This window comes from Lagenorhynchus albirostris, chromosome 2 (assembly GCF_949774975.1).
Source record: "Lagenorhynchus albirostris chromosome 2, mLagAlb1.1, whole genome shotgun sequence".
NCBI lineage: Eukaryota > Metazoa > Chordata > Mammalia > Artiodactyla > Delphinidae > Lagenorhynchus > Lagenorhynchus albirostris.
Genome location: NC_083096.1, coordinates 179467387 through 179609945, shown reverse-complemented (window position 1 = coordinate 179609945; position 142559 = coordinate 179467387). Strand labels below are relative to the sequence as shown.

Sequence of the window (142559 nt, the reverse complement as noted above, 5' to 3'; positions counted from 1 at the left end):
ACGAGTATGGAAACATTAGTCCTGGTGGATCAAGCTGAGCGAGTGGCTTTCTTTCAGGAGGAGGGGCCACACCCCACAATACACAGCCTCCCTTGAGGTCAGAGAAGTGAGGGTCAAGCCCTTGCTCTTTCAGCCGGTGTCTCTCTGCTCTAGGATTCAGATGCCTCCAGTACTGATACTTCTAGAGCTCATGGAGGTGCTGGCCAGAGTCTTAATGCCACAGGCTCTTTCTGCCAAATAGCTCAGCGCCCCTTCTCTGGAGGCTGGCTGCACCTGATGCTGGCAGACAGTACAGGGCCGACATTCCAGGAAAGCAGGTGCTACAAAGGAGGGACTCGAGGAAGTGATGGCTGCCCCCACCCCACCTCCGGCCATCCCTCCCCAGACTAGGCATCCCTGCCCTTCCGGCCATTGCCGATTCTCCCTGAGTGGAAGCAGAGAAGAACAGAGAACAGGGCAGAGCCAGACTGCAAGGCCAGGAAGCCGACCCTAGAGCACCCCTGGAAACGGGTGCTCTCACTCAGGGTGTGGGAAATTCCCAGCTCGTGTTGCTGTCTGAGTGCAGAGGCGTCCAACGAGCAGTGGTTTCCTTGGGAGCAGGGCCACGTGGACTCACCCACCACGGTGCAGCCGCCTGGGCTCTGCTCCTTGAGAGTCTGCCGGGGCGCCTCCCAGGAAGAGCCACGCCGGCCCTCGTGTGCTGGACCAAGTCCCCGGGAGGCTGGGCAGGCGAGCTGAGGCCCACTGCTTGACCCCAGAGTGTGGTTTTAGGGGCAGCACAGCAAGAGCGGGAGGCATGTCCCTCTGCCGGCTTCCTTCTCCTTCCCTTGGTTCCTGGAAAGACTGAACAACGTGCAAGAAATTGAAGGGAGGGATATGCATCCTGAAAGGTTCAGAGAGCAAAGCAAGCCAGGACCAGCTCCCCTGGGCCATGTCCCCGTGGTGCTGTGGTGGCCTTTGCAGTGGCCGGTTCCTCTGCGCCTCGACACAGCCTCTGTGTGACAGGGGAAGAGCAGGTGTTGACACTGTCCAGGAATTTCCCTTTGTCCTGTGACAGCTCCACTCATCTCACAGAGCTTTGCCCAGAGTTCTGGGCCGCCTTGGCCCTGGCCCCGAGCCCCTGAGAGCCACAGGGTAGTGTCAGCTGGGGCTGGAGAGGAGGGCTGGGAGGCTGGCCAGCCCGGCAGAGCCAGCGGGATGGGCCCAGCAGGCAGGGAGAGGCCAGGAGGCCGAGGGGCTCAGGGCAGCTCCCACAGCACCCCCTGGTGGCTAAGGGCTGCCCTAGCGCCCCCGACTCCCTATGAGCCCAGACTGTTAGCCACTATCTTACCTTCTGCCCATGAGTAGCCAGGACGAGAGAGCGGGAGCGAGCATCTCCTTACATTTTGTGCCCCGCAGGCTTCTCTTGCCTCACCCTAGCCCTGGCCCTGACTTTCACCCTAGGATGGTGGACGGAGGGGAACCTTGCTCTCGTGCCAGGGTGCTGAGGGCTTGGGGTCCTTTCTACCCCTGTAGCCCCGGGCATTACACGCCTGGGGTCCTAGTGCCACACCAGCAGACAGACTGAAGGTTTCATGCTGACTTGGGAATTTCGTTTTCCCAGTCCCAGCCAGGTTTGAGCTCAGCTGAGGCAGCAGTTTTGACAGCCCTTGCTGTACCCTAAGAGTTCATTTTTTTTTTTAAAGGGCTTCAAATGCTTGGCTTTTTATTTATTTATTTACTTTATTTTATTTTTGGCTGTGTTGGGTCTTCATTTCTGTGCGAGGGCTTTCTCTAGTTGTGGCAAGCGGGGGCCACTCTTCATCGCGGTGCGCGGGCCTCTCACTATCGCGGCCTCTCTTGTTGCGAAGCACGGGCTCCAGACGCGCAGGCTCAGTAGTTGTGGCTCACGGGCCCAGTTGCTCCGCGGCATGTGAGATCCTCCCAGACCAGGGCTCGAACCCGTGTCCCCTGCATTAGCAGGCAGATTCTCAACCACTGCGCCACCAGGGAAGACCCAGAGTTCATTTTTTTTGAAAGATAGCAAGACTCACAGCCAAGGGTGAGGCAGGGTGCTGGGGTGACCATGACATCTGAGAATCAGGTGAAAATGACATCTTTTCAACAGATGGTGCCGGAACAACTGGATATCCACATACCACAGCTAAGTGGACTCAGATAGCGCACAGACATAAATGTAAGAGCCAAAATCATTAAACTCTTGGAAAGAAACGTAGGTGTGAATCTTCAGGACCTTGGATTAGACAATTGTCTCTTAAATCTGGCACCAAAAGCACAAGCAAGGAAAGAAAAAAGAGATAAATTTGACTTCATCCCAATGAAAACCTTTTGTGTACCAGAAGACACTATCAAAAAAGTAAAAAACAAACGACAGAATGGGGAAAAATATTTGCAAATCATATATATGATAGTAACCAGAATATATAAAGAATTCTCACAACTCAACAACAAAAAGACAAATAAACCAATTTAAAAAATGGGCTAATGGGGCTTCCCTGGTGGCACAGTGGTTGAGAGTTCGTGCAAGACAAGGGTTCGTGCCCCGGTCTGGGAAGATCCCACATGCCACGGAGCGGCTGGGCTCGTGAGCCATGGCCACTGAGCCTGCACGTCTGGAGCCTGTGCTCCGCAACGGGAGAGGCCACAGCAGTGAGAGGCCCGCGTACTGCAAAAAAAAAAAAAAAAAAAAGGGCTAATGATTTGAATAGACATTTCTCCAAGAAGATATACAAATTGCTAATAAACACACTGAAAAGATGTTCAACATCATTAGACATTAATGAAATGTAAATCAGAACCTCAGTAAGATACCACTATTAAAAAACCCAGAAAATAAATGTTGGTGAGGATATGGAAAATTCCCAGTTTTTCTTTCCCAGTATTGGTGGGAATGTAAAATGGTGCAACCACTGTGGAAACCACTTTGGCAGTTACTCAGAAAGTTAAACATAGAGTTACCATATGACCCAACAATTCCACTAGTAGGTATGTACCCAAGAAAACGCAAGACATATGTCCACACAAAAACTTGTACGTGAATGTACACAGCAGCATTGTTTATAATAGCCAAAAAGTGGAAACAACCCAAATGTCCATCCACTGATGAATAGATATCCACAGGCAGCACCTTACACAAAAATTAACTCAAGTGGATCAAAGACCCAAATACAAGAGTTAAAACTATTCAACTCTTAGAAAGAAACATAGGTGTAAACCTTTGAGACCTTGGATTAGGCAATGGTGGTATATCTGTACAATGGAATACTATAAAAACAAGTGACATACTGATACAAGCCATGACCCAGATGAACCTTGAAAACATCACTGCTCCCTGAGGGGCCCAGCAGCCCCAGGCTGACATTTCTTGCCTCACAGCTCAGGGAAGCCCCAGCCTGCGGGATCCAGGAACTCAGGTGCTCTCAGGTTCAAGGCGCTACCTTCCTCGTGATCTCACCTTCTGAAAACATCTGATTCCTGGCTGACCCCATTCTCCAGGTTTTCCCTTCCTTCAGCTGATTGCTTCTGAGATCATGCTCTTGGACTTCAACCACTAACTTTTTTTTTTTTAATCTCTGTAATTAAAAAAAGTCTTCCTTTCCTTTTCATCTTAAGCACCCAAGCTTCTGAGCTCAAAGGTCCTCTCAGCAGAGGTGGCTACATTCCTCATGCATGGCCCCTGGCGTGGCCTGTGTGGACTGCAGGTCTGGTCCACGCACTCACTCACGCCTGAGGCACCTGCTATGTGTCAGGCACTATTCTCGGCCTCAGACACACTGCAGTCAGCAAAACTAAGTCCCAGCAAGATAAAGTCTCATGGAATTTACATTCTGATGAAGGAAGACCAAAAAGCAGATGCCGGATATTTTAAGTGATGTCATATGCTTTGAAGAAAAATTCAGCAGGGTAGAGGGTTGAGGGTCAGCAGGGGCAGGTGTGTGTGTGTGTGTATGTGCATTTTGGGGGAGATGGCAGCACCCCCTCGTCTTGAAAGTGTTTCTTAAAGTCCCAGCATCCTAATAGGCGGGGAACTCGCGAACAAACAGACACACCCAGACTGTAGAGCAGGTCAGAGGGAAACTTCCTTGCAAGACCTGCCCAGAATCGTGGCCAGAGAAAGCAAACCCAAACAGCTCCAGGGTTTCCTTCTTTTTTTTTTTTTTTTTTCAGGGTTTCCTTCTTTTAATGAAAAATTTAGCTGGGGTGCAAAGAAGGCAGCTTCAGCCCTTTGGGCAACGGGAGTTTGTAAGCAGCCATCTCAAGGAGGGGATCTGTGGCCTTTGCGGGGAAGGACCTTCTTGTCCTCACCTTGATCAAAGGTGCCCAGGATCACTTTCTTCCTCTTGGAAGATCCTGGCTTTGGGATCCTAGTTGCTGAAGGCCTGGCTAGACATCACCTGACCATGGAGGTTGTTTTTAAGGTCAAGATACAAGAATTCACTGTTTTTGTATGTCTGTCAACCTGGGAGCACTTGCAATGTCACTTTGCAAAGGATAATACGTCCACCAGTTTTGTGACGGAGGGTAAGTCACCCTAACCTTTTAGACCTGACTTTACCCAGTAAGAATGATTATAATGCCTACTTCAGAGTGTTTGGTGAGGAGGAGACGAAGGGATGTACGTAAAAGGCCAGGTCATGTCCTATAAAGTGAAAGTGATTGCAACAGTGTGGCGTGGCATAAGTACAGACATACAGACCAATAGAATAGAGAGCCCAGAAATAAACCCGCATATATAGCGAACTGATTTTCAATAAGAGTGCCAAGACTACTCAGTGGGGAAAAGACAGCCTCTTCAACAAATGGCACATGCAAAAGAATGAAGTTGGACCCTTACCTTATGCCATATATAAAAATTAACTGAAAATGGATTAGAAACCTAAATACAGGGACTTCCCTGGTGGCGCAGTGGTTAAGAATCCGCCTGCCAACTCAGGGGACACGGGTTCGAGCCCTGGTCCAGGAAGATCCCACATGCCGCAGAGCAACTAAGCCCATGTGCCACAACTACTGAAGCTGTGCTCTAGAGCCCACGAGCCACAACTACTGAAGTCTGCACACCTAGAGCCCGTGCTCCACAACAAGAGAAGCCACTACAGTGAGAAGCCCGCACATCACAACAAGCCCCGACTTGCTGCAACTAGAGAAAGCCCGTGCGCAGAAACGAAGACCCGAGGCAGCCAAAAACAAAAAACAAACAAACAAAAAAAACACCTAAATACAAGAGTTAAAACCATAAAACAACACAGGGGCAAATCTTCATAACCTTGGATTTTTTTTAAAAAAAAAATTTATTTATTTATTTAGGCTGAGCTGGGTCTTAGTTGCAGCATGTGGGGTGTTTTTTTTTTAGTTGCGGCATGGGGGCTTCTTAGTTGTGGCATGTGGGATCTAGTTCCCTGACCAGGGATCGAACCTGGGCCCCCGGCATTCGGAGCATGGAGTCTTACCCACTGGACCACCAGGGAAGTCCCCATCATCTTGGGTTTGGCAATGGTTTCTTAAACATGACACGAAAAGCACAAGCAACAAAAGGAAAAATAGATAAATTGGACTTCAAATTAGAAACTTTTGTGTATCAAAAGACACTACAAGGTGGGAATTCCCTGCTGGCCCAGTGGTTAGGATTCCGCGCTTTTGCTGCTGAGGGCCCAGGTTCAACCCCTGGTCTGGGAACTAAGATCCTGCAAGCCGCGTGGCTGGGCCAAAAAAAAAAAAAAAAAGTTGAAAAGAGACTACAAGAAAGTGAGAAAACAAACTACAGAATGGGAGAGAATATTTGCAAATCATATATCTAATAGGATCCAAAAAATATAAAGAACTCTATGACTCAGGAACAAGACAATCCAATGAACAAAATGGCCAAGCGACTTGGAAAGATTAAAAAATGGCCAGTAAGCACATGAAAAGATGTTCAACATCATTAGACACTAGGGAAATGCAAATCGAAAGCATAGTGAGATGTCACTTCCCACCTACTGGGATGGCCATAATAAAAAAAATGGAAAATAACAAGTGTTGATAAGAATGTGGGGAAAGCTTCCCTGGTGGCGCAGTGGTTGAGAATCTGCCTGCTAATGCAGGGGACACGGGTTCGAGCCCTGGTCTGGGAGGATCTCACATGCCGCGGAGCAACTAGGCCTGTGAGCCACAACTACTGAGCCTGCGCGTCCGGAGCCTGTGCTCCGCAACGGGGAGGCCACAGCAGTGAGAGGCCCGCGTACCGCAAAACAAAACAAAACAAAACAAACAAACAAAAAAGACTAAGGCATTGTCTTTCACAGTAACTTGTCCATAATAGCATCAGGGGCCCTACAGAAAGACCGAGCGTCTGGGGAAGCTGCCCCTGCTTAGGCACAAGAGTGCCCCCCTCAAGAATGTGCAGTCATGGTAGCAGTCTGGTGGCCAAAAGAGGGGGCCCAAAGGTGACTTGTCATTAGTTACAGCTGGTTTCAGAAGTGGTGGCTGTGTGACAGTGATGTTGGAGGGTTTTAATTGCTCCTGAATTAATGTGCTTACTCCTCACCCCTGGGGCGCCTGGGTTTAATTACTGTCTTAGGTCACATATGCAAATGAGTCTGCTACCATTCCTGGTCCCTGTGGATGGCAGCCCTGATTACCAAGCCCTCACACTTTGCAGCAAGATGGGCAGGAAGAAGGCCAGGCTGGCCTCCCCCTAGAGCAGAACTGGATGAAGGTGGTGCCTTGCCGGCCACATTTATGAGCCTAGATGAGCTGACACGTTCAAGGCTGCGTCTGGGGAGCCGTTATTACCTGGAGGCACCGAGAGATGAGTTGTCAATGGCAGAGGAGCCCTGGAGGACCTGAACTCCGGAACCCTTGGGGATAGAGGGTTCTTACAAAAAGGAAAGATTTGGAAAGATGTCGGCCTGCAGAAGGGACCGTGGACCAGGGGTGGCCAATTCAAAAGCCATGGAGGGCTGGGCAGGCCTGTAACTAAGGGAAGCAGGAGGCAGGGGGCTGCCTTCAGAAGAATCCCTGGCGGTCCAGGGGTTAGGACACGCGCTTTCACTGCCGAGGGCCCAGATTCAATCCCTGGTCGGGGAACTAAAATCCCACATGCCGTGGGGCAACTAAGCCCACTCACTGCAACTATTGAGCCTGAGGGCCACAACTACAAAGAAGTCCTCGCACCGCAATGAAAGGTCCTGCACGCTACAACTAAGACCCGACGCAGCCAAAATTAAATAAATAAATGTTTAAAAAAAAATGGCTTAAAAAAAAAGAAGATGGTGGCCAACTGTTGTCTTCTAGGGATGCGGGCCCAGTGTTGGCAATTTTCCAATCCATTAGAACGCAGAAATTGGAATATTTAAAAAAAATAAATGTATTTATTTATTTTTGGCTGTGTTGGGTCTTCATAGTTGCGCACGGGCTTTCTTTAGTTGCAGCGAGCAGGGGCCGCTCTTCATTGCGGTGCGTGGGCTTCTCATTGCGGTGGCTTCTCTTGTTGCAGAGCATGGGCTTTAGCATGTGGGCTCAGTAGTTCTGGCTCGCGGGCTCTAGAGCACAGGCTCAGTACTTGTGGCGCATGGGCTTAGCTGTTCTGTGGCGTGTGGGATCTTCCTGGACCAGGGCTTGAACCCGTGTCCCCTGCATTGGTAGGCGGATTCTTAACCACTGCGCCACCAGGCAAGATTTCTTTTTTTTTACAAGGAATCTGTTTTTTAGATTTTGACAACTCATTTGAACTAAAAATAAAACACTAGGTTGCCTGCGTTTGGGGGGTGGGGTGGGGGTTAGCCGGGAAGGGGCTCAAGGAACTCTTGGGGGTGTTGGAAACTGTCTGTTGTGGTGGTGGTGCTGGTTACCCAGGCGTATATGTGAAAACACTTCAAACTGTATACTTAAAACAGGTGCCTGTTACTGAATGTTAATTATACGTCACTGAGGTTTGTTCAGTGGGTCCCCACACTTCTCCCAGGTTGCTGTGAACTTTCCATTCCAGACTCTGTCCCTTTTTGTTCAGTCATGGCCACAAGTGCTTTATATGCTCTAAAGACCTTCCTCCTCTTTCCCTATGCGCTGTACCTCTTCCTAAGTAAGTGTATCAGCACCTGATGGTTTAATCTATGCTGGGTGGGAGCCTAAGTTAATGTGACCATTTATAATACTCTGTAACAAGCCATGAGGTAGCGCTATTGGAGTATTAGCCTCATCGTACAGATTTGTTCAGCTGTTCAGTGGGAGGGCCAGAATCCAAACCTAGGTGGTCCAGCTCCTGCTGTGCGCTCAGCCACTGCACCGCATACGCCTGGGCTGCTGCGGCCAGCAGGATCTCCACTGCTGGGAGGAGAGCTGAGTGTACACAGAATTCCTAGTCAAGAGCCAGGCTCCTTCCCTGCAGATGGCACAGCTCGCAGCTCTGTGGCCTGAGCTGACTGCCTTCGGACGCCATCTTCCGGCCTCAGCTGCATTCAACAAAAATAAAATTACCAGGGCGGGCGGGTTTGTTTCAGGGGAGCCTGGCATTCTAGGCCTGCCTGGTCATCGCCAGTCCTGCAATCCACCTCCTGTGCTGCAGTGCTTCTCAGGCTGAGTTGCACATTGGAGTCAGCTGGGAAATTTAATACTGAGTCTTTGGTTTCTACTCTGAGGTTCTGATTTACTTGGCCTGGGCAATGGGAGACTTAAAGGCTTCCGAGGTGATTCCAATGTATGGCCAGGTTTGCAGACTACACTGTTTCAACTTTTCAGTTGATTTTTGTTCTGATGTTGCAGGAATCTGGAAGACCACCACAGATGAAAAGTAAATATTTTGCGGGAAAGTATTTGTATTATGAGGTTAAAATTTAAAGAGAAAACACATAATGCAAGTCCAGAGACTACTACCAAAGATGTTTACTTTAAAAACACTTTAAGGTCCTGCAGTTGTGATCCAGAGAAATGTTTAACATCATAGCTCATCTTAAAGCCCAAGAGTGGCTTTCTGGAAACTCAGAATTAACGTAGCCTGTCCTGCTTCACACAGGGCCCCCAGGAAGAGGCCAAGGGTCTGCAATTCCTCCTGGCCTACTCCTGCCCATCCGCATCAGGAACATGCTTCGTGCTGTCTCTGCTGGGTCAGAGTTGTCAACCATCTTCCCCAGGGGCTCAGTGTCCCCAGGGCCAGGGAGGCCCCAGCAGCCTTCCTTCCGGGTGGAGCAGATCTGAAAGGGCTCCTTGCCCTTTAACCCAAGAGTGATAAATGCGTTTAACTGCCCGTCATTGTTTTAAAATTAAAGTGTCAGGAAATGTTGACATGAAACCAAGTTTAGAGACAGTAATGCTAACTTGCTGCTTTAAAGTTTGGATGAACGAACATTCTAGGGAGACTATCAGGCCGAGTTCGACTCACTTCCTTGCAGTCAGTTTTTAGATGGAAACCAGTCATACAAAGCTGGGACAGGTGAGTGGCTTTGGCTGTACACAGGAGAGCTGTACCACATTAGGTGAAGAAGGGTTTTGTTATTACTTGGAGATTATGGTTTAAGACGTATGTGTGTGGTTGCCCAGTGCAAAAGGGGTGGTGGCTTTGTGACATGACTCGAGTCCTACCGTTTAGTCAAATACTAATCTAGGTATTACTGTGAAGCTACTCTGCAGACACAATTAAAACCACTTATCTGCTGACTCTGAACAAGGAATGATCTTGGATGACCCAGGTGGGCCTGAATCAGGTGAAAGGTCTTAGAAGTAGGGCTGACCCAAGAGAAATTTCACCTGTGTCCTGGTCCCCTCCCTTCTGACTGGCTGCCCTATGGATTGTGGATTAGCTTAGCCACAATCACAGGAGCCAATTCCTTGTGATAAATCCCTTAATATACGTACCTTCTACTGGCTCTGCTTCTTGGGTTAAACCCTGATACAGATGAGCAACAACAACAGTGTCCACTGGGGGGCCTCACCAGGTATTATAACACAATTCAGAGCAACCATAGTATTTCGTGTCTCACTGGTGCTCAGTCGTTTCTCTACAATGGTGCTTTCTGCAGTGCTAATGCTTCACATCCGTGGTACCCAACTCAGTGGGCATCAGCCACGTGGAGCCTCTGAGCACTTGAAATCAGGTTAGTGAAAATAAGGAAAGAAATTAAATTAAAACATTTTTTCTTTCAATTTTTTAGGCCATGCTGTGCAGCATGCAGGATTTTAGTTCCCTGACCAGGGATCGAACCTGTGCCCCCTGCATTTGGGGTGTGGAGTCTTAACCACGGGACCATCAGGGAAGTCCCAAAATTAAATTTTAATGTATCTAAGTAGGGTTCTCCAAGACCCTCTGGATGCCCTCCTACCGCCCCAGAGCTACCTCTAACCATTCTTTTACCAGTTTCCCCTAAGGATGGAGAACCTGCCCCCCAGCCTGCCCAGGACGCTCAGCTTCCCTCTGGTTTGGACTCATGGTGTGACCTGAAAGCTGCTGTCCTTGAGGTAACCTGTGAGAGCTCTTTTCTCCCAAATTAACATGTCTGATCCTGAAGTCAGGCCTCTGGTCCGGGCGCTGCCCGAGCTGCTGTGGAAGGGCACAGGCTACCCCATCTCCCACCTCTTCCCAAACCTGCCCTTCCCCAGGGCTTACGTGGCGTCCTGCACAAACTCCTCCCCCGCTTCTGTCATGACACAAAGCCTCAGCTCTTGTAGAGGTGCTCCATGAATACTCAAGACGTGAGGACAGACAGACTGACGGACCACTTCATACACACAGAGCATCCCTATGGGTCACTGAGGCCTTTTTATTTTGCACACAAAACCACCGGGGATCTTGCCTGTGGACGCCTTGGAGATTACAATGCAGACACACATGGCTCCAGACACTTGGTGGAAGCGAGGTGAGAAAAACAATGATTTGGGCCAATTATATAATTAGAGAGCTAGGGTTTCCAGCAGGGTTCCAGTTGGTCAAGCTCGGCTTCTGCAGCGGGTCTAAGGAAGCACTGAGAACGTCACAGGAAGGGGAGAGGGCAGTTAACTATCAGAGGCCCCTCAGAGCATCGGCGGGGGCCTTGAGCTGCCCAGGTGACATCAGGAGCAGGTCTAATTAGCCGACGAGTGACCGCAGGGCTCACCCGCCCACAGCTTACTTGGCGAGGGGGTTTCTGAAGTTCCTGCCGGCAAACTTGGCCTTGCTGCCCAGTTCCTCTTCAATTCTTAGGAAGCAGAAAGATAGACAGGGAGGGAAAGAGAGAAGTCACACCTCAGTGCAGTAAGTTTTCCCACCCAGAGAAGTGGTTAAAGACACACTTCCTGCCAGGAAGTTGGGGACCCAACCATCGCCCAGTCTGTCTAACTATTCCCCTAAATTTGAGCTTCTTGGAGATGCCAGGAATAGAAGAGCATTCGGTTCTCTCCGTCCACCCAATTCACCCAACAAGTTGTCCACTGGCCGCCCCTTCGCCTTCCTTCTCTTCCCCCCAATGTTTCTGAAGGACAAAGGAGAAGAAATGGTAGGATTGCTATTTCTTAGAATATTTAAGAAAATGTTTTTTCAATGAAAGGATAACCCAGTTTCTGCAACAAATGGCACAGGGAAATAAGGAGGGAGCACTCATTAGTGTGAACTCTGTTTGGATCCTGATATCAAAAAAAAAAAAGGGGGTATTGATAGTACCACTAATCGTGGGCATCATCATTGTAGAGTGGTTATGTTAAAAAACAAAAATAAGTCTTTATCTGAAAGAAATATATACAAGTGAAATCATAAGATGCCTGGAATTCGCTTTAAAATTCTCCAGGAAAAAAGGGTGTAAAGAGACAAAACATGGAGGAACACAGACAGCTGGTGTATCCAGGTAATGGGGAAGGGAGTACATTCTACTGTTCACTGATTTTTTTTTTTTTTTTTTTTTTTGCGGTTCGCAGGCCTCTCACTGTCGTGGCCTCTCCCGTTGCGGAGCACAGGCTCCGGACGCGCAGGTTCAGCGGCCATGGCTCACGGGCCCAGCCGCTCCGCGGCATGTGGGATCTTCCCGGACCGGGGCACGAACCCGTGTCCCCCGCATCGGCAGGCGGACTCTCAACCACTGCGCCACCAGGGAAGCCCCAGATTTTTTTATATGCCTGAAATTTTCCAGGATAAAGTTTTAAAGATGGGGTATGGTGGGAGGACTTATAAAATGGAAGTTCCTTTTCCCTTCAAGACTGGAATAAAATAACAAAAGGGCAGGTCTCCCTGTGTTTATAGGTGCTTCCCAAGGACACACTGAGACAAAAACGGGAGGGATCAGAACGTCAGAAGGCGCTGAACACTGAAACCCTGCTGTGTGCCCGCTGGCGATTCTTCTTCCTCTCTGTGAGCTCTGGTATCTTTGTCCACAAAACAAGGGTGTAAAATGAGAGCATCACTAAGGCTTCCCTGTAGCTCCCCAACTTCTGATTCAGTTGTCTAAAGGGGAGCCAATTCCCTCTCCCACCAGAAGATGGCAGCATCGTGTGGAACAGGCCCCGCTCTGGGCCAACGCTGCCAGGCACCCGACCGTGCCAACCTAACATATCAGGGGCCAGGGCCCCTGCCCCAACCCTTGTACCAGCCCCACAGGGCCAGGGGCTCCTCCTGGAGACCAAGCAAGCCCACACACGCAGCGAAGGTAGCCTCTCTACCTGAGGATCTGATTGTACTTGGCCAAGCGCTCGGATCGGCATGGTGCACCAGTCTTGATCTGGAAGGAGAAAAGAAAGGCCACGGTTGCTTACAGTGGACACTGAATCTTCATGGGCATTTTGGGCAAGGGGAAAGTGCCACGGCAGAGAGCCAGCAATTTCTTAAAGAGGATCCCTGGCCCTAGGAAGAGGGGATAAAAGGGGCACCCAGGACCCCATTGTCCCCCCTGCCCCCCAAGTCTGTGCTCAGGAAGTTGAGGTCAGAGAGAGAAGCAGGGAGCACCCTTCACCCCAGGGAGCTCTTTACCTGCCCAGTGCACAGTCCCACCACCAGGTCGGCGATGAAGGTGTCTTCAGTCTCCCCGGAGCGATGCGACACCATGACACCCCACCCATTGGACTGGGCCAGCTTGCACCTAGAAGCCAGGGACAAGCAGACAGCATGGCTCCACTGCCTGGGCACTGTGGTCCCTGCTGGCCTCCTGAGGCCATGACTCATCACTCCGGGTGGGGGGCCAGGGGCAGCCCTGAGCTCCCAACTGCTGGGGAAGAGGGTAACCCTCGCCCGCTCTGAAGGGCCCGAGGACCTTTCTCTGCCCTCTAGTCACGTTTGAACAACTGGGTTCAGCCTCCTCGAGGGAGAGAGACGTGTGTCTCCTGACTAACGTTCTCCGTGTGACAGTAAATCAGGAGTGTAGGGCCACCAAGTGGTCAGGATTAGAACACAACCGCCCAACACCCTGATCCCCTTGGGGCCAAAGCTTACTCTAAAGGTCCCCAGGAGTCCCAGTCAGGAGGCCCCGCCCTCCGCGCAAGGGCACTTACGCCTGCAGGGACTCAGTCACGGAGCCGATCTGGTTCACTTTGAGCAGGAGGCAGTTGCACGACTTCTCGCTCACAGCCTTGGAAATCCGCTTGGGGTTGGTCACGGTGAGGTCGTCCCCCACCACCTGGATTCCCGCGCTGGCAGTGAACTTCTGCCAAGCTTCCCAGTCATCCTGGTCGAAGGGGTCCTCGATGGACACCACTGAGCAGAGCAGGGCAAGGGCGTGTTCCCTCAGCGTGGCCTCCCAGGCTGCTGACCCCGCAGCACCCCAGAGCCCCCTCCTGTCCTCCCCTCCCGACTCACCTGGCCTCCCAACCCCCTCCCGGGACAAGGATTGCAGTCACGTGCAATCCTGCAACCCCACAGTTGTTAAGTGGGAAACTTGCGGCCCAGGACGGTGAGTTTAGCGCCACTGAGAGTAAAAACAGAGCTGTGGACCCAGAGGGGTAAAGACCGGGCTTCGTGTCCTGGCTCCGCGTCCTGGCTCCGCTTCCACCAAGTTACTTAACGTTAAACGCAAGGCCTTAGAGACGCTTCCTGGTCTGAACACCTGCTCCACCATTTGCTGTGTGTCCCTGGGCAAGTTCTAACCCACTCTGTGCCTGTGTCCCCTCTCCCATGCGCATGAGGTGACGCAGAGCCTAGGAGCACCCAGTGGTCCTGGCTCTCACGGCTCCTTTCCTCACTTTCAGTGGAGCCAGGACCACGTTTGCTCAGGAGGCTGTTGTGACAGTGACAGGAGGCGATTGCACTGCACCACGGCTGGCCGGCTGCCCGCTCTGCTGCACCAGGCACCCCAGTGAAGGCCTCACCCACTCGCACACCTGCAGCCGCTCCGGGAGCACTCACCTGGGTAGTCCCTGATGAAGGACTTGTACAGGTTGGCCAGCTCGTCGGGTGTGATGTACCTGCTGGGGTCATCGGGTGACTTGAAGTCCAGGTCATACTTGCCCGACCTGAAGAACTCAGAGGCGGCCACATCCATGCCAACGACGACCTTATCGGTGTAGCCCGCCTTCCCGATGGCGTTCTTCAGCAGCTCCAGGGCTGGAAAGAGATGCGGTGAGAGTTTGGAAACCAGGAGGATGGAGATAAAATTCCCCTTTAACTCTGCCAAATGGGAACCGTAACGGAAGAGGAAGAGGTGCTCTGGCCCCAAGCACCAGTTTCAAAGATTCCAGTTACTCTTTTCTGCTTTGGGGCAAGAAACCATTGGTCAGGGCCACTAGTGCATGGCCAAGTTGGAAATGGACTCTAAGAGGCTTTTTCACTGACAAGTGCTCCCAAATTTAGCACCAAAGAACAGCTGTGCCGGCCAAGATACAGTGACCAGCTGAGATCAGCTGTCCCGCAGAACTGGCTTTAAATAGAGCCAATGCTGAGATCCAAGAGGGAGCCCGCACAGCGAGGCCCCCGCTCCAGCTCTGCTGTCCGGCCCAGGCTCAGGGTCGGCCTCGCTCGGCAGCGCTGCCGGTAGGGAAACTGACAGACACCGGCCCCTGTTCCAGTGTTCCCACCCAAGACCCTCAAGATTCAAACTGCGTGAAGGGCCACTTTTTATAGGTTAAAATAGCCGAACATCAGCAATTTCGTATGACCGACCCAACGAGCAGGATGGACATTTCCTTCACTAGCCATCCTTGAAGGCAATGAAATATGCTTGCAACCCTACTTGTTCTCCTAAAACAAAAAATTCATCCGTGAATTCTTTTCCTAGGACTTCTGTATTCTCTACTCAACTCTCACATTTCATCCTGTGCCTAAGGATTCAAAGTTAAATAAAGCCTGTGCAGCATTACGGCAGCTGAATGACCCGAAATGGTTACTGACAGCAGCAGTCCTCATCACAGCCAGCATCCTTGAACACGGAGCAGGTTGCGAACCCTTGCCATCGCTGGGGGAGCAGGGACGACAGCAAGAAAACGAACCACCTCCCAACCCCACCGTCAGCCCAGTTTAAGCAAATCATCAGGACGTTCAGAAGTCGAATTAGTAAGATAATTTAGCGTGATTTGTTTTTTTTAAAAAATGAAGCGCTAGCTCCCATGTCTGCAGGGTTTTGCATTTTGCTACTTAATGAACGAACGGTGGAAAGAGCAGCACCCCTGAGGGCAGGCGTGGAAGGCTCGCAGACGCTGGGGGCGGTGCTCAGAAACCCAGGGGCTTCCTCCGGAGCCTCTACCTTCTTTGTTCTCCAGGATGTTGGGAGCAAACCCGCCTTCGTCTCCCACGTTGGTGGCGTCTTTCCCGTATTTCTCCTTGATCACATTCTTCAGGTTGTGGTATACCTCCGCTCCAATGCGCATGGCCTCCCGGAAGTTTTCGGCCCCGACGGGGAGGATCATGAACTCCTGCATGGCCAGCTTGTTGCCAGCGTGAGAGCCCCCATTGATGACGTTGAAAGCCTGTGGGGAGAGACACAAGTACAGCTCCAGGCCCGGGGGGTCCCGCCCCTCAGCAGCCCCACGACGCCCAGGTGCATGGCCCCCATGTGGGGCCCGTGCGGCTCTGAAGCCACCAGGTCTCTCTGCACTGCAGTCACTACCACCGCAAGTGCACACAACCCGACAAGGCAGTACAATTTTCATCTCCCATCAACAACTAAGGAGATGGGTGCAGGGCGGCTGAGTCACCTGCTCAGGGTCACTCTTAGCTGGCGGCGGCGGTGGAGTTATTTGCAGCCGAGACCCCCAGAGCCTGCTCCTACCCGTGTGGAGAGTCACACGTGGATGAGGTCAAGAGGCGGGAGGTCTCGGGACCCCATGAGAAAGTGAACACTCGCCACTCACCGGAACTGGCAGGATGACCTCAGCATTGCCAGCCAAGTCGGCAATGTGGCGGTACAGGGGCACCCCCTTCTCAGCGGCGCCAGCCTTGCACACAGCCAGGGACACTCCCAGGATGGCGTTCGCACCAAACTTGGCTAGAACAGAACAGGTTACGTTAACTGATTTCTTACTCATCAGCCTTCCTCCTGCTGGCCGCCCCCACCTGCACCACTGTGTGCACCCTGGATGTATTCGGAACCTTTTCCTTTCTATCTCCTTTGCATATTCACACCAGAAATGCAGTAGCCTTCCACATAAGCTGCTTTTTCCCCCAAAGAGAAAGCCCTTTCTTTGGTCCATGGGACTCTGGAAAATCCCACAAATTGCTCGATTATATAAAGCACGAGCCTCTTCTGAGTAACCCTACATGCCTGGTGCTGTCGGCTGGCTATGCTCCTGACATTTAAAAACGTGATTTATTAGAGTTAGGGGAGGACCACAGACAGTTACGTAATTCATCGTTAGGGACGACACGACCTCTCCCCAAAGGACTTCAAGGGTCTTCAGGAGAAGCCGCAACCTCCCTGGCGAAGACCCCACCTCAGGCCACTCACATTTATTTTCCGTGCCATCCATCTCTATCATCAGCTTGTCGATCTTCTGCTGCTCCACGACGCTCAGTTTCTACAGGGAGAGCGAGGATAAGCTGCTTGGGAGGGAGTGGGGTCTCTACCTGCATGCCCTGTGCCCTCCTGTCCCAGAGCCATCAACCCTGGGAACCGTGCAAAGCCCAGATCAGTTCTGTGTTATCCATGCGTCTGGCAGGCAAAAAAAGGGGGGAATGCCAAGAGAAAATGGGGAAGCAGAACAATGCCCTTCACTTGCTTTAAGAGCATCAGGCACTTCTCCAAGCACGAGGGATCCGACAATGCATGGTCCTCATGTCGTGAAGGGGAGTCTACCGAGGGAGTCCGAGGTCACGTTACACACGAGGCAGAATTGTCTGGTTCATGCTAAAGAAGGAATTACTCCAAAGCAGTGTGACTTTTGGGGCAGCAAATAACAGAATTCATTGTTCTTTACCATCAAAGTCAGCTTCTGCCATCACTCGGCTGCCCTCAGTGACAGCAAACTCCATCATCTGATGGGAGATACGAGCTTTGTATGCAGTCCACCATCATTTAGCATGATGTTTGACGACTGATGAAAATGACTATTTTTGGCGAGAGTATAAATAAAACTAGTGTCTTAAAAACTGGCTCAAAGTAATGTAATAAAAGTCGGCATTACTTTAAATACTCCGTAAGTGAATGATACCAGCATATTATTTATAATGTTTCTTATATAAAACCTAAAATATGAAAGGAAACCAGAATCTGTAAGCCCACCGTGCCACGTTAACAATTTGGCATCTTTGGCTTTCGTGACAAGGCATCTTTGGGTAAAGTTAGAAGCCACCCCAGCAGATGGCTTGAGGCCAACCCTCACCAAGAGTTAGACTGAAGTTTGTCTCCCCCAGGTAAAGAAAAATGTCCCGGAAAGCCCTGCTCACTGTCAGGCCAGGTGAGGGCGCTGAGGCACAAAGAACATTGGCGTGTGGAGGGCCCCAGGAGGCCGGGACGAAGGTGTGCGCGGCAAGGGCAGTGCTGAAAACCTCCGCCTGGGGACGATTACAGCCAGCCATGTGGGCCAGGCCACAGCAGGCAAGCTGGGGAGAGGATCGGCAGAGGAGCCGCTTGCCACCTGCGTGCAGGGTGGAGCCGGGAGAGGGGCCCTACCAAGGAGGACACACAGGCCGAGGCTGGGTTTGGACCCGACAAAGGGCCACGGCTACGGAGAGCGGGGCTGGAGGGAGGATCAACGAGACCAAGCTGCACAGTAGGTTGGGCTGTGGGATCCCCAGACCCACTTCACCTACAGCAGCTCCGCTTTTACCTGTTTGACACATTGAGGCTCCAGGTAGGAATTTATATAACGGAAATTCTGCTGTTTAACAACACAGTAAATAATTCCACAGTTCACGAAAAATGAGTCAGTCGCCACGGATACTACATTTAACGCCCCTGAGAGCCGCTCTTAAAATCTGGATCTTAACCCCCCGAAGGTCAAGATGGTTGTGGGGAAACATCAAGGCTCTAAGAGCCGCCTGTCCCTCAGATCCAATTCCATGCGCTGTTAGCCATGGACACATGGACAGGCAGAGGGTGGGTTAGGAAAGGCGAAGTTATTCGCATGCACGACAGGGAATCCAACCGGCTTCTTTAGCTCTCAGAATAAGCTCTCCATGAACAGAAAAGCCTCCTGGGCTGGCCTGGGAGGCGCTCTGATAGCATTAACATACATTAGTTATCAGGAGGCAGGTCCTACCTTGCTAACCAGGGCAGGCGCAATAGTTTTATTGATGTGCTCAACAGCCTTTGAGACACCTAGAAGGAATAATCAAATCAAATTACCGACATTAATGAAAGACAGGCTTGAGCAGCACTGCTGGAGAGAACCACTCACCACGTTAACCCAGATATTCAGAGCCCACCAAAGACCTTCAATGGGACCTCCTTCAAATCCCCAGCGCCCTCTCCCCCTGGAATCGGAGGGCTTTCTGGCCCAGTCTGAGTGCTCTTACCTAGGACCCCCAAGGGTTAGAGCCGCACACAGAGCAACCATCCAGAATGTCTGCAGGGAGGTTAGTTGGCAAGACCATGCACTGGGCAGGCCAGCTGCAGAGACTAAAGGACGCCCAATGTATGTATTACCTGTGTGCACAGGGCTGGTGCCAGGAACTCGTTAATATACTTAACGGGTCTGGAGACACCTGACCAGTAGAGATGGGCAGAGAAGGAAAAAAGAAAGACTGAGAAGAGAACAGGCTGGGAAGGAGGCTGAGTGAGAGAAAGAGAGGAAACAGGAAGACAGGGGAAACAGGAAGACAGGGACCATGCATTTGTCCTCATCACAGTCAGGGCACAGCGCTGTCCTGCTGCTGTAGGCACGTACCGCGTGGGCTGCAAGGCCCCTGGGGAGAGCTCTGCACAAGCTGCCTCCCTACAGCAGGCCACTGGGACCCTGGCCCAGTGCCCCCAGCCCCACCTCGCCCTTGCCCGCGCCCCCTCCTCTGCAGTGTTTTTGGACTCTTTCCTAATCGCCCTCCCTGGGGAGTTGGCAGCACACGTGCCCTCCACCTGTCTACACGTGTGGCCCTTCGGAGGGCCACAAACCATGAACTGTCATGATGTTTTTGCTTCCTCTCCAGAACCAATTCCCGTCCCCGTTGAGAATGCACGGTCTAGCCCTATCTGCTTTTCTGGAGTTTGGCCACACAGGTTCTATCTACAGAAAGGTGAGCACTGCCAACACAGTTTCCAGCCCGTCTGCATACAGCCCAGCGCAGGCTGGCTCTGCCAAAGAGACCGAAAGACAACGACAGCCCATCAACGGTGAGCCATCAGCCAGGCCTTTGGGAGCTCTTCTCCTCCGCGACTAGACCCTTGAAGAGGCCTGATGGCCCGGAAGGCCCTCAGAGCCCTCCCGGAGGATGCGAGGCTGCCCCTTAGTACTAGATAACTTGTCCTCTTCTTCTCCCACATCCCCTGACCCAACCAGGAGTTCTTCACAGACTGGAGACAAACCGCAGCAGAAGTTAAGTGTTACGGCACCTGCCCTGAGCTACGGGGTCAGGGGTGCTGGGACCCATCAGCCCGCTCTCCCCTCTCCTCCACGTGCAGCGCCCATACTCGCTGCCCACACTCTGGGCCGAGTCAGAGGTCTGCTACCCTCAAACGCAAGCCACGGGGAGCGCGAGGGAGGCTGTGGCTGCCGGGAGGCCGGCCTGGGTTCGGCCCTTACCTTTGCCCATGTAGCGCGTCTTGTCATTGTCCCGGAGCTCCAGGGCCTCGTAGATACCAGTTGAGGCGCCACTGGGCACAGCAGCTCTGAAGAGACCTGGATGTTGAGAGAGGGAGGGCAAGAAATAGTTAATGACTAAGAAATAGCTCCCGCCCTTGACCAAGTCCCTCCCCGCTCACTGAGGGAGCTGCCCTTAGGAAACAGTTACTTCCTCCCAACGATGGGAGGACTCAGACGGGCTGCTTCTCCTGCCTGTCATGTTTTTATGATTCCGCACTGCAGACACTAGAGCATAGCTGATGAATTTCTCTAAAGAAAAAGGTCTAGAGCAGAGCTTCTCAGATTTTAACGTGCACACATATCACCTGTGGGTTAAAGTGCAGATTCCAAAACAAATGGGAGGTCTGAGCCCACACTTCTCAAAGCTCCCCATGGGTGCCCCGGAGCTGGGCCGTGGACCACCCCCAGCAGCGTGGCCTAAAAGAAATACAATGCAGGCCACCTACGGGATTTAAGCTTGTCTAGCAGCTAGTAATCCACGAAAACACTGGGCTATTTTAGACAGTCCAGCTCTAGAGCACCGTGGCCAAGCTTCCCTTAGACAAGTGAGATCAGGTTGCCAGCTTTCAAGCCTTGAAAGCGCTGGCTCAAGAGGAATCTACAGCTCATCTGCCTCAGCTTAAGGAGCAATAAATGCTATATGGGGCTTCTCTGCATAACAGGAAACCAGAAAACAGGACAGACTGGAAGAGGAAAGGAATAAGCACAATAACACTAGAACCCAGTCAAGCATGCACTGCGCAGTCCTGCAGATACAGAAACCAGCTGCCTGGCTAAGCCGAGACTGTGGAGCAGAAAAGCGGCAAATCTTCTTGGAGAAGGACAGACAGTGCCAAGAAAGGTACCGCAGAAATCCGGTTACACAGGGCAGGAGGGTTAGGGGAGCAGGAAGTGTAGGCAGCCTCTTGAATCTCCCTGAAACCGTTAGGGATTTCCCCATCTGAGGTATGCCGAGAACTAGGGGGTGTGGGAGATGTGAAGGCAACGAACTAAGAGGAAAAACCCAACCAAGTATCGCAGTCATACTTGGTTGCATGCCTGTGCCACCGCACTGACTGTGTGACCAGCAGGACACACGTTCTTCTTGACACAGGCCCTGGCTTTCTCTGTATCCATCAGGCGCTGGGCCAGGTGAAGAAATGAGGAAAGCAAGAGTGACCCTAAGGTCAACTGTGGACTTTGGGTGATGATGTGTCAACACACGTTCGACTGTAACAAAGGTACCGCTCTGGTGGGGATGGTGATAGTGGAGACAGGGGGTAGATAGGAATGCTCTGTACCTTCCACTCAATTCTGCTGTGAACCTAAAACTGGTCTAAAAAATAAATTCTAAGAACGAAAGAAGTGATGAAAGGTTCTTAACAAATTTATGACTTCCTGGTTTTTTTTCTTTTCTTAAAAGGATTAAGACACATAAGAGAAAGTTCCATTCATTTCAATGTCAAAAGACATTAATTTTAGTCATTTTAAAGAGTTTCAAAGAACATTCCCCCTCCCAACAATCTTCCAGCGTCCTGGGTCTTCTCGTCGTCCAAAGTCCATTGACTTCAAGTGCAAAGTCCCGCCCTCTGACTAAGTGTGCCACAGCTTCATAAGCTGAAAGGAAGTTCTCGCCGCCTTCTGAGAACACGCGGCATTTGCCACAAGGCACATGCCCAGAAGGAGCCGTGTTCTGAGGGCACCCCGACAGTAACCAAAGGCAGACTCCTGCCCTGTGAAGCTCGACTCCAGGGGCCTTCACTTTCTGGGCAAGGGGGAAGGGAGGACCGGAAGGGAAGGGTTCCACAGCCAGGCCTGTGATTCAGACCATGACTCAGCTCTGACCGGCAGGTCTGTGCTCAGCACCTCTGGGTGATTCTGCCTGAAGCTCCTTTTCCAACTTCAACCATTTAGAAAGCAGCTGAGACATTGCTGGAGGTAATGCAGGGCTAGGGAAGCACTAGATTTTCTTAAAGTAAAAAAGAAAAATGGGGGAGCTTTTAAGGGTTCCCATTCTATCCTTTTCTCACGTGGGCAAATTCTTCCTACAGGGACTTACAGCCAGGTAAAAATATGAGCCTCTGGAATGTTCCAACACCCCAAAGTAAAAACTGTCCCGGATCCTCTAAGAGTGATTTCTGGAAACGCAGATAAGAACACTATATATACCCTTGTAGTCCCCTAATCTCTTTCCTTTACAAGGAAGAAAGATCCATCCTATCTTGCCGTATCTACATATTTGGTCACAGCAAGCTGTGAAGCAAACTAGTGATAGGCCCTTTTAGGGACAAGGTTATCACATTACTTCCCCACCTCACTGACCTAGCAGCCAACCTGTGTTCTGCTCTACGTACCAAGAAGCACCAAGACAAGGGCCTCTTGCCTTAAAACCCTCCCAACCTTCCCCCAGTGGGGAACCACAGCCTACCAGCATGTGCAGACCAGAAAGAAAGGCTTTTACCGTAACAGATGTTTTCTCGCCTAAGGCTCTGTCATTTGAAGTTTTAAAATACGGAGCGTGGTGCTAGGGTCTATAGAAACAAAGGTGGCCCATACCTTTTGAGGTGTAGAGATCAACCTCAACGGTGGGATTCCCACGAGAGTCGAAGATCTCTCTGGCGTGGATCTTGAGGACAGACATGGTGAATTTCTGTGGGGAAGCACAGTCCATATTTTCCATAAACCATAATGCAGTCTCAACTCATTATGCAAGGGGTCACTTCTGAGGATCCCTAGACTATAAAGACTCTGCATAAACCAGAAACTGCATGTAGGAAGGCTGACTGGAGTGGGAGAAAATGCCTGCTGGAGAGCACTGGGAATTGTTCCTATAAAGCAGGTAGGGGCAGCTCTGCAAGGCCCTAGTAGTTCAGGTCTTGTCCGACTGGCAAAGAAAGTCCGGCAGTGCGCGTGCTGGCGGGCAAGGTTCACATGTTGATGGCGTGCAGAGTGCCTGAATAGGAGAGAGTCTGAAACCGGCTGTCATTAGTTACCAACGAGGGTGGGTGCGGGGCCATGGGAAAGGGACCAAATCAGGACCAAGGGGACGTGAGGGCCACAAGCAAACCCATCTAAGATTAAAAAAAAAAAAAGGGGGCGGGGGTGACCAGGAGGAAAATCTGATTTGTAGTGGAACAGTGAATTAAAAGTTGGGAACACAGTTCATCAAGTAAAACCTGAGGTAGCAGGAGAATGCTCAATTGGTCGATGTTGGATAATCAGTTAGAAATTCTGAGTTTGGAGGCCAGGAATGAGCTCCTTGGTCTATGTGCTGTGATCTTTGCCAATTTCTGAGCCTTTCAAACCTCAGAGTATTTGGGTCTTCAGCAAGACAGGGCAAACAAATAACATTATCTAGTCAGTGTTGCTTTCAACGGGCATTTCACCCCAATTAAAAAACTTAATTATGAAATGTCGTGATCTGTAACTAGAGAAAGGATTCTATCTTTGAGCACCAGGATACAGCAAGGGAAGCGCTTTCCTTTGAAAACACCTTTAGAAAAAAGGGGAGGGGGGTGGTTTGCAGCTACAGAGAACAAATATCAAGAGCTCAAAGAAAGCCCCTTTCTTGCTTTTTTCCCCCAGAGGCTCTCCAAGGAACAACAGAATTGAACAACTTGTAGGACTGAAGTGGAGGGGAGGAACCAAATCAGCGTTTGGAAGCCATTATCTAGCTGGGCTCCTCTCCATTATCTTCTCTGGAATGTTCTGAAGCAGCAGATGGCATCTTTTTAAGTTTCAAAATTAGATACTGAAGTCACTTCTGTGGCTTTGTTTTTTCTTTGTAACAATGGAATTTTACTCATTAGCCAATAAAAAGGTATCTAGTTTTTATCTCAGAAAGGCAAATTTGCTTAAAATCTTTTAGTTTTAAAATTTTAGTTAACTTTGAGTTTTGGTAAATCATATACCCGTGTGTAACAATGACCACCCCAAAAAAGTCCCCAGAGGCCATTTCCAGTCATTGCTCCCCCCTGCATCCCCCATGCCATCACTGATTTACTTCACAGATTTTAGATGCACTTTTAAGCACATCTTCATTACACTTCCTCATCATACAGTTGTAAGATTTCATTTCTGGTTTTATTTTAGTGATATAAAACAAGGCAGTCGACTGACTTCACGATGTGAAAATAAAATTCAACTTATCTTGAAATTAGATAGAAAAACTTTTCTCCGAAGTCATTAAAATGCAGGGAGCACAGGCAGGGCGGAAGATGGGTCTGACTAGGAGCCTGCACAGCCTTTTATCTGCCTGAACTGAAGCCCGGACCAGGGGCAGCACGAGCACGCCGGGCAGCTGGGGCCTAGGTGTGCCCCGGAAGCAGGTCAACCGGCTGCCCACACCGCCCAGGAGGAAGAGACCACACTGCAGAGGAAGCAGCGAACAGGAAATTTTCTTAAAGTGCATCCTTTTTATGTCAGATCAGGGGCCGATTGTTGGTGGCCAGCCCAGGGAACAGGGAGCGCCTCGTGCCCGACTTGGGCGAGGTCGCCTGCAGGGCTTCCAATGACCCCCCGGCTCGCCTGCAGTCCCCTCCAGATCAAGTGCCTTCTGAAGGCAGATCAGTCCCTGCTCATTCCGGAGCAGCAAAGGGATGGACACTCAGGCGCCAGGCCGAGGGCCACCAGCGGGAGGCACGGGCGCGGGGGTGGGGTGGGCTGCAGCTTCCCGGGCATCTCTCCTTTTCCGGCCCCCTTTCTCCATTTTCGGAAGGCCCTGGCTTTAATGAGCACGCGGGTTAGGCCTGGAGCGCTCGCCAAACCTTCCACCCTCACCGCCTGCTGTCCTGGTGACCGCGTGTTCTACCTCTAACCTCCCGGGACAGTGACGCGGCCCCGTACTCGTAATCACAGGCTGAGCTGCACCTTCCCCTCAGGAGAAACCGGGCGCCGCGCCCCCGCCTTGGGCTGCAACTCTGGCCCGGGGAGGCCGCTCGCGCGCGCCGACCCGTCCCTTCCCCGCCGAACCCCCGGGCACGCCGTCTGAGGCGCAGGAGCGCCCGCGGGCCCGGGGCACCCACGCGCCGCCTGCCCGGGCGCTTGCTCAGCAGCCCTTCCTTGAGTTCTCACCCGGCCGCCTGAGGTCGCCGCACGAGAGAGAAGCAGAGGGTGCTGCGGACACCGAGGGCAAGCGTTAAGGCGCAAGGTCCAGACGTTCCAAGTACCGCGAGCTCCTCTCCGCTCCGCCGGCCTGGACTTCCTGCCCAGCTCGAGGGGACCCCGCCCACTTCCCGCCCCTCAAGCCCACCCCCTCCGCGCTGCCTCGCCATTGGCCCGGCGCGCCGTCACTCGGGCCCTCGCCTCCGAGGGAGGGGTGGGACTGCGGGCGCCGGGAACTGGAAGAGGGGGCGACGTCCCGGGGAGTTGGGGTGGGGTCGGGCTGGGCGTCCCAACTACCCCGCGGCTATGTGGGGATGCGGGCGAGCCCCCGTCCGCCTTCGCTCCCGCCCGCCACTCTGGGATCCGCGGCTGAGCCGTCTGTGGCGCCGGGGCCCGGGGGGAGGGGCGGGGCGGCGCGGCCGGCATGAGGGCTCGGGGCTCCGTCACGTACTCCGAGTCCCGCACGCACGCCGCGTCGCCCCGGCGCCGCACGTCCGGCCCACGACTTTGGTGACGACCTTCGCGGCCCGCCCTTCCCGGCCGCCTCACCCGTCGCCCCGCAGCGCGGTGCCGGAGACCCCGGCGGCCTGGACAGTTGGCGGCCGCGCGCCCGGACCCGGCTCCCGGGCCGCGGGGTCGCGAGGCCGGCCACGTGTGCCCACCCGCGCCTGCGCCCTGCGCGCCCGACAGCCCGCCAAGGTGACCCGGTCTCTTTGTCCTTGCGTCGGTCACACAGGAGTTATTAGGCCAAGAGCCGAAAGGATGTTCGCTTTCCCTTAATTACAGCTAATACTTTTTGAGCGCTTCCTACGTGGCAGGCACTCCACGTGAGTGCCCAGGGTTAGTTCATTCTTCGGCTCTTGTTTATGTTGGATCTTGAAAGTAAGCTTCTATACCTCCCTTTCCCATACACGTGAACCATACTTGTACTGATTTGGGAATGGAATTTCACACAGACTCGGGGAATTTCTCAAAGTTCAAAACAGGTAATATTCCAGAGTAGTCTGACAAATGAAAAACAGGCATGAGTGGGTGCAGTTATTTTCCCCTTCTGATGAAGAAAGAACTGATACCATTTCAAATCAGTTCTGCAGCACATCTCCCCGCGACCCCGCAACACACACTCAAGGGAGGGCTTCGTTTTATGATAGAGTTATTTTTGTATTTTCTTAGTGCTCCTCTTGGTCTGTAAGTCTGAGAGCTAAAACAATGTCATTCATCTCCATACTTAACCCATTGCCTTGCATGGAGAGATTCGAGTGTATATTTGATTTTAATTATTATTTCTTCTGGTCAGCTGCAAAAACTGCTTTTATTCCTTAATTCCTAGCCTTGGGTAAAGCTGAAGACCTATTGAGTCCACTGTGTTTGTTTTCCATTGACTAAGAAGAAAGAACTTTAGGATTAAATTCAGCAAAAAAACAACAAGGAAATTGTAAAATGTTTCCTAAAGAATTACGTGAATTTTGCAAGCAGGGTTTGTGGTTTCCCCAGCAATACACTGGTGTTTCAGACTGCTTAAGACCAAGATCCCAGCCCCATGACCCAGCAGCTAAATCAACAGCCACTATCTCCTAAACCTTAAGAACTCAACAGAAATCAGACACTTAGAGCTCTTATTTTCAGAGCAATTCTAAGGTGTGGCCCTGAAAGGGCTCCAAAACAATCTCTTTCATTTTATGTTAAAATGGTTAGAGAGATAAAGATAGAAAGACATGGCTCTTATAACGGGTTTCTGGCCACAACCAGTGATTCCTAGCAGGAAATCAGATGTAGAACATGATCTCAGACTGCTGCTGTTGCAAGATTCTTGGAGGCCACAGCACAGTGTTCTGAGCCAGCACTTCGACCTCAAATTGTAGCTCAACTGTTAATGAGATGTGCCCTCAGATCCTTTCCAAAATCCGCAAGCTGCCAAATGCCCTGCCTGTCTCCACAGCTCCTGAGGCTTTGCTAGCAGGCTGTGGGACCCGTGTGTGCCTTCAGTCCAGTGCAGGGGCATTTACCTTGTTACAGGCATTTAGTTGACAGTATGCTCATTGAGCAGTTTTAGTGCAGTGGCATACCAAAGGCTGGTGGGCAGGGAGGGGAAACGTGTGTGCAAGGCTATTATCAGAAGACCACACTGCAGGTAGGGCCTGCATGACATCTGCAGGGGGACATCAGAATTGAGGGAAGATGAATCTGCAGCAGCCTATGACCCACCTGGATTACTGATTCTATCTGTGGTCTGCGCACCCCTGGTTGAAAACTGCTGGTCGGTGGAAAAAGTGACATACCTCTTTTGGAAGGCAGGTCTTTAGACAGATAGGAAACTTCTGGGTTGGAGAAGCAGCCCAAGGGAGGTCAGATGAGTGAGGAAGGCCCTCAGGGGATCTAGGTGGATCGCCCCTCCCCTTAACAGACTAGGAAGTTTTTGTGTTTGTTTACCCCTGAGGACAAAGAATGATGCCTGCCTTATCAGTAAACAAAGGATGTTACAGCCATCAAGTCATCAGCCACTGCAGCTACCTCCAGCACTTTGTGGGGATTCAGGATGGAGAAAAATAAGATACTGGCCCTAGATAGTTAAGGTGCATCTCAAAAGAATAATTTCATTTAGCCCGGATTCTTGTATCTTCCCATACACAGAAAAGTACTAAATTCATTAATTTGAGATGTCCAGGTTTTTCTGTAATTACAGTAATCTCTTGCTGTTCAACTACCTGGGTCTTTTTTTTGCAAAAACTTCTGTATATCCTGGTTCCTCCCATACCTCTTTGGAATAGTCCCTCAGAGCTATCTGAGAGGATGTATCCTGTGCTTAAGCCCTCAGTAAGTCCACTGAATACAACATAATCCTCAACTTTTAGATTGTGCATTTTTCCCCATTCTACACCACTAAGTATTTAACATATACCAAAGACTGCATAAAGTATATCTGGTGTAAAAAATAATAAACAGAAGTGTACCCAACTTGCCAGCTTAAGAAGTGGATACTGGCAATGCCATTCACGTGCCCTGTGTATTCTTCCCTGGCCCCAGAGGTAACCACTGTCCTATATTTTGTGTTTATTTTCCCCTCACTTTGTGGTTTTTAAATATTTTTTGAACTTTATATAAATGGCATCATACTGTTTCTAGCCTTTGCTACAATTTTTTTTGGCTCAACTTGACATTTGTGAGCTGTGGATGGTTTGTTTCAGTGCTGAATAGTATTCCATTGTGTGACTATCACACGTTTTCCTGTCAGTGTACATTTGAGTTTCCCAGTTCTTTTTTTCCTGTTAATACCAACACTGCAGCTATGAATTTTGTTGCAAATGTCTCCTGGGTGCAGGTACAAGAAAGAGTTTCTCTAGGGCAAATACCTAGGACACACACCTGGACATGGAATTCCTGGGTCATGGTTATAAGCATCTTCAACTTTGTTTTCCAGAGTATTCGTATCTTTATGTACTTCCACCAGCAGTGAATACAAGTTCTGACCTGGATGTAAAAAAAATAAAATTCAGCTCTTCCTTTGCAATTCCTTTCTAGAAATTTGATTGATTTTTTTTTTTCCGCATGGCATGTGAGATCTCAGTTCCCGGACCAGGGATCGAACCTGTGCCCCCTGCAGTGGAAGCACGGAGTCTTAATCACTGGACCACCAGGGAAGTCCCTACTGATTTTCAATTTAACATCCTTTCCAAGTCCTTTGCTTAAGGAAACCCTCGTGCCCTCTGTGTAAGTTACAGTCAGCATTCTACCCTTATGATGGCTCTGAGGGCACCTCTTAGGGCTCCCTGCTGTCAACAGCCCCTCACAAAGTCAGCTGTAGAAGTAGGGACCGGGCAAGGCAGAGTCTGGGGAGGCAGAAGGGAGAGCACAGTATGGTTTTTAAACAAAGTCATTGCTAGGAGGGCATTTATCAGGGGTGCCCAAATGAGGGGAGTAAGGAGCAGAGGGATTAAAGAAAGAAACCCCAGGGCTTCCCTGGTGGCGCAGTGGTTGAGAGTCCGCCTGCCGATGCAGGGGACACGGGTTCGTGCCCCGGTCCAGGAAGATGCCACATGCCGCGGAGTGGCTGGGCCCGTGAGCCATGGCCGCTGAGCCTGCACATCCGGAGCCTGTGCTCTGCAACGGGAGAGGCCACAACAGTGAGAGGCCCGCGTACTGCAAAAAAAAAGAGAGAAAGAAAGAAACCCCAGGAGTCTCAGGGAAACCAGGAGCTTCCGGGAGGAGCTAATGAAGAGGGGGCAGATGGAGACTGAGAGGGCTCTGCACCAGCAAGAGAAAATCTTGGGGAAGAGTTGCTGTCCTGTGTCAAAAAGCTCTGCGTGGATCCTCTGTGCCTCAGCTCCTTAATTTCTGAAATGGGTGTGAAAAGACTACCCTCAGGAGGCAGTCTTGAGCCCCAACAGTCCTCTTACCACCAGTTTGGAAATCATTGCTTACGGCTGGAATGGAGGCCTGCAAGGCACTGGTATCGCTAAATAGCAGCTGCATTCGGCCCCGTCCCCAGCAGCCTCCCTTTTCCTCTCTATCTGTCCCCATCCTCTTTTTCTCACAGTTCTTAAGGATTTCTCTTAAAGGGAGGCCCAGGGCAGCTGCAGCCTGGGGGCCAAGAAACCCCAATCTCCAGTCACCAGGCTGGCAGCCCTCCTAGAGGCTGGAGCACCAGACCCTCAGATGGCCCGCTCCAAAAATGCCAGTCGCTGCGAAGGAAAGAGAAGTCCTGTAACAGGGAAGACTCCATATTAGATCTGTTTCTTGTACTTTAACCCTTGTATTCTATTGCTTTTGCTTTGTGTTAAGAATGCTGCCTACAGCGCATTCCCTGGCTGTCCAGTGGTTAGGACTCTGCGCTTGGCGCTTTCACTTCTGGGGCCCAGGTTCAATCCCTGGTCCGGGAACTAAGATTCTGCAAGCCTCGTGGTGTGGCAAAAAAAAAAAAAAAAAGAAGAATGTTGCCTATAGCCTGAAATATACAGGATAGTTCATTCTCAAGGCTCTGACCTTTCTCATGTATATAGAGATTAAAAGTTGCAGAACAGAGAATAACATTTGTCTTGTTGGAGGTTTACAGGAACATCGTGACCTGACCTACGCGGATGGCTACGAGAGAGCAAAGGAGTCTGACACCAAGAAGTCTGCAACAGCCAACCATGCCCCTCCCTCACCCGGCCTTTAAAAATGCTTTGCTGAAACCCTTTGGGAGTTCCGGGTTTTGGGGGCATGAGGCACCTGTCTCCTCGCATGACCCTGCAGTAAACCTTTCTCTGTTCCAAACGCTGATGTTTCGGTATTGCTTGGCCTCAGAGCGCGCTGGGCACACGAACTTGCTCTCGGTAAAAGTCAGAGGATGCAGTGTGTGAGCTCCAGACAGAAAAACAGGAGCCAAGTTCTTCCTTCAGAAGGAAGTGGCCCCTTGTGATTCGCTGAGAGTAGGGTTTCCACGGAGGCCTTGCATGGCTGGCCTGATAATGAGAAATTCCTCCCTCCTCCTATCAGTGACTGATCAGTTACTGAGGCCAAGTTATCTGCCAGGTGTAGCTCATTTAATCCTGCTCCCTGTGGCCATCTCTGCTTTTCAAGGCACAGAGAGGTGAGCTGAGCTGCCCAAGCCTGAAGCTAGTGAATGGAGGCCCAGGGTCGGGGGTTGGGGGGGTGGGGAACCAACCCAGGCAGCCTGGCTCCCCAGGCCTCGCCCCCGCAACCATTCAGCATTCTGCTCTTCCGAGATGAAGTTCACTTTGACCTTGGATTTGGATGAGATGACAGGACACTAAACTTAGCCCAAAGAGCCCTCCCTGAATTTGCACCTCTAAGCCGTGACTATAACCATACACGGAATTTTTTTTTTTTTGCGCTACGCGGGCCTCTTACTGTTGCGGCCTCTCCCACTGCGGAGCACAGGCTCCGGACGCACAGGCTCAGCGGCCATGGCTCACGGGCCCAGCCGCTGCGCGGCATGTGGGATCTTCCTGGACCGGGGCACGAACCCGCGTCCCCTGCATCGGCAGGCGGACTCTCAACCACTGTGCCACCAGGGAAGCCCCATACACGGAATTTAACTGTAACAGCGTCAGGTTTTGAGAAGCAGGACTCAGGAAGGTTTCATGTCTGCTAGATACTGTGTTCTCTCTCAAATAAATTTTCAGCTGGAAGATGAGAGCAGCCCACAGAATGGGAGTGGCAGTTACGTTGTATGGCAATTCGAGTTCCAGTTACAAAATGTCCCCAACCCCACACTCGTGGTGGCATTTGCTGGCATTTCCTAAACAAAAGGGGAGAAACTCTGATTTTCTACAATCTTTGACAGTTCCCTTGAAGCGAGATCCCTGGTCCTCCTACGTTGAAATTCCCTGACTGATCTGATGTTTCATTTGTTTGTTTCCTGGTGGCCAGGAAAGTGAAGAGGAGAGAGTGGATTTCAGCACAGCATTTGTCAGAGTCCATCGGGATGGATATTCCTGTGGCCAGAAGAGCCATGCAGACTGCAGCAGGGCGGAGGGGTTTAGACCTGGCTGCATGGGTCTCTTAAGGGGCTGATCTCAGACTAAAGGCTCGCCCCTGGAGGAGTGTGGCGAGGACACGCAGCCCTAAGTTCACAGATCAGCAGAGCTGGGCGGGACAGCTGCCCTAGTGAAGGGCTGACTCAGGATTCACACAAGAAGGGCCAAGCAAGGTGCCAGGCCGATGAAGTGCCCCTTTTGAGGAGCTTATGAGTGCCTGCCACTTTCAGAGAGCCATTGGAAGGATTTCGCAGACTGGGCAGTCCTTGGCCACCTCCACACAACTGACTGGACCGAGGATTAGCACCACACCTCTCTCTTTTTATAAGCCAGTCACATTGGATTTAAAGCCCACCTTAATCTAATATGACCTCATCTTAATTTGATTACATGCGCAAAGACCCTATTTCCAAAGATGGTCACATTAACAGGTTCCAGGTGGACATGAAGTTTTGGGGGACACTATTCAACCCAGTCCAGCCTCCCATCTTGTAGGGTGTCTCCCTGCAGCCCCTCATCATTCAGCAGTCTAGCCCAGGGGTTGACAAACCATGGCCCATGGGCCAAATCTGTTTTTGTAAGTAAAGTTTTATTGGAATACAGTCACTCCCCTTTGTTTCCATATTGTCTATGGCTGCTTTCAAGCTACAGTGGCAGAGTTGAGTAGTTGCAGCAGAGACCATAAGGCCTGCAGAGCCTAACCTAACCCTTTTTCTTTTTAAATTAATTTCTATTAGAGTATAGTTGATTTACAATGTTATGTTAGTTTCTGCTGTACAGCGAAGTGAATCAGTTATACATACACATATATCCACTCTATTTTAGATTCTATTCACATGTAAGTCATTAGAGAGTGTTGAATAGAGTTCTGTGCTATGCAGTAGGTTCTTATCAGGTTTTGGGTTTTTTTGGCCACGCCACATGGCATGTGGGATCTTAGTTTCCAGACCAGGGATCATACCCATGCCCCCTGCAGTGGACATGCGAAGTCTTAACCACTGGACGGCCAGGGAAGCCCCTTAGTTATCTATTTTATATACAGTAGTTTGTATATGTCAATCCCAATCTACCAATTTATCCTCCCCCGCTTTCCCCCTTGGTAACCATAAGTTTGTTTTCTACACCTGTGACTCTACTTCTGTTTTGTAAATACGTTCATTTGTACCATTTTTTTAGATTCCACATATAAGCCACATCATGTATTTGTCTAAACGTAATCCTTATAGAGAAATTTTGCCCATCCCTTGGCTTTGTCTGTCCCAGCTTCTCTCATGGCAGCGGTAGCCCAAGAAGCATCCATCCAAGAGGACAAGACTCTGTGCAAGAGGTGATGGAGACGCCTCTTGCTGATGTCCTATTGGCCAAAGCGGGTCACATGGTCAAGCCTAGCATGAGTGTGGGAGCGGCTACCCATGTGGATACCAAAAGGTTGGCTCATTGGGGCCACCAAGACCAGTCTTCCAGAGGGGCAGGGCTGGAAACAGGAGGCCTGTCTAGGAGAGAGACCGTGGTGGCTCCGTAGGTTCCTAGGGTGGTAGCCGTGGAGGTGTGAGAAGTGACTGGATTCCAGATATAGTTGCAAACAGAGCTGATGTTTTTTGCAGATGGGCTGGATGTGAGCAAAGCACAGAATTCTTTATTTCTACCCCACCTACTTTTAAGAAAGATCTGGGATTCCTCGAAGGAAGTTTGCGATAAAATCAGTACATACTAAATCAAGACTGGGAAAATAAGCACCAAGGATCAAGGGAGAGAGGCAAACAGGCATAGGTGGGGCAAAACCCACGGGAGCAGGGCTGCCCTTGGGCCAGAGCGCACCTGTGTGGGGATAAGAAAAAGCCACCTCTTCCTCGAGACATTTTGCTTCCATCTTAGGAGTTTACAGTTATAATAAAAATATCAAAATGTCAAAATAAGAAAGATGGCCATGATGGAAATGATGCCTCTTTAGAGGCACCCTTGGGTGTTGCATCCTGAGGGCATGTGTGTGATGACCCTGCTTTCGGACTTAGTTCACTGTAAGCATTGAGGGGGTGTGTGACTGGTCATCATAATAGTGCACATTATTATAGAAGATTTGGAAAAGACTATGATGAGATTGCTTCCTTTAAAGCCAGGAACGTAAAATTATAATCAATCTTTTTTTTTTTGGTATAAGTAAAATATTTAAACTTAAAATAATGTGAGTTTTAATACACCTACTTTTCAATTTTTAAATATTTTTTTCAACCATTTTAAAGTTCTGAAAAAAATCAACTATTAAAAAAATACATAAAAATGTACTGGGGGGGCACCATACATCTTTCCTCTTGCTTCAGGTTCTTATTTAAAATTTTTATATTTTTGCTTCTTGTGGATTTTTGGTGTAAATGTTGATGTTTTAAATATGATTTCTCTCAATTCCTGAGGTTTTCAGCACCCTCTTGAATTTTTTTGCCCAAGGCGAGTGCCTCACTTGCCTCACCCTAATTCCTGGCCCAGGGTGATGTGGCCGCTAACATTTAATACTTAATAGAAGATGCCCGTCCAGTGTGAAGGTCAAGTCTGGAGAAGGGTGCTGAGTTCTGAGTAACAAGCTCACCTGGGACCTCTCTAGGGAGGTAGGATTGGGGGGTAGGTATGGAGGACCATACCCCCCTGTGGAGGAGTGCAGACTTGGGGGGTCTTGAGAAGCAAACAAGAATTATTGAAGAGTTATTAGGCAGTAAAGGGCATAAATTTAATTTTTCTGGCTCCATAATTGAGGATGAGGACTACAGGGGAGCGGAGAGCTACTCAATTTAAGAGAAAACAGAAAGAAGAAATCTTTTCCAAAACGACACACAGTTCCTGCCACTGGAAGTTGTTCAGGGAGAGTCTGGGGTCTGCAGTTGCTCGTGGTGTATATATATCTCTATATATGGTGAATTAAAATTGATTTACTTTCATTCCTTTTGAGATTTTTAGAGTATGTGAAACTTACTTTGGGATTAAATAAAAACAAAGATAAACAAAACCGGAAGACTGATCGCAGTTAAAAAAAAAAAAGACACACATCATAAAAACCATAAGAAATAGTTGAAAAAACAAGAAAACCAAGGCTGAGAATTAACATTCCAGTATCCTGCCTCTTCTTCCATTAATTGCAGATAAATTTTTGGATCCAGGAAAGACAAAGATGATTCAGCAAAGACAAAGATGCTTCTGTTACTTTTCAATTAAAGTCTGCCCCATTTGGACACTGTCCCAGGCCTCGCTAATGTGATGCCAGGGTCCCTCTCTTGGTCCCATCCTAATGGTGTCTTTGGGCTTACACTGGACAGAGCCTTTTTTTTTTTTTTGGACAGAGCTTTTACTCCTGCTGGATCCACAGGTACCAGCTCAGCAGGCGGGAGCTTACGTCTTGGCAGTGCTTCTTATACTGTAAGTCTGATTGATTCTCATTCCTCAGAGGAGTCAATATCCTAAGTCCCATTTATTGCAAAGCACAGTTTCTTAATCTGGGCAGAAGTCCCATGAACAAGCTGTTAGAGGTCCAAGGAATGCCCCAAACTGTGTACAAATGTGGTGTGTCTGTGCACATTTTATGTGGCTAAGGGTTCTGCTTTAAATTCCTAAAGGGGTCCATGGCCCCCAAGGATTAAGAACCACTGCTTTGGGACTTCCCTGGTGGTGCAATGGTTAAGAATCCGCCTGCCAGTGCAGGGGACACAGGTTCGAGTCCCGGTCCAGGAAGATCCCACATGCTGCCGAGTAACTAAGCCTGCGTGCCACAACTACTGAAGCCCGCGTGCCTCAACCACTGAAGCCTGCGTGCCTAGAGCCCGTGCTCCGCAACAAGAGAAGCCACTGCAGTGAGAAGCCCATGCACCACAACGAAGAGTAGCCACCACTCGCTGCAACTAGAGAAAGCCTGCGCACAGCAACAAAGACCCAACGCAGCCAAAAATAAATTAATAAATTTATTAAAATAAAAAAAGAACCACTGCTCCAGAGGCTGCCCTGATTAATTCTGTCTTTGCATATCTGTATCACTGGAACAAATGAATTACCTTTTCTGTAAATTCTGTAAAATGTTGCTGTACTCTTTGACCTCAGATCATAGTTTTCCACTTTTAAGCTCAGGAACTGTGTTACATGAGCTGCAGAGCTCTCCACACTCTCTGAAGTAACTCATTCATTTTCTCTCCTCTTCTACCAGCTTCTCAGGAGATGTCCTTGGAAACAGGAGGTGAGAGAACCCTCGTGTGCCTTCCTGGCTCCCAGTCCTTTCCTGTGCCAGGCAAGTGCTTGCTTGCACCTGTGTTGTGTATTGGGTATGTGTCGGTACTAGGGTATTTCAAAGTCTTTGATTCTGGCATTTTACTCCCCAGAAAAATAGTCAGAAGCTTAGCTCAGCATCTTATGGAGGGAGAATTACCCCCTGCCAATTTAATTCGGAGAATCTATGATAAATATGTCAGAAGAATATAACCAAAAAGGAAAAAAAAGAATAGGCATGAATTTCTACCCGACAAATTGGTAGTTTTTACCTTTCAAAGAGTGTTTTATACCTTTTTTGAATTTGGGGTTCTCGCCCAAGAAAAAAGTACATTTGTGTGTAGAGTCATGCAGAGTTTTGGGCTGTTCTTCGATGTAAGTAGGGAAGAGGGCACCCCCTTCTTGCTTGCTTTACGCATGAGCTATTCAGAAAAGTTTCTCACACAGAGATATTTATTAAATACCTTCCACCCACTAGCTCAGTGCTGGGGATTCCAAGATGAGTCAAATACAGTTCCTGCCTTCCAAGACACCTGGGCTGGCTGAGTGGACAAAAGCATACACAGCTGTGATGCAAAATTAAATGTTGATGGGGTCTGGAATATGGCCCTGTGGCATGAGAATTATTTTGAGCTGAAGGCATTTGAGAACAGGATTTTTTTTCTTCTGAACTCCCTTATCTGCCCAAAAGCAGAACCTCCCAAAAGAACTCAATTTTTCATAAATTCCCTCTCTGGGATAAACCAGGGAAGATTGGCTCCTGTTTAAATTGTTTGTTTTTGGCCCCATGTTGCAGTTTGCGGGATGGGGATTGAACTCAGGCCACAGCAGTGAAAGCGCAATATCCTAACAACTAGACCACCAGGGAACTCCCTTGGCTCTTATAAACAGACATTGTCACTAAACTGTCCTATGTCCCATCTATTCTCCTAAGGGCCCTTCCCTCCCTTCCCTTCCCCTAGTAAGATGGTATATAAGCCTCCAATTCTAATCACCTCTAGTTACATTTTTCTGTGAACTCCCCTATATATGTGAATAAAAATCTTTTTTTCTTGCTGATCTGTCTTTTGTCAGTTTTAATTTGCAGGACCCCAATGACAGAGCCCAAGAGAGTAGAGGAAAAGTTTTTCCTCCCTGACAATGTCATAACTGGGGAAGCAATACCTTTAGTTTCTGATTTGTGATGAAATATGCAGGCTACATACTCTAAAATTACTGTGCTCTTCCTCTGCTGGTCAAGGCTCATTCAACAAATACTTATTGAGGGCCTGGTATCTACCAGGAACTGGAGACAGAACAGAGCACAAGGTAAATTTCTTGCCCTCATGGTGCTTATACTCTGGTGCAGAAAACAGACAATAAGCCAGTAAATATATAGATTCTCAGTTGGTGGTAAATGATACAGAGACCATTAAAACAGTTCTCAGGGGGAAAGGGACTGCTGTGTGTATGAATAATATATGATCCATACGAAAATTCTCAATATAAAATTCTAGCAGTTTATATCTTTAAAGATGCTCCCTTTAAAAAAAATTTATTTATTTATTTATTTAGGCTGTGCTGGGTCTTAGTTGTGGCATGCAGGATCTTTTAGTTGCAGCGTGCGGGCTTATTAGCTGCAGCATGCAAACTCTTAGTTGCAGCATGCGGGATCTAGTTCCCCAACCAGGGATCAAACCCGGGCCCCCTGCATTGGAAGTGCGGAGTCTTACCCCCTGGACCACCAGGGAAGTCCCTTTTTTTTTTTTTTTTTAAAAAAAAGGGCAGAAAATAAGCAGTTGAGTTTCTTGCTACTTGCTTTTTAAAATAACAAAAGTACTCTATGCTGGTTATTAAAAAATGTCAAAACAGAAATATACTCCTTCCGTTTCCTCTTTATTTTGCTTCGCACTGTTAACAGTCTGGTGTGTGACCCTCCAGGTTTTTTTCTATGCACGTTCCAAGAAACATATACATATTCACATGGAGATGGTTACATACTTTAAAAAAAAAAAAAAGACAATGGAATAATGGTATATACATTTTGCAGTTTGCCGCCCTCCCCACACTGTTATATCATGTGTATCTTTCCAAGAACACCACTACCATTTACCTGTCCTTGCTCTTCTAAAGGCTACCTTGGATGTCATCGTTTAAATATCACTCAGGATTTAATAGTGTCCCGCTGATGGACATTTACGTTGTTCCCAAATTTTCACTCTTATGTGTAGGGCTCTGACAAACGTCCTAGTGTGCAAGTGTTTCTGTAGGACAGATTTCTAGAATTTGCACTGCTGGGTCAAACGGTACGAATATAAAACATTTTCATAGATATTGCTCAAGTGACCATACAAATTTCCATGACCCTACTGCCAGCAAAAAAGAGCTCATGTCTCCATGTCTTTCCCAATATTTGATAATAACAATATTTTAATTTTTGCTAGTCTGTGAGATGAAGGGCATTATCTTGCTTTAATTTGCATTTGTATTTATGAGTTTAGGCTAAATTGAGCTTCTCTTCATGTTTATTCTCTTTAAAAAAAATTATTTATTTATTTTTGGCTGTGTTGGGTTTTTGTTGCTGCGCGCGGGCTTTCTCCAGTTGTGGTGAGCGGGGGCTAGTCTTCGTTGAGGTACGCAGGCTTCTCATTGCGGTGGCTTCTCTTGTTGCGGAGCACAGGCTCTAGGCGCGCAGGCTTCAGTAGTTGTGGCACGCGGGCTCAGTAGTTGTGGCTCGCAGGCTCTAGAGTGCAGGCTCAGTAGTTGTGGCGCACGGGCTTAGTTGCTCCTCAGCATGTGGGATCTTCCCGGCCCAGGGCTCGAACCCGTGTCCCCTGAGTTGGCAGGTGGATTCTTAACCACTGCGCCACCAGGGAAGCCCCCATGTTTATTCCCCATGTTTATTCTTTAGCCCCTGCAGTCCTCTAAGCAGAAGGAGTGAGAGAGGGGAGTAACGAAATTTGAAACTTGCTTATTGGCTGGCTTCACCCAAGCCAGCAGTTCTGTCTGGGGCGAAGCCTTCCCTTTCATAGGCTGGGACATTCCTCGGCACCTCAGTTGAGATTAGCTCAAAATGTAAAAAACTCAGTAGGAAGTAGAGATCATCTACACTTAAAAGTAAAAAACAAACAAACAAAAAGCCCCCAAAAACAAAAACCAAGGGCCACCAAATCACTAGATTACCATCAGTCAACACTATTAAACCTGCATACATTTTCCAATCAGCTAGAAAAATGTTATGTAAGTTTCATACTTAAAAGAAACACCATAAGCCATCTATTAAGCCCATCATTAAAACTTCAAGCTTGTTATCTGTAAAGTTAGCTTCCGATGGAGGTAGAGGCCAGTGTCCCCAGTAAGCCTTAGGACAAGTAGAATTAGTGGCAAATAGAGTATATGGTAAGACCCAGTAAGACCTTAATAAATGTTTATTGACTGGTATTACATGAAAAAACCAATTCCCTTGTTTTCTGAAAACAGTCTGAAGGTTGTGAACCGTGGTCAGAGCAAAAGGAGCAAAGCAAGAATATTAATATGCATAGTCACTGTGAAACATAATCTTTTTAAAAATAGCCCTTTTCCTTTTATAAAGTGGTCAGAAATTTAGAAAATACAGATGAGTGAAAAGAAGCAAATTACACCCACTCATCATCCCATAAACAGTCCTATTAACAATTTGCAGGTTGTTTTTTTTCCTTAACAGCTTTATTCTATTCAGATAGAATTCACATAATAGAGAATTCACCCATTTAAAGTATTTGATTCAGTTTTTTTTTTTTAGTTTGTTCAAAGGCTGTGCAGTCACTACCATAACATAATTTTAGAATATTTTTGTCCTCCCTAAAAGAAACCCTTACCCATTAGCAGATAATTCCCATTTTCCCCAGTCCTAAGCAACCACTAATCTATATTCTATCTCTGACAAAATTTGCCTATTACGGATGTCTCATACACATGGCATCATACAATATATGACATTTTGTGTCTGACTTCTTTCACTTACCATAATTTTTTCAAAGTTCATCCATGTTGTAGTATACGTCAAAACTTCATTTCTTTTTAATTGCCAACTAATAATCTACTGCATGGGTATACCACATTTTATTTATCTGTTTAACAGTTGGTAGACATTTGGGTTGTTTCCACTTTTTGGCTACTGTGAGTAATGCTTGTATGACCATTCATATTCATGTTTCTGTGTGGACACGTTTTCATTTCTCTTGGGTGTAAACCTAGAAGTGAAATGCTTATGTCATATTCATCTTTTTTCCTTTGCTTACATATTGATATAGGGGTTCCCTCCCCCTACAAATGGACTCATTTTGAACATACTGTTAAGTAGCTTGCTTTTATTTTTTTACATTTAAAAACATACTCTGAAACATCTTTTCATATCATTAAGTATGCCCAAACTCTAATCTCAAAAACAAATGCATGGGGCTTCCCTCGTGGCGCAGTGGTTGGGAGTCCGCCTGCCGATGCAGGGGACACGGGTTCGTGTCCCGGTCCGGGAAGATCCCACATGCCGCGGAGCGGCTGGGCCCGTGAGCCATGGCCACTGGGCCTGCGCGTCCGGAGCCTGTGCTCCGCAACGGGAGAGGCCACTACAACAGTGAGAGGCCCGCGTACCGCAAAAACAAAACAAACAAACAAACAAACAAAAAAAACAAATGCATGTTTTGGGCAAAATACAATCTGTGTCTAGAAAATAATATTTAGGAGGTGGCATTGTAAGCAGCCCACCAGAGGCCTCCACCCCAACTTTTCTGGGGGTATTTTGATAATAAAGCCAAACAAAACACAAACTGTCTGTTTTCGTGGAGTGATGCATAATTTTAAAATATCAATAAAGCTCTAATAGGGAATCATAAGAATTCCTTACTGTTGGGAGTGTGGGTCATGTATTTCCACTTCGGTGCCTTCAGGCCGGGGTTCCTTCCCCAACAAAGGCCCTGCAGGAGGGAGGGAGGCCATTTCTTCCGCAGGGAGAGGCTTACTGTGTGGCTAGCAGGGGCAGGGAGTCCCCCTGGGGTTTCACACTGTCCTCAGCTCCTTTGTGACCCGCTGACCCTCCAAGTGTTCAGAGAGCTCTGAACTGACAACAGCATGCTTCCTGAGAAGGATTTTAGGGATTTTTCAATTCAATTTTCAAACATTTTGGGTATAAAAAGGACTGACACCAAATACAGAAAATGTACCTAAAATGAAATTCTGGGATTAAAAATGATGAGGGCTTCCCTGGTGGTGCAGTGGTTGAGGATCTACCTGCCAATGCAGGGGACACGGGTTTGAGCCCTGGTCTGGGAAGATCCCATATGCCGCGGAGCTACTAGGCCCGTGAGCCACAACTACTGAGCCTGCACGTCTGGAGCCTGTGCTCCCCAACAAGAGAGGCCGCGATAGTGAGAGGCCCGCGCACCGCAATGAAGAGTGGCCCCCCGCTCGCCACAACTAGAGAAAGCCCTCGCACAGAAACGAAGACCCAACGCAGCCAAAAATAAAAATAAATAAATAAATAAAAATTTAAAAAATGATTAAAAGTTAAAACGGTCCATTGGGACTCAATACAGGACACAAGAGGCTCGTACTTGAAAACCAGCGTGTCTGGTCATGTCCCAGACGAGGAGACAGAGGTGAGGCATGAAAAGAAAGAGCAGGAGCAGGAGAAAGGAGTTGGCAATTCAGCAGCACAGGCTTACCTCTCTTGTTTGTCATCGTTTTGAGTAAATTTTGGATTAGATACAAAGTGATATTTTATTTTATCTCTTTATTTTTGGCTGCGTTGGGTCTTCGTCGCTGTGCACGGGCTTTCTATAGTTGTGGTGAGCGGGGGCCACTCTTTGTTGCAAAGCATGGGCTCTAGGCACGCAGGCTCAGTAGTTGTGGCTCACGGGCTCAGTAGTTGTGGCACACGGGCTTAGTCGCTCCACGGCATGTGGGATCTTCCCCGACCAGGGCTCGAACCAGCGTCCCCTGCATGGCAGGAGGATTCTTAACCACTGTACCACCAGGGAAGCCCCACAAAATAATATATATATATATGTATTTTAAATTTATTTATTTAATTTTATTTTTGGCTGCATTGGGTCTTTGTTGCTGCACGTGGGCTTTCTCTAGTTGCGATGGGAGAGCGGGGGCTACTCTTTGTTGCGGTGCGTGGGCTTCTCATTGTGGTGGCTTCTGTTGTTGTGAGCATGGGCTCTAGGTTTCAGTAGTTGCAGCACATGGGTTCAGTAGTTGTGGCTCTCGGGCTGTAGAGTGCAGGCTCAGTAGTTATGGCACACGTGCTTAGTTGCTCCACAGCATGTTGGATCTTCCTGGACCAGGGCCTGAACCCATGTCCCCTGCATTGGCAGGGGGATTCTTAATCACTGTGCCACCAGGGAAGTACCAAAATGATATTTTAAAGGTCAGTTACGCTACAAACAATAAATGCTGGAGAGGGTGTGGAGAAAAGGGAACCCTCCTACTCTGTTGGTGGGAATGTAAATTGGTGCAGCCACTATGGAGAACAGTATGTAGGTTCCCTAAGAAACTAAAAATAGAACTACCATATGACCCAGCAATCCCACTGCTGGGCATATATCTGGAGAAAGACATGGTTTGAAAAGATAAATGATCCCAATGTGCATTGCAGTGCTGTTTACAACAGCCAAGACATGGAAGTGACCTAAATGTCCGTTGACAGAGGAATGGATAAAGAAGATGCGGTACATATATATAATGGAATATTACTCAGCCATAAAAAGGATGAAATAATGCCATTTGCAATGACATGGATGGACCTGGTGATTATTGTATTAAGTGAAGTAAGTCAGGGAATGACATACATCATATGATATTGCTTATATGCAGAATCTAAAAAAAGATACAAATGAACTTATTTACAAAACAGAAACAGACTCACAGACTTAGAGAATGAACTTATGGTTACCACAGGGGAAAGTGGGTCGGGGGGAGAGATAGATTGGGAGTTTGGGATTGACATGCACACCCTGCTGTATTTAAAACAGGTAACCAACAAGGACCTACTGTATAGCACAGGGAACTCTGCTCAATACTCTGTAATAACCTAAATGGGAAAAGAATTTGAAAAAGAATAGTTACATGTGTAAGTATAACTGAAACACCTGAAACTAACACAACATTGTTAATCAACTATGCTCCAATATAAAATTAAAATTAAAAAAAAATAAAGGTCAGTTATGGATGACAGAGATACACTGAACACTGGGACCACCGCCCACTGGAGAAAAAGAACATGGGGCTCTCTATGAAGACCCCTGGTCCTTCGATTCCACCCACTCCTTGCCCTCCTTGGGGGAGCCCATGGTCCTGAACTGTGTTTATGGTTCCCTTGCCTTTCTTTGAAGTTATATTACACGTGCTCGTATCCCTACATAATAGACTGTGTCATTTACAGGTCTTTGAACTTCATAGAAATAGAACTATACTCTGTTTTCCTCTCACTCTGTCACCCCCTTCCTGCCCCCCGCCCCTGGATTCCAATATTTCATACCTGAGATTACTGCATGTGGTTCTAACCCGTTCATTTTCACAACACAATAGGGCCCCACTGTAGGAATAACCCAGCTTTGTGTTTCCAGTCTACTGGTGATGGATATTTGAATGCTCCTTTTTCTATTTTATTGTATTTTATTTTTGGCCATGCTGCGTGGCTTGTGGGATCTTAGTTCCCCCACGAGGGGTTGAACCTACACCCTCGGCCGTGAAAGAGTGGAGTCCTAACCACTGGACCACCAGGGAAGTCCTGGGTGCCTCCATCTGATGTTAGCAACAGAACTTGGATGAACATTGAACATTCTTGTTCTTGGGGCCACGTGTCTGTCCTTTGATTTCTCACGATGGCAATCCCTCCCATTCTCAGCCTCATCACCTAGTCCTGTTCACCTGTACCCAGTTGTTGCAGCAGAGTGCTGGGGGAAGCCACCTGAGTGAGTTTTCCAACCACCTTCATTGTATGTCTGGTTTCTACAGAGCTCTGTCCAGGCCTTTCCTAACTGGGGCCTGTGGGCAGCTGGGTTCTGGCTCCTTTGACCCATCGTTGGCTTAGTGATGGTTTTCCTTCTGGGAACTAGCCGATGCTTGTTGTCAGGGGATGAACCCCTGAGCTTGGGGGTCTCTGGTCCTGCCCCTACTTGGGATATACCTTATGACTTTCAGTACCTCAGTTTCCCTATCTGCTGAATGGGGGAAGAAATACCTGTCCTGCCTAACTCAGAAGGTTGTCACAAAAAAGAACTGTTGAAAACTGGCTCCGAAAAATATCACCAACACAATCTGCTGAGAAGACCAAGTTGAGTTTATTGCTTACCAGGTAAGGAGGAATCCCACTTAGCAAAGTTTCCCCAGGGCCTCTGAAGGGGCAAGGCAAGGTCAGAATTGATTGAGAGCTGGAAGTGTGGCTTCAGGCAAATCGTTCAATGAGGAGACTTGATTAGGTCTGGGTAAGAATCATGACACAATGGTCCAGGATTTGTGGGAACGGTTAAGACGAGGATTTTGAAATAAGCCAAGAATTCGAGGGTTCCAGAAAATCTTAGGGTGCAAACTGTCTGTCGGTGTTTTTTCCACTGAAGAGTTGATGGGTCTTTCAGCAATTTCTTGTGATGATCAAACCATTTTCCTGGACAGGAGACTCTGGGCAGCACAAAGACTTGCTCCAGAAGACGGGGGAAGAGTGAAGTCACCTTAATGCAGACAATCGGGTCTGGTTCTCAGCTGAGTGTTGGCGAAGGTGGTTTCTGTTTCCCAAACCCAAGCATGGACTGGAAAGAACAAAGCTCTGTACAAAGTCAATGAATTAGTGATATTAATAAATATGTCTTTATAGAGAACAGACTTGTGGGTGCCAAGGGGGAGGAGCAGTGGGGGAGGGATGCGGTGGGAATTTGGGCTTAGCAGATACAAACTGGTGTGTATAGAATGGAGAAACAACAAGGTCCTACTGTATAGCATGGAGAACTATAGTCCATACCCTGCGATAAACCATAATGGAAAAGAATATAAAAAAGAATGTATGTATATGTATAACTGAATCACTTTGTTGTACAGCAGAAATTAACACAATATTGTAAGTCAACTATACTTTGATTTAAAAAAAAATCTCTAGCTTTCTGGAAAACACTGATGTCCATATGTGGAGTGAGATGACCTTAGTTTGTACAACCCAGAAATACAGTACCTGGGGAGGTAGAATTCCAGGTTCAGGGCCAGGAAGCCTGAGGCTCAAGGATGAGGAAGCCTGATGTCCCAGCCCCTGTGCTCTGGTCACCCTTGTGCTGTTTGGTAGGGTCAGGGGACATGTGGGGAGGTCTGCAACAACCTGTGTTTCCGTTCGTGGGGTTTCTTCCACCTGAGGTACTGACCCTCTTCCTCTTTGGCTGGCTGATAAAAATGGCAGGACACCAAAGCCTCTTATGTTGCTTTAAATAGAGCCCGTACGGAGGACTTGTAAACCAACTACCGCTTCTTCCATCTTCACACTGCTCCTGACCTCCCCAGACTGTGGACTGGGTGCTCCCTCCTCTGGGCTCCTGGCACCTGTATATCCCACATCTAACACCGCCTGCTCGCAAGGTTGTCTCCCCCATCAGACAGGGAAGACCAGGCTGGGACTCCTCCTATTCACCGTCATGTCCCCACGTCCAACCCAAAGCAGATGTTCAATGCGTTTTCTTTGGAGGGATGAAGTACTTCTCCGTAGGGGATGTAGGATGCCGTTTTCTAGCTTCCTGAGAACCCCTCTCTGAGTCTCAGCTTGCTCTCATTATCCTCTCAATGTCTCAATACTGAGATTTGCCGGTGACCTTCTTCAGGAATCTACCTGCACCCGTGAGCATCTGAAGGAGAATGGGATCCAGGCTTTGCAGGCATCCAGGTCCCCTTTCCAGTGGGCACTGGCTGTGGGGATTGCAGGAGACCCCTCTGTCTTCCCATGGCTCCAGCAGGATCTCTCTGGACTCCGGCAGGTACGTGGATTCGTGGGCCAGCCACATCTCTCCCCAGCGTCCTGGACCAAGAGGATGAACCCAGTTAGCAACTCAGCTCAGCAGGCTGCCCGAGGCGGCATTAGCCAGGCATCCACGACATGCTGGTTTTGGCACCGGTCTGCTGTTTGGATAATGTTTTTCTCCTGTAATCAGCAATTGACAAGGCACTCTGGCTCCAAACACCACGTCAAAGAGGGCACGTGGAGCAGGCTGAGAAAACGTCAGCTCCAGGCCGGGCTCAGTACCTCTCTGAATGGAGGGAGGGGTACTGATTTCTCTGCAGCTTGTGGACTGACCTTAGTGGGGGCATCAATAGAGGGTCTTTAGCTTCCCTACAATCTCCACCAGCATCTCCCCCAAGTCATCTCCCCAAACACGATCTAGATAAAAATGTGCACGAGTGCAGTTTTAAGGCAAATCTTTGAGCCTCTCTTCTGCCCCGGATGCTGTATTACCCAGAAATTCTGGAGCTCCTGCTCAGCTTGTATCAGTGTCCTCTAGGCTGAAGTTCCGTTTCCTGGCTAAGTTTATCCAGCCAAGTTAGCAAGGTTTCCAAAGAGACTGTATGTGGTAACATTCCTGTGTGACTGTGAAAATAATTTTTTTCTAAAGAAAAAGGATCTCACATGACTTTGTCACACAACTACCCATTTCTTTCACTGCCTTTAACACCCATATCAGATGTTTTCTCTCTTTTCATCTCCTGGGACACTTAGTGCTTTCACAGTGTCAGACCACCAGGCATTTTACTATATATCATTCACTGCTTTTCCATTTTGTAGCTGATTGTGTTACTTTACTCCTCTCTGGAGGAAAGTATCCCAATCTAGCCCTCGGGATTACACAGATTAAGTTCAACTAAATACAGGCTCACGATACATGATTTCCAAACACATAAGGAAACCAGCCATCGTGAGTGAGAATCAGCAGAAACTATGAACAACAGACTTAGCTCACCTAAGATTTCAGATTGTGGAACAATCAGATACAAAACACTAAATAATGGTATGTGAAATTTAAGAAAAAAGAGTTTAAAAAATGAATAATCAGGGCTTCCCTGGTGGCGCAGTGGTTGAGAATCTGCCTGCCAATGCAGGGGACACAGGTTCGAGCCTTGGTCTGGAAAGATCCCACATACCATGGAGCAACTAGGCCCGTGAGCCACAATTACTGAGCCTGCGTGTCTGGAGCCTGTGCTCCATGACAAGAGAGTCCGCGATAGTGAGAGGCCCGCGCAGTGAGAGGCCCGTGCACCGCGATGAAGAGGGGCCCCCACTTGCCGCAACTAGAGAAAGCCCTCGCACAGAAACAAAGACCCAACACAGCCATAAATAAATAAATAAATAAAATTTAAAAAAAAGAAAAAAAAAGAAATAAAGTTTTTTTTTTAAAAAAAGAATAATCAGAAGAGACTTCCAAAAATGACCAGGTACAATTTTAAAAGAACCAAATAGAATTTTTAGACATGAAAATGAATGGATTAAAAGCAGACAATTAGACACAATTGAAGATAGAATAGATCACCAGGAGGACTGAGTGTAAAAAGTTAGCCAGTATGCGGCACAAGGAGACACAGACAAAAACCACAAGAGGTTAAGAAACACAGAAAACTGAATGATAAAGTTTAATGTAAGTTTCATTGGAGCTCCACAGCAAGAAGAGAGAATGGGGAGGGGCATTGTTTGAGAAGATAATGGCTGAGAGTAGTCCACGACATACGTAGGTTACAGGGAAAATCCATATGATGATCTCAATAGCCTGGAAAAATCATGTGAGAAAAGTCAACAGTCATTAATGGTAAGAAAGCTTAGCAAAACTAGGAATAGGAGGGAAATTCCTGAATCTGAGTGGATTAGTTTTCTAGGGCTGCCCTAACAAAGCACCACAGACAAGGGGACTCACAACAGAAAAACATTTTCTCACAGTTCTGGAGGCTGGAAGTCTGAGATCAAGGTGTCAGCAGGCAGTTCCTTCTGAGGGCTCTGAGGGAGAATCTTCTCCAGGCCTCTTTCCTTGTAGATGGCCGTCTTCTCTTGTGCCTCTTCAAACTGTCTTCCCCCTATGTGGCTAAGTTTCCCCTTTTAACAAGGACACCAGTCATATTGGTTTACTCCTCCTGCCCCCACCCCAGCCAATGACCTCATTTTAACTTAGTTATCTCTGTAAAGATCCTGTCTTCAAAACCAGTCACATTCTGAGGTACTGGGGGTTAGTACCTCAACATATGAATTTGGAAGGGGGGTACAACTCAACCCATAACATAAACTAGAAAATTCCTTAATCCAAGAAACCATCCTTTTAAGTTGGGGACATAACAAGGATCCTCACCATTACAGTTCTATTTAATATGAAATAGGAGGTCTTAGCTAATGCAGTAAGACAAGAAAAATAGATTAAATGTAGAAGAATTAGAAAGAAACCAAACTGTCATCATTTGAAGATGACCTGACTGTTTATATCCATGCTATCCAATAGAAATATAATGTAAGCCACATATATAATTAAAAATTTTAGTAGCCACATTAAACAAAGTGAAAAGAAGCAGGTGAAATTAATTTTAATACTATATTTTATTCAACCCAGTATATTCAAAATGTCATTTCAATATGTAACTAATATAAAAACTTATTCATGAGATATTTTCACTTTTTCTTTGAAGTACGGTGTACATCTTAAACATACAGCACATCTCACTTTATCCACATTTCTGGTGCTTGGTAACCATGTGTGGCTCACTGGACAGCCACACGTACCTTCAGCAGTGAAGCAGCCGTGTTTCTGTGGGAGGGTCTGTGTTATGTCAGGCACTGTTGCAGCTCACACATGTTGATCATTACAGGTTCACCTTGTTGGTGTGGAGCCACAGGTGGTCCAAGGCAACTCCAGCTCCTGCCAGACCTCTTCCAGACAGGTTTGTGTGCAACTCTGGAGGGAAAACCCCGACTTCTCTTGCAGGTCACCCACACTATTGAAGTTGGAGGCATTGAGGAGGTGATAGACCAACATGGGTCCAGCTCATCCTTGTGGGTTCCAGTTATCCTTACTTTCCCCATTTTATGTCCCTCTTTCCTGTTCAACTGTCTGCCTACACTGAAACACAGCTCTACATAAACTATGTGACCAGCTCCCACATTCACCCAAGGTCAATACCTCAAAATAGTACCTTCTTCTGTAGTTCATTCTTAGTGGTTCTGCTCAAACCCTAATGGATATAGGAAGAATAGTAATGGAAATTCCCTGGTGGTCAATGGTTAGGACATGGTGCTTTCACTGCCTGGGCCCAGGTTCAATCCCTGGTCAGGGAACTAAGATCCCACGAGCCGAGTGGCACTGCCAGAAAAAAAAAAAAAAAGGGAGAAGAATAGTAGATGATTGTAGTGAGTTCTACCATAATAAATATATTAAAATCCACAAGTCAATAATAACCAAGAAAAAAATATGACAAAAAAGCTTAAAAATATGCCCGTCTCATTTGTTACCACTGGAGATGACTATAACACAAACTCTTTTCTCTGGAAATTGGTAATTGAAGGAAAAGAATGAGAGCATTTATCCTGGTAGAAACTGCATTTCAGGGGCTTCTCTGGTGGCTCAGTGGTTGGGAGTCCCCCTGCCAATGCAGGGGACACAGGTTCAAGCCCTGGTCCGGGAGGATCCCACAGGCTGCAGAGCAGCTAAGCCCGTGCTCCATGACTGCTGAAGCTGAGCCTGTGCTCTGGAGCCTGCGAGCCACAACTACTGAGCCCACCCACCACAACTGCTGAGGCCTGTGTGCCTGGAGCCGGTGCTCTGCAACGGGAGAGGCCACCACAGCGAGAGGCCCGTGCACCGCGGCAAAGAGTAGTCCCCACTCACCGCAACTGGAGAGAGCCCACACGCAGCAACGAAGACCCAGCACAGCCATAAATAAATAAATGAATTAATTTAAAAAAAAAGAAAGAAACTATTTCAGGGTAACCAAGTAGCATCCATTAATAGGGGAAAGCTCTGCTTACAGAAGAATGCCAGATAAAAAATGTAGACTGATAAAAGTAGAAAATAAACATTGTGTGTCCTTGATGCAATAACAATTATCAATGGATGCTAAAGCAGTGAGGCAGAAGGTTGGTAGTGATGTGTGTGGTTGCATGATGCCCAAGTTTGCCTCTTGCAGACTGCTTTCTGGCTCTGGGGGGAGGCATGAGGCTTCTACTATCTTTGCCCTGTGCTCAATTCTCATATTACAGTACCAGGACCAGCAGACATGTCCTCATGACCTGATGTTATAGAAAATACTGGGGACCAACGTCTGAAGGATTCCTGCTTAAAAAAAAGGAAACTGGATCTAGATCTGCCCTTTCACAGGAAACACAGGAGACAGAGGAACAGGTTAAATTAAACCACAAGGAAGCAATCCACATACTCCACATGACAAATGACCCAGTTTCTCTAGCAAATCACAGTTGTAAGAAAAGAAATAGGAAGGAAGGAGTGACTGGTACAGGAAAATGGAGACTTACAGGACCTGACGACCTGCCACAATGCGGCTCCAGATCCAAGCAAACTAAATGTAAAAGACACTTTTGAAAAACATCAGAGACATTTAAATACGGGCTGGGCATTAGGTGATAATAAGGAATTACTGTAAATTTCGTTAATTGTGAAAACGGCATGGTTGTTCTGGCAGGCCCCCAAAGATACGCCCATATCCTAATCCAGATCTAGAAATACGTTACCTTACATGGCAAAAGGGGCTTTGCTGATGTGATTAATTTAAGGAACCTGAGATGGGGTGATCGTCTTGGATTACCTGGGTGAGCCGAAAGCAATCACAGGAATCCTTATAAAAGGGAGGCAGGAAGGTCAAAAGCAGAAGGGGAACATGAAGTAGAGGCTGAAGTGATGCAGGGCTGTAAGCTAGAGAATGTACGAGACTTTGGAAGCTGGGAAAGGCAAGGAAAATGGTTCTCCCCTAGAGGCTCTAGAAGGAACGCAGCCCTGCCCAAACTTTGATTTTAAACCCATTTTGGACTTCTGACCTCTAGCGCTGTAAGATTATAGTGTGTATGGTTTTAAGCCACTAAGTTTGTGGTAATTTGTTACAGCAGCAATAGGAAACTAATACAGTGGTTATTATTATTATTATTTTTTAAAGGCCTTGTCAGTTAGAGATATAACGAAGCAGTTAAGGGTGGAATGACACAGGATTTACTTTAAAATATCCCCCAAAAGTGCATGTGGTAGGAGATAAAACGAAGTTGGAAAAATGTTGATAACAGTTGAAACTGAGTGATGAGCTTAAGGAAGCTCAGTATCCATTATCTCTACTTTTATGCATGGATGAACATTTCTAGAACAAAAAATTTTAAAATATACTGTGTCAATGGTGTGACCCTGGACTCCATCCCAGACCACTTCTGTATCTACAGTCATGCCCTGGGTGGTCTCACTTGCCTCCCAATTTTAGATCTCAAGCCAGACCCTCCTGTGAGCTCCAGACATGCACATTCAAGGGCCAGCTCACTTTTCCCTCTGGGGCCAATGAACATCCAAACTCAGCATGTCCAAGGAGTGAGTGCCAGGATCTACTGTAATGTGAACAAAGCTAGGTGCATAACAGGTTTTGTAGAATGCTAGCTTTTAAGCAAAAAGTGTGGGGAGGGGAATGTGAATTCACACGTGTGTCCGCATGTTTATTTATATATTCAAGGAGAAACATGACACGGTCCCAGATGTATTATTCCTAACTGTCTCACTCTCCCTGCTCCCTTCTTCTACTTGCTTGGATCCCCCCTGAGTGAACCACCCGCCCCCAGGTTCTTGCTGCAGTTTTGTCTTTGGGGGAACCACGTCTTTCCTGTCTCAGGAAATGGCAGCTTCCAGTTGCTCAGGTCAAAACCTTGAAGTCTAGGTCAAACCTTGACTTCTCTCTCACACCCCAGATCCAATTCATCAGGAATTCCTGTTAGCTCTGCCTTCAAAATACATGCAAGCCCCAGGGACTTCCCTGGCGGTCCAGTGGTTGAGACTCCACGCTTCCACTTCAGGGGGTGCAGGTTCGATGCCCGGTTGGGGAACTAAGATTCCACAAGCCACGCAGTGAGGCCACACACACAACAAAAAATACATGCAAGCTCTAGATATTTCTCCAAACACTTCTCACCACTTCCCTTGCTACCCAGGTAGGCTGGGCGTAGGTTATCTCACCCCTGTGTTATCGTAATTGCTTGCTAACTGGCCACACTGCTTCCATCCTTTGCCCCTTGCAGCCTGTTCTCTGCACAGAGTGCCCAGGGTAGTTGAATCATCAGATTGTGGTCCTGCTCTGCTCAAAATCTGTACAACATGAAAAAAATGTCCACGGTACAGAGGTGGAAAAAAAATCTAACCTTGGCGCCATCTGCATAATATGAACCCAACTGTGTGTGCACGTGTGTGTATGTGTGCATCTAGAGAATATCTAGAAGGACACACTCCTACAGTTAACAGTGGCTGCCTCTGGGGAGTGGGCTGAGTGGAGGAAAGGAAATGGATTTATTTTTATTCCTTGATACACTACTTGGATATTTAATTTATTGCTTTATTTTATTTTATTTATTTCATTTATTTATTTTAAAAACAAGCATGTATTACTTGTAGTGTACAATTTCGTAGTCCGCACACATTTACCTGTGGCTGGGATTGAGATCAGGTACAGTAAGGGGTGGCCCCGACAAGAGGGGGTGACGTCATGTGTGCCCCTCGGGCAGATTGGAGAAAGGGAATGGCCAGGGGGAGGGGAGGAGGGGAAGCGGCCATGGCTAGCTTCAGTTGGGTTTTCATCTTCACTTCCTCGCCCCCAGCGGGGTTATGAGCTACAAGCTAGGTGGACCTCTTGGTGGGGCCCTGCAGGGTCCACTCTGGCCCTCTGCCTTTTCTTCTTTTCTGGGGAAGGGTTTGTTTGATGATGACTTTTCTTGCTCTGCAGAGTTGGCCCTGGGGTCCAGAAGTAAATAAAAGTGGTGCATTTTCTTCAGTCTCTTTTTGCTTTGTCTTCCCCAGTGGGGTGTTAAGGACCAGCCAGGGCATGTTTCCAAAAGTTCTTTTGATTATTTAGAAAAAGCTTACATAATTTCACCAGCGGGACCCCAGGAATCAAATGCATAGTCAGCATGAGGTTGTGCTGAACAGAAAGTTCAAATTCAGTGACTAGGGCTGTTTTGCTTAATTAACCACCTGGGTCTCCCAGTAAGGGGTCTCCAAAGACTGTAATGTCTTTGCTGGTCCTGGAGGGCCCCCCAGATTAGCTTCTACATGAACACAGTGGTCTTGGGTGAGTCCATGCTCTGGGGATGGGCAACTGGGTCAGAGGTGACTCCCAGGTGACCCTGACCTGCTATTGGCCAACTTGAGAATTTTGCTGCTGTAATCTCTGAGGTTGGGCTGATTGAAAGTGACACAAAGATTCAGGTGACAAAGGCTTTGCGAAGATTCTTGCTATTTTTCAATGAACATTTTAAAGACACATTTTGTTACGGGGGGCGGGGACTCCTCAGAAATCATCCCTGTGTTATTCTCGTTGGTTGCTCTGTGTGTGTGCTCTAAAAATGCAGATAACTTACCCCTTAGTTTATTTCCTTATTGAGTTCATATTGCCGAGCTTCTAGAGACCCAAGGGTCAGTAGTGCAGCGCTCCATCCCCTCTTGGGAAAACCCCTTTCCACATGAGAAATGACTCCTCTGCTTGTTCCCTAGCCTGGTAGGGAGACACAGTGTCCGGAAGACTGCCAAGGCTTAGCTCATAAGGAAGGAGACGTTCCTAAGCGAGGGCTTTGGAGTCTGAGCTGGGTCCTGGTGTCTTAGACAGGGTTCCGGTGAAACACTGCAGAGGTTGCCTGGGGAGTCTCTGGGGAGAGATGCCCAAGGCAGTGAGGAGGGCAGGACTGGGCACAGGGAGAAGGCAACCCTAGTAGCTGCAACTGAGGCCCATCCTGCAGGAAAGCTCTGGTCCTAAATTGAGGCAAGAGGGCTGGGCCTTTGTATGCCCGCATCACCAGGTGGAGGATGGTTACCTGCCATGAAGAGGGGATCTGGATGTGATTATACTATCCACTACACCTGGCTGCCGCTGGCTGGCCAGGCTGCCACTGACATCTTTATATCACCTGAGAAAGTTACTGAATTCCTCCCAGCCTCCATTTGCTCGTCTGTAAAATGGGTCCAAAGATACCCTAACTTTCAGGGTTGTCTTAAGGATTAGAGATATAAAATGCATGTAAAGCTCCTAGCCCAGTGCTAGTATGGCTAGTAATATGCAAAATACACAATGGATTGCCAAGACTTAGTACATGAAAAATAACGCAAAATATCTCATAAATATTTTTCTTATAAATTACTTGCTGAAATGATAATATTTTGGATATGCTGGACTAAATAAAATTTATTATTTAAATTAATTTCACTGTTTCTTTTTACTTTTTAAAAAGGTGGCTATTAGAGAATTAAAATTATGTGTGTGTGGGGGGTGCTCATTAGATTCATAGCCCCTGCTCATACACAGGTAGGAATGTCTAGAGTCTAGAACCTAGACAATATCCTTGGCAATTCCATCATTTCATCAATGAAAATTTATTCTTAGCACCCACTGTGCTAGTTAACAAACCATCTGGCATTGATTGAAGATAAAGAGAGTCAACGTGAGCTTTTGATGAGTCTTTTATTTTATTATTGTTTGTAGTGAATTAATCCTATTTATTTATTTGTTTTTTCTTTTGTTTTGTTTAGTTTTGGCCACGAGACTTGTAGCTTGCAGGATCTTAGTTCCCCGACCGGGGACTGAACCCAGGTCCCGGCAGTGAACCGGACTGCCAGGGAATTCCCGAATTAATCCTATTTAATTACATTAATTTTAAGGAAAAAATTTTACCAACACATTGGTCTTTCACAGTAATGAATAATAACATTATGTTACCGGAAAACTGGGTTCACCTCTTGGCGGGCGTTGAACCAAAAGACACAACCAAGCCAAACATTGGGAGAAGCGAGGGTTTAGTATTTGCAGAAAGTAAGCAGAACACGGAGGATCTTTCCCAAAGCAGTGTCTCTGATGAGTCTTTTGTTTCTTTTTTTAATTGCTATATGCAGGCCTCTCACTGCCGTGGCCTCTCGCGTTGCGGAGCACAGGCTCTGGACGCACAGGCTCAGCAGCCATGGCTCATGGGCCCAGCTGCTCCGCAGCATGTGGGATCTTCCCAGACCGGGGCACGAACCCGTGTCCCCTGCATTGGCAGGCAGACTGTCAACCACTGCACCACCAGGGAAACCCTCTGATGAGTCTCTTAAATGTAGGTTCTAACTACCTTTGGATTTTTGCATTTCCAGCTAGCTGAGCTGGTTGCCCCTAGGAAGTAGACTGAAACTAATTCACATGTACAGGTAGATCCTACTGAAGGATTTTAAAGTAGATTGCAGGGACTGCCCTGGTGGTGCAGTGGATAAGACTCTGCGCTCCCAGTGCTGGGGGCCCAGGTTCGATCCCTGGTCAGGGAACTAGATCCCACGTGCATGCCACAACTAAGAGTTCGCCTGCCACTACTAAGGAGCCCGCCTGCTGCAACTAAGACCCGGCGCAACCAAATAAATAAAAATACATAAATATATAAACATTTAAAAAAAAATAGATTGCAGGCACTATCCCCCCTTTCCAAGCTTCGCTCTTGAGAAGACCACTGTGTTGTAGCTCAAACTGGGTCTGACTGATGTGTTTATAATCACATTCAGAACGTTCTGTTTAATAAAACAGGAAATCAAATGCTCAGTTTTAGAAAGTATTTCATCCAAAATGTTTAACATATTTATCATGGGGACTTAGAGAGAACTTTCGTTTATGCCAAGCAGCTCCTTCTCCACTGATGCTAAAATCAAGAATAGTTTTCTGTAGAGGGCACCCAATACACCCCCTCACTGCTTTCTCCTTTTAAAGCAAACATGACAAATTAGTGACCTGGAAGCTTTGAATAAAAAACACATCAGGGAAATCTTTGTTTGGAGAGTTCTTTTCAGCTTAATTAATTCACTCTGGCTGTCCAAATTCATTCTAGGTCTGCAGGCAATTTTCAAACAAAATGTTAAGACAGAGTTCATACAAAAGATTTGGGGGCAAGAATTTCTGTTTGCTGAGCTGTCATCTCAAGCTAAACAAATGCCAACAGAGAATCCTTAGGCAATTAACTTTCCCCTGAATGGGTTCTTTTATGTCACCCATCTGCATTCATTCCGGTGGGTACTTTCAGATAGGGCTAGCAAGTTAGATCAATAGGTCATTTGGGAAAATTTGATCCTGGTCTAAATGAAATTCTTCCTCTATCCATTTCAAAGAATCTAAAAATCTATTTCAATTTTCTCTCTCAATTTCAAGGAGCCTAAAATTTTTTTTCTTCAAAAAGTGGAATGGGGAGAGAGTGATAAATTAGGAGTTTGGGACTGACACATACACACTACTATATATAAAATAGGTAACTAATAAGGACCTACTGTATAGAACAGGGAGCTCTACTCAATACTCTGTAATGGCCTATATGGGAAAAGAATCTAAAAGAGTGGATAGGGACTTCCTTGGTGGTCCAGTGGGTAAACCTCCATGCTCCCAATGCAGGGGGCTCAGGGTTGGATCCCTGGTTGGGGAACTACATCCCGCAACTTTAGGGGCAACTAAAGAGTCTGCATGCTGCAACGAAGATCCTGAGTGCCGCAACTAAGAGCCGGTGCAACCAAAATAAATAAATAAATAAATATTAAAAATGAAATAAAAAAGAGTGGATATATGTATTTGTATAACAGATTCACTTTGCTGTACACCTGAAACTAACACAACATTGTAAATCAATTACACCCCAATAAAAATTCAAATAAAAAGTTAAATAGAATTACCACGTGACTTAGCAATTCCACTCCTAGGTTATACCTAAAAGAATTGAAATCAGGTACTCAAGCAACGACTTGCACACAAATGTTCACAGCAGCACCATTAATAACAGGCAAATGGTAGAAAGAAGGGAAATGTCCGTTAACAGCTAAATGGATAAATGAGGAAATGGAATACAATGTTGCAAATGGATGAACCTCAAAAAAATGCTAAGTGAAAGAAGCCAGACATAAAAGTCACATATAGGACGACTCCATTTATATGAAATAGGTAAATCCACAGTGACAGAAAGCAGATTGGTGGTTGCCAGGGGCTGGAGGAAGGAGGGAATGGAGAGTGATGGGCACAGGAGTTTCACCGGGGTGATGAAAATATTTTGGAGCTAATAACATGGGGATTGCACAGCATTGTGAATAAACTAAATGACACTGAACTGCACTCTTTAAAAAGGTTAATTTTATGTTATGGAAATTTCACCTCAATTAAAAAAATTCTATCACTTTCTCTATAACCACATATTTGATGGTTTGGGAAATGGGATTTCCTGAAAATCCAAACCACTATTTTTTTTTGGCCTCACCCTGTGGCATGCGGGATCTTAGTTCCCCAACCAGGGATTGAACCCACACTCCCTGCAGTGGAGGTGCGAAATCTTAAACACTGGACTGGCAGGGAAGACCTTAAACCACCTTTTCTGAGCAAAGACCTTAAACCACCTTTTCTTTTTTTTTTTTTTTTGGAGTTGGGCACAATGGATGTTTATTAGGGACGAACACCTATGGAAGGAAAGGGCAGAGAGCAGGGGTGGGCATGGGGGAAGTTGAACAGGTCTGACAGATCTCAGCCCACCCTGCGGAGCTCTCGAGCCTATATTGTCCCGCAAAGTCATCCCTGGAGGGTTGAGATGGCTGGACCTTTACACCCACCATGTGGTCAGTCGCAGGGGTGGGCTGGACTGGAAGAGGTGATCATTATAGGCAAGATGCCATCCTGCAGCTGAGGTAGTTCCTGAAGGAACCATAGCTGGAGGCTTCAACTGGGGCAACAAATCCTTCTTTGAAGGGGGACCTGGGTGGTGCAGCTCCTCGTTCATCCCAAAAGAAGAGGTGAAAATATGCCGACCTCGAGATGTGACTGGCCAGGATCACAGGGGGATCTCCCACTGCGCGTACCAGGAATTGGGTTGTACAGCATTGTAGATACTGTGGGAGAGCAGGGTGTCCCTAATCCTGCTCCCCTCACAGAGTGACACGTAACACCCCCCTACACGAGGGGGTGCCGACCGCAGCACTTCCTGTGACTAAGGTCTATGCTTTTCTGGAAGTTTGTGTTGTCATAGCGAAGGGTTAGTTAGAGAGGCAGAGGCAGTGTTACTCACTGCCCAAGGATGAGTGGACAGCAGCAGCGGCTACAGACAAGGAATGAAAAGACAGCTCATCCACGAGTGTTCTGGGAAAAGCTAAACCACGTTTTCTGAGCATCCGTCAAATAGGTTTCTTGGTCCAGCCTGGATTCTCCTTGACATCTCAGCAGCGAGATACCAAACGCATCCCTCTTTCACTGTGGATCCTTTATCCCTCTACAGATCAGCTGTTTGCAGTTACCCTGGCTCTTGTATAAAACTTTAAAAAATTCTGCATGGTATTTTTCTGACCACTGGATGTCATGAGCGCACAGTATATGCTTCAGCTAGAAAAACAGCACGCTTAGGGGAACACGGCTTCGTCCACTGTGGCAGCACTCCTCTGCATGACCGCGTGGAGGGTGCCTGACAAGTAATCAAGTAACGAGCCCTTGCAAAGTTTGTTTCTGCAAGCATGACTGAGAAGCAAACAAAATGCGGGTGATTGAAGATAAGCAAAAATACAGCACTGGCTTCTTCTCTGTGTTTTCCAGGATATTTCAATGGGTCACCCGTTACGGGAAGAAAATCAAAATCTAAGATAAGGTATTCTTAGGGCCACTTGTCAAGTATTTTGACCAAGGAAGGTGAGTGACCTGGGACTCTTTGACCTCAGAGAATACAGGACTCTGCTCAACCAGAAAATTAAAATGAGGACGAGTAGATGCCAGTTGTCACTATCTTATTTCCCACTGACTGGTCTTTTAATTTCACTAGAGAGTAACTTCCTTGTAAATCGTCCTGAGTACAGTTGATCCCACTTCATAATCGTATGATTATGGAAGTTCTGGCTATGCCCAGTTTTGGCACCAGTACTTCCTCACTGATAAATGTACTCTTGGTTTCCTCTCCAAGCTGGGGTAGCCGAGGAAGCCCTGAATGTGCAAACCAGCTCCTTTAATTATTCCTCTTGGCTATGGGAAATCGCCTGTGTTGATAACATCATTAACATTTTTTAATGAGGACGGAAGGTCAGTGAACAAAGTGGGAAGTAAATTGGGGCTCTTGAGAGGTTAAATCTAATACTTCCAAGGACACCACGGAAGGTGGGTCATTTATCCACGGTGGGTCTGTCTGCAAGTTATAAGGATTTTAATGGTTTGTTAAAAGCCTATTCATGTTCATGAAGGTGGAACTGTTGAAATCTGGGCTTAGGGAAGTTGGAGCCAGGAGGCTGGAAAAAAAAGGAAATATCCATAAATTTGCATAAGACTTCTAAAAAATATACTTTTATTTCTATGAGGTATTCAACAATAGATGATTTAGAGCAGCAGCCCAACAACTGAGCAAACTGAGGAGTGAAGAGAGGGGTGCTTTGACTTTGAGAATTCACCCCAGTTCTCCCCATCCTTAACCCTAAGGACTTCCAGTACGGAAAAAAGATCAGACTCAGAACTTAAAAAGAAGATTTGCCCGGTCTTCACAGCTATAGCACAGGAATAAATACAAAGGACCCAGAGTGACAGGTGGGTGTTTCGGGATGGGTGGTCAGAGAAAGCTTCTCTTAAGAGATGGCCCTTGAGCAGTAATCTGAATGGGATGAAGGAGGAGCCATGTGTTATCTGGGGGAAGAGCATTCCAGGCAGGGGGAATAGCAGGTGCAAAGGCCCTGTGGTGAGGGCACACGTTTGGTAGGTTTAAGGAACAGCAGAAGAGGAGGGCGGAGTGGTAGGAGATGGTGTTGCAGAAAGAGCAGGGTAGATGGTGTAGGGCCTGGAAGTCATGGTGAGGACTCTGTTACCCTGAGTGAGATCGGAGCCATTGGATGGCTTTGAGCAAGGATTGCCCTGAGCTGGCTCATGTTTTAGAAGGATCTCTGTGGCCACTTGGAGAATAGACTTCAGGGACCAGAGTAGAAGTGGGAGACCAGGTGGAGGTCACTGCAGGTGTCCAAGCAAGGGATCTAGTGGCTTAGATCAGGCTGACGATGGATCAGGGCATTAATGGATTGTGTGTGGGTGACCTTCACACTTACCGAGTTTCTTCCCACCTTTGCGTGGCCATCCTGGTGGGGCTTCTTTGCCATTTCCATTTTTCGTTTCTTTCCCTGAAAGCTGTGTGCAGGTAACTCCATGTGCCATTGCTGAAAAAAACAAACTACTTTTTAGATTGGCGCTGGTGTAAGTGGTCACTTTCCTCTTAGGTGTGTATTTTAAAAGTTTTTGTTTTTGTTTTTTAATTAATGCCAAAAAGAAAAAGCATTATAATTTGTAAAGTTAATTATATGTCTTGTGTCTTATTAGCTTAGCAGTTGGAGTCACTTAGTCTTTAGCTGCAAGACTGTTGCTATAGTACCAAGAAAAAAATGTTGTATGGGTTATGAGACTATATACTTTTAAAAAATAGCAATATGCAATAAAGAGATGAATTTTAAAAAACTGTTCTTTGCCAGGAATACTCTTCCCCTCAGATCTTCACTTTGCTCCTTCTCAGTCAGGCCTCAGCTCAAATGTCACCTCAGAGAGCCCTTCCCCGACCCCCCGTCTTCCTCCTCCCACCTTCCCCTCATCCTCTATCTCATTATCCTGCTTTATCTTCTTAATGTATTTATCATTATTTGAAAAACCTTATCTACTTTTAATATTTGTTTCCTCCACCCAGAATGTAAGCTCTGTGAAAGCATAGCTTAGAAAAATGACAGAAACATTGTATATTTGTGGATGTATCACATGCTTTTATATGCAGTTGACAGCCCCCCCCCCCCAACTAGCAGAGACTCATTAAAAAAGACATTTTTCTGGCTTCCCTGGTGGTGCAGTGGTTGAGAGTCCGCCTGCCGATGCAGGGGACGCAGGTTCGTGCCCCGGTCCGGGAAGATCCCACATGCCGCGGAGCGGCTGGGCCCGTGAGCCATGGCCGCTGAGCCTGTGCGTCTGGAGCCTGTGCTCCGCAATGGGAGAGGCCACAGCAGTGAGAGGCCCGCGTACTGCAAAACAAAAGCAAAAACAAAAAAAGGTATTTTTCTTGGATAACAAGAAGTCTAGAGGCAGTTGTTAACACTGCTTTAGCTGCCTTATGAAGCCACTGAGGACCCAACTTTCCTTTCATTCTGCTCTGCCATCATTAGCACCCTGGCTTTTTATCTTCATGGTCACAAGATAGATGCCTCAGCTCCAGGCATCACACCTGATTTTAGTGCCAAAAAAGGGGGAAGAAACAATGTTGGCAAGCTCTCCTCTTGCCTGTTTTTATAAGAAAGCAAAAGATTTCCCAGAAATGTCCCCAGCTGACTACCCTTTATGTCTCAGTGAGAGACATGACTACTATTAGCTACAAGAGGGGCTGGGAAGTGGGCAAGAAAAGGGGATGCTTAGCCAGAAATGATGCCTTCCAGGGTTGAGTAAACGAATTGGAAGAGATTGATCAATAAAAAGATGACACTCATCTAAGGGACCCAAAAAGCCCAGTGAGTATAGACTGAAAACTAGGGACGTCTCAGGAAGATGGGACTTCCCTTGTGGTCCAGTGGTTAAGAATCTGCCTTCCAATACAGGGGACACAGGTTCGATCCCTGGTTGGGGAACTAAGATCCCACATGCCGTGGGGCAACTAAGTCCATGTGCTCTAGAGCCCGTGCTCCACAACTAGAGAGGCTGTGCACTGCAACTACTGAGCCCACATGCCCCAACGATGATCCTGCATGCCGCAACTAAGGCCTGACGCAGCCAAATAGATAAATAAATAAATAAAATTTTTTTTTAATAAATAAATATTTTTTAAAAAGTCTCAGGAAGACTTTCATTCATTCATTCATTCATTCATTCCTGTCTTGTTTAGGTTTCTTCTGTCCAAGTTCACAAGTGACATTGGCTTATAATTTTTCTTTTTCATGCTATCCTTGTTAGATTTTGGTGCCAAAGCTGTGCTTGCCTTATAAAATTAGTTGGGAGAGAGTTCTCTATTTTTGGCATGTTTTTTTCTGTAAAGGGCCAGATAGCAAACATTAGAGAGTAAATATTAGGCCTTGCAGATTCTATGTCTGTCCTAACTACTCAGCACAGCTGTTACGCTGTGAAAAGAACCACAGACAATACGTAAAAGAATTGTCCTGACCAAGTTTGGCCCACAAGCTGTGGTTTACCTATCCCTGTTCTAGGCTATGTTTCATGTACATCTGGAATTATTTGTTTTTTAAATGTTTGGGAAAACTCTCCAGTAATACCTCATGGGCCTGTTTTTGACTTGTGAAAATATTTTTAAACAGTTGATTCAATTTCTTTAATAATTATAGGACTGTTCTGATTGTCTCTTCCTAAGAGACATTACGTTACACTGTGTTTTTGTGGAAATGTGTCCATTTGATCTATGTTTTCAAATGAACAAAGCATTTTTGATTATTAACTCTTTTTTTTATTGTGGTAAAATATATATAAAGATATTCATTCTAACCATAAAACTTAAGAATTTTAAAAAATTGTGGTAAAATATACATAACATAAAATTTACCACCTTAACCATTTTTAAGAGTATGGTTCAGGGAATTCCCTGGTGTCCCTGCAGTGGGGTCCTGGTGGTTAGGACTCCATGCTCCCACTGCAGGGGACCTGGGTTCAGTCCCTGGTTGGGAACTAAGATCCCACAAGCCAAGTGGTGAGGCCAACAGCAACGACAAAATTATGGTCCAGTAGTGTTAAGTACATTCACATTGCTGTACAACCCATTTCCAGAACTCTTTTTACCTTGCAACATTGAACATTGTAGCCATTTTTAAGTGTGTAATTTGGTGGCACGAGCACATTCACAATGTTGCAGAGCCATCACCTCCATCCATCTCCAGAACTTTTTCATCATCCCAGTTAGAAACTGTACCCATTAAACAAAACCTCCCCATTCCCCTCTCCTCCCCAGACCCTGGTAACCTCTATTCTACTTTCAGTCTCTATGAATTTGCCTATTCCAGGTACTGCATTTAAGTGGAGTCATACAATATTTGTCCTTTTGTGTCTGGCGTATTTCACTTAGCACAGTCTTTTCAAGGTTCATCCTCGTTGTAGCATGTATCAGAATTTCATTCCTAGCTAGTGCTATGGTGGCAATCATTTTGCAATATTAACAAATTAACATGTGGTACACCTTAAACTTACACTATATGTCAACTATATCCAGATAAAGCTGGGAAAAAAATTTAGAAAAAAGGAATCTCATTCCTTTTTAAGGTTGAATAATATTCCATTGTATGGGTCTACCATGTTTTTTTTAAATTTTATTTATTTATTTTTGGCTGCGTTGGGTCTTCGTTGCAGTGCGCGGGCTCCCCACAGCGGCGGCCTCTCGTGTTGCAGAGCACCGGCTCCAGGCGCGAGGGCTTCAGTATCTGAGGCTCGTGGGCTCAGTAGTTGTAGCTCACGGCTTAGTTGCTCCGCGGCACGTGAGATCTTCCTGGACCAGGGCTCGAACCTGTGTCCCCTGCGTTGGCAGGCGGATTCTTAACCACTGCGCCACCACGGAAGGGAAGCCCTGGGTCTACCATACTTTTTTCACCCTCTCATCTGTCGATGGGCATTTGTTTGCGCTTTTTGGCGATTGTGAATAACGCTGCTGTGAACATGGGTGTGCAGGTATTTGAGTCCCTGCTTTCAATTCTTTTGTGTCTACACTGAGAAGAGGAATTGCTAGCTCATATGGTAATTCTATGTTTAACTTTTTGAGGAATTACCAAACTGTTTTCCTTCATTATGAACTTTTTTTTTTTTTTTTTTGCGGTACGCGGGCCTCTCACTGTTGTGGCCTCTCCCGTTGCGGAGCACAGGCTCCAGACGCGCAGGCTCAGCGGCCATGGCTCACGGGCCCAGCCGCTCCGCAGCATGTAGGATCTTCCCGGACCGGGGCACGAACCCGTGTCCCCTGCATCAGCAGGCGGACTCTCAAGCACTGCACCACCAGGGAAGCCCCCCATTATGAACTTTTTGATTGAAGTTTTACATATTGAAAATTGCACAAATCATAAACGTACACTTCATTAAATCGTCTCACATCAACATCCCTGTGTAAACTGTCACCAGTTCAAAATCATGACCAGTTCTCCAGAATACCCCTTATGTCCCCTTCCATTCATTTCTAACACCATTGATTAGTTTTGTCCATTTTGGAACTGCATAATATAAAATCATATTTTATTTATTCTTCTGTGATTGACTTCATTCAACATATTTTGAGGTTTATCCATGTTGTTCCCTGGAGCAGTAGCTAATTCATTCGGTTGTACAAATATACCACCATTTACTCATCCATTCTTCTGTTAATGGGCATTTGGGTTGTTTCCAGTTTGGGGCTATAATGAATAGGGTTGTTAGAAATATTCGTGTGCCTGTCTGTACACAAATGTATGGATTCCTGTTGGGCTATACCTTTGCGAAGAATTGTTAGGTCATAGAGTTTTTTATATTCAACTTCAGTAGATACTGACAGTTTTCCAAAGTGGCTGAATCAATTTCATGCGCTCCCACTAGAAATGGACGGGAGTTCAGATTGTTTTGCAATCTTGATGACATTTGGTATTATCAGGCTTTAAAGTGTTTGCCATCAGGGTAAGGATGACTGTGTAGTGCTACCTCACTGTGATTTTAATTTTTATTTCTTTTGTCACTAAAGAATTTTAACTTTTTCTGATGTTAATTGTCTGTCTGGAAAGTCCCTCTTTTTTTTTTAACATCTTTATTGGAGTATAATTGCTTTACAATGGTGTATTAGTTTCTGTTGTATAACAAAGTGAATCAGTTATACATATACATATATCCCCATATCTCCTCCCTCTTGCGTCTCCCTCCCATCCTCCCTAGCTCTCCCCTCTAGGTGGTCATAAAGCACTGAGCTGATCTCCATGTGCTATGCGGCTTCTTCCCACTAGCTATCTATTTTACACTTGGTAGTGTATACATGTCCATGCCACTCTCTCACTTAGTCCCAGCTTACCCTTCCCCCTCCCCCATGTCCTCAAGTCCATTCTCTATGTCTGCATCTTTATTCCTGTCCTGCCCCTAGGTTCTTCAGAATCTTTTTTTTAAGATTCCATATATATGTGTTAGCATATGGTATTTATTTTTCCCTTTCTGACTTACTTCACTCTGTCTGACAGTCTCTAGGTCCATCCCCCTCACTACAAATAACTTAATTTCGTTTCTTTTTATGGCTGAGTAATATTCCATTGTATATATGTGCCACATCTTCTTTATCCATTCATCTGTCGGTGGACACTTAGGTAGCTTCCATGTCCTGGCTATTGTAAATAGAGCTGCAATGAGCATTGTGGTACATGACTCTTTTTGAATTATGGTTTTCTCAGGGTATATGCCCAGTAGTGGGATAGCTGGGTCGTATGGTAGCTCTATTTTTAGTTTTTTAAGGAACCTCCATACTGTTCTCCATAGTGGCTGTATCAATTTACATTCCCACCAACAGTGCAAGAGGGTTCCCTTTTCTCCACACCCTCTCCAGCATTTATTGTTTGTAGATTTTTTGATGATGGCCATTCTGTCCGGTGTGAGGTGATACCTCATTTGCATAGTTTTGATTTGCATTTCTCTAATGATTAGTGATGTTGAGCATCCTTTCATGGGTTTGTTGGCAATCTGTATATCTTCTTCAGAGAAATAGCTGTTTAGGTCTTCTGCCCATTTTTGGATTGGCTTGTTTGTTTTTTTGATATTGAGCTGCATGAGCTGCCTGTAAATTTTGGAAATTAATCCTTTGTCAGTTGCTTCATTTGCAAATATTTTCTCCCATTCTGAGGGTTGTCTTTTCGTCTTGTTTATGGTTTCCTTTTTGCTGTGCAAAAGCTTTTAAGCTTCATTAGGTCCCATTTGTTTATTTTTGTTTTTATTTCCATTTGAAGGTCCCTCTTTTAAAGTGACTCAAGTCTTGGCCTATTTGTCTATGAGCTGTTGCATGTTTTTTCTTACTGATTTGTAAGAGCTCTTTATACAATCTGGACATGAATGTTGGAAAATATCTTCTCCCACTATAGGGCTTAATTTTTCACTGGGTATGGTGGTTTGTTTTTTTAAAAATTTATTTTATTTATTTATTTTTGGCTGAGTTGGGTCTTCGTTGCTGCATGTGGGCTTTCTCTAGTTGCCACGAGTAGGGGCTACTCTTCGTTGTGGTGCATGGGCTTCTCTTGTTGCGGAGCACGGACTCTAGACGCGTGGGCTTCAGTAGTTGTGGCTCGCAGGCTGTAGAGCACAGGCTCAGCAGTTGTGGTGCATGGGCTTAGTTGCTCTGCGGCATGTGGGATCTTCCTGGACCAGGGCTTGAACCCGTGTCCCCTGCGTTGGCAGGACGATCCTTAAACACTGCACCACCAGGGAAGCCTGGGTATGGTGTTTTGATGAACTAAAGTTTCTAATATTAATGTCGTTCAAACAATCTTTTTCTTTATATCTTGTTTAAGAAATTCTTGCCTATTCTTTTAGTTATTAACGTTTTTAATTTCCCTCAATAATCTTTTATTAGAATTATCCAAGGGCATTTGATATTGTCTGATGCCATTGTAAATGATATACTTAAAAAATAGACTTCATATTTTAGAATAGTTTTAGTTTTACAAAAAATTTACAAACATGATGCAGACGGTTCCTGTAGTGGAATCAGTTTTTAAATTAAAAAAAAAATTAAGTTTTATTTCCTAATTTTCTGTTGCTGTTATATAGAAATACAATTGCATTTAGTATATTGACTTTGTGTATATTAGCTTTATATACTTGCTCATTAATTGTAATAATTTACCTGTTGATCTTTTTGGATTTTCCACCTACCCAATTATGTCATCTAAATAAGACTGTTTTATTTCTTCCTTTCTAATACCTAAAGCTTTTCCCCTGTATTGTATTTGCCTGGACTTTCAGGAAGAATTTGATATAAGTTGTGGTAGCATCCTAGTTCTTTTTCCCAAACTCATGGGAAAAATCCACTATTTCTCCACTGAGTGTGATGTTTGCTGTAGAATTTTTTTTGTGGATATTCTTTATCTACAGTTTAGATTGAAGAAATCCACCCTTTTTCCTTAGTTTGTTTTTTTTCTTTTTTTTTTTGCAGTATGAGGGCCTCTCACTGTTGTGGCCTCTCCGTTGCGGAGCACAGGCTCCGGACGCGCAGGCTCAATGGCTATGGCTCACGGGCCCAGCCGCTCCGTGGCACGTGGGATCCTCCCGGATCGGGGCGTGAACCCGTGTCCCCTGCATCGGTAGGCGGACTCTCAACCACTGTGCCACCAGGGAAGCCCTTTCCTTAGTTTTTAAAAAATATTATAAGTGGATTTTCTCTTCTGGATGATGAATTTTATCAATTGATTTTTCTCCATATGTTGAAATGCTTTTGGTACCTTTTTCTCCTATTTTTGTTATGTTAATTTTCAAATGTTAAACCAACCTTGCATTCCTGGGACAAACCCAACCTCTGGTGATATATTATCCTATTTATATAACTCTGCCTTGATGATCTCTGATGCTATTAGAGAGATTTAAAAAAAAAAAGTAATTTGTCCCACATTTGAAGTATTGGGATAACCTTTGCTGAAGATTTTTAATTTCATTGTACTGTTCTGTCCTCTAGAGGGCTGTGTGGGCACAGAGCAAAGGATTCTGTATCTGATGCAGAGGCACCCCATGCATGACTCAAGCCAAAGGCTGACGGTTCCTTCTCCCATGACACATTCAGAGGGTGTTGGTCCCACCCACACCTGGCAGATTGGCTACACCTGTTCTCCTCCGTGCTACTGAGACTTTTTCGGGCTGCTGGGTTGCTGTTCCAATCCAACCAGCTGACTCTGGTCATACCATTATGACCACTGAGAGCTCAGCAAAGTGCCTGGCAGTTGTGTGTTCTCCCAACAGATCAGCTGTTGTCCATCTTGTTCTCCCACAGCCCCTCCTTTCCTGGTGTATTTCATGACATTGTGGATTTGTTCCTCTGTTCTTTAAAGTCTAAATCCCATTTTCAGCTACTCGTGGTTTAATTTAGCTTGGTAGTCTCCTGAACCCTTGTGGTAGGCTGAATAAGGGCCCTGCAAAGATTTCCACATCCTAATGCCCAGAACCTGTGAATGTTACAAAAGAGACTTGCAGGGGTGATTAAGTTAAGGATTCTGAGATGGGGGAGATGATCCTGGATTACCTGGGTGAACCCTAGATGTGATCACAAGGATCCTTATAAGAGGGAGGCAAGAAGATCAAAGGAGGAAGTAGGAGATGTGATGAATGAAGCAAGAGATCGGTGTGATTCAAGGAAGGAGTCGTGAGTCAGGGAGTGCAGGTGGCCTCAGGAGCTGAAAAGAACGAGGGATGGATTCTCCCTCGGAGCCTCCAGAAGGGAACCAGCCCTGCCTGTGCTGGACTTCAGCCCAGTGAAACTGATCTTGGATTTCTGACCTCTGAATCTCTAAGAGAATAACATCGTCTCGTCTTAAGCACTGACTTTGTGGCAATTTGTCACAGTCTTCTACTTGTGTAACCAGTCCCTTGGGGGTAAGGGGAGAATTAGGACTCAGTATAGATTGGGAATCGCATGTTGAACAGTTAAGGGTGGAGGTGAAGGCACACAAACCTGTCCTACAGAAATCAACTAGGGGAGGAGTACATAATAGGGACTGAAGCAAGACCTGGCCCAAGAGTCTTCCAAGAAGCCAAAGGGACAGCCAGAAGGAGAGGCGAATGGGACTTCCAACTCCAACAGCAGGTCCTACGGTGAGTTTGCACAGACAAGGGGCGCAGAATGTGGATGGCAGGCTGAGCTGTGAATATTTTGAGGTATTTGGATACTACGTTGCTTATCCGTATGTTAATAATGGAGAATCGCCACCAGGGTTTTGGTCTGGATGTTTTCTGATGTGGGTTACTGGTACCCAGTAAGGAAGAAGAATAGATATAATGGAGGAAAATGCCTGCTGGTAGATTAAATGATAGGTGCCGAGTTCTAGGAGGACAGACGAGACTGGAAATACCCTATAAGACTGGGGAATTCATCCACTAAGAGGCTGGTGAGAGAAAACATGGGCCCCACTGAATTGAGGCTGGATACGTTTGAATATTCTGCAAGTAGGTTATTTAACTTGACAGTTCAGTAATGCTTCACTTATATGGGTATAACCAAAAGTCAGAAAGGAAATAAAAATTTTGTGAGTAGTCAAAACGAATATTTCAGTGTTTGCGTTCTTTGGTTTTAGAACAGCCTCTGGACTCTCAATTCAGCTCTATCTCTTCTTCCTGTGCATATAATTCTGAGAAGTGCAGTCATCTGATCGCTGGCCAAATAGGTCAAAAACAGCAAGTAAGTCAGGAGAGGAGGGCAGGCAAACTGACAGCTAAGAGGAAACAGCTGGCAGCCTATGTTGCAATAGTAACTATTAAAAAGTGAACATACACACCCTGGTACCTCCAGGGCCCCAGCTGCCCAGCCTTTCCCCAGGATCTCCCAATCTCTTTATAATCCATCAACTAAAGGGTTAACTCCTGGCAGAGCAGGGGCTTCCGGACCCTGCCTTAGCACGAAGTCTCATTTCTGTTCTGATTGGTCCTGCCCTGGCCTTATGCATGTTAATAATTGGCTCTCACCCGTGAACATAGGTGTACACTGCTTTAATATTTGAGCAATTGAATCCCCCCCTCAATATAAAATAAGAAATCCAAAAGTATAACAGTTAGGGTTGTTTCACATAGGGAGAAGAATCTATAATTATAGGCCCAGCGGGCGTCAATATATTACAATGCAGGATAACAACTGATATGTATATTAGTGGGTCTCAGTCATTAAAAAAAGTTTAACTGGGACTTCCCTGGCGGTCCAGTGGTTAAGAGTCCACGCTTCCACTGCAGGGGGTGCAGGTTCAATCCTGCTCGGGGAACTAAGATCTCGCGTGCCTCATGGTGCAGCTAAAAAAATAGATACATATTTAAAAAAAAAAGTTTAATTGCATTCAGCTTCATCTATTTCAGAAAGCAGGCAAGAGCACAGTATACTTTATTTTTTAAATATTAAAACAATTTTAAGTTTTATATTGGAGTATAGTTGATTAATAATGTGTTAGTTTCAGGTGTACAGCAAAGTGATTCAGTTTATACATATACATGTATCTATTCTTTTTCAAATTCTTTTGTCATTTAGGTTATCACAGAATATTGAGCAGAGTTCCCTGGGTCCACTTTAGAAGTTTTAATCCAAAGTGGACTAAACGTCTTGGCGCTTAAATAGAATTGAGCCTTTACTCATCTAGACAACTAACTTGTCCAGAATGACTCAGTCTTCAGGACGCCAGAGCTGGAACTCCTGAATGAAACAGAACAATGGCCTGTCTGTATTACTTAGAGTCAAAATGTGCATATTCTCACGTAGCCAGATTTTTTAAAAAAAATTATTTATTTATTGTTTGGCTGCATTGGCTCCTCGTTGCTGTGCGTGGGCTTCCTCTAGTCGAGGTGAGCGGGGGCTACTCTTCGTTGCGGTGCGTAGGCTTCTCATTGCAGTGGCTTCTCTTTGCGGAGCACGGGCTCGAGGTGTGTGGGCTTCAGTAGTTGTGTCTCGCGGGCTCTAGAGCGCAGGCTCAGTAGTTGTGGCGCACAGGTTTAGTTGCTTCCCGGACCAGGGATAGAACCCTGTCCCCTGCATTGGCAGGTGGATTGTTAACCACTGTGCCACGAGGGAAGTCCCCCAGATTCATTTTCCATGCCAGTCCTGTGTAAAGCTGAGCATTGGCTCACCTGGGCTGACGGTGCCGCCATGCTCCCCTGGGCTTATGGTACTTCCCTGTTTATGTGGGCGGATAGTACTTCCCTGCTTACCTGGGCTGACCACACCTCGCTGCCCTCCCTTTTTCTTGGCCTCAGTGGGCCTCCATCACAGAGCTGTCGTGGCACCAAGGAAGAACAAATCTTCCTCATTTCTGACATTGCGTTGTGATTAAAAATGGCACACTTGTCAACACGTCTCAGACAGCCGCTCAAATCATAGGCTCCAGAAAAACAAGAGTTGAGCATAAGATACATCCTTGATGAGCTGGAGATGTGGTTGGATGAAGGCAGAACAAGCAAGTTCAGAGTGGAATGTGGCACAAGAGAAACAGAATCCAAGCAAACTATGTGCTTTGCAAATTGCGAGGCGGAAACTCATGTTCAAAGTTAATGGAGAATTTTAGGGTTGAAGAACACAGTGAGTTAGAAAGTAGGCAACAAAAGTGTCTGATTCGGGCTTCCCTGGTGGCGCAGTGGTTGAGAGTCCGCCTGCCGATGCAGGGGACACGGGTTCGTGCCCTGGTCCTGGAATTTCCCACATGCCGTGGAGCGGCTGGGCCCGTGAGCCATGGCCGCTGAGCCTGCGCGTCTGGAGCCTGTGCTCCACAACGGGAGAGGCCAAAACAGTGAGAGGCCCGCGTACTGCAAAACAAAAACAAAAACAAAAGTGTCTGATTTGGTGTGGATGAGATCCCTGGAGTATGCTACCTAGGAGAGGGAGGGGACCCCCACCACTCTCTGGCAACGTGTCCCGTTAGCAGATGGGTCTTGACTAGTCTGATTGCTTTATTAACTTAATCACTCACTCTAACCACTTATTCTCAGCATTAGCTGCATAGATTACCAGCCAGCCCTGGCTCTTCCTGAGCCAAAGATACGGAGAAACCAGGGCAAAACTGCAGGTCTCGTGGAGGCCTGTGTTGCAGTAGGGCTCCATGGGAGGGCTGCTAACATTCCAGACGCACTCACTGCGAGGATTCTGTGGGGCAATGAAAGCACCAGGGTTCTCCTGGGCATCCCAAAGCATTGACCTCAGGACCGCACTTCCCGTGAGAGCCCAGGAACCATTGGAAGTGGCCATGTGGGTCCAGGAGCCCTCCTTTCTCCGAGCATCTGTTCCCCATCTCCTCTCACTCCCCATGGCCCCTTCTTGCCTCCCTCTCTCTGCAGTTTCCCCTGCCTCATGGCTCGGGCTTACTCAGAGTTCCTTCTCACCACAGCAAGCCTCCCTGGCTTCCCCACATCGTGATCCTTCTGCTTCCCTCTGCAGTTCCCTAATTCTTTGTGTCATTCTCAAGAAAAAAATTCAGATGTCTCAGTTTCTGTTTTCTGAGCAGGATGTTGGGGCTCCCTGGTGCATCTAAAAGGTCCTAAAGGTTGATGCCCATCTTGCTGTCCTCAGCAGAGCTGGCGTCTCACAAGGTGGCCCTTTAAGCCAGACCGGGGCCCAGCGGGCAGGGATCTGACTTTCTTAGCAAAGACTGGAGAGTGTGTTTCCTATTTCTGAAATCATGGGAAGCAGTTCCATGAGCTGGAGATCGAGTCCTTCATTCTCACCTCTAGTTCCCTTACAAACAGGCTGGGTGACAACGATCTCATTTCCTTTCTCCGTAAAATGAGAAAGGAAATGATACACACCAGGTGCTAAACCAGGTGCTATTTACACACAGATTTGTTATTGAATCCTCAGGAGGAGGTACTATCATTAAATCCTATTAAACTGGGGAAACGGAGGCACAGAGCAGTTGAGTAACTTGCCCAATGTCACACAGCTAGTAAGTGGCAGAGCAGGGATCTGAACCCTGTGGGTCTGGCTGCAGAATCCTTGCTCTTTACCATGGTTAATTCATGCTACTGTCATGCCATTCATTCATTAATTCATACCGTATTGCCATTCCATCAACCCTCAGACTGCAGCAAAAAGTGGGCCATGAGATAAAAGAGGCTGCAGAGGGCGTTAGCTCTGTTCTGCAGAACAAGATGGTCCTTTGTTTCTGGCCAGGAACGCTGCTGCCCTTCACCTGTGCCCTCTCTGAAGGGCATGGGAAGAGCTGGCCTGTCAGCAGGTATAAACTCAAAAGTTCCTCCCTCAGCTAATTTCAAGGACTGTTTACCTAAGTGAACGCAGGAGGATTAGGCAATCCACTGATCTGACGTGCTGGGTGGGTTTGGGTGTGACCAAGCGCACTGCGGCTGTCAGAACAAATCCATCCCAAGGAGAAGCTCGGACGCCTATAGCAGCTCGGACAGCCCAGGACACGTGTTGGGATGTGACTCGTGAGCTGGGGCTAGGGGTCCACCAGTGATTTAAGAATTAGGATGAGAACAGGACTGCTGCCAGTTGGATTCTCCACTTTATGCCCAATACGTGGGACCCAGGCCATCTCTCTCACCGCCTGGCTGAGGGCAGCCCTGAGTCTGCATGAGTGGCAGGTGTCGATTGCTGAGACAGGCAGGAAATACCCCTCCGCATCCGGCTGGCATTTTCAGGCACCCATGATGCCCCTCACCAGCTCCCTGGGCCGCCCTTGCCAGGAGCAAGGGCACAGGAAATGCCGTTGTTCTGGGAATGCTTCTCCATCCTGCTCCTCTCTGCCTTGGGCCCTTCCCTGGCCTGTAGTTGCTCGTCCACAAAGGCTGCCCTGTGGGACCCTGTGAGTGAGTTTTCATAAATCAGACAGTGAACAACCAAACCCCTGGGTAAGTGGACACGTCACGGCTGATGCCAGGGCTGTTGAGACAGGTGCACACCACCTGGCTGAGTGAAGCCAGTGAGAAGGCCGTGCTGTTTATCAGCGGGTGCAGCAAAGTGTGGATCAGCTGACCACACTCGGTAAATTGTTATTTACAGTTTCTGAACTTTTAAAAGAAGAGCTTCCCCAGAATCGGCCCTGATTCCAGACCCACAGCGTCATGACGGCTCTGGTCACCCTGCTGTCCCTGCTCCTCCTGGGACCCCAGGCCCAGCACGGGGCCGAGTGGACCTACTCAGGTAAGGCCCACCCCAAGGGCTGCACGCCGCCTTTCTGCCATCACGTCAAGGAAGGGGGCACCCACTTCTCGAGGACGAAGCCTGGCCTTTCGGGGCGACCATGCCTGATGATTGCGTACGGTGCTTGCTGGGGTCTCAAGGTCTCGGGCTGGGGCAAGAGCATACTGAACTTAGACCTCGGCTAAGGAGCGGAGGGCAGAACTCTCCCCGTTCCCGGATCCCGGAGCCACCCGCAGGGTTTCTGCTTTGCTGCCCCAGAAGCTGGCTTGAGAGCCCACTTAGTGCTTACGAGGGCAAAGCCATTTGCTTTCTTGGTCTGTGTAGACAGAAAGTAAAGCCGTTGCAGGGGGCTCCCTGCAGCCCCACCGAGGGTGTGGGGTTTGCCAGAGCTTTCTTCCTGGAAATTTCATGATACACGGTTTATCCAGAGCGTCTCGACGTGCCGAGAACCCAGTGACCATTGCATGGCCTCCAGGCTGGCCTCTCTTGGCCGCCGTGGCCGTGCTGAGACCCAGTCTCACATCCAGAACCCCACTTATAGGACGTGAAGTGGAAAACCCTGGCATTTAGCACAGGTGCCGGCCCGCGTGTGGACCAAAGAGAGGAAGACAGTGGGGTTCAGACACTAAACACCCCTTCTGTGTGGCAGGGGAGAGAACGCCTACCTGGTCCCCCTCTTTTCTGTCCTGGATGGAGGCATGGGGCCGGAGAGGATGCTCGTGGCCGCTGGCTGATGCAGGAGCCAGGAGCAAGCAGGGTTTTGAGCCTGCTCTCTGCACAGTCTGCCCTGGCCGCAGATACAGGGTGAAGCGTCCTCCCAGGGTGGATGTGTGTCCTCTAAGTCAAGGGCAGCAGAGTTAGGAGCATTGTGGCAAGGCTCAGGAAGTCCAGCTTCAGAGGGCGGGACAGCTGACTCTGACCAACTGCTCTGTCTGGACCAGAGGATTCCCCTACCCGGCCCAGTGCCACGAGACCCCGGGGCTTCTGCTCGGTCAGGCTCATTGGTACTGGGTGTGGTTCGAGGGTAAGGAAGAGAGAGGATTCCGACAGTGGAGTCTGTCCTCCCCAGCTCAACACAGCCTCCTGCTGCCCAGGAGAACTCCGCCAGGAGAACTCCCGGCAGCAGCTGCTGCGAATGCCTGTCGGGGATACTTGAGAAACACCAATGCTGTTAAAAAACCTTTTGATCCACGAAGGGGCTTTGTTCAAGACGTCTGGCCTTGCTCCTGGCACCTACCCCTAGGAAAGAATTGTCTACAGATTGGTTTGTATTATTAAACAGTGAAGAGAGGAACAGAGAAAAAAAGAATTGCCTTTTTATTGAACCGAGAAGCTGTGAGAGGCCTAAGTACAAACATCTTCCTCAAAACAAGCTATGGGTGACGCTGTCCCCTAAGGGGGAAAGAGAGCTGGATTCCCTACTGCAAATGGATGAGACCAGGACCCACAGTTGTTTGGAGGCCGAGTCACCCATTATAATGACTTGCTTTTATCACCCTCTCTCCTCTCTTCTGTCATTAGTAACTACCTTAAAAAAGGTAAATTTCCTTATTTTGATATTTTTTTCAACTAATCATTCTAGGTCATCCTTGAACCCGATGCTTCCTTTCTTGTCCTGAATCCATAAGTGTAGGCACCCAGGTGGTCTTTACCATATTGGGAACCAGTTAAAGGGGAGGGGTCAGGCAAGGAGGTGGGGAGGTCCTGCCGTAGGGCGTAGGGCGTGGAGTGGGCCGTGGTGTTGTTGGGGGCTGGAAAAGAGAAACTGCCATTCAGAAGAAGTGAGGAAAAGGCCCTGAGAGTAACACAGGCAATGCCAAGCCCAAGTAGCCCTTGAGTGCATTTATCAGCCGACAGTCACGTAAACGGAAAACCAAAGCTATATATTAAAGACATCCATTGCTTTCAAAACACGAAGGCATGTTCTCAGGGCCAGTGGGTGCAACAGGAAAGTTACGAACCAGCCCCAAAGCCCCCCAGACACCAGGGTCCGTGGAGCTGATTTAGGTGCCCCTCCCACCTCCTTCTGGAGGCCTGGCCCTGCTTTCTAGAAGACAGGCCTCTGGTCTTGACCGTGGCCTCTGCAGGCCTCCTGTTGAGCGGGCCCTGAGTGAGTGCCCACAGGGAGCCCCTTGCACTGTGACCCCCTGGACTCTCTCCTGTGTCAGATGGGGTGCTGGATGAAGCACACTGGCCGAGGGAGTACCCCGACTGCGGGGGGAAGAGACAGTCGCCCATCAACCTGCAGAGGGAGAAAGTGTGGTACAACCCTTCCCTGAGGGCTCTGAACCTGTCAGGCTACGAGGTCCAGCACGGGGCGTTCCTTATGATGAACAATGGCCACACAGGTAAGGGCGGGCGACAGGCTCCCGTCCCCGCGCGGACATCGGGGGGAGGCAGGCAGGCAAGGCTGCCAGGAGCTGTATGCTCAGAGATCCAGAGTGCGGCCTGGGGGCTGCAGGCCTCAGACTCGGGGCAGACCGGTGTCGAGCCCTGGTACTTCGTCCCTGGTTGGGCAGCATCCGCCTGTAGACTCGGTTCCCCACTGGCCCCTTCATCCTGCACTGGCCTCTCTCTGAGCTCACTCTGACCCAACCAGCAGGAAATTCAGCGGACAGAGAGGCAACACCGAGAAGCCACATGACCCACTGTCTGTTCTGTTGATCTGTGCCCAGGTCTGATCTGCCATATTTTCTATGTGGGAAGGTCAGACAGGAAAAGCTGGTTTTGGGGGCCTCCATTCCAGAAGCCTAGACTGGGCAACCATCAAATCCTGCTTAAGGTTTGCAGACATCCTTCTGATGTTTTTCAAGTGGGCTCGTCTCCTCTGAGCCTTATGACAAGCCCAGAGGGGGGCATTTTTTAAGCTGAAACCAGAGGCTTTGGGAGGCCAAGGGACTTATGGTCACGCAGTCTCTAGTGGCCGAGCTGGATCCAGGCCCCGGATGTCTGATTCCTCGGTCATGTCCTCCTTGGAAACTTCCCTCTCCACTCCCACCTGGGTTGGGACAGTTTACTGTCCATTCGCACAGGTGTATGGGGGGGCGGTCATAGGACTCAGATTTCCTTTTTGCACTATTAAGAAAATAAAACCAATTGCCCTCGATGGGGCTGGTGAAGGTAGTAGCCCTCAGATAGCTGTGATTTGGATTACTGAACTCCACACGTAGTTCGTGAAAGCCTCATTTTATCACCCGTATCACGTTCCTGTTTCCAAAGTTACTCTCTGAGGCTACAGCAGGTTGGCAGAAGTGTACGGCCTTTTCAGATTGGCTTCTTTCACTCAGTAACATGCATTTATGCTTCCTCCGTGTCTTTTCATGACTGGACAGCTCATTTCTTTTTAGCATTGGATAATATTCCACTGTCTGGATGCCCCACAGTTCACTTATTCATTCACTTACTGAAGGACATTGTGGCTGCTTCCAAGGTTCAGCAATTATGAATAAAGCTGCTATAAACATCAATGAACACCAGTGTGTAGATTTTGGTGTGGACATAAGTTTTCTGCTCATTTGGGTAAATACCAAGGGGTGTGATTGCTGGATCATATGGTAAGAGTATGTTTAGTCTTGTAAGAAACTGTCCAACTCTCTTGCAAAGTGGCTGCACCATTTTGCATTCCCACCAGCAGTGAGTGAGAGTTCCTGTTCCTCCACAACCTTGCCAGCATTTGGTGCTGTCAGTGTTCCGGACTTTGGCCATGCTATTAGGTGTGTGGGAGCACCTCATTGTTGGTTTAATTTGTATTTCCCTGATGACCTATGCTGTGGAGCGTCTTTTCCTATTTGCCATCTGTATCTTCTTTGGAGAGGTGTCTGTTATGGTCTCTGGGTTATTTGTTTTCTTATTGTTGACTTTTAAGTATTCATTGTATATTTTGGAGAGCAGTTCTTTATCAGATGTGTCTTATACAAATATTTTCTCCCAGTCTGTGGCTTGTCTTCTGATTCTTTTGATATTCTTTTCTGCAGAACAGAAGTTTTAAATTTTAATTAAGTCCAGCTTATCAATTCTTTCTTTCATGGATTGTGTCTTTGGTGTTGTATCTAAGAAGGCATCACTGTACCCAAAGTTGTCTAGGTTTTCTCCTATGTTATCTTCGAGGAATTTTATAGTTTTGCACTTTACATTTAGGTCTGTGATCCACTTTGAGTTAATTTTGGTGAAGGGTGTAAGGCCTGTGCCTAGGTTCATTTTTTTGCACGTGTATGTCCAGTTGTTCTAGCACCATTTGTTGAAGAGACTCTCTTTGCTCCGTTGATAATCTTTGCTCTTTTGTCAAAGATCAGTTGAATATATTTATGAGGGTCTCTTTCTGGGCTTTCTATTCTGTTCCACTGATCTATTTGTGTATTCTCCCACCAAGACCACACTGCCTTGATTACTATACTTCTTTTTGTTTGGTCACACCATGTGGCTTGTGGGGTCTTAGTTCCCGATGGAACCCGTGCCCCCTGCAGTGGAAGCGCAGAGTCCTAATCACTGGACCACCAGGGAAGTCCCTACTGTAGCTTTATAGTAAGCCTTGAAGTTGGGTAGCATCAGTCCTCCAACTATGTTACCCTCCTTAAACATTGTGTCAGCTATTTTGGGTCTTTTGCTTCTCCATGTAAACTTTAGAGTTAGTTTGTTGATATCCACAAAATAACCTGCTGGGATTTTGACTGGGATCACATTGAATCTCTAGGTCAAATTGAGAAGAACTGACATCTTGGCAGTAGTGAGTCTTCCTATCCAGGAAAATGGAATATCTCTCCATTTATTTAGTTATTCTGTGATTTCTTTCATCAGAGTTTTTCTGTTTTCCTCATATAGATCTTATATGTAATGTGTTAGATTTATACCTAATTATTTAATTTGGGGGGGAGGTGCTAATGTAAATCGTACTGTGCTTTTAATTTCAAATTCTACTTTTTTTAAAATTAATTTTTCTTTTTTGGCTTCATTGGGTCTTTGTTGCTGCGCGGGCTTTCTCTAGTTGAGGTGAGTGGGGGTTACTCTTCTTTGTGGTGCGTAGGCTTCTCATTGCGGTGGCTTCTTTTGTTGCAGAGCACAGGCTCTAGGTGTGCGGGCTTCAGTAGTTGTGGCTCACGGGTTCTAGAGCGTAGGCTCAGTAGTTGTGGCATGCAGGCTTAGTTGCTCCACAGCATGCGGGATCTTAGTTCCCTGACCAGGGATCAGACCCGCATCCCCTGTATTGGAAGGCGGATTCTTAACCACTGTGCCACCAGGGAAGTCCCCTGAGTAGGTTTTGATCTTTGAAAGCTGCAGGAGCAAGACTGGTTCTGTCTTTGTTTTTTTAAACTTTTATTTTGAAATAGTTTTAGGCTAGAAAAATTGCAGAAATAGTACAGAGTTCCCAAATACCCTTCTCCCACTTCCCCTAATTTTATTATCTTATAGCTGGACTGTGTTGATACCACATGATGAACTACACTCTAGACCTCATTTGAATCTCATCACTTGCCCAGAATGTCCTTATCCTGGTCCAGCATCTAATCCAGGACCACACATTGCATTTTGTCATCATATCTCCTTAGTCTTCTCCAATCATGGTCAGCTTCTCAGTCTTTTGTAACCTTGACGCTTTGCAGTTGTTTCTTGAGCACAGTAAATGCTCAGATCATGTGTTTTTTCTCTGGTCTGATAAGAACTTGGTTAAATTAGTTTCAAACAAAGGGGAGTAAGTTCTGCAAGTTAAATCCATTTTTTTTCAGAATCTGGAAGGTTCAGCAAGTTGATTTGTGGGAGGACAGATATTTGGCCTCACCTTTGCAGAAGCACAGTGATAAGCCCAGAATTGCCGCCATTTTTCAATCTGGCCTGTGCGATTCTATGGACACAGCTTGAGAATTGAGACATTCTGTCTGCAGGGAATTGTGTTTCAAGGGAAACATGCTTGTCTGGATCTCTGTTATTGCTCCTGTGGTACTAACTCTCCTCAGCTCTCCAATCTCTGGGAACAGATGACTGCATATCTCCTTTGAAAACCTCTTCCATTTTTCTCACATGAGCAGTGATTTTTGAGGCCAGCTACAGTTTAAGCACTAAATACAAAGCACCTGTTCTGCCAAAGGGCGTGTAAAAATCTTTGAGGCTGGACTTCTGCCTTCTGTCATATTATGTTATGAATTTCATCACAGCTTCCTGCTGCTTTAGATAATTTGGAAGGGAAGAAGGGGTCATTTGACAGATATCAAATACCTACTGTCTGCTCTTTAAGAAAATTTACTTGTTTATAACCATCTTCGATGACTTTAAATAGAAAAACCTTGTTATCAGGAGAGATGCTGACTGTCCCTTTTCAAGTCCTAAATTATACCCTCATAGATATTTTTCTTGGTCATTTTCTGGGGTCACTCTCCATGTCTCCCTTTTGCCTGGGTCATTCCAAAATACAGAGATTTCTCTAAGACCTAAGCCAGTGGAATGAACAAGGCAGCTGTCTCACCAAAGTAACCTCCCTGTAGAAAGTCTGTGGGGCACAGGGCAAAAGGAAGCTGGAAGAGGGATCCATTTTCCCATCGGCAAGAACCTAACGTTTGAAAGCATCTGTTGATGATCACGTCAAATTCAATCCCAAGCCAAGAGTCTGTGTGTCCCCTGACTTGCCGCAGAATGTGGTCTTTCGTCTTCTGAAGACAAGTTGAAGCCTATAATGGTGATGTCCCGTCCAGGCCCAGTTCTGGCCCAGCTCTGCCCTGACCAGTGAACTGAGTGACTCTGCAAATCTTTCTACCAAGGTTGGCTTCCTTGTCCATAAAATAAAAGTACTGAAGCCCCGCAGGGATGCTACTTTCTACGAAGTGGGATGGGTTGGTAGTTGGTCTAGTTCTAGAAGTCGATATGGGATGAAGATTTTAACCACATCATAGAGAAGATAATGACCTCAACTTGACCTGACAGAGTACTCACCCTGGGTAGTAAAGTAATCAAAATAGTCCAAGAGGCCCTACTTCCTATCCCTACCCTGTGGGCAAATTCCAAAATTGGCCAGAGGTGGAGAGTGGAATTCTGATTTCCACACTCATTAGCCCTGTTTTTTCAGGGCTCCCCCCTTCGTTAGGGCTAACAAGCTGGACCTGCCACTTGGAGGTCCTGCCCCTGACCTTCTGGTCCTGGGTGGGAAGGTGCGTGCCCTGGGACGGGTGCCTGTCCAGCCCAGCTTACTCAGTGCCTGGTCACCATCCTTCCCCATGTGCCAGGTGCCCCCTCTCTGTTGGTCACCCTGCTCATGGCAGTCTAGGCCTGTCTATAGTACCAGCTTGCCCCAGGAGTGGGCAGGTGAACAGGGAAGCTGCCTCACCTGTAGACCTGAGCCATCCACGCCCATCTGCACACTCCCTGCCCCTCGTCTTCTCTTCCAGTACAGATCAGCCTGCCCCCCACCACGTGCATGACGGCTGCCAATGGTACCCAGTACATAGCCCAGCAGATGCACTTCCACTGGGGTGGCGCCTCCTTGGAGATCAGTGGTTCCGAGCACACCATTGATGGGATCAGATATGTGATGGAGGTACCCTGAGGATCCTCTTTCTTTCAAACCCCATAGTCACTTTTCTTATTAAAACAGCCAAAAAGGCTTTGCTGAGTCAAGTCACCCTGAGGTTGAGTTTATTTTTCATTCATTTACAACAATTCACTGATCACTGCTATGTGCTGGGGCTTCGGGCAGGGTCCCTGACCTCACAGAAGTCACCCCAACGTAGGAGTTTACAGCCCACAGAGTGGGGCAAGCCCTCCTTAGTTTCAACCGGATTTCTTTGTGGTAGATTTGCCGGTTCCCCCTCTTGCTCAGGATGACCACAGGTTTACAGTGGCCTCCTGGGGTAAGGGGGCACATGCCCACTCTAGGGAGACCTCAGGAGAACCCAGTGGCCTCATACGATCCCTTGGACTCTGCCAGCTTGTCTGCCTGGGGGAAGGTGAATTGCCATCTCCCTAGAATACCACTCATACTCTTTGCATTCTTGGAGAACTTTCTGGTCTTGACAGATCTTGTAGCCCAGAGGGAGGGACATGGTGGTCAGAGGTGTTTATGTGGGTCAGCTGAGGTGTGGGATGGAGCACCCTTTTTTATTTTCCTCCTTCCCTGAAAACCTGAAGCACTGGAGGTTTACAGGAACTGCCCTCGACTTACACTTTCTTGCTTCCACAGATTCACATCGTTCATTACAATTCTAAATACAAGAGCTACGACCAGGCTCAGAAAGCACCGGATGGTTTGGCTGTGCTGGCAGCCCTCGTTGAGGTAAAGCTGAAACTACACATGCAGAGTTAGAAACTGGTGTCAAAACAAGGTGTTAAGTGTAGACAAAGGGTCTTCCTACTTGCCCCTCCTCATCCGTTCCTGAGCTCACCGTTCTTGGAAACACTCACCCAATGAAAGACCTACCCTTTTTCCAGTCCTTGCTCACAGTTACTGTGTTCCTTCTGTGTCACCAACCTCAAGGACATTGCATAACTTGGACGAGCTGACTTAAAAGAGCTGGGATCACAGAAGGGTCCACTTGACAAAAACTGCTCTGAGGGCAAGAGGAAGCCTGCAACCCCCTAGACAAAGCCAACATCTCTGCATTTCTCAGAAAGTCTGGAGGGTGGGATTTATGTCTAGGTAGCAAGAAGTGGTCAGTGAATCCAATCACCCCCAAACAAGTTTTATATTGGATAAAATTGTCAAAAACAACCGTATCAGTGCTCTGGAAATGGACCAAAGACAAATAACAAGGTGAGGCATTTATTTATGATAAATGGCTAGAATTTTGAGTAAGAACAATGGGAGTTTGTGGACATCTTGCCTGGGGCTGTTCCCATTCCCTTCCCCTAACTTGGTCAGCAAGGTAGTTTTATCAGGGCAGCATGGACAGGAAAACCAGCAGCTTCACTGCTTGGTACAGGGGACTAATTTGATTTGGAGTAGAACTTGAAAACCCATGCCCAGGGGGCACTGCTGGTAAAAGTAGCAAACAACCGAAAAGACAGAAAACGGAAAACCTGCAGGTTTGATGGTCTGAGATTGCAGTCCTAGTTGAGGTGAGTGGCAAGTGGCAGACCAGTCAGAAATTTAACTGGGAGATGAGCCACAGGAAGGCTGTATAAGCTTCCCAAGAAACCCTGATGGAAAGTAAAGGCTGAGGCTGACTTAGTAACTGGCTGAGCTTTGAATGTGCTTCTCAACCCGCATACAGATCCATCAGCAGAGAGTGCAAATCTTGGGCTCATGGGGTTTGAGCGCAACCTCTGCAAAAATCATTGGCCACAAGACTATGTTGACCCTAGATGGCCCCAGGCTAAAAATTAAAAATAAGACTTAAGACCTCAGCAGGCTCATCAGCTGCTATATACTGTTGTGAGACATATACTGCAGAAGAAGTCCAGGCAAGTCACTAAACAGTCACGTGAACAACAACAAAAACCCCTCAGGACAATTTTTAAAAATCAGAATTCAGGGGCTTCCCTGGTGGCGCGGTGGTTGGGGGTCTGCCTGCGATGCAGGGGACGCAGGTTCGTGCCCCGGTCTGGGAAGATCCCACATGCCGTGGAGCGGCTGGGCCCATGAGCCATGGCCGCTGAGCCTGCGCGTCCGGAGCCTGTGCTCCGCAACGGGAGAGGCCACAACAGTGGGAGGCCCGCGTACTGCAAAAAAAAAAAAAAAAAAAAAAATTAAAATTCAGATTTTCTGCCATGTATTATCTAAAATGTCCAGATATCAAAGAAAAAGTTGGGCATGCAAAGAAATAGGAAAATGTGATCCGTATTTAGGAGAAAAAAAAAAGCAGTCAATATAAACTGACTCTGAGTAGACCAAGAGTGATTTAGCAGACAGTACTTTCTTCATTATTATTATTATTTTATTTTTTGGCTACTCCACGTGGCTTGTGGGATCTTAGTTCCCTGACCAGGGATCAAACCCTGGCCCTCAGCAGTGAAAGCATGGAGTCCTAACCACTGGACCACCAGGGATTTCCCTAGCAGACAGTCCTTTCAACAACTATCATAAATATGTTCAAAGCATGAAAAGAAACTATGTTCAAAGAATTAAAGGAAAATATGATGACAATGATTCAAAAAGGATCTCAATAAAGAAACAGAAACTATAAAAATGCACCAAATGGAAAGTCTAGAGTTGAAAAGTATCATAAAAGGATGAAAAATTCACTACATGGGCTCAAAGCAGATTTGAGGCAGCTGAAGAAACAATCAGTGCATTTGAAGACAGGTTAAATAAATTATTGAATCTGAAGAACAAAGGAAAAACTAGAAGAAAAATGAGCAGAGCCTTAGAGACTCATGGGGACAAGATCATGCTTCCCAACATATATGTAATGGGGGTCCCAGAAGGAGAGCAGAGAGAGAAAGTGGCAGAAAAAACTGTTGAGGAAACAATGGCCAAATTTTCCCAAATTTGATGAAAAAACAATAATTTACCAATCCAAGAAACTCAGCAAACTCCAAATCTGATAAACACCTAGACACATCAAAATCAAACGGTCAAAATTGACAAGAGAAAAAGGGTTCATTATATAGAGGGGACTGACAGTGCATTAATGGCTGACTTCTCTTTAGAAGCAAGGCATCAGAAGGCAGTGGAATGACTGACGATCAGGATTCCTATGTCCAGTCAACCAATCTTCAGAAATGGGGCAAAATAAAGACATTCCCAGTTAAAGTAAAACTGAGATAATTGTTAACAGATCTGTCTTACAAGAAAAATTAAAGGAAATCCTTCTGGCTGAAAGGACATCACACCAGACAGCAACTCAAATCCACAGAAAAAGATGAAGACTGCCAGAAAATAGTAAATATATATATATATACACACACATACACAAACATACACATATATATATACATATTCTTGTCTTCTTTTAATTTCTTTTTTTAAAAAAACCATAAGATTGTTTAAAACAATAATTATACCCCTGTAGTATTAGCTTTACAATGTATGACAAAAAAAGAAGAAAAAATGAGGAAAAAATAGAGCTATATTGGAAAAAAGTTGCTATATTTTACTAGAATTAAGTTAGTATTTACCTGATATAGATTGTGATAAGTTGTATGTGGTAGTCACTAGAGCAACCACTAATAACCTAACACAGTTAAATGGTACACTAAAAGTATAGAACAGAGTTTAACACAAAAGGTAGAAGAGAGGAACAAAAACAGATGAGACATTTAGAAAACAAATAAATGGCAATCAGAAATCCAAGAAAGTCTGAATTTATACCCAGTGGAAGAATGGATCAGCAGCACTGACTGAAAAGAACCATTGTCCATAGACCTTTTTCACAAAAAGCAACTATTCTGACTTCTAAAAAGTCAACACTCATACAATAGATAAAGGATGGCGGTGGTCAGAATTGGAGCAGTTTTGCCTTGGACATCTGGCTTTCCTTCATTCAGTCAAAAGTCCTGAGGATGAAGAAGGGAGCACTTCAGAGCAAGCCCCTGCATCACCATGAATCTGGGGACTTCCCTGGCGGTCCAGTGGTTAAGACTCCATGCTTCCAATACAGGGGACATGGGTTCGATCCCTGGTCAGGGAACTAAGATTCCGCATGCCGCATGGCCAAAAACAAACAAATGAAAAAACACAGTGAATCTGACTGTGGCTGACATTGCCCAAAACAGGGTCACTGGGGATATCTTGACAGTGACTTTTGGCCATTCCTTGAGGACATCACCAGTCACCACCAAGAAGCTCTTTTCCCTGGAAGCTGCCAAAATGCTTCAGATCTTGTCTTTCTGGAAGAGACAGGGGAGCCCAGGCACTTGGTGGCAAAGAACAGCCAGATGGTCTCCCCCAGCACAAGTGGGGCACGGGTGGGCTGCCTCCTTGCCCTTGCGCCTCTGCCCAATCAGCCAATTTACAAAATAGCTGGATTAGCGGGGATAGTTCTGGATGGACGGCCCTTCTCCATTAGGTGAACTGCTCTGTGTTTCTCCTGCAGGTCAAGGATAATGCTGAAAATACTTACTACAGCAACGTCATTTCTCACTTGAAGAGCATCAGGTATCCAGGTAAGGGAAACCGACAGCGGCTGCACGAGGGCAGAGGAATGAGTGTGAGTGTGATGGGGGGCAGGGGAGCAGGGAAGAGTGTCGCTGGTGGAGAGGGTGGCAGATAAGCCTGCCAAGGGGACGGTCCCCTCCCTGTGCAGGGTCTCTGGTTCCAGCAGTTCCCAAGGTTGGCTCAGGCTGTGCACACCTCTGAGAAACCCGTTCATAAACTCTACCTGTCAATTGCCACAGTTGGAACTTCTGGATGGCCAGAGTTCCACTAATGAGGGATATCTTCATTTAAGTGACTCTCCCCTCTGGCCCCAGCTGGTAGTAATGATCCTGGTCTCTAGAGAGAGATGACCTCCTTGGCTTCAAGCTGAGAAGAATCTCAAGAGTGAAGCCTCTTGTCACGGTGCCTGTACACACAGACACAGGGCTGCTCTCCCTTATCTCTGCCGCCAGAAGGCAGGGTTCTTGTCAGAGTGTCTGCCCACTCCCATGGTCAACCCTTGACCTTGAGCAGTAACCAGGTCTGTTGCAGCCTTGGCTGTGTGCATCTCACTTTGGCCACATCTCCCAGACTCCAGGCCCTGACCTCAGTCCTCACCCCCTCCAGCAATCTGCTGACCTCCTATCCATGGACCTCCACATTCTCACTATTAGCCACGCCTCATGCCTCTCATCTCTCTAGCTTGGATTCCACGGGCCATACTTCTGACACGCCCACTCAAATGCCCTCCATCCTTCCACAAGCTCACCTGGCAAAGCCCCAGACTAACTCCCACTTGCTCACAGCCTGTAGCCAAATGGCTGAATGTAGCCAGAGAGAAGCACACAGATTTCTAGCTTCATTCACAGTGACAAATATACACAAGTACTAACACTGCTCAGAAATCCTGAAATACGACTCTAGACATTTGCTTTTCCCCTCTCCAAAATTACTGCATCATATTTTCTCCTCTCTCCCAAAGCCCCTCCTTTCTGGCCCCAGCTTCTCCCTTGGAGGTGATGCCTGGCCTCCCACTCCATGGAGAAGGTAGTCAGAAACTCACTCATCTTAACCTGCCTGTGTCTGACCAAACTCCATGTTCCCTCCTCTGTTACACTGGATGAGAGGTCCCTGCTCTGGTCCAGGACCAGCCTTCCATGTGGGCACTGACCCCCCCATTCTCAGGGCCTTTTCTCCTGCCCGTCTCCCCTCTCTCCTGCATCTCACCCTTCACCCAATCACTCCACTCGACACAAAGCACAGTGCTCTCATTTCTTCCATTTCAAAACACAAACTCCATCTCTTGACCCCCATCATTCCGTCAGCTTCCACCCCATTCTCATCTCCCCTTGAAAGAGTTGTCTACTGTCCTGTTCTCTTTGCTCACTCACCCTAAGCCTTCAAGGTCATCCTGGTTGTCAGATCTCCTGGGCACTTTTCTCTTCTCTTGCTCCACCTCCAAACAGTGATGCATTACATGTGGCTTGCATTCTGGCCAAAGCCCGCCCCCACCCCCAGCACTACTCTCTTGCTCTCTCTTCCTGGCTCCTGCCTTAATGTCAGAGGGTGCCAGGACTCTGACTTCTCTCGGTGACCTCATTTTCAGTCCCATGGCCTGAATTGTCATCTTTAGGCTGTGGACTCCAAAAATCTCTATCTGGTCCTCCAGGCAACAACAGCACCAGGCAGGACAGGTGAGGCAAAGTAGAGGCAAGAACTGTCCAGTTCATCTACTGACCATGAACAAAGCCAGCAGGAGACACCACAGGCCTGTGGTATAACTAAGGAGTTGCCTTGAATTCACTGACCTCAGATATTCTATTTCCACTAACTGATCCTGATATATTTCCTTCTCCAATTCAATAAATTCCACTGCTGATCAATACTGCCCACAACACTGGCCTCTCTCTGAACTTTGGATTCCTTTACCCAACTGTTTAGTTGATGTTGCCCGATGGATCTAGAATTTAACATGGTCAAAGCATCACTTATTCCCGTCCCTTTCCAGGCTTGTCCCTAAACCGACTTCCTCATTTCAGCAAAGAGCATCCTCATCTATCCCCTTGTTTAAGCCAAAAATCCCAAAATTTTTCTGGACTTCCCTCTTCTCATTCCCCACCCTGCCCTGCCACACCCAAACCATCAGTGGGCCCTGTTGTTTCTACCTCCCTGCTTCCAATTCTTTGGGGTATATTCCCAGAAGTGGAATTTCTGGATCATATGGTAATTCTATGTTTAATTTTTAAAGGAACCACCATATTATTTTCCACAGTGGCTCATCATGGTTCTGGAATTCTTCACTGACTTGAACGTATTGGAGTTATGAAACAAAATCTATGCAATAGAGTCCTTTAGAAGGTTATATCTTGAAATCTATCCAATAAAAACAAAACTTAGGGCTTCCCTGGTGGCGCAGTGGTTGAGAGTCCGCCTGCCGATGCAGGGGACGCGGGTTCGTGCCCCGGCCCGGGAAGATCCCACATGCCGCGGAGCGGCTGGGCCCGTGAGCCATGGCCGCTGAGCCTGCGCGTCCGGAGCCTGTGCTCCACAACGGGAGAGGCCACAACAGTGAGAGGCCTGCGTACTGCAAAAAACAAAAACAAAAACAAACAAAACTTAGAAATCTTTACTTATTCATGGGATTATGCACTACTACATTTCACAGGCTTGGTTAAAGAAACCTGTTTATGTATAGATCAAAATGATATCGTCTTTGCCATTGAAAAATGCAAAAATGCTCAGGGAAGGTGAAGCAAAAGTCAACTCGACTCCGTGCTGCTTTGATAGAGTCTCTTGCTGAGTTCAGGGACTCAGCGTCACTGACATGAACAAAAGAGGAATTCTCTAGATGCAGCGATAAACATGGGTGCCGTGGAGGCTTCAGATGCCCTGTGGATGTCCCCCTCTCTACACCTCACCTGTGGCTGAGCTTGGTTGCCAATGCGCATGGCAGGAAGTGCTTGTGGCCTGATGCCTGCACCTGGACTCCTGCTTAGTTCTGATTCTGCCTTTCTAATCTCTATCCCTCCCCTTCATTTATAGATGAGCACAACTCAAGGAATTTTGTTCTTTCTTTGAGAGCACTTACCCAAAAGCCCCTAGGAGTCATAATTGCTTTCATTTATCATAAAATATATCCTCTGCCTAACAATGATGATGGTGATGGCTACACCCATGAGCACTTTCCTATGTGCTGGTCCAATGCCAGCACTTTATAAACACATTCCCCAATGCTCCTGGGGGTCCCCTTTTTACAGACCCAGCCAGGGCCACTCAGCCAGGAGGAGGTATTTGAGTGGGTTTCTGCCCAAAGTCTTTGCTCTTAACACCCCCCTGGAAGCAGAACACTGGGGGATGTTTCCCAATGACCAGGTTCTATGTCCCCCTGCTTAAATCAGGAGATTTAAAGATGGTAAGATCTGAGCCAGAGCTGTCCTTGCAAGGGGTAGCAGTGGTTCCTAACATTCTTTTTTGTCCCCTCTTTTAGGACAAAGCACAGTTCTGAGGGGCCTTGATGTTCAGGACATGCTACCTGGGAACCTCCACTACTACTACAGCTACTGGGGGTCACTCACCACTCCTCCCTGTACTGAGAATGTCCACTGGTTTGTGCTGGCAGATACCGTCAAGCTCTCCAGGACACAGGTAGTGTGTAGAGTCACTTTATCAAAGTCTCTCCTTTCAATGCCCTGGTTAACAAGAGCGCTCCCTATATCTCACCTAATGCTGATACCTGGGCTCCTACAGTGTTTTCCATGTACAGGGCTGCAGTGCCTCACCTCTATTGCTAGGGGTGATCTTACTAGTGTTGTGGCAGAAATGGGCAAACAGGCATCAGGGAATCCAAGAAACCTATAGGTGATGCAACAAAAAAAACTGGGACGTGGTCCAGGTCATAGGACAAGAGTTGCACAGTGAAGGCAAATATTTACTGAGTGCTGCTCCCATCAGGCACTGCTCTATATGAAGTAGCACATTACTTCATAAATGACTCCATGCAAGAAGGATAGCTTCATATTTAGCCTTTCATCACATAAAATCCCTGTGGTTCTTTGAGGGGAAGAGCTGTATCAGTTGTCTTTTGTCCTTCATCATAGCATGGGTACATAATAAATATTTGTTGAGTTAAATAAAGGACAAACGTTACTGAAGTTTCAAAACAAAGCTGACATTTCCTTCTGGGTGATGTTTGTCCTCAGAAACAAATATTACTTTTTTTAAACTTTTCATTTCCCTATTCCAGGAAAAAGGTGGAAAGACCCCTATTCTTATAACCACACAAAAAACATTGCCAACCAGGTTTGAAGTGCCCCTAGATACCTAACAAAAGCCAATGTAAACTATCTCAGGAAAAATGCGCCTTAAATCCAGATCTATAAGAATTTACATGAATAAAGTTACCTGAAATGAGCTCAATTTTTAAAAAATCACAAAATATCAGGAAAAAGGCACTATGAATGATTGTCAGCAGAAATAGAACTACAAAGATTTCAGATATAGTAATTATCAGTCAATTAATATAAAATATGTTTAATATGCATAAATAATGCATAATATGTAAAATTAAACATATTTAGTATGTTTAATATATATAGGAGTTTTAAATATGAGGAAAGAACAAAGTATAAAAATGATGAAGTAAATTCAAAGAAGAAAAAAAAAACTAAATGGGTTGTTAATTTCTAGAAATGAAAAGATAGTAATGAAATTAACAACCCAACAAGTGGGTTTAATAGCATGTTAGACACAGTTCAAGAAAGAATTAGTAAACTGGAAGACAGAGCTGACAAAATTATGTAAAATGCAGCACAAAGAGAAAAAGAGATGGAAATATGAAAAAGAAGTAAAGAGATATAGAGAACATACTAGAAAGGTCCAACAAATGTCTGGTTGAAATTTAGAGGGAGAAGAGAGGTAGCATAGAGAAGAGGGACAATTTGAGAAATATTGGCTGACAATTTTCCAGAGAATTGAAAGACACCATGTCATATATGAAGGAAGCCCAACGAGTCAATGAAAACAAAAAGAAGCCCACACTAAACCATCACAGTGAAACCACAAAATATCAAAAACAAAGAGAAGATTTAAAAATCAACCAGAGAGAAAAGACAGATTTTCATGAAAAAAATACTATAGACCAAGAGTAGATTCAACACAGCAACCATGAAAGTCAGAAAGCAGTGGAACCATATTTTCAAAGAACTGAGGGAAATGAATAGCTAACCTAGAGTTGTACAGGCAGCAAAAATATCTCTCAGGAATATAGACAAGGGACTTCCCTGCTGGTGCAGTGGATAAGAATCTGCACTCCCAATGCAGGGGGCCCAGGTTTGATCCCTGGTCAGGGAACTAGATCCCACATGCATGCTGTAACTGAGAGTTCACGTGCTGCAACTAAGGAGCCAGCAAGCCACAACTAAGGAGACTGCGAGCCATAACTAAGGAGTTGGTGAGCCGCAACTAAGGAGCCCACATGCTGAAACTAAGGAGCCAGTGAACTGCAACTAAGGAGCCAGAGAGCTGCAACTAAGGAGCCCACCTGCTGCAACTAAGGAGTGCACATGCTGCAACTAAGGAGCCTGTGAGCTGCAACCAAGGATCCTGCGAGGTGCAACTAAGGAGCCCTCTTGCTGCGACTAAGGAGCACACATGCTGCAACTAAGGAGCCGGTGAGCCACAACAAAGGAGACCGTGAGCTGCAACTAAGTAGCCAGTGAACTGCGACTAAGAAGCTGGCGAGGGCTTCCCTGGTGGCGCAGTGGTTGAGAGTCCGCCTGCCGATGCAGGGGACACGGGTTTGTGCCCCGGTCCAGGAAGATCCCACATGCTACAGAGCGGCTGGGCCCGTGAGCCATGGCCACTGAGCCTGTGTGTCCAGACCCTGTGCTCCGCAATGGGAGAAACCACAACAGTGAGAGGCCTGCGTACCGAAAAAAAAAAAAGAAGCTGGCGAGCCACAAGTAAGGAGCCCACATGCTGCAACTAAGGAGACTGCTTGCTGCAACTAAGGATTGCATGTGCTGCAACTAAGGAGCTGGCAAGCCACAACTAAGGAGTGAGTGAGCCGCAACTAAGGAGCCTGCCTGCCGCAACTAAGACCTGGAGCAACAAAATAAATAAATAAATAAATGTTAACCAAAAAAGAATGTAGACAAAATACAGACATTTTCAGAAAAAACAAAAATTGAGCTTGCTGCTTGGTATGTCTCTGTTTACTTCTTCCTCTCCTTTCTACTATTGACTAAACACTCATAGAAAAAGATTAAAAGAGATTGTTGGAGAAATGAATGGGTGGGTTAATGGCCTGGCACATAGCACGCAGAACCACTTCTGGAATTGAGATCTTCTCACAACCGCTTTATCAGGGTTATATAAATCCAAGCTCTAGTTCAGTTGCTAGCTAAATTTAAAAACTCACCCAGTGCCTCTCCTCTCCTTAATTCCCTTCACGTTTCCTGCAGGTTTGGAAGCTGGAGAATTCCTTACTGAATCACCAGAACAAGACCATCCACAATGATTACCGTGGGACCCAGACCCTGAACAACAGAGTGGTAGAAGCCAACTTCATGTCTCAACTTAATCAGTGTGAGTGAGATCAACTCTTGTTTGTTCTTTGCAATTTGCAATTATAATTTCCTGTTTTCCTGCTTCTCTGGGTGGACCCATCTCTTCTGGCAATAGTAAGGGAAGGAAAAGGGACTTCCCTGGTTGTCCAGTGGTTAAGACTCCATGCTCCCAATGCAGGGGGCATGGGTTCGATCCCTGGTCGGGGAACAAAGATCTCTCATGCCACACGGCATGGCCTAAAAAAAAAAATAGTAAAGGAAGGAGAGTTATCTAAACAACAGGAGGCTCAGGGCTGTACAGGACTTTGGCAAAGGGGGTGACTCATTTTCCCAGTCCAGACAGTGGTACCAGTGAGTAAAACAGAGGGGACGATGAGTATGAGAAGCTACATGATTTATAACCCACCTAGTCTTGGCCAGAGACAGTAGGAGAAGCAAGATATCAAGCAACATCCAGATACTCCCATAAGAGTTTTGGCTCAAGTTAATCTTATCAAATCCAACTCAGATATTTCACACTTCTATCTTGGTCTCTATTACAGACCCATCCACAGCTCCTCCTATAAATTCCCTCAAGGTGGGGTTAACTAGACCACAATTGTCTACTACCTTTTCTTGGGGATCAAGCTGCAGACACCAGGGTGCTGGAGGTAGGCATGAGGACCTCCAAGGTTCTGAACTTTTCCTATTCACTCTTCTTTTTATAGGCTCTGAGCTCCAGTTTTATCCAAACAATATTGACAGTAACCTTGAGTACTCGAGAAGGTTTATTGAACAGAAGAAAGCAAAGAGAAAAAGACAAGGGTAATGACCTTGAAGAGTGAGCCCTGCCTTGTCTCCAAGAAGCCCTGTACGTCTGGATCACACCATTCCCACTGAGGCACCTGTTTAATTTATGATTAAAACAGGAGAAACCATCATCCATGAAAGGAAGTGAGATGGCTTAAATATATGAGAAGGGACTTGAGTTAGACAACATCAATGGGAATTGACTGGAATAGAAATCTAAAGGAGATGGAGACCTACCCGTCCTCCTCTCGAATCACACACATTGATGTGTCTAAATTACAAATCAGCCCAAACATCCCTATAGCATTTAGATGAAATAAAGTAACTTTGGAAATGTGTTACTTAGTTTTCTCTTTTCTATGCCTTTGTACCACTTCAAATATCCCTTCTTTGCTCTATCCTGAGAGACCCAGGTGATGGGGTAGAAATCAAGGTGGGAGGGATTTCCAGGACGAAGATTAAGAAAAAGGAAAGAGACCTGGGAATTCCCTGGCGGTCCGGCGGTTAGGACTTGGTGCTTTCCTCTTACGTTAGGAACGTGTGGGTGGAGACGTTTGGAGCAGTGATCGTGCCCAGTGAGTCAGAGAGAGACAGAAGAGGGAGGAGGCAGGCTCCCGGGAGAGGAGATGGGGGTGGGGGCTGGGGGGAGGGGTAAGGGCTTCCCTGAGGTCGTGTCCTTGTTGGTCCGATGGTGTCTGCTGTCACTAGTCCTGCGTTCAAGTGCTAGTTCTGCCATTACTAGTCACATGGGATAATAAAATTACCTGTCTTTTAGGGCTGTGGTTTTGAGTAAGTAAGACAAGCCTGGGGAGCAGCCCGCAGAGTGGCTGCTAACCTTTACCGGCCAGTTACCATCCTCTTCACGGAGGACCTTCCTCGTCCTTCTTCAGTTTCCTGCTCATCTCCGACTGAGCTCACCCTCATTCTTCTGAATCCCTTTATCTGCTCTCGTTACTATCTTTGTTCTTCCATGTCGTTATTCATCGTATCCAAAGCACTTTCATATCTGACTTCACATCCTGCCTGCCAGGAAGCAGGGGGGCAGCGCTGACCCTCCCTGGTTAGCTAGCTGCCTGCCACGTGCACCATGCTCCAGGTTCCCGTACAAGTTTCAAGAATTTTGTGTCTTCTCCATTGAAGAGGAAGGGTAGTGGTGGGGTGGGTGGGGTCTTGGTCTGGTGCTAGGAGAGAGGGGGTCCCATCCTCCATAGGGCCCTGGTGTTCTAATCCTGTACCACACCGGGAGCGTGGTACAGGGGTGGGAGGAACTCTGAACTTCCATCCTGACCCTCTCTTCCCACTTGCCTATGAGGTTGTAGTTCAGCATCTGAAGCTCAGGACTACACATTTTAAACATTTTTTACATTTTTGGATAAAGGTTGAAAAAAAGGGAAAAAGGAACCAAAATTAATTACAATGGTTACCTAAGCAGGGGGTTGGTGGGCACGGGACAGGGTGTAGGGTGGGCTGGGAAATGGACTTTTCTGGATGCACCCTGTTTGGTAGTTTTAACCTTGGAATCTTGGGTTTTAAATAGTTATAAAATTAAATTAAATTTAAAGGATTTTTAAAATCCCTAAAACTTCAGTTAACTTACAATGTAAAAACACAGTAAAATGATTGAACAATCATACACTGAGTTGGTAGCACAAACACAGAGAGAAGAGTTTTTCCTTAAACACAGTATTTTTACTATCATACTTAGCGAGGTTTAATCCTAAGGACAAGAAGAACGGATGTGTGTGTGTAATTACTATAATATGTTACTATATATACATAAATAATTGTGTTTATGTCAGATTAGCATGATTTTCAGCATAGGAACATAGAGATCCAAATATAAAATTTAAAAAGCTAAGTAAAAAGAAGAACCTGCTGTATAAAAAAATAAAATAAAACTGAAAAATTCAAAAAAAAAAAAGCTAAGTAAAAGCCCTGTATTTGTAGATTTGAATTGGAAATATCAGTATAATTTATAAAATATTTTTCTCTTTCTAAAAGCACATATTGGGACTTCCCTGGTGGTCCAGTGGTTGAGACTCCATGCTTCCATTGCAGGGGGTGGGCGTTCCATCCCTGATCAGGGAACTAGGATCCCGCACACTGTGCTGCGAGGCCAAAAAAAAGCAGGTATTTCCTCGCGTTGTGCACTCAGGTGTAGAAACAACAGTAACCCCATAGCAATGAACATCCTTATATCCAGACAGTGGTCTCTCAATGTTATTTCCCACTATCAGGAACCAGGGCTCCTTGGAGAAATGGCTGATTCCAGATCTGGGGCAAGGATATACAAGATGAACCTGGGATATCTTTTTAGGCCAGCAGACAAGAAATCTACCTAAGTCTACTGGGGTCATGCCCAGAAGACACAGGGACCGTCTTTTTTTTCTTCTTAGTTTTTGAATTTTATTTATTTTTTTATACAGAAGATTCTTATTAGTCATCAAGTTTATACACGAGTGTATACATGTCAATCCCAATCACCTAATTCAGCACACCACCATCCCCACCCCACCGTGGCTTTCCCCCCTTGGTGTCCATACATTTGTTCTCTACATCTGTGTCTCAACTTCTGCCCTGCAAACCGGTTCATCTGTACCATTTTTCTAGGTTCCACGTACATGGGTTAATATATGATATTTGTTTTTCTCTTTCTGACTTACTTCACTCTGTATGACAGTCTCTAGATCCATCCATGTCTCAGCAAATGACTCAATTTCGTTCCTTTTTATGGCTGAGTAATATTCCATTGTATATATGCACCACATCTTCTTTATCCATTCATGTGTCAATGGGCATTTAGGTTGCATGACCTGGCTATTGTAAATAGTGCTGTAATGAACATTGGGGTGCCTGTGTCTTTTTGAATTATGGTTTTCTCTGGGTATATGCCCAGTAGTGGGATTGCTGGATCATATGGTAGTTCTATTTTTAGTTTTTTAAGGAACCTTCATACTGTTCTCCGTTGTATCAATTTACATTCCTACCAACAGTGCAAGAGGGTACCCTTTTCTCCACATCCTCTCTAGGATTTGTTGTTTGTAGATTTTCTGATGATGCCCATTCTAACTGGTGTGAGGTGATACCTCATTGTAATTTTGATTTGCATTTCTCTAATAATTAGTGATGTTGAGCAGCTTTTCATGTGCTCCTTGGCCATCTGTATGTCTTCTTTGGAGAAATGTCTGTTTAGGTCTTCTGCCCATTTTTGGATTGGGTTGTCTGTTTCTTTAATATTGAGCTGCATGAGCTGTTTATATATTTTGGAGATTAATCCTTTGTCCGTTGATTCGTTTGCAAATATTTTCTCCCATTCTGAGGGTTGTCTTGTTTATGGTTTCCTTTGCTGTGCAAAAGCTTTTAAGTTTCATTAGGTCCCATTTGTTTATTTTTATTTTCATTACTCTGGGAGGTGGATCAAAAAAGATCTTGCTGTGATTTATGTCAAAGAGTGTTCTTCCTATGTTTTCCTCTAAGAGTTTTATAGTGTCTGGTCTTATATTTAGGTCTTGAATCCATTTTGAGTTTATTTTTGTGTATGATGTTAGGGAGTGTTCTAATTTCATTCTTTTATATGTAGCTGTCCAGTTTTCCCAGCACCACTTATTGAAGAGACTGTCTTTTCTCCATTGTATATCCTTGCCTCCTTTGTCATAGATTAGTTGACCATAGGTGCGTGGGTTTATCTCTGGGCTTCTATCTTGTTCCATTGATCTATAATTCTGTTTTTGTGGCAGTACCATATTGTCTTGATTACTGTAGCTTTGTAGTATAGTCTGAAGTCAGGGAGTCTGATTCCTCCAGCTCCATTTTTTTCTCTCGAGACTACTTTGGCTATCTGGGGTCTTTTGTGTCTTCATACAAATTTTAAGATTTTTTTGTTCTAGTTCCATAAAAAATGCCATTGGTAATTTGTAGGGATTGCATTGAATCTATAGATTACTTTGGGTATTATAGTCATTTTCACATTATTGATTCTTCTAATCCAAGAACATGGTATATCTCTCCATCTGTTGGTATCATCTTTAATTTCTTTCATCAGTGTCTTATAGTTTTCTGCATAAAGGTATTTTTTCTCCCTAGGTAGGTTTATTCCTAGGTATTTTATTCTTTTTGTTGCAATGGTAAATGGGAGTGTTTCCTTAATTTCTCTTTCAGATTTTTCATCATTAGTGTATAGGAATGCAAGAGATTTCTGTGCATTAATTTTGTATCCTGCAACTTTACCAAATTCATTGATTAGCTCTAGTAGTTTTCTGGTGGCATATTTAGGATTCTCTATGTGTCATGTCATCTGCAAACAAGGACAGTTTTCCTTCTTCTTTTCCAATTTGTATTCCTTTTATTTCTTTTTCTTCTCTGATTGCCTTGGCTAGGACTTCCAAAACTATGTTGAATAATAGTGGTGAGAGTGGACATCCTTGTCTTTTTCCTGATCTTAGAGGAAATGCTTTCAGTTTTTCACCATTGAAAATGATGTTTGCTGTGGGCTTGTCATATATGGCCTTTATTAGGTTGAGGTAGGTTCCCTCTATGCCCACTTTCTGGAGAGTTTTTATCATAAATGAGTGTTGAATTTTGTCAAAAGCTCTTTCTGCATCTACTGAGATGATCATATGGTTTTTATTCTTCAATTTGTTAATATGGTGTATCACATTGATTGATTTGCATATATTGAACAGGGATCGTTTTGAAGCGGCTCCTGGGACAACTTAAGCATCAAAAAGAATAATATCAGAAAAAGAAGAATAACTGCAATGGATTGAAACACAGCAAATATATAGAAAGACATGAACTCATAATGGTGCTAAAAAAAAGGAAGGAAAACTCATTGGCCAGGACTTCCCTGGTGGCACAGTGGTTAAGAATGGTTAAGAATCTGCCTGCCAATGCAGGGGACACGGGTTCGATCTCTGGTCTGGGAAGATCCCACATGCCGTGGAACAACTAAGCCCATGCACCACAACTACTGAGCCTGTACTCTAGAGCCCACGTGCTGCAATTACTGAAGCCCACGCACCTAGAGCTTGTGCTCTCCAACAAGAGAAGCCACCGCAATGAGAAGCCCGTGCACCCCAACAAAGAGTAGTCCCTGCTCGCCACAACTAGAGAAAGCCCACGTGCAGCAATGAAGACCCAACACAGCCAAAAATAAATTAAAATAATAATAATAAATAATAATAATAAAATAAAACTCATTGGCCAAATTTGGAGGTTGCCAGGGAAACCACTTATTATTCTGTAAATCGGCAAACAGAGGGGGAGACTCAAGCATTTGTCCTGCTTTTCCTGTGCAAATTGTATTTCAAAGTACAGTAGCCTCATAGTTGGTTGTTCCTGTTTCCTGTGGCTGCTATAGCAATTGATCACAAACTGCATGGCTTAAAAGAACAGAAACGTATTTTTTCATAGTTCTGGAAGCTATAAATCTGAAATCAAGGTGTGGACAGGGCCACGCTCCCCCCAAAGCCTCCAGGAGAGAATCCTTCCTGCCTCTTCCAGCTCCTGGTGGCTTCAGGTGTCCCTTGGCTTGTGGCTGCATCCCTCCAGTCTCTGCCTCCGTCTTTACCTCACCTCCTCCTCGTCTCTGTGTCTGTGTCCCTCTGTCTTTCTCTTATTACACTTGTCATTGGATTTAGGGTCCATCTCAATAAGCCAGGACAATCTCATCTCAAAACCCTTCACTTAATTATATCCGTGAAGATCCTTTTTTCCAATAAGTTCACGTCTACAGTTTCTAGATGGACGTATCTTTTTGGGGGGCCGCCATCCAACCCACTGCATGCGGTGAAAGGAAGCTCTTCCTGGAGCAGTTCCAGCTATTAAGTTCAGAAAGAATCATCTTGCAACTGAATGAACAAAAGGACCCAAGAGCTGATCATCACTGGTCCCTAACACCAGCAGATGGAAGGTTGACGGGGTCTTCATACCATGGATTTAAGGACACTTAGCAGGGTTAACGCCACTTGACGTGGAACAAGCTGACATTCTGGACGTCTTGGAGTACCCAGCACTGCCCATGAGGACCAGTGGCAAAGAGAATTTTTTTTTTGAACCTGGATGTAGTTAAGGCTTTAACTATTAACAAGGAGTTTTCAGGAAATTCAGAGGATAGAAGAACGTGTATTCACCAAGAAGATATAAGCTCCGTGACAATGAACTCCAAGGACCTCAGAGGAGTATCTGGTGCATAAAGGTGCTCAATGAAAAGGTGCTGAATGAATGAATCCAGACTGTATAAACAACTCCTAAAAATCAATTAAAAAAAGGCCCAGCAACCCCAGAGCAAATCAGAAAAGGGGATGAACTGACAATTTACAGAGACAGAAAATGGGAAGGATCCATAAATACGTGAAGAGTCTCAGTCTCACTAGTAATTAAGGTAATAAAAATGAAAACCTTAATGCGATACCATTTCACACCCCAGATTGGGATCTGACAATACCACATGCTGCTGAGGTTGTGGAGCAAACTTCCTCCTGCTGGTGGGGGTGTGAGCTGCTCCAACAGCTCTGAAAGCACTTGGGCGATACTTGCAAAATGTGCATATCCTATGACCCAGAAACCCCACTCCTAGGGGTTTACGTTAGAGAAACCTGCGTATATGCATGAGAAACAAAAGTGTTCGCAGCAGCAGTACTTGTAATTGAAAAATAGGGGAAATATTTTGAACAGGATCACGTAAAATAACATACTGGGCAGCAGTAAAGAATGAATGAACCAGAACTACACCTACCAACATGGTAGAAAGCCACAAGCAACAAAATAAGTAGCAGGAAAAATATAGTGTTGTATTATTTATAAAAGCTGAACGATAACAAGGGAATTATATATCTACATAATTTTAAGGTGTATTTAATAATACACAGTAAAGGTGATTCATAAGAAAAACTCCAAATTCAGAATGTTACTGAATGCACAGTGAGGCCAAACAAACCGAAACGTCAGAGTTTGGAGCAGAGAAAGATTTGTTGCAGGGCCATGCAAGGAGAATGGGGGGCTCGTGCCCCCAAGACCCTGAACTCCCCAAAGGGTTTTAGCATAGCATTTTAAAAGGCAAGGTGAGGGAGGGGCATTGTTGGTCGTTGCAGACTTCTTGGTGTTGGAATCCTTTGTTCTTGCAGCTGTCCACGTGGGTCAGGTCATGATGTTCCTGTAAACCTCCAACAAGAAAAATGTTATTCTCTGTTCTGTAACTTTTTATCTGTGTATGAATGGAAAAGTGTTATACCCTTAAAGGTCAGAGCCTTGGGAATAGGCTATCCTATATACTTCAGGCTATAGGCAACATTCTTAAATGGAAGCAAAAGTACTAGAATACAAAGGTTAAAGTAAAAGAAACAGATTTAATATGGAGTCAGATTTGTTCTTCCCTATTAAAAGAGTAGTGGTTGCATCCAGCATGGGGAGGGAGGGGTGGGAAGAAAGAGCCCTCAATTGTGTCTGTAATGACATTGCTTAAAATGGGTGGTGGATACATGGCTGGTCATTACTCTTTGTTAATTACTATTTATTCCTTTTAAAATATGGAATCACTTTCCTACTCAAAACCCTCTAATGGTTTCCCATTACACTTTGAATCAATTCCAAAGCCCTAATTTTGGTCTACATAATTTGGCTCTTGGCTACTTCCTGGACATCTTCTGTTACCACTTTGCCTTTTGCTCACTGAGCTCTGGCCATACCAGACATACCAAATATGGTCCAGCCTCAGGGCCTTTGCATATGCTATTCTCCCTGCATTGAATGCAGGGCATAGGCTCTTACTCTTTCTTGCTATGCTTCTCTACTCACATCTCCACAAAAGCCACCAGACCAGCTTTTGTTTTACCCTAGAGATTGACAATGAACTTGAGATGACCCTGGCTCTCTTATGAAGCACTGCAGTGGGCTGCTTCTTCACCCTCCTGAACTACGATACCAGGGTTGGGCCCATTGCTGTGTGGTCATTTAGGGCAGGCGCATCTGTGGATGGGGGAAGAGGTTGTAAAATGACTCTGGACAAGATGTGTCATGTAGAAGGGGGGGCACTGTCATTGCGGGTAGAATCGTGGTGGTCTCCAGGGTCCTCTCCAATGAATCCCTGGGCTGGATGAGCCACGTGCTCTCTGCAGCCTCCCTGGGCCACCAGCAGATTGAGACATTGCTCTGGGGAGACACACAACTCCAAGTACAAGGTGTGAGGCTGGTGGAGGCTTTGGGATGAGCTAGGCAGGAATCAGACTCAGCGTTGACCCAGCTTCTAGGGACATTTTAATTACATAAAATTAAAACTCACTCACATTTATATTGTGCTTCAAAAGTTACCAAAAGTTCCCACAGACCTTATTGAAAGGCTGAAAATGAAAGTTTCTAATCATCAATTGATATTTTTATAACTTTTATAGAAACTATAAATACTACTGTTTAATCGTATTATTACTTACTGTTAATTTATGATGCTAACTTTTCACTATTACAAACGACACAGAGTAGGAATTTGGATGAATTTAGTTTAAAAACTAAAAAATACCCAACTAAGACAACAAAATTCCCCCAAACACCAAACACCCAAGGAAAAAAATAAAATGGCTTTAGGTGGTATTAATCTGGGGCTAATGTTATTTCTCTAGATTGTCACTGTGAACACTTTTTAAACTAAATTGCTGTCAACTTTGTTTTCCAAAAGTTTTCTCCTGGGAGCCGCTGAGGATGGAGAACACATCCTCTCCCGGTGAAAGCAGAAAGAATCTGCTTTTTAAACAGCCTTAAAAACAGCTGCTGGTTGTCAGTGGGAAGAAAGTCACCTGGCCGACTGCCCCCCTCAAGGGCAAGGTTGGGTCCCCCGGGAGCAGAAGCTGGGAAGACCACCCCCCTTAGCGGGCCCTGGGATTTCAGAATTCCCAAACTGGTTTCTGTGAGTTCGTGGTTCTCGAGAAAAGTTTTGAGAAACAAAATATCCCTTAGAAACGGCCCCTTAGCTGTTCCATGGTGTTCTCAGCTGATGTTCCTCTCTCACCAGTGCCAGAAATTTCCCCAAAGGCCTTCTGTGTTAGTGCCATTTTGTGAAAAACTAACGAAAGCAAAGGTGTTTGTGGAGGACGGATTAGAAGGCTGAGCGGAAGGGCTGCGTTTGCAGGGAAGCTGCTGCCCTCCAGTGGCCACTCTGAGGATGGCGAGGTCCGTGCCCAGGAGACCTTGGCTATCCCGTCCACCCCTCCCGTCTTTCTTATTGGTAAACTGGTATACACAGGACCCCTAAAGGTCTCCTGTAAGTTACAGGCATGTCAGGGACAAACAACACAATGCATGTTCCTGGACTACCATCCTTTCTCACACAATAAGACGTGGGATTGCTCTGGGCTATGGTCCCTCTTGCCTCTATGTCCTGCTTTTAGAATTTCAAAGCACTGTCACCCTGGATGATAGAAACCCAACCGTTCCCATCTACCCTCTTGTCACCTGGGGGGCCACCTCCCCTGCCCCCGCTGAATGGACAAGGCTGGCCACTCAGATGCCCCCTCTCAGGCCTGAGTTAGCGACTTGAGGCCCAGCTCACATGAGGCCGTGCAGAGGGGCCCAGGACTGGCACCTGGTAACCCCACACCTCACGTAAGTGGATGCTGGAGGAGCAGACACCCTGCCCTCCCGGGACGGCTGTGTCCAGAGAGAAGGAGGCAGGTGCTGGAGAGCAGCAGAGAAGGACCTCCAGGCCTCAGAGAGCGGGGTCAGCGTGGCTGAGGTGGGGGGTGACGATGACCTGCTGGTGACCACTGGTATGGGCTGTACTTCCTGCCCTTGGAAATCCCGCCCCCCGCCCCCCCTCCCAGGTCTTGACTGAGCAAGCATGATTGCATTTTTGTTCTCCACAAACACACAATCCCCAACTAAGACACAACATGTCTTATTTTGTTGGAGCCTCTGAAGCAACCAGGGATGCTGGAGGGCCTGGCTTATCTCCAGTTGAAGAAACTGGGACAAGAGAGTGTGCTCTGACGCACAGCATCTTAGTAGGGAAGCGCGAACTCGAAGTCCTGGGCTGCAACCACTTTCTCGTTGACCCGTTCGACTACTGGAACTGACTTAGGGAACAAATCAGGAAGAGGCATGGTGTTCATTTTCTGGGGTGCAGCTCAGCAGCCTCAGCTCCACCAAGGAATACCCCTAGGCTGAGTTTTAGGGTGTCAGGACCCCAGCATCTCCCAGAAACATGGTAAATGTCCCGTTGGCTCCTGCTCCAGAGTTCCCCACCCCACTGCTGATAGCATAACAGGCTCCTGGGGGTGGGAGCTAAGAGAGAGAGAGGCCCCCCCACTGCTCCAGGGTGGGCTGCTCAAGCACTGGCCCCTCTTTCAGGGTGGACGTGGGAGAAACCTGCTGATCACATCTTTCTTAGAGGCAGACACACGTGGGCAAACAGAGCCATCCTTAGGCCCTGGATCAAAAATACCAGATGGGACCACTAGCCTTTGTCAAGAATGAAAGAACCCACCATCCATGGAAGGGTCCCTTGAGGCAGTGCCCCCTCCTCATGTACAACAAGGAGGGTGTCATATGTGCTTCTCACTCTGTCACCGCCTCTCCACCTGGTGAGCTCCACTTCACCCTTCAGGATGCAGTATTCGTACCCACGAGATAGGGCACCCATATCACGCACGTTTAAGAGCAAGGAACAGAGGTGAGGGGGTTAAGCAATTTGCTCCAGGTGCCTCGGGTACCAAATGGCAGAGCAAGATCTAGAGCCAGGCCTCCTGTTCCTTAGGTTAGTTTCTTTCTACTCATTTCCCACTTGAGGAGAACCACAGGGCTTCTGTCAGAAGTTTATACCATCAGAGATTAAAAATCCTTTATCGTCAACATGCTTCTCTTTGAATCCCCAAATGTGCTATCGAGCACTTGAAAGGTGGCTGGTGCAAATTGAGATGTCCTGGGATTTCACTGACTGAGCATAAAAAATGTCAAAATATCTCATTAATAATTATTTTTATGTTGGTTACATGTTGAAATAATGTTTTAGATATGTTGGATTAAACCTAGAATATCATTAAGACTGAAAAAAAAAAAACCCACAAGCTTCTCTTTGAAAATGAAAACACTACGGGGAGTTCAAAGATTAGGCTGTTACCAGTTATTTAAATCTTAGTGTGAATTAAATGGCATAGCTCAAGCCCAGTAAATATTTGCAAGGTGAAGGACTGTGATACTTTTCCTTTGGGTTTAGAATGGTGTTTTGTTTTGTTTTGTTTTGTTTTGCGGTTCGCAGGCCTCTCACTGCTGTGGCCTCTCTCGTTGCAGAGCACAGGCTCCGGACGCGCAGGCTCAGCGGCCATGGCTCACGGGCCCAGCCGCTCCACGGCATGTGGGATCTTCCTGGACCGGGCACGAACCCGCGTCCCCTGCATCGGCAGGCGGACTCCCAACCACTGCGCCACCAGGAAGCCCCAGAATGGTGTTTTTTTCTTTTAAAGAGGTTCATAGAATGCATTTTTAAAAAATTAATTAATTAATTTACTTATGGCTGTGTTGGGTCTCCGTTTATGTGCGAGGGCTTTCTCTAGTTGTGGCAAGCGGGGGCCACTCTTCATCGCGGTGCGCGGGCCTCTCACTATCGCGGCCTCTCTTGTTGCGGAGCACGGGCTCCAGACGCGCAGGCTCAGTAATTGTGGCTCACGAGCCCAGTTGCTCCGCGGCATGTGGGATCCTCCCAGACCAGGGCTCGAACCCGTGTCCCCTGCATTGACAGGCGGACTCTCAACCACTGCGCCACCAGGGAAGCCCCAGAATGGTGGTTTTGATGAGGATGAAGAGGTGGGAGTAATTTGGAGTGTCACGGGCTGCTGGAGGGCTAGGACTGACTGCGTGAGGGCCTGAGGTTGTTGGCTTGAGGGTTCATGGATACAGTGATGAAAGAGGGTCTGGAAGGTGAGAAGGCGCTGGAAACTATTTTCTCTGTGGTGACCCATGGTCTGTCGTCCAAGCCAAGGGTTTAAAGGGCTTCAGAACTGAGCCAAAGGAACCTCCACCTGAGCCTGGTGGGCCGTGAGGCCACCGTACTGAGCCTCATCTCCTTACTGGGCTCTGGATCTGAATCTAGGAACCTCTGGGGCCACAGAAGAAGGTTTGCTAGGGCATCAGTGGGGCTGTTCCTGGAAGGATGGTGGTGGTAGGGGAGGTACAAAGTGAAATGGATATGAAGACACAGCCAAGGTCAGACAGCTCAGGGGCCAAGCTCTGTGGGCAGAGGCAGAACTGTCTGTGGCTGAGGGGGCATGGCCTGGGACCTCTGAGAGCCCTGAGTGCATGGATAAACCTGTGGATCCCACCCTACATCACAGGAAGAAGGAACCACACCTGGGATTTTGAGCACCTATATGGGCCTCAGGGGGTCTGTGGGCATTGTTAGTAAAATAAAATTAGGATGCAAGTCTTCCAAATGTGTATATAAAAATAAGCAAAGTTAATCAATATAGCAAAAGAATGGAAATTGAAAAAAGAAAATAGCAAGAACATATAAGAAGCAAAACATAAAATAAGATGCCAAAGAGCAAAACATTGATTATAACAAATATAAATGGATTAAACTCTGATATTCAAGGGCAAAGACTCTCAGATTAGATCAAAGAACAAAAAAATCTAGAGCATGTCTAAAACATAAGACACAGAGAGGCTAAAAATACAGGGGTGAGTGTTTACATACCAGGCAAATGCAAACAGAAAGCAAGTCTTGGTTGCTTGAATGTAGAATTCAAGATTAAAAAGTATGAAATATAAGTTGAAAGAGTAGCTATAGCGTATATTTGAGATGTTGTGGTGTGATCAAGTTGGTGTTTCAACAGCACTGGCTGAGGGTGCCAGGAATACCCATTCCTGACCCAGAGCCCCCTTCCTTAGAGGTCTCTGTGAGGAGCAGCTAATTCTCTTCTTCCTCCCCAACACTCAGTCCACGTGCTTTGGGTGGGGTGGTCAGTCACGTGCTCCATCCTTGTTGGCCACAAGGATTGTTTTCAGGGATACAGGGTTCCAAGTGGCCCAATCAAAGCCAATCCCAGAATTTGGGGGAACTCAACCACAACATGCACAAAACTAAACTCAGGGTTTTCCTCCCCAAAACCCAGTATTCTTCTTGTGACCCCAAACTCTAAATGGTAGCACAATGCATCCAATGAGCGATGTAAAACAAAACCAAAACAAAACAGCAAACCTTTTAAACATCTCCCTCTTCCTCACCCACCATCCAATCCACTCCTAAGTCCCATTGATCTTATCTCCTAAATATCTCTTAACTCTCTCCGGTTATCTCTATTTTCCATTGACCCCTTTCAAGTCCATCATCCCTTCCCTGGGCTACTAAAGCAGCCTCCTCATTAGTCTCCTTATTTCCACACTTGGTTGCTCAATTCCAATCCAGCTGCTGTCAAAACAACCTTTCTAAAATGGAACGCTGACAGGGTCCAAGGGTGAGACTTGAGTGAGGGCCTTGTGTTAGGTTAGGCTCATCGGGAAGGCTTGTTAAAACACAGATTCCTGGGCTCCACTCCAGAGTTTCTGATTCAGGGGGTCTGGGGGTGGGGGGTAGAATCTGTATTTGTAACAGGCTCCCAGGTCATGCTGACGTAGCACTTGAGAATTGCTAGTGTCGCTTACCTAGTTTACCAGAAGTCTGCATTGGGGTGTGGGTCTAAATCTCCAGTGACCTGTGAAGAATTTCTCTGACTTGCTTTGTTCCTTAAGAAGCTATTTCATTCAGGACTTTTGTTTTCAGAGACAGAAAACCCAAATCAAGCGGGTTTCAGCAACAAAGGAAATCTATTGGTTCACTGAACTGAAAAATTCAGGTGAAGCACAAAAAAATTCAGGCTCAGTGGGATTCCAGCTCACACCATGTCGTCAGAACTAAGTTCATCCTCCCTCAGCCCTGCCCTCCTCCCTCTGGCCTTGTTCTCACGAAAGTGGTCCCTCAAAGTGGGCGCCAGAAGCTCCAGGATTCTGTCCTCTGGGCTCAGCAAGATGGAGAAGTTCCCAAGATGGAGAACTGGAATAGGGACCCCTATCTAAAGTGGGACCCTGGGGAGAATACCTTCAGCAAAAGGGAGAGCAGGACACAAGTCCACCCAATAGAGGGAGACAGCATCCAGGTCTCAGATCTAGGCGGAGGGTGAGAAGGTGGGACTTGAGCAAATATTCATAAGCACCAGCTGGCCCTTCCCTGGCTTCAGGGTTCAAATTCATATTATCTGTTTGTTAAAAGGACTCGACAATAAAAACAATAGAAAAACACATACACCCAGCTAAACCAAAAAAAAAAAAAACCAACCAGAAACTTCAATGGCCCCTCCTGGTGCCTGACAGGAGCACACACAGAAATGTTTTAGGGACAATTGCAGATATTTGAACATGGCAGAAATATTAAATGATACGAAGGGCTTACTGATATTTGAAAAATTTTTGTGTGAAATAAAAGTACTTAATAAAAATATGACTTTATTTTTAAAAGATCCATAATGAGGTATTTAGGGATGAAATTCATGATGTCTGTAATTTACTTTAAAATATATCCACAAAGAAGGAGGAGAGGAAATATGGCAAATTTGTAAGTGTTTTTTTTTTAAAAAAGTCATTACTGGGACGTATCTAGGAGTTTGAGGAGACTGGAGCCTTTCGAGACCTGAGAATGAGGACTAAGGGATTGTGACAGGCAGAGCGGGGAATAAGCACTGGAGTCTGGGACTCTCTTACTTGCTCACATTCTGTGCCCTCACAGGGAAGCAAAGACTCTAATTGCCAAGTCAGGAGAATCAGCAGGAGCCCTGACCCCTGTCCACTCCTGTTTCCAACCTTGGCCAATGGTGTTGACCCGTCCCTCTCAGAAACCAAAGCACACAGATCCTCCCCCAGCTGGTGACCTAAGCACAGGGCCAGGGCACCAGCACCCACCAGTCTGTGCACGTACAGACTGCCAGCAAGAAAAGTCTTTCAGCTCAAAGGCCTGGACCACTCTGAAGCTCCCATCAGGATGACGGGAATGATGGTGAAAATGTTCTTGATCAGCGGGGCTCCCTTTCTGGAGCAAGGGCATGACCTAGGGTCAGACTCTGGGGACAGAAGGTGGTTGAGACGGGGGTATCTCTCTTTTTTATAAATATATATTATTTATTTATTTATGTAATGGCCGCACAGGGTCTTAGTTGCAGCATGCAGACTCTTAGTTGCGGCGTGCACGCGGGATCTAGCTCCCCGACCAGGGATCGAACCTGGGCGCCCTGCATTGTAAGTGTGGAGTCTTACCCACTGGACCACCAGGGAAGTCCCAGAGACGGTGGTATCTAACTTTGACATAAAAACGCAACAAACTGAATGACAAGGGGGAATGTAATGGGTGAGCATCCTTACGGAGATGCCGGGAAGGTGTCTATGACAGGACAATGGATGGGACAAACACAAAAGTGAGGACCATGGGGCCCACCTGCAATGAGGAAGGTTTGGGATCAATGTAGGAGGAGTGTTTTATGGCATAAAGCTGCTGACACCAGTTGCTAACATGAATACGCACGCACTTCATGCCGGCCGCTCTGCAAAGTGCTTTCAACATTGGCTTAGTTCGGGTTCCCCAGAAGCAGAGCCTGAGTCAAGGGCAAGGAGTTCATTTGGAAAGTGGAAGAAAACACGGCAAGGGAGTGGAGAAATGATCCTGGAAAGAGCAAGGAGCCCATGAAGGGTGTGTTCTGGGGCCAGCTACCAACAGGCATCTGTTGCTTTAATCCCAGAAGGGACATGAGGAAACATGTAGAACACACTCAGATGGACCTGGCGGGGGCTGTGGAAACCGGAGCATCTACACACAACCTCCATCAGCCAGCGGTGCAGGGCACCCACCACCCAGCTCTTCGGACTCACCTGGGCTCAGAAAAGTGCCTTCAGGTGAAGAGAAGGAAGGCAGACATGGACATAGAGTGTTAGCCAGAGCACGCGGAGGGTGTCTGCCCCCCACACGTTGACACATACAATCCTCTCGACAATCCTACAAGGCAGGTGCGAATACTATTATTATCCCCATTTTTCTGATGGGAAAATGAGACAGAGAAGTTAAGTAACTCACCCGAGTGCAGAGCCCGGAAGTCTGTCTCCAGAGTCCATGCTGGAATGGGCTGTCTTTGGAGGTAGTGAACTGCCTGTCAATGGAGGCATTCAAGAAGAGGTCCGATAACAACTGCAGGGATGTTGAACGAGGGATTCCTACTGGGGACAGGGACTAAGGGACAGCTAAGGCCCCTTTCAGTGTTGAAATCCAAGATCTTATCAAGAGGCAGGGGGAGTACCTGAAAATCTGGTCCAGACAGACAACCTAGGAGGCTCTGATGCCAGAAGATGGGGGTGGGTGGGTGGTGGCCTAGAAGAAATCTCTGCTGAGTGGGTTTTCTAGTGGCCACCGGGCTCCACATCTTGAGGAGAACCCTGGGGAACTGCTGGAACCCAAACCTTGCTAGCCGTGCAACAGCTCTTCCTGATGACCAGGAGCGTGTTCGCCTCAGGCAAACTCCGATCCCACTAGCACAAGGATGGATCCTCCCCACACCTCCTGGGCTCAGGGTCCTCATCTGCAAAATGATGGAGGTGATGGGACCCATCTCTGGTTCCTCTACCACCGAAGTTCTGTGATTCTGGATTCAGACAAGGAAGTGAAGGCCAAGCTTCTAGAACAGTCCAGGCACTCTTGGTATAGCTGAGAACAGCACAGTGTGAATTACAAAAAAGCCTGGATTATGGCATAATTGCAAAATAGTGAATGTTTCCTTCATTCAAGTATACAACGAATGGCAAATTAATTGTTAACCAAGTATCTATGAGAAGAGGTCCTATGAGTCCTGCTTTATACAGAATTAATTTTCAATTGCCAATATTTTCTTTGTTTTTTTGTTTGTTTTTGTTTGTTTGTTTGGCTGAGCCTTGCCATTTGTGGGATCTTAGTTCCCTGACCAGGGATTGAACCCCGGCTCTCGGCAATGAGAGCTCGGGGTCCTAACCACTGGACCACCAGGGAGTTCCCCAGGATTTTCTTTTATGCATGAAAACTGAACTGGTAGGGTTCTTTAAGAGCTAGTTTTCTTTAGAGGACTTCCCACTCCTCCCTACAAACTGCCGGCCATGGTACATCAAGTCCAAGTGTAACTGCGGATTCCCAAGAGTGAGATCTGGCCATACGGGATTCCGTGCGGCCTCGCCCTGAGAACTTGGCTCACTCCCTTCCTTCCCGGGAACCTTGATCTGGACATCCCTCCTTATCTGCAGAGCCACCTCTTGGCAGCAACTGGGCTTACGTGTAAAGATTAGTGAGTCTGTGTGAACCAAGCAAAGTACAAGAACTATTCTTCATTCTCAAACAAGACACAAGTCAAGGGCACATGGACTGACTCGGTCTGAACCCCAAAGCTCAGAACAACACGGATGAGGCTGCACGGGGAGAGGCTGCAGCTGTTACAACTTGGAGCCATGGGTCACCTGACCTCGAATCAAACCCAGTCAACAAGCATTTATTGAACACCTGCTAGAAGTGCTGAGTATGGTCAAGACTTTGCTCTCAAAGGCTGATCCATCTCCACGGGGTGGACAACAGAGGGGCTGCTGTTCCCATGCAGCTGACAAGGGGAAGAAATCCCAAGGAATTCAAGGACTTGCTTTAGGGTCAGGATGTCTATGGCAAAGTGGACTTTAGACCTCCTGATTTTCAAGGTTGCACAACTCCCCATCACATGCACAATCTCCAAGAGACAGCATGGTTTACTAATGTGAATTTTGAAAATGTTTTTATTAGCCATTTTATTTCTTATTTAAAATGCACAATCTGATGTTTTGACATCTGTACACATCCATGATATTATCCCCACAGTGAAGATAGTGAACATTTCCATCATTCCAAAATTACTCCCAAGCAACCGCTGATCTGTTTTCTGTCGCTATAGATTAGTTTGCATTTCCTACAATTTTACATAAGTGAAATAATATAGTATATACTTTTTTGTCTGGCTTCTTTCATTCAGCAGAATTACTTTGAGATCCATGCATACTGTAGCATGTGTCAACAGTCATATCTTTTTATTGCTGCATAGTATTTGACTGTATGGATATACCACAGTTTGTTTATCCATTCACCTAGGGATGCACTTTGATACTGTGTCCAGTTTGGGGCCATTACAAATAAACCTGCTATGCACATTTGTGTACAAGCCTCTGTATGGACATACAGACATATGCTTTAATTTCTTTGGGTAAATACCTAGGAGGGAATGCTGGATCGTATGGTAGATGTATGTTTAACTTTGAAAGAGACTGGCAAACTGTCTTTGAAAGTAGCTGTACCACTTGCATTCCTAACAGCAGTGTACCAGCAAGAGTTTCTCCACATCCCTGTCAATACTTGATGTAGTTGGTCTTTTTAATTTTAGGCATTCTAAGAGGTAGGTAGAGGTATCTCATTGTGGTTTTAATTTGCATTTCCCTAATTACTAATAATTTAAGCATCTTTTCATGTGCTCACTTACCATCACGTGCCTTCTTTGGGGAAGTGTTTATTCAAAGCTTCTGCCCATTTAAAAACTGGAGTTGTTTGTTTTCTTATTATTCGGTTTTGAGAGTTCTTTATACATTATACTTCTAGATACAAGTCTTTCTCAGAGAGATGATTTGCAAATACTTTGTGTCAGTCCACGGCTTGTCTCTTCATTTTCATAACAGTGCCTTACAAATAGCAGAAATTCTTAATTTTGTCCAATTATTATAAATTTGTCCAATTTATCAACATTTTCTTGTACGGATTGTGCTTTGGGTGTTGTTTTGTGCAACTCAAGCTCACAAATATTTATCTCTTATGTTCTATTCTAGAAGTTTAATTTAGTTTAATTTAGGCTTATCATCCATTTTGAGTTCATTTTTATATATGATGTGAAGTATGGATAAAAGTTCTTCTTCTTCTTCTGCTTTTTTGTAGTTGCACCAGAACATTTGTTAGAAATACTATCCTGTCACCATTCAATTGCTTTGGTCAAAAATCAGTTGTCTATATCTAAATCCGTTTTGATTACTGTAGCTTTATAATAATTTTGACATCAGGTAATATGAGTCCTCCAACTTCATCTTTCTCAAAGTTGTTTTGGTAATTCTAGCTTCTTTGCATTTCCACATAAACTGTAGAATCAGCTTGTCAATTTCTATGCCCCGCCCAAGACGTCCTGCTGGGATTTTGATTGGAATTGTGTTGAATCTATAGATCAACTTGGGGAGGATTAAGCCAACCTTGCATTCCTAAAATAAATCCCACCTGGACAGGATATATTATTGTCCTTATAACACTTTATTATATTCTATTTAAAGTTGGTTAATAATTTTCCTATCTATGCTTAGGAGGGTGTTGGTCTGTAGTTTTCTGTCTCTAGTTTGGTTTTGGTATCAGAGTAATGATAGTTTCTAAAGTGATTTAAGAAGTATTCCTTCCTCTTAATTTTCTGGAAGAGTTTGTGTCACATTGGTATTATTTCTTCCTTAAATGTTTGGTAGAATGCACCAGTAAGTCCATCTGGGCCTGGAGTTTCCTTTGTGGGGAACTTTAACCATGAGTTCAATTTAACCATGAGTTCAATTTCTTTAGTTGACGGAGGACTATACAGGTTATCTATTTCTTATCGTGTGGCCTTTGGCACTTAGTATCTCTTGAGGAGCTTGTCTATTTCATCTAAGTTGCCAAATTATTGGCATAAAACTGTTCATAATATTCCCTTCTTATCCCATCACCTTGCTGTATTCTATTGGGTAGAAGCGAGTCACGTTTATCCAGGCTCAGACTATACGTCCACTCCTACCAATGACAAATGCACCAGACCATCTTCTATGCTACTCCAGAGGCAGCTAATGTGTTTGGATGACCCTGGGCTCACTCGGCCAACATTGTGGTGGGTGTCTCCTTTATTGTTTTGCTCTTGCACCACCAACTGGGTCCAGCACCATGAGACCTGGGCTTCCACTTCAGGACAGGCTTATCTGTGGCTCATGGGAAAGGCTGGTGGAGAAGACCTCTAGATGGGGTATGTGATCTAGGAGGGAGGAATCATCATGCTGGGGGAGAATCCTGGTGAGCTCCTGGAATTCCTGTATGAAACACGCAGGCTGGATGAGCCACAGGACCTGCTGGGCCCACATCTTGAACCTCCTGAAGATTCAGTCACTGCCACAGGGCATTGGACACATTCTTGTAAAGAGAACGAGGCCTGCGGGGGGTTGCGTTCTGGGATGAGTGTGCTGGGGGGCTCGGCTAACAGATAGGTTATAATAGTAATCATAAAAATAACCCCTGACATTTGTAAAATGCTTCTTAACTTACCAAGCGTTTCCACCTGGTTTATATGAGGCAAGAATGATGAGCCTTAACTCAGGGATGCAGAAACTGAAGCTAAACAAGATTAACTTACTTGACAAAGGACCAGAATAGGCAAAAATGTTGGGGCCCCAAAAAAGATCTTAAGATGGTTTTAAACGATTTCTGTAAATTTTTTGACATGCCTCTGTTCAAAAGTTGCAATCTGATTCCACCCACCCTCAGTGTGGGCTGGAATTAGTGACTAGTTTCTAAAGAACAGAATGTGGCAGAACTGATGCTATCTATGTGATGTTCAAAGCAAGGGGTGTGAGTGTGTGTACCATTTTGTTTCTCTCTCTCCTTCCCCCACACGCAGGAATCCAGCTACCAAGGTATGAGGAAGCCCAGATCACGCGTCAGTTTCAGCCAGCATCAACCATCAGAAATGCGAGTGAACAACTCCTGCAATTTGTACACGCTGACCAGGATTAACCCTGCAACCTGCAGCTACAGAGAGAGAGGAAGCCACCCCAGGAAGGCGATGGGATCCAGAGCCTTGGTTTCTAGTTCTTCGATTCTCTGACACTTTGATCAGGATTCAGCCTCCATATCAAATGCTGAACTTGAAAATTTTTACTTTAAAAAGGTGTGTGCATCCACCATTTGAGTTTTGATGCTGATGTAGAATTGGAGAATCTATTCTTGCCAATCAATACTCACGTTACCTGCCCGTCCTCCTAGGTCATTCCTCCCAGGGTTAGCGTTGGAAGCTAACTGCTTCTTAACTAAATCAGGGACCCAACTGGAAGACCAAAGTCTTCCATTTGCCACTGGGGGCACGGAAATCTCACAGCAGTCACCCTCCCTCGAGGCCTGGGGCAGGGAGACCCTTCCTCAGAGAAGGAAGCCTTAAATGTGCCACCTGGGGGATGTGTGGAGCCACTAAAAGGAAGTCTCCCTGGCAGGCAGAGACCGGTATGTGAGGCCCAGCATCTGTGATTTCTTCTTTCTTCTCCAGAAACTCCACTCTGTTTCTCTGGGCAAAAATCCGCTTTATCTCCACACATGTTCGGCCCTTGGTCTCAGGAATGACCACGTAGATGTAAACAGCAGTGAGGAGGCAGATTCCGGCAAAGATAATGAAGCTGTAGGCACCACTGACCTCCTAGGCCAAGAGACAAGAAAACAGGAGGGGACGGAGGAAGAAAGGAATGCCGGGGACAGCTCTGGGTGAGGGCTCTGTGAGTCACACAGGAGTTTCTCAGTGGCCAGTTCTACTTTACACCCAGAGGAGTGGAAGAGCTGGACAACTGGGTCCTGCCCTCACATCAGAAAGGACTCGGGGATGTTAAAAACAAAAAACAAAAAACAAAAAACCTGACTTTCTATACTGGGGAAAAAAAAAAAAAAAAAAGGACTCGGCCTTTTAACAACAGGGACAGAATGTCCTCTAGACTTGACTGCACACCTTCAGAAACAGAGGGAGGAGGTGGACGTGGGGGAATCGTTCCCTCACCCTGGCTCTAGCTTGCTTTGCACTTGGCCGACCAGAGCCCCTGCATAATGAACGCGTCACCGCCTGAGTGTGGGACCTGCCTTCAGTGGTGGGAAACTGGCGTACTTACAGTTTGGCTGAAGTGGCGCCCTGTGTGTTTTATGGACCTTGGAGAGTCGCCCCCCCTTGTCGAATTCGCAGATGTTCTTAGCAGACGAGGCACCCCTGCCTTTTTCCCGGAGCCCCTTCTGCCTGGGGCGGGGCGGGGGAGGCAGGTGGAGCAGGAATTGGGGGCAAGGGGCCGCACCCCCCCCCGCGCACCGTGCTCCCCACCGCATGTCCCCACTCACCTGGATGGACGGGAACACGAAGCCCACGATGACGCTGGTGAGCCCGATCATGGCCCCGTCCACTGCGAAGGCGGCCGCGAGGGCTGCAGGAAGATCTCGGTCCTCACCACGGAGGGCACGGGAGCTGGGGGCAGAGAGCGCAGGACCAGGGGAGCGGAGAGGGGCGCGGAGGGCCCTTTAGGGGCACAGTCTGTTCCGGAAGGCCGAGGGAGGAAGTTCACATCTCTCCTCCTGGGTGCGCCCATAGCTGAGCTTCGAGCTGAGCCTCTGAGGGCCTCAAGGTCACACCAAGGCCGCTCTACCCCGTGGTGGTGTCATTTTGAAATTCGCAGACAAGGGGAGGGGGAGCAGAGCTGAATGAGCGCTTGGGCCTGGGACGTGCTGCCCCCTGTGGTAGATCTGGGGAATGGCAGGCACCTTGCCTGGGGGCAGTTTCTCAACCTTTTTTCATTCAGGAGTCTTGTCTAAAATGTCTAAGGCCATTTTTCCCCCTTAATCACCATCCCTCATGAAATTATAATACAACAGATATACTTTATATCCTTTTATATACAGTAGGTCTATCTATGACTTTATATATTCTTTATATATTAACATATTACCTATATTCTTTATTACAAAAATAAGATTCTGTCTCTCTCCTCTGGAGAGGAATTCAGAGCCCCGGAATGAGCTGCCCTTGGGACGTCAAATGGGAAACTCCTACAACTGGCGAGGAGGGGGCCCCTTCCTCAGGGCTTTGTGCCCTAAAGGGGTAGCAGTGAGGGAAGTTATCCACGCTGCCCTCCCTGGCCTCCTGCCTCCTGCCCCCTGGGGCCGGGCAGCCAAGCAGCCCTTTAGGAGGTAGCTCACATGTCAAATCAGTCCACCATCTGATCCCACATCTGCCGGCACAGCTGATTACTCCTGGTCTTCCAGGAGGAGCCCGAGGCCCAGAGAAGCACAGTGGCTTGCTTTGGGAAACGCACAGGCAGTAAGGGGTGGAATGGCCCAGAACCCAGGTCTCCTGACACAAACACCAGCACTGCTCCCACCAGGCCCTCCTGCCTCCATATTGGGGGTGTGCCGGGAAGGCTTCCGGTCGAAAATCCCACTTAAATATCCTTCAACACGACCGTGTCGGTCTGATTCACAGCTGCATCCCCAGTGCCTGGCACAGCAGGTGTTCCATCCGCGTGTGTTCAATGGATCAATACCTTTATTTTGGCTTATGGACAGCTCTTTCAAAACCAAGATTCTGCAGGGAATATTCTAGTCTTAGGAGTCCGAGGGGTCTTTCCGCAAGCAGTGGGAACTGCGTTAGATTCTCAGGAGGACACACAGGGGAGGGGAAGCCTGGAGTCTGGAGGCTGCCCCCAAGGAAGGTGGAAGTGAAGGCCCAAGGCTGCCAGCACATGGACACAGGGATAAAGCAACACAGGACTGTAGCTGGAGGCCAGGGGACCAAAGACAACTGAGCCCCGGGTGGTCTGTGGGCTTGGAGGCTAACGTGAGCATGTAGGGGGTTTGGATGTAAACTGAGGGGCCCCCAGTGGGGTCTGGCTGGCAAGAGCTCCCTCTTTGCAGAGGCTCATCCCCTTCTTGGGCACTGGAACTGAAGCTGGGCAACTCTGGGAGCCACAGGAGATTGGGGGGCCCCAGCCTGGCCGTGGCACTGGTTGGAACTTAGTAAATGTTTGTTGAATGAATGAATGAATGAATGTGAGCTGGAATGGCCTTTCAAGAAAAAGGTAAACTGAACTGAGAATTCCAGTGTGGGTGGGGCTTGTGTAGGAACAGGGGAAAAGGTGGAGAGAACATCATGAGAGTTACCAGTCAAGGGCATCCATTCATTCAACAAATACTGGGCACCTCCTGTGTGCTGGGCCCTGGAAGGAGGTGGGGCATGCAGGTACTCCCTGGGCCCGATGGAATGTCCTGTGATGTAGGATGATGCCAAGGTAAGACAGCTCAGGGACCGTGCTCTGTGGGGAGAGGCAGGGCTGTCCGTGCCTGAGAGGCCCAGGCCTGGGACCTCTAAGAGCCTGAGGCCAAGAGCCCCACATGCGGACAAGCCCACATGCGGGCCTCACCTTCCTGCCACAGGAAGGAGCCACACCTGGATTTCTGAGCACCTGCGTGGGCCTCCAGGGCTCTGAGGGCAAGAGAGGGAAGATGAGACCAGGAGTGAACCTAGCATTCTAGTCAACGGGGGCCTCCGGGAGCTGTACCTGATTGAGAGAAACGTAACAGGAGGAATGCCGACCACTTATTTATTTTCTGCCCTTCACAGATGCTAACCCACTGAATCTTCTTGACACCCCTCTGAGGGAGGGTAATGTTGTTTCAATCCTACAAATGTGGAATCAGAGCACAGAGAGCCTGAACACAAAGAGGACACTGGGTCCCTCAGGGGTCAAGCAATGGCCCAAGTCAAATGATCAGCAGCAGATGGAGCTGGGACCCGGATTCTGCACTCTCTGCTAGAATCCTTCTAGAAGGCATCAGATCAGGAGAGCTGGCGGACCCCTATCTCTGCTCCCCACTACCAGGGCAACAGATGACACATACTCAGGGTGAACAGACCTCAACCAAACTAAGTATGCAGGTAACGATTTCACTACAGTTATGAAAAACGCTGCGAAGGTGGGGTTCGTGCAGGGCTAGCGGTGGAGGTGAACCAAGAACGACTCCTTCAATGAAGTTGTCTCCAAGGGGCAAGGTGAGAGATGAGCTGGGGGAGGGGCAGCCTCCTAGAATGGATGACTTGGGGATGAAGAGCCAGCCCGGCCACTGAGCAGAGGCGTGACAAGCTCTGATTCACGCAGGCAGGCAGGGTGGGGTCCATTTCAATATTTGAAGCAAGAGAGGAGTTGGCTGCAGCTGGAAGGGATATCCTGGGTCTGGTGCCACCTGGGCAGCTGCTGGTTACGTTTTCAGGCAGAGCCAACAGGACTGGCCAATGGGTTGGAAGGAGGGAGTGAGAGAAAAAAAGTTGCCGGGGATGCCACCAAGGTCTCCAAAAGGCAACTGGCAACTATCTCTATAGATAATGTCCAGTTCTATTTACTTCTTTTCACCTAAGTCCCTAAATGTTCTAAGAACTTAGATTATTTTCAAATGAGAAAATAAGGTCTTTAAAAAGGAAACTTTGATTAAACCAAAACAGGACTGTAACTAGCTTTTTTAAAAAAATCACTTCCTTTTTTTTTGGTAAAGATTTATTTATTATTTATCTATTTATTTATTTTTGACTCCGTCGGGTGTTAGTTGTAGCACACGGGATATTCGTTGTGGTGCACGAACTTCCCTCTATCTGTGGCATGCGGGTTCCGGAGCGTGTGGGCTCTGTAGTTTGCGGCACGCTGGCTCTAGTCGAGGTGTGCGGGCTTAGTAGCCCCACAGCATGTGGGATCTTAGTTCCCTGACCAGGGATCGAACCTGCATCCCCTGAATTGTAAGGCAGATTCTTTACCACTGGACCACCAGGGAAGTCCCTGTAACTAGCATTTTCCTCGATAGCTGCATCATCACCCTTCACCTTGCCTGTTCCTCCACAGGCTCCCCTGCCCTGCTGTTCCCTGAACACAGCCAGCTTCGTCCCCCTGAAGGTCCTTGCGCTCACCCAGGAATTAAAAAGGAAGTCATGATGGAAAGGACAGCTTGGCAAAAAAGGCAAAGAATGAAGACATTGTCTCTGAATTACAAGAATAATCTCTTCGCACATTCTCATCCTCACATACGGTTGCGTTTTCAACTACAGACGGTCCCCTGACTTAAGAAGGTCCAAAATTTTCAACTTTACCATGGTGGGAAAGTGATACACAGTCACTAGAAACTATACTTCAGGGACTTTCCTGGTGGCGCAGTCGTTAAGAATCTGCCTGCTAACGTAGGGGATGCAGGTTTGATCCCTGATCCAGGAAAATCCCACATGCCACGAATGGCCACAACTACTGAGCCTGTGCGCCTAGAGCCCGTACCTGAGTGTAGCAATGAAGACCCAATGCAGCCAAAAACAAATAAATTTATTAAAAATAAAGAAACTGTACTTTGAATTTTGATCTTTTCCCTGGGCTATCAATAGGCAGTACGATCCTCTCTTGTGATGCCAGGCAGCTCCCCGTCAGCCACATGATCATGAAGGTCAGTGACAATCACGCTGTTTTTCACTTTCTGTACAGTATTCAATAATTTACATGAGACATTCAACACTTCATTATAAAATAGGCTTTGTGTTAAATGATTTTGCCCAACTGTACACGAATGCATGTTTTCTAACCACATTAAAGGTAGGCTGAGCTAAGTGATGATGTTTAGTAGGTTAGGTGTATTAAATGCTTTTTTTTTTTTTTTTTTTTTGCGGTACGCGGGCCTCTCACTGTGTGGCCTCTCCTGTTGCAGAGCACAGGCTCTGGACACGCAGGCTCAGTGGCCATGGCTCACGGGCCCAGCCGCTCTGCGGCATGTGGGATCTTCCCGGACCGGGGCACGAACCCGTGTCCCCTGCATTGGCAGGCGGACTCCCAACCACTGCACCACCAGGGAAGCCCTTAAATGCATTTTTGATTTACAATATTCCAACTTACGATGGGTTTATTGGGGATGTAACCCCATTGTAAGTCAAGGAAGATCTGTATATAGTTTATTTTTTTTTTAAACAGGAGAAAATCAAAGTTTAATAACACGAATATAAGGCAGAGACCCAGGAAAACTAACTCTCTATCTGTGTATAGTTTTTTTTTGTTTTTCTTTTTTGGGCCGTGCCATGCGACATGTGGGATCTTAGTTTCCTGACCAGGGATCGAACCTGGGCCTCCTGCAGTGGAAGCACAGAGTCCTAACCACTGGACCGCCAGGGAAGTCCCACCTGCGTATAGTTTTAATTGTAAAGGCACAGTTACTGCAAAAGCAACAACAGGGCAGAAACAGCTGAGGATATACAAAATGCTGTCTGCTTTCAGAATATTTCATACTATGGCCATCCTATGTATTTTCAACATTTTTGTATAACACGTATAACAAAAATATGCTAAGAAAATGACAAATCAGAGTGACGTATTTCTTGTTGGGCGGCCTTTTGTGTTTTAATCTCGCTCTGACACTGTTCCCAGTTACTCCATAGCCTCTCATTGCTTCTTTTCCTACTTCTTTCTGATCTGGGCTCCAAGATATTTTTAATGGTAGAGACCGACATGCTTGTTGACACGTGTTAGGATTTCAAGATGAGAGCTCTACCCCATTTTGTACTTGCGGTACACATCAATCAGACCAAGCTCACCTGCCAGCACCTCACCTTCCTTCTTCACGTCCCCCATCCTAACCTTCCGGTTGGCCTGTGAGTGGTGTACCTACTGCAGTTAAGGTATCTTTCTCTTCGTCTTCCCGCATACGAATGCGTTTGGTCCCTGGTCATCACTTATCCTCACGCTAGTGTAGAGTCTGCCGTCCACGCTGACCTCCGTCCTCAGTTTCTTCTGCTTGTTGAATGGAACGACGTCCGATCTTCCGTCTCTTTATTCTACTCTAGATCATTATTGGTGGACATCTTCTAGTGCAGTGTGCTTAAACATTTGCATATTGAAATATATGTTTTATGGAACTTCTCGTTTCTCCTTTACTTCATGGTTAGGACATTCGATTTAATAATTTATTTGCATGTACATGGGTAGGTAATTGAAGTCACCCACGAACTCTACTTCAGGACGGGGCGTTACATTGCACACGAAGGGGGAGTGGAGTTTGACACGCAGAGTTTGAGATCACTGGCCCTAGAGGTGTGGGTTCTGTTACAGGGACCTCCCACCCCCCTGTTCATCCTCCCCTGCGTGCCCCGCCCCCCGTCCCACCCCTCTGCGTGCCCCGCCCCCGCCCCCACCCCACTGCGTGCCCCGCCCTCAGCCCCACCCCTCTGCGTGCCCCCGCCCCGTCCCTTCCGGGTAGAAGAGCGAGGTCCGACCTGGAAGCTCAGCGCCGAGACGCGGATGCCGTAGCCGACCAGCAGGAGACGCCGCCTACCCAGCCGCTCGACAGCGCCTGCCTGGAGGAGAAGGACGGGCGGTGAGGAGCCTCGACGGCACCAGGCGGGGGGCGCCCGGAATTCTTGGGCCTGGGCCCCCACTACCTCCTCAGCCCCTCCTTAAGTGCCCGCTCGCCCCTGCTGCCTGCTCCGTGGAACTTAGGCCCTTATCCCGACGGGAACTTGACGTTCGTGCCGCAGACTCTGCACCACTACTCCTCCCTGTCTCAGGCATCTACAGACCCCGGGCCTAGGCTCCTTGACCACCTCTCCCCCGCCACCCCCCCGCACTGTAATAACTATGTTTTCTAGTTTCTGCGTCTGATGCTTTGACATCTGGGGGCCTTCCTGACGCTGGAGGGACTGTCCCCCACACACCGTTAGCCGGTTTCTAGAGATAGCAGACCGCTCAGCTGTGCGTGCGCCTTTCACATGGAACCCGCCCGGAGCCGCCCCCACCCCACCCCCTGCTCCATCAGGCTCTCACCTGCCCCCGCCGCCCCCAGCCAGCGTCCCTCTGCCTTATCGCCAGGGCAGGTACCAGACAACCAGGAACAGCCCGGCATCGGTGCTCGGGAACCGCCTGAAATCTTTCAAACTAGGCAGTCCTAAACCTGCTTACCCTGCCTTGCCTGTTCCTTCCCACGGAAACCATAAGAAAGGCTCTTGCCCACGTACTGCTGTCCGCCCCCCCCCGCCAGATGCTTCTCCATGTGGCCTTGTGTGCACCTCTCTCCCTTGGGAACCGTGAGCAACGCTGTCTTTTCAGTGGCAATCATCTCACACCCCCGAGATAATAATACCTACATTTTCACATAACCCCCTCCCATTACCTGCTGCTTCAATTCACGTCGAGGCCGCCCAGAATCTGGCCTCACTTCATGAGGGTCCCTCTCACCCCCAGGTACTTTCTTTTCCACTGCCAGGACACACACCTCCTGATCAGCCGGTACCTTCTCGAATATTCCAAGCTTGGACAATGCTTCGTCCGACCAGCATGCCTGCCTTCCTTCTTGTTCTAATGCCCTTTTCATTCTACTCCATCCTCACCTGCAGTACCCACAGCAGTACCACCAGCAAGGCATCACCGTCACCCCACGCCAGGCCCTGTACGGTCACTTTACACGTCCCCTCCGTCCTCCCAACAACCCTACAGACGGGGATTATCACTGCCATTCAGTGAGGGCCCAACAGGAGCAAAACGGCAATCCCAGGATTGTATAAACGAGGTAGAGGTAAGACCAATGTCTCCTTCTGTGCTTAGTACCCAGACACCGCTCCTCAGGGAGAGAGAGGGAGGCGCCCCTGTCTTTCTGGCTTGGGTTTCTCCAGGTAGTATGATGGGGAAGAGGGTCCTAGTTATGACGATGTACCCTAGAGGAGGAGGGCTCTGAGGACAGAGGGTGGACCCTGCCCTAGAGGAAGGCAAGGGGCTACGGGAATCCACTGGAGGAAGGGGTGCACAGACTCCCGGGAGGGTGGAGAATTGGGCCTGGGGGCCTCCCAGCTCCTCCCATTTCCGGCTCTTTTCCTTCACTCGGCCCTCCCCACCATGCTGAATCCTCTGAAGTTTGATTGGGGCTTAAACTGGCTCTGGGGAAAATACAGATAAGTAATAAATAATTTTTTAAAACACTTTTAAACTCCAAGGTAACTCAAGAAACAGGAACCAAAATAACAGTGAGATAACTCGGAAAAGTTCTAGAGAAAGGACCATCATGGTCACTTGACCTTGTAAATGAGCACACCTCTGTCTATTCACATTTTTTTTTTTTTCCTGGTACGCGGGCCTCTCACTGTTGTGGCCTATCCCACTGCGGAGCACAGGCTCCGGACGCGCAGGCTCAGCGGCCATGGCTCACAGGCCCAGCCGCTCCGCGTGGGATCTTCCTGGACCGGGGCACGAACCCGTGTCCCCTGCATCGGCAGGCGGACTCTCAACCACTGCGCCACCAGGGAAGCCCCTGTCTATTCACTTTTTTAACACAGGCATAAGTGGTTCAGATTTTAAATATAAAACTCTGAAATAATAGTTTTATGCCAACAGTAACAACACGTGCATCAGTATACTGGGTATTTCAATCACCGTAACCATTGTACAAAGGAAGAAACTTGAATTTTAAGGTGTTTAAGTGGCCTGGTTAAGGTCACACAGTGGTAAGTATGGGCACGTCCGAAAGTCTGTGTCACTCCAGTCACCCCAGGAGCAGTGCCACCAGCAGTGGACCCTGGGGGGCTCTTCTCTGTCTGCGGGGCACCGACTCAGAGATGCCCAATGGGAGGGACGCTTGTGGGTGGCTCACCAAGATGCAGCTCATCCCCGTGTTCACCACACTGGCACCCACTGTTACGGGGAATGAGCCCCTCCATGCCGGCCGAGGGAGGCGTAGGTCATGTCCGCGTAGTAGCTGACCTAAAACAAAAGCACAAGGGCTGCGAGGAGAGACCTGAAGGCCCAAGCCGCTGACAACCTTCCTGACTCAGTCAGGACACACAGTCCTGAAAGCCTAGGGGACCCCTTGGACAGGAAGGAGGCAGTAGGTGGGAGAAAAGAGCCGTGACCTGAAGACTTGAGACCTGGGATGGAGGCTGGCTCTGCCGGAGCCCGGGTTATAGCTCTTCCCCTCTCGGGGCCTTGAGTTCTGCATCTGTAAAATGGGACCCCGAGAATTTTCCCTCTGTCGCTTTGTTAGTCTATGATCTCAGGCCCCACAGAATGACCCCTCGCCTCTCATTCCAGGCCTAGGCAGCCCCAGGCTCAAGCTTCTCTCCTGGCCCAGCCCCAAGGATGTGGGCAATGCAGCACTTCCGAAAGCCACCACGTGCCCTGGCTCCTGCCTGAGCTGTGTACCACTTGACGTCTCCCGCTGAGCAGCCGTGAGTCCCCGAGGGCCTGATGCCATCACTTCCTGACACTTTCCTTAAGCACCGTATGGGTTACGCATCCAGTCTCCGACGTTTCTGGAAGCAGCCTCCCAGCCCTGTTTTTGCAGATCTTCACCCTTCGCCTACACCATCAATAGATACAATTATAGCAAAAGAACTGCGCATACCGTGTTGACCCTGCAGAGCTGCTGGCCGGCCATGGGCAAGACGATGGAGACCAGCTGCCAGTGGACAGGCGGACACGTGAAGAGGCTGAGCACAGACAGTGGCCCTCGGCCCTCTCGGCCTGGTCCTCCACGCGCGTTTCTTCCACCTCGTCCTCCACATCTGCCCAGCCTCTCAGCTTCTGCAGAGCTGCGGGGAGCAGAGCGGTCCCCTCCTGTCGCTGACAGCAGCTGACCCAAGGCTTAGGGAAACACAGGGGCACAGCTCCCCAGGAGCTCGGCCCAGCCCTGGCCACAGGCTCCCCGTTTTCCCAGGGCAGGATGCTCATTGGACCCCAGCTAGGTCCCCAACACCGTGACCGTGTCCCCAGTCACAACCGCACCTCCACCTGGGCAAGCTTGCAGAAGTCAAGGCCCACCAGCCATGATGCCGGCTCTCACCATGTTCTCCGCTGGACCACACCTCAGAGTTGACCTGGACTCCCCAGTGCCAAGGGCACCTCTGTCCCGTCCCACTGGTGCCTGCGTTGTGGAGTGCATTTCCCCACCCTGCCCCCTGCCCGTTCTCTGCTTCGGGCACTAGGGAGGGATGTTTGGCAGGCACGGGGAGGCGGCTGGGAAGTGAACGTGGTGGGAGGGTCTTGACAGAGCAGCCTGTATCTCCAGTACCTTGTCGAACTTCTTCATCTCTTTTCTGAATCAGGGTGGACCTGGGGCTCTCGGGGAAGAATGGCAGAGAGGGGAGCCAAAACAGTGCGGGGACCCCCGTGAGTGCCAAGAGCACAGGCCAGCCTGGAAGGACCCAACACTGGGGAATCCCTGCCCTTCAGCTGACCTTCCGCAAGTCCTGACTCTGTCCTGACTCTCCTCTTACAAACTCACTCACCCACATTGTTCCACCCCTCCGTGAGAGCCAAGGACAGCAGGGACCTAGTCCTTGCCAAGATGTGGCTGCCCAGAACCCACCCACAGCAGGGTTCCACATTTTAAAATGGAGAAAATAATTACAATTTTCAGAAGATCTGCTGTTAACTCATTCTGCAGGAAGAGTATTGCTTTTCTTAGGAACAGCATATGATTTAAAAGTGTGAGCCTTGGAAAACGTGAACCCATGTCTTGTTTCCTAACTTTATGGCTGGAAATGGCATAATCTCTGCCTTGCTGGAGGCTGGGGTCGAGGAGGGTGCTGGAACCAGCACTGTGGCTGTGTGAGCTCCTTCTGGAAGGTCTGGGTTAAGGAGGCAGCACTGAGACTCATCTAAGCCTTACTAGCTATGATGGGAACTGGAAGAGGCATTTTACTTCTCTAAGCCTCAGTTTTCTCATCAGTAAAATAAAGATGATGATGATGATGATGGTGATAAAGTGCCCCCTGAAGAGTGGTGAGGGGTGACAGGCATCGCACACTAGGCATCACTACAAGGCAGCTGTTGGCAGCAACGGGCCCAGCCTGGCTTCCCCTTCAGCTGCGCTGGGGTAGTTTGGGAATCGTTAAAACTAATGACCTTTCACTGAGCACGACTGGGTCCTGAGTCTCTTCAAGGTACTCTGGGGAATGCAAAGTCATAAGTCCACCCATTAAGGAATTCCTGTGGAATTTAGGTAACTTGAAAATGTTTACGAGGAAAAAAAAATAAAGAAAGAAACCCCACTGTGTTCTTGTGGGCCTTTAATGCTGGCCTGCATTCCAGCCACACTCTCGGGGCCATTCTCTCGCCCACTCCCCCAGAGGGCCATTTCCCCCTTTCTCCTCTGTCCTAAAGCTTCCCTCCTGCTTCCCCAACCCTCCCTCTCAGGCAATGGCCTGGCCACCTTTCACTTGGAGAGTAGAGGCAACCATCCACCCACGTGACAGTGACCGTGGCGGTGTGCCTGCCCCTCCTGCATCATTGCCCTCGCTGCAGGACCCCTCGCACAGCGTCCCAGCTGAAAAAACAAAGCGAAACAAAAAACCCTTCTCTCCAGCCTGCTTCCCCTTCCAGCTACCCCCCAACTTCTCTCCTTCCTTTACAGCAAAACTCCCAAGAGTCGTGTGTGCCCCTTGTCTCCGATCTCCTCCCAGCCCCATGCACAATTTGTCCCCATCGCTCACCCAAACTGCTCTCGTCAAGGTCACCCGTCTCCAAACAAGCCACACATTGCCCAACCCAAAGGGCACCTCTTGGCCTCACCTCACTTGATCCGCCAGACACGTGGGCACAGCCGAGCCCCATGTGTCCAGACCCCGCCCCCTCGGCCCCCCCATAGCTCCCACGCTCCCTCTCACCACCACCCCCGGACCTTGGTGAGCCACAGGTACCTGTAGGGTTGCCCAGGATGGCTTGCAGGCCGAAGATCTGTGCTAGGAAGATTCCCACGATGACAAACACCTCCGTCATTGTTCCCAGAGCACCCCTAAGGTTCTTGGGAGCTAACTCTCCCAGCTACATGGGAAGGGCACTGTAGGAGGTGCCTGGATCTAGCAAAACAAAAACCAGGGGAGGAGAAAAGAAACAGTCCCAGCCTCCTGGGGCCCCCGAAACCTGAGATTTAATTAATCTCATAGTCCCTGAGTTTCTCTGTGGCGTCAGCACCGCTGACAGGCAGCCTGTACGCCCCCCACCTCCCCTCCACGGAGATGGAAATTGGCCACGTGGACTTAGTTCGCACTAAGAAGGAAACCTTTCCAGAATCCTCAGACTCCCAGGGGACACGGCAGGATGTCCTCTCCTTCCTAGCTGCGGAGCTGGGGCCACTTGTTACAGGCGAGGACTGTGTTCCTGGGATGTGGGACTGAAAGATAGGTCTTTTGCTTGGGATTATTTTCTGATTTTTCAGAAGCACGGGTTACTTGTATCACTTTTGTTTTTTTTAATAGAAGAAACCACCCTAGTTAAGAAACCTCGGTCCCCTGCCGACAGTCCCCAGATTCTGTGCTCTTTTGCTTGAAGCTTCTCACCCTCAGTGTGAACTAGACACCTTCCTTGGAAGATACCTTGTAAAGCCTTATCAGTTTGTACTTCAAGGTAAAAGTGTGTTTTTAAAGATCTTCCCCTGATAGAGTTTGTTAAATAAGGGGAAGGGGAGAGAGAACATGAGGTTTTCGAGAGTCTGGGGATGGAGACAAGAGGATGCCCCCAAAGGGAAAAGAGCCATTCAGAACCAGGAAGACCCTGCTGCCCCTGCTTCCTGCCTTGGCCAGTGTGTCTGACTCAGACCCTTCTCCCCACAGCTGACCCTGAGCATGGGCTTGGGGCTTCAGCCATCACTGTAGGTACCTGCACAGAATCCCAGTGCCACTCGAGAAAAGATGATCAGCTCGGAAGGTTTGGTCACGTTGCTGACTCCCTTCGGGATGGTGGGATGGCAGGGATGGCGAAGTCATTGTTGATCAGCAGTGTTCCCTTCCTGCAAGGACAGCAGAGCCCAGAGGGCATGGGGGCTGAGGCAGCAGAAGCTCTCCTGACACCAACTCCTATTCTCCAGGGCAGCCGTTACAGGAGTGCCGGGAACGTGCCTGAGAAAGGCTGATGGCGGGGAAGCGCGGAAAGCAAGGACCAGTGGGCAGAGGCCCCAGGAAGGGAGGTTTGGGGTCACAGGGGTGGCGGGAGGAGTGGGAGCATGCTAACCATTGGAGCTGACTGAAGACAGTGAGGAAGGAGGAAGGAATGGGCCTGCCTCTGCAAGGAGGAAGGAATGGGCCTGCCTCTGACAGGAGGGAGCTTCCTGTCACTGGTGGTATTCAAGCAGAGAGTAGGCCGGATGAAGACTGTCAAGAATGGTGAACAGGGGAACCCCACAACAGGTGGGAGACAGAGCTGGATTAGATGATCGCTAAGATTCCTCCCAAGGCTGAAAAACCATGAGTCTATGAAGTGGGGGGAGGGAGTGTCTGAAGGATAGAACACGCTGGATGCCCCTGCCTGTGTCCCAGGATCCATAGCTACATTCCAGACTGTGTTCTGTGCCCCATGCTGACTGGCATCGGTGGCTCCCTTGCCCCCCTCATTCCCATATGTGGCTTGGATTTTGCCAAAGGAGAAAACAGCAGTGGATCAGGAAGGAAGATGGTGCCCCAGCTATAGGGTGGCTGCTGGCTGCACCACCCTTGGTGATCTCTCCACACGCTGCCCACGTTCGAGGACCATCAGGGCCCTGAGCGACACAGGTGCATCATCTCTGAGGCCAGGAGTGGAGGAGGGGGATCTCTAAACAGAAACCCAGACACCCCTCCTGGGGGGATAGTCCTAAGAGTTCTACAAAAGTCCCCTTCTAGGCAACACTGAGGACTCATCAGGTACACAGACTGGTTTTCTCAGGCCACTTTTCTCTTCCTGGGGTGGCCATACCTCTGAGAGAACTGCCATCCAGGCCCAAACTCAGAGCAGAGGATCAGCCAGCCCAGAGGCTGCAGGTCAGGAGAGAACAAACAGCCCACACGAACCCCTTCCTGATGACCAGGAAGCCTTAGCTTAGCTCAGGGCTGGTCCCGACCCCACTAGGGCAAGGCCAGCTCCACCGCACCAGCTGGTCTCAGGGTCCTCATCTGCAAAATGAGGGCAATGACGAAACCATCTCTGAGTTCCCAAGTTCTGTAACTCTGGGTTCAGACAAGGAGGTGGGGGCCAAGCTGCTAGAACAGTCCAGGCACTCTTGGTATAGCTGAGAACAGCACAGTGTGAATTACAAAAAAGCCTGGATTATGGCATAATTGCAAAACAGTGAATGTTTCCTTCATTCAAGTATACAACGAATGGCAAATTAATTGTTAACCAAGTATCTATGAGAAGAGGTCCTATGAGTCCTGCTTTATACAGAATTAATTTTCAATTGCCAATATTTTCTTTGTTTTTTTGTTTGTTTTTGTTTGTTTGTTTGGCTGAGCCTTGCCATTTGTGGGATCTTAGTTCCCTGACCAGGGATTGAACCCCGGCTCTCGGCAATGAGAGCTCGGGGTCCTAACCACTGGACCACCAGGGAGTTCCCCAGGATTTTCTTTTATGCATGAAAACTGAACTGGTAGGGTTCTTTAAGAGCTAGTTTTCTTTAGAGGACTTCCCACTCCTCCCTACAAACTGCCGGCCATGGCACATCAAGTCCAAGTGTAACTGCGGATTCCCAAGAGTGAGATCTGGCCATACGGGATTCCGTGCGGCCTCGCCCTGAGAACTTGGCTCACTCCCTTCCTTCCCGGGAACCTTGATCTGGACATCCCTCCTTATCTGCAGAGCCACCTCTTGGCAGCAACTGGGCTTACGTGTAAAGATTAGTGAGTCTGTGTGAACCAAGCAAAGTACAAGAACTATTCTTCATTCTCAAACAAGACACAAGTCAAGGGCACATGGACTGACTCGGTCTGAACCCCAAAGCTCAGAACAACACGGATGAGGCTGCACGGGGAGAGGCTGCAGCTGTTACAACTTGGAGCCATGGGTCACCTGACCTCGAATCAAACCCAGTCAACAAGCATTTATTGAACACCTGCTAGAAGTGCTGAGTATGGTCAAGACTTTGCTCTCAAAGGCTGATCCATCTCCACGGGGTGGACAACAGAGGGGCTGCTGTTCCCATGCAGCTGACAAGGGGAAGAAATCCCAAGGAATTCAAGGACTTGCTTTAGGGTCAGGATGTCTATGGCAAAGTGGGGGCTGGACTTCAGGCCTCCTGCTTTTCAAGGTCGCACAACTCCCCACCACGTGCACAAGTGCCAAGAGACAACATGCTTTACTAATATGAATTTTGAGTGACAGCAGCACCCTTCTTCTTTACTTGCCACATCTGTCAACCAGCAGGCCAATAAGCAGGGACCCCACCAAGACGCCCAGAGGAGACATGGACATGGTGCAAGACCACAGCAGCAGCATGACTTTCTTGTCCATGAAGGTTCCGTGTCGCTCAAAGTAGGTTTCATTATAAAAGGACTTCAAGACCTGGAAGACATTGCCCCATCCATAGACAATCAGGCAACTCATGAGAGACCAAGAAGTAATGTTCTCAGTTGCCCCTGGTCATTGTCCTGAAGGATGTGTCTATCAATACGCTCAGGACACAATTGATTCTCTGTTGTTACCTGGAGATAAAAAAAAAAAAAAAAGCCTACAGTATGATGGGGTGAGATGAGGAACCAGGCTGCTCAAAATGTTAAAAATTCACTGTTGGGAATTCCCTGATGGTCCAGCAGTTAGGACTCCAAGTTTCTACGCCAGGGGGTGCAGGTTTGATCCCTGGTTGGGGAACTAAGAACCCACATGCCGAGTGACATGGCAACAAAAAAAAAAATTCACTTTGCAGAACCTTGCTGTGCAAGAGGCAACATAAGAAATATTGTTACTTCAAGACAGTATGGTCCTGGCACAAAAACAGAAACACAGATCAGTGGAACAGGATGGAAAGCGCAGAGATAATCCCACGCACATATGGTCACCTTATTTTTGATAAAGGAGGCAAGAATTTACAATGGAGAAAAGACAGCCTCTTCAATAAGTGGTGCTGGGAAAACTGGACAGCTACATGTAAAAGAATGAAATTAGAACACTCCCTAACACCATACACAAAAATAAACTCAAAATGGATTAAAGACCTAAATGTAAGGTCAGACACTATACAACTTTTAGAGGAAAACATAGGCAGAACACCCCATGACATAAATCACAGCAAGATTCTTTTTGACTCACCTCCTAGAGAAATGGAAATAAAAACAAAAAAAAAACAAGTGGGAGCTAATGAAACTTAAAAGCTTTTGCACAGCAAAGGAAACCATAAACAAGATGAAAAGACAACCCTCAGAGTGGGAGAAAATATTTGCAAACAAAGCAACTGACAAAGGATTAATCTCCAAAATATACAAGCCCCTCTTGCAGCTCAATATCAAAAAAACAAACAACCCAATCCAAAAATGGGCAGAAGACCTAAATAGACATTTCACCAAAGAAAATATACAGATTGCCAGGAAACCCATGAAAGGATGCTCAACATCACTAATCATGAGAGAAATGCAAATCAAAACTACAATGAGGTATCACCTCACACCGGTCATAATGGCCAGCATCAAAAAGTCTACAAACAATAAATGCTGGAGAGGGTGTGGAGAAAAGGGAACCCTCTTACACTGTTGGTGGGAATGTAAATTGATACAGCCACTATGGAGAACAGTATGGAGGTTCCTTAAAAAAACTAAAAACAGAACAACCATATGACCCAGCAATCCCACTACTGGGCATATATCCTGAGAAAACCATAATTCAGAAAGAGTCATGTACCACAATGTTCATTGCAGCTCTATTTACAATAGCCAGGACATGGAATCAACCTAAATGTCCATCGACAGATGAATGGATACAGAAGATATGGCACATATATACACTGGAATATTACTCAGCTATAAAAACAAAACAAAACAAAATTGAGTTATTTGTAGTGAGGTGGTTGGACCTAGAGTCTGTCATACAGAGTGAAGTAAGTCAGAAAGAGAAAAACAAATACCGTATGCTAACACATATATATAGAATCTAAAAAAAAAAGTTCTGAAGAACCTTGGGGCAGGACAGGAATAAAGACGCAGATGTAGAGAATGGACTTGAGGACACGGGGAGGGGGAAGGGTAAGCTGGGACAAAGTGAGAGAGTGGCACTGACATATATACACTACCAAGTGTAAAACAGATAGCTAGTGGGAAGCAGCCGCATAGCACAGGGAGATCAGCTCGGTGCTTTGTGTCCACCTAGAGGGGTGGGATAGGGAGGGTGGGAGGGAGACGCAAGAGGGAGGAGATATGGGGATATACGTATATGTATAGCTGATTCACTTTGTTATACAGCAGAAACTAACACACCATTGTAAAGCAATTTTACTCCAATAAAGATGCTAAAAAAACAAAAAAGAAATATTGTTGCTAATTGTATGACTTTGGGCAAGTTCTACCTCTGTAAGTCTTAGTTTCCTCCTTAGTTATAGAAATAATATATATCCAATAGAGAATTTAAGAGCTTCACTGTGATATAGTGATGGTACATTGCTTGACTGAGAAAAAAATGTTCCTTCAATGGTGATAATGATAAGTATATTAATATAAGCCATGAGCAACTACTGCAGTACCTCCTATAAAGCAGAATTAAGTGTAGCTATAAAGTAATGAGTGATTTTTTTTTTTTTTTTTTTTTTTGCGGTACTCGGGCCTCTCACTGTTGTGGCCACTCCCGTTGCTGACCACAGGCTCCGGACGCGCAGGCTCAGCGGCCATGGCTTACGGGCCCAGCCGCTCTGCGGCATGTGGGATCTTCCCAGACCGGGGCACGAACCCGTGTCCCCTGCATCGGCAGGCGGACTCTCAACCACTGCGCCACCAGGGAAGCCCAATGACAGTGATTTTTAAAAGTAGAGCAGGACTCATACACCCAAATGCATGGGAACAGACACTGGGTCCTGTCCTTGCCCTTTCAGGGACCTTCTTCCTGTAACTATTCCCTGTCTGTCCTGCATCACTGGTTCCTTTATTTTTTTGGCCACGCGGCATGGCTTGTGGGATTGAAGCTTGTGGACCCAGGTTCAATCCCTGACTTGGGCCCTTCACAGTGAAAGCACCAAGTCCTAACCACTGGACCACCAGAGAATTCCCAATACACCTTTCTTTATTGCATCCTTCTCATCACAATACAAACATGACTCTTGCCCTATAAAACCCTAACACAACCCCCCTTCTCCCTTCACTAAGCTTCATTTTTTGTTCCCCTGTACAGCAAAACTCCTTAAAAAGCTGTCTCTCCTCCACTCTGCCCATTCTCCCCGAACCCACTCTAGTCAAGCTTTTGTCTCAACTCAGTTGCTCTTGTCAAGGTCACGCATGCCCTCCATGAGGTCAAAGCCAGTGGTCAACTCTCACGCTTCATCTTTACTCGTCATCAGGGCCTGTCCCTCCCTCCTGACTCACATGCTTTACTAGGTCTTTGGGAGACTCTTTTTCCTTTGCTTCCCCTCACCCCAATCCTAACCCCTAAGGGTTTAGTCCTTGACTCCATCCTCTTTGTCATCTGCAAGTGGTCTTCCCAGGGGAAAGGCAGTGAGACTAAGGCCCAAAGCGACTGGGCAGGGAATCCAAGCCCATCTCCTCCCACCCGCTTCCCAATGTGCCTGGATGACATTGTGGGGCGGCGTGGGGGGGGTGGGGGGGGAGGGGAATAGCCCACAGCTCTAGTCATTCTCTGGTCTGCAGAGGCCGCCTCCCAGGACTACTAGAGGAAGGCAGTTGCTTCCGGAAGAAAGCTGGTGGCTTCCAGAAGAAAGATGGCGGCCTCCACAGAGCAAAATGGCCACCTTCTCCTGCCCACCTCTTGCCCACCCACCTTGTGTGGTGTGTTAACCACAGTGATGTTGCAGCTGTATTGGAAGGCCTCGCCAAAGGCTGTGCTCGGCGTGGCCAGCACCAGCGTGGATTAGAGGCGCTGCGGGAGAGGGGGTTTACGGTCAGGGACTGGGAGGTTAGTCCTGGGACTTCCGGAAGTGGGGCCGAGACTGGGCTGGAAGTGGGGGTGGAGGACCCCAGGCCATGTCCAGGGGAGTGGGGGAGGTGCTGGAGGTTGGGGGGAGTGGATGGCATCATTTCCTGTTCCTTGAATGAATCCCCCTCCTTAAAGATACAGCTATGCGTCTCCTCTGGGCCTGGCCCTGGATGAAGTAGGGGAAGCTTCAGGAAAAAGGTCCAGCGTACTGTGCCCTTGAGGAGCTTATATTCTAGTGAGGGGAGGCCAAGGAAACAAAACAAAAACACAGACAAGTACGAGACCTCCAAATAACGATAATGCTGTGAGGACAATAAAACAGGTAACGGGGTAGAAGCCAATGGGGGACAGAGAAGGGGGCTCTCTGAACGGGTGCCTTTAAGCTGAAACCTGAAAGGGTGAGGTGGGCCTGTGAGCTGCTGCGGGAGGAGTTTTCAGACAGAGGAAGCAGCAAACAGAGGCATGGCTTGCCTTTCACTCCTGGACAGGCCCTGGGGAAAACCAAGGCAATCACGTTTCCATGGCTACCGCAGCACCCAAGGTAGTTCCTGGGAACTGGCCCCCCAGGGCCAAAGTCTGAGGAGGGGCCAGCAGAACTGGGGCAGGGTCTGTGGCTGCCTGAGTCGGTGCCACCCAGGGCTCCAAGAAGCCAGCTGGCGTAGAGCCGTGGCCCCAGACCATCCCCGCCCCCCTCTGCTTGCCTGTTACCTGTACCTCTGACACCCCCCCCCCCCCACTATCTGCCTGACTGCCGACAGCCCTCAGCCCTGTGCAGCCAGCAAACCAGCCAGGCAGACAAAAGCAGGATTTGGGCAACTTCAGAGGCTGGGGGAACGGGACGGCGACAGGGGTCTCCCACACTTCCCTAGAGCTGGACTCAACCCCTCCTCTCTTGTGTCTGAGCTGGGATGTTTGGGGAAGCTGCTTCCCCCCCACTGCTCTCCCAGGGCTGGTGGCTCCCCAGGAAAGGCAGGGGCAGTGTTGTCCTCTCCTTGCTAGAAGCATTTCAGGGGTCTTCCTCTCCCTCCACAGTCTCCTCACCTGGTGGCAAAGGAACAGTGGCAGTGACAGTTTCCTAGACTTGGCACTTACCCCTTCCCTGGGGTGGGGTGGGTGGAGGAGTCCCTGCCCCTTTTTTTCTCCGTCCTTGTTCAGCTGAGAAACAGGTGTGCTCTGCCTCCCAAGTGACACCTGGGTCCTGCTCTGTGTTGACAGCCTGGAGCCTGTGAGACTTTATTACCCTTTTGGTCTCTGGACCCTGATGACTTTTCCCAGGAGAATATTTTCCTTGGACGTGTTGATAAGATAAAGATTCACACTCAGCGTGAATTTTGTCTTTGTCTCCATCAAGTCTCAAACCAGAAACTCTTTGGTTGCACCAAGGAGAAGAAAAACACCACCTGCCCTGTGTCCCTAGAAATGAGGTGTCTTGGAAACCAAGTCGGGCCTGATTGCCGGGATCCTTTATGCGTCTCCTGTGTTATCTCTCCATCTGTGCTTCCTCTTATGAATTTGGACTAATTGTCCATTTGGGGGAAAGAGCAAACTAAATGCTTTTAAAGAGATACAACTTAGTTATTTCTACTTACACTTATTAGTATTAAATAAGTCAATAAAATATTGAACAAAAAAAGTGCTTATTTCAGAATTATCACTATTAGAAAGAGAAATATCATATGATATCACTTATATGTGGAATCCAAAAAGAAATGATACAGATGAACTTATTTACAAAACAGAAACAGACTCAGAGACTTAGAGAATGAACTTATGGCTACCAGGGGGGAAGGATGGGGGAAAGGGATAGTTAGGGAGTTTGGGATTGACATGTACACACTATTATATTTAAAATGGATAACCGCTGATCTATATTTCTATTTTTGTGCCAGTACCATACTGCCTTGATTACTGTAGCTTTGTAGTATAGTCTGAAGTCAGGGACAGATGAATGGATAAAGAAGATGTGGTATGTGTATATAATGGAATATTACTCAGCCATAAAAAATGAAATTGGTCATTTGTAGAGATGTGGATGGACCTAGAGTCTTTCATATACAGTGAAGTAAGTCAGAAAGAGAATAACAAATTTCGTATATTAACACATATATGTGGAATCTAGAAAAATGGTACAGATGAAGTTATTTGCAGGGCAGGAATAGAAAGGCAGACGTAGAGAACGGACGTGTGGACATGGGGGAAGGGCAGGGTGGGATGAATTGGGAGATTAGGTTTGACATAAATCCACTACCATGTGGAGAACAGTTAGCTAGTGGGAACCTGCAGTATAGAGCACAGGGAGCTTAGCTCGGTGCTCTGTGATGGCCTAGTTGGATGGGACGAGGTGGGAGGAGGGAGGTCCAAGAGGGAGGGGATGTGTGTATGCATATGGCTGATTCACTTCGCTGTATGGCAGAAACAAACACAGCATTGTAAAGCAATTATACTCCAATAATAAAAATAAAAATAAAATAAAATGGATAACCAACAAGGACCTACTGTATAGCACAGGGAACTCTGCTCAATGATACGTGGCAGACTGGATGGGAGGGGAGTTTGGGGGGAAATGGATACATGTCCATGTATGGCTGAGTCCCTCTGCTATGCACCTGAAACTATCACAACATTGTTAATCGGCTATACTCCAATATAGAATAAAAAGTTAAAATAAAGTAAAAAAAAAAAAAAAGGACTGATCTATATTAGCAAAACAAAAACGTAGGGAATAACTGGATAAATTATGACAAATCAACTGGAATGCCAGGCTGCCATTTCAAGGGATAATTATGAAAATTACTTAGGGACGTGGAGACATGTTATGAGCGTCATGTTAGGTGACTAAAGCAAAGTACACTTGTGTGCCTGGGTAAAAACGTGTTGGCACATGGACAGCAGCGTGACGGCCACCGGGATAAGAGAACATGCGGGCCTTATTTCTCCTAATGGTCTGCTCATGACAATTTAGGTATTCTCCCAAGGGCTACATGTTTTGTCTGCTGTGCCCCTCATCCCTTCTGAGGCCTTGCTAGCAGAGTGTTGACTCTTGGAAAAGGCCTGGGCCCGGGACACTTCCCTACCAAGACATGAAGAGCCCTCACGGCCTGTGCTGGGCTTTTCACCCTGGGAGAGACTATCTTTCCGTTTCAGGCTCAGTGTGCGCTCCAGGGTTCTGCTTAAAGCACGTTCAGCAGTGGCCAAAGGCAGGCCCCCAGCTTCTGTATTTCAGCCCTCACGGGGTGGGGCAGGGAGAAGGTGGGGCCCTCCCACGCAGCACAAAGTGGGGCGTGTGCAGCCTCCAGGGCTGTGCATCCACTGGCTGGGGGGTGGCGGATGCTTGGCCGGGAGCTGGATTTGGCACGTGCTCTCTCTCCTCTTTTGCAGTAAGTAGACGCTGTACCACTTGAGCATGGTGTGTGAGTGGTCTGTCCTCAGCAACCTTGAATCATGCACTCATCTCTCCCCTGGGGGGCACCTCCCTGCCTTTTAACCTTGGCTGCACAGCCTGGTCCCCAGTGAGCAGTGAAATCTTAACATTTCTATTTCTACCACGTCTGTCCAAGGCCATCTAGGATTTTTCTATCACGTCCCTGAAAGTTCTTCCAGCCTCTTTCCATTGCCCCATGCCAAAGCCACTTCCATATTTTTAGGTATTTGTTACAGCTTCCCCTGCTTCTCAGCACCAAGATCTGTATGAGTTTCCTGTGGCCACTGTAACAAATTACCACACATTTAGTGGGTTAAAACCACACAAATGTATTACCTGACAGTTCTGGAGGTCATAAGTCTGACAAGGGTCTCAGTGGGCTTAAATCAAGGTGTCGCCTTTCTGGAGGCTGTAAGGAAAGGCCATTTCTCTGTCTTTTCCAGCTGCTAGAAGCCTTCCTCCATCTTCAAGGCCAACAATATCAGACTGAGTCTTTCTCTTGCTGCCGTCTTTCTGGTTCTTCCTGCCCCCTGTGATTACATTGGTCCCACTTGAATAATCCACTGCAGTCTCCCATCTCAGGGTTAGCAGACCACAGTTATCTCTCAGTTTGTTCCTAAGGACTCTCGAATGCTAGCCCACTCCATCTTTCCACTTTATCAGCCGAATTCTGTATCCTTTTGGCAGAAATCACAATACCTAGTCACAATGCTTACAGTCTAATAACATTGATTCAACACTGTATGCCTCCCCTCCTTTCTCTGAGTCAACCGCAGCAACAAAGTCAAGCTGATGGCAAAACCAAGCTCCTTCCTGCTGTTCCTTCCGCTTGAAACATTCCTCCCCCAGGTCTCAGGTCAAATGTCACCTCCTTGGGGAGGTCCTCACTAGCACCACCCTTTTGAAAGTAATCCACACCCCTCACCCGGCGCTCTCCACCGCTTTGCCCTGAGCACTATCTGAAATGACCTCCAGTATTTGCTTACTTGTATTTTTGGCCATTGGATCCATTACATCCACTGGCTGGCACATGGTAGGTGCTCAACAAATATTTGTTGAATGAGTGAATGTCCTTGATTCATGATGCTCCCTCCCCCACTACCCTCCAAACCCCTTATCCTCCCTTGCTATACAAATCTCACCCATTCTTAGAGGCTCAGCTCACCACATTTTCCTTGAAGACCACTCCAGGTCATGTCCATTCAGTCAACGTTTACTAAGTGCCAACAAGTGTCAAGCTCCCAATCAGCTATCGGAGCTGCTCAGATGGTTAAGACAAGGCTCAGAGCAGACTCAAAACTAGACACAACAGTCTTCTGTCGATTCTCATTGCCCCATAATTCCCATTTGCATGTGGTTTGCATCTTCCTGCCTAGACTGTAAATCCTTGAAGACAGCAGATGCCACATAGGCAACCCTGCCGTGTCCCAGTGCTGAGCTGGATGTTGGGTGACTGGAGAGCCCTCAGCAGCACTTGATCAGCTGGTTAGGGAATAACAGGGGAGGGGAGGAAGAGGAACCATCCACGGGTAAGAGAACCAAATCACCACGCACTTTTACGATGAAACCCATGCAAGTGAGGGTCAGAACGGCAGCCACCTGCCGCCTCATTCTTCCTCTGGGAACTGAGGAACCAGCCCTCGAGGAAGCTGATTGAAGATGGCAAGACTCTGTGTCACTTTCATTCCAAAGTGGGACTTCAGACTCTGCCCTCCAAGCTCTTCCATAACAAACATCGCCAGCGCTGCAGCCCTCCCATTCCTGAAGTCTGTCTGCTGCTGGTTAAGTGCCATCAGGTCAGAGTGAGGGCAATGTAGTGAGGTTTCCATGAAGAAAAATCTATTCGATTTAGAGGACTGAAATTTACTCTGTGGTCACATCCTCCCTATATAGTAAAATGTCCTTTCTTTCTTTCTTTTTTTTTTTTTTTAGCGGTACGCGGGCCTCTCACTGCTGTGGCCTCTCCCGTTGCGGAGGCTCCGGACGCGCAGGCTCAGCGGCCATGGCTCACGGGCCCAGGCGCTCCGCGGTATGTGGGATCCTCCCAGACCGGGGCACGAACCCGTGTCCCCTGCATCGGCAGGCGGACTCTCAACCACTGCGCCACCAGGGAAGCCCTGCCCTTTCTTTTAAATCACCTACTTCTCATTATGATAGTAGTTGAGAGTTATCATTATTATTTTAGGTTTTTTTTTTTTTTTTTTGGCCACACCACACAGTGTGGGATCTTAGTTCCCTGACCAGGGATTGAACCCACGCCCTCAGGAGTGAAAGCACGGAGTCCTAACCACTGGACCACCAGGGAATTCCCTATTTTAGGTTTTTACTTACAAAATAAAAAGTAGGCAGCCCAACGCTAGTTCGCCCAGTTTTGGTCTGTGAAATCCAGAAGTGTGGAAACCACTGGTGAAAGCTACCTGCCTCACGGGGTTATGAACGTGTTGCCTTGCGGCTGGCAACTCCTCCAATTATGCTCTCCCTATATCAGCTCAGCCTCTCGCTGCTCTGCTCTTGCTCTTAAAATCCTCCCGGCCAAGACTCATCGATTCAAAACAACACCCAGTGAGCCCTGCTGCGTGCTCTCGGCACCGTGGATACACAGCAGCGAACAAACAGGGTCTGTAGCCCCTCACCGCCATCCCTCAGGGCTAACTGCCCTGACCTTGACTGACCTTGAACGGCATCCACGGACCTCCCATCTCCCCACATTTTCTGATGGAGTGGCTCTTTAAATTGCAAATCGGATCAGAATTGTCTGACTCAAGTCAGCCAGTGACTTCCCCTCCCGTTCAGAATAAAATCCCCAATCCTCCCGGTGGCCTGCTGAGTCTCTGCCAGCTACCTCCTTCCTTTCCCTTTCTGCTGCAGCCGTTCCACCGACCTCTCGTCACTCCCGAGCTGCGGCAGCCCTCTCTCACTTCAGGACGTTTGCACCAGGCCGGTGCCTGCGCAGATTCTCTTGTGGCTGCCCCCTCCCTCCCTCGGGGAGGCCTTCCTCCCCCTCCCTGGAGAACAGCCGTTCTCCACCTGTCACCCTCACGCTACCCGATCTTTCTTGATCGCACCTCACTCAGCGACATGGTTTTCTTCACTGTTGCAGCCCCAGTGCCTGGAACACAGTAGATGCTTGATAAGTATGTATGTTTCCCCCAAATCTTCATCCTTGCTCTTCCAGCTTCAGAGCCATACGGTCAACTTCCTTCTAGATGTCTGCTGTGTGTTCCGTGAGCGCCCCCATCTCAACAGGTCCAAAACTGTTAGTCTTCTCCCAAAACCTGCTGCTCAGCTCCCCAAACCATTCGCCATTGGCCCCTGTTAGAAACGTGGCACGTATGCCAGATGCCTCACCTGCAGTGGCCGAGGGCCCCTAAATCCCACCACGTCTCTCTGAATTCTCCCTCACTTCTCGGCCTCACCACTGCTGGCTTTGCAGGGCCCTTATTATTTCTCACCAATCGGTCTCCCTCCCCAAGTCATGCCTGGTCTTGTTACTACAGCCACACTCTCTGAAACTCAACGGTCACGTACCACCAGGTTTATCTTTTTTTTTGGCTGCGTTGGGTCTTTGTTGCTGCACACGGGCTTTCTCTAGTTGCGGTGAGTGAGCAGGGGCTACTCCTCGTTATGGTGCGTGGGCTTCTCATTGCGGTGGCTTCTCTTGTTGCGGAGCACGGGCTCTAGGCAGGCGGGCTTCAGTAGTTGTGGCACGTGGGCTCAGTAGTTGTGGCGCACGGGCTTAGTTGCTCCACCATGTGGGATCTTCCCGGACCTGGGATCGAACCTGTGTCACCTGCATTGGCAGGCGGATTCTTAACCACTGCGCCACCAGGGAAGTCCCGCCACCTTGATCTTGAGGACAAGGTTCAGGCTCAGTGTGGCTCACAGAGACCTACAGAATCTAGTTCGGGCTTTCTGGCTTCACAAAGCTACCTGGCGTTCCCCTCAAACCCTCTCATCTCTCTGTGCTGTTCCTCGCCTGGAATGACCATTCTTCTCTTTCCTACTGCATTTTCTCGTGGAGAAATCCTTTTTGTCTTTCCTAATTCCCCATCTTCCTTCTGTGCAACCACAGCACCAGGCCCATCTTTTTCTCCTCCTGTTGTATTTTACCAACGCACGTAAGTCCACATATCTATAAATATTTCTATGTGTAGCCACCTGTGTCTCTATTCAGCTGAACAATATCTCCAACTCTAGTCTATTACCACATGGATCATTCTAGACTCTCTCTCTTGGCTTATCTGTAATTTCCCACTGCAAGAGTGAGATGGTTCCCAGCATCTGCCATCCGCTTACTTGTTTAATCCCAGTATTCATGCAGAGTGGGGTCTCTCACTGTATTTTGCCTGTGTGTTTATTTGTCTACAAGATCAACATCCCAAGCGCTTAAAAATAACTAAGTGCTTAATACACGCCAGGCACTGATCTAAAAGCTACAAGCATAGAATTTAATTCTCATAACCAACCATGTGAGGCCTTTACTATTAGCTCAATCAAAAAGGAAACTGAGGCACAGAAAAACCAAATAAGTTGCTCAAGTCGCTCAATAACTAAGTGGCAGAACCGTGGTTGACCCCAGAGAATAGACCCGCAGAATCGTGAGCTCCAGAGCCTCCCCTGGGTTAGAGGTGCTGCAGGTAACATGAGCGGAATTAATAATGCCACAGTCCCTTAATTCTGACATTCTGGCCTTACTGTTTCTCAGCACTGCGAGCTGCCATCTGTGGTTGTTTTCTGTGCCCCCTCACACTGTAGGTCCCTGTGGCAGAAGGTAAGGATGGTTCAACCACAGGATCGTCTAGGCCTTCACTATATTTGTAAGTCATGGAATTCACCACCTGGGGAGTCCCCATTCCACCCCCAAGAACGCTGCTCCCAACCCCACCTCTGTCCCACCGGCCCCTGGCCTCTGCCTCCCTAACTCCCGGGAGAAGATTTCACATCCTGTCAGAAGCCTTTCAGTAGGCGGTCCCTCCACTTCCCTTCCTACGCCTCAGTTTTCTGCACCTTTTTGTACACACCCTCTTCACACACACCCCGCCCCCCCTACGAAAGCCTCTAGCTCTGCTGTGTGTGTGTAGGGGGCACTGCCTCTTTCTCCCGACACCCTTTCCTGTCCACCTTCAGGGCCCCTCGGTGTTCGCTATGCACCTGAACACATGCAGAGGCTTCCCCAACCTTAAATCTTAAAAATCTCAGCTTTGCGACCACCTCATCGCTC

General features: G+C 47.4%; 3 protein-coding genes and 1 non-coding gene across 10 annotated transcripts; 1 reads left to right on the top strand and 3 right to left on the bottom strand.

Annotated features, from left to right (window-relative positions):
• Positions 1–5392: 5392 nt before the first annotated feature.
• On the bottom strand, positions 5393–5465 carry TRNAS-CGA (transfer RNA serine (anticodon CGA)). Its single transcript has one exon. It is a non-coding gene; the product is annotated as a tRNA-Ser (tRNA).
• A 5228-nt stretch (positions 5466–10693) lies between these two features.
• ENO1 (enolase 1) lies at positions 10694–25769 on the bottom strand. 3 transcript variants are annotated; one of them, XM_060141535.1, is made up of 12 exons: positions 25723–25769; positions 22627–22720; positions 20032–20127; positions 18556–18614; positions 16803–16872; positions 16210–16343; positions 15603–15825; positions 14270–14467; positions 13420–13621; positions 12902–13010; positions 12595–12653; positions 10694–11144 (listed from the first exon to the last, which is right to left on the bottom strand). In XM_060141535.1, exons 2-12 carry the CDS (start codon positions 22709–22711, stop codon positions 11075–11077), a joined length of 1305 nt encoding a protein of 434 aa, XP_059997518.1. In that variant the 5' UTR covers positions 22712–22720; positions 25723–25769; the 3' UTR covers positions 10694–11074. The 3 variants fall into 3 exon arrangements, with proteins under 3 accessions (XP_059997518.1, XP_059997516.1, XP_059997515.1); XM_060141533.1 differs by lacking the exons at positions 18556–18614; positions 25723–25769 and adding exons at positions 18942–19000; positions 25144–25300; XM_060141532.1 differs by lacking the exon at positions 25723–25769 and adding an exon at positions 25144–25300.
• Positions 25770–68714: 42945 nt separating this feature from the next.
• CA6 (carbonic anhydrase 6) lies at positions 68715–114210 on the top strand. Of its 5 annotated transcripts, none has more exons than XM_060142827.1 (9): positions 68715–68846; positions 73738–73878; positions 76047–76226; positions 81249–81397; positions 82040–82132; positions 85833–85902; positions 89361–89518; positions 92335–92458; positions 93147–93566. In XM_060142827.1, the coding sequence occupies exons 2-9, from the start codon at positions 73800–73802 to the stop codon at positions 93245–93247; spliced, it is 954 nt and encodes a 317-aa protein (XP_059998810.1). In that variant the 5' UTR covers positions 68715–68846; positions 73738–73799; the 3' UTR covers positions 93248–93566. The 5 variants fall into 5 exon arrangements, with proteins under 5 accessions (XP_059998810.1, XP_059998811.1, XP_059998812.1 ...); XM_060142828.1 differs by having other exon boundaries at positions 68785–68909; XM_060142829.1 differs by lacking the exons at positions 68715–68846; positions 93147–93566 and adding exons at positions 73144–73163; positions 113928–114210.
• Positions 113984–133851, bottom strand: SLC2A7 (solute carrier family 2 member 7; the record flags this gene model as incomplete). Its single annotated transcript, XM_060141989.1, is given in 17 exon segments — positions 113984–114058; positions 114525–114716; positions 115397–115470; positions 115473–115519; positions 117295–117324; positions 117326–117360; positions 121335–121415; positions 123698–123747; positions 123750–123807; positions 124448–124545; positions 124548–124634; positions 125114–125236; positions 126744–126896; positions 127702–127792; positions 127795–127831; positions 130193–130353; positions 133762–133851. Coding segments are annotated over 17 exon segments (1482 nt in total), but the record flags the coding sequence as incomplete, so codon positions are not given.
• Between the last annotated feature and the right edge of the window lie 8708 nt (positions 133852–142559).

What these genes read in the sequence shown, in the direction of transcription:
- ENO1 (XM_060141535.1), bottom strand. Translation starts at nt 22,711, where the DNA reads ATGTCTGTCCTCAAGATCCACGCCAGAGAGATCTTCGACTCTCGTGGG. An exon ending in CGCCTGCCCTGGTTAGCAAG is followed by an intron (nt 16,873 to 18,555) that starts GTAGGACCTGCC and finishes CTCTCCCTGTAG; the next exon opens with AAACTGAGCGTCGTGGAGCA. An exon ending in GGATGGCACGGAAAATAAAT is followed by an intron (nt 16,344 to 16,802) that starts GTGAGTGGCCTG and finishes GTTCTGTTCTAG; the next exon opens with CCAAGTTTGGTGCGAACGCC.
- CA6 (XM_060142827.1), top strand. Translation starts at nt 73,800, where the DNA reads ATGACGGCTCTGGTCACCCTGCTGTCCCTGCTCCTCCTGGGACCCCAG. An exon ending in TGCTGGCAGCCCTCGTTGAG is followed by an intron (nt 82,133 to 85,832) that starts GTAAAGCTGAAA and finishes TTTCTCCTGCAG; the next exon opens with GTCAAGGATAATGCTGAAAA. An exon ending in CATGTCTCAACTTAATCAGT is followed by an intron (nt 92,459 to 93,146) that starts GTGAGTGAGATC and finishes TTCTTTTTATAG; the next exon opens with GCTCTGAGCTCCAGTTTTAT.